This window comes from Castor canadensis, chromosome 10 (genome assembly GCF_047511655.1).
Source record: "Castor canadensis chromosome 10, mCasCan1.hap1v2, whole genome shotgun sequence".
NCBI lineage: Eukaryota > Metazoa > Chordata > Mammalia > Rodentia > Castoridae > Castor > Castor canadensis.
The window spans coordinates 147179753-147310691 of NC_133395.1; the positions used below are offsets into that span (position 1 = coordinate 147179753).

The 130939-nt window shown below is 45.5% G+C and overlaps 2 long non-coding RNA genes, 1 other non-coding gene and 1 pseudogene across 4 annotated transcripts; 2 read left to right on the plus strand and 2 right to left on the minus strand.

The window, feature by feature from the left end:
- The first annotated feature begins 286 nt into the window (after positions 1–286).
- On the plus strand, positions 287–37816 carry LOC141411359 (uncharacterized). 2 transcript variants are annotated; one of them, XR_012436120.1, is made up of 4 exons: positions 287–470; positions 4478–4677; positions 34672–34769; positions 37303–37816. It is a non-coding gene; the product is annotated as an uncharacterized lncRNA (long non-coding RNA). The 2 variants fall into 2 exon arrangements; XR_012436119.1 differs by lacking the exon at positions 287–470 and adding an exon at positions 2815–2858.
- LOC141411565 (vomeronasal type-1 receptor 90-like) lies at positions 23783–24775 on the minus strand (annotated as a pseudogene).
- Positions 37817–39166: 1350 nt separating the features above from the next.
- LOC141411360 (uncharacterized) lies at positions 39167–62892 on the plus strand. Its single transcript, XR_012436121.1, has 3 exons — positions 39167–39418; positions 41876–42010; positions 62727–62892. It is a non-coding gene; the product is annotated as an uncharacterized lncRNA (long non-coding RNA).
- Positions 62893–63430: 538 nt separating this feature from the next.
- Positions 63431–63518, minus strand: LOC141413180 (small nucleolar RNA SNORD28). The gene has a single exon (XR_012437991.1). It is a non-coding gene; the product is annotated as a small nucleolar RNA SNORD28 (small nucleolar RNA).
- Positions 63519–130939: the final 67421 nt, after the last annotated feature.

Consider the following 130939-nt stretch of genomic DNA (forward strand, 5'->3'; position numbering starts at 1 on the left):
TTGTAATCTTCATCACTGGTGATAAATCTGATACAGAACCACTTTCCATCCGCACTCCTGAGAGAGGTCGTAATATCCACCTTACTCTGCCGCCATTTGGAAGATGCAGATAAGTGCAGACTTCAGTCTTGTTTTACCTGGCAGAGTGAGAAATCGTCACCATTTAGGAATTCAGAGCCTTCTGAAAGTCCTGGAAACAGTGTTAGTAAAGCTTCAGGTTCCCTCTCAAGTGAGGGAAATTGCCAGGGGTTTCTTGATGAATTACTGTGGCCCCATCCCTAGCTGGAATTCTGATTGCCTTTGGCCAGCGGTCAACAGGTCCTGGATGCTGCACAAATGTGCTCCGAAGACACACGGAGGTCTCTCTGGTGGAAGAGTCAGTGTTGGCTGCAGCATGCGAAAAAAGGCCAGATAACAGAAGGACAGAGTTTCCTCAAGTGCACAGAGAGCGTCCTGAGGACGGATCACAGGTTGGTTAACGAGACAGTTGGAAACTAATTTAAGTTCAATCATACCAGGTTCCTCTCTGACCACAAGGGAATGAAATTAGATAACATTAACGGCAAGAAAAGGACAAAACTCACAGACACATGGATGGAATGAGACTGATCTAAAAAGGAAATCCAAAGGGAATTTAAAAATCTTGAGAAGGGGTGGGAGCAGTGGTTCTGGTTCTGGGGATAGGGGAGGCTCTGGGCTTGTGTGGCAGCAACCAGAGGGAATTGTGGAATGGCCTCTGAGTGCAGCCAGTGGGTGAGGGTTCACTCCATCAAGTAAACCCACTCCCAAGTAAGCCCACTCCGGTGGCCTGCTCCTTCTTCTGCGTGGGGGACGCAGTGGTAGCCCCTGCTCATCTTCAGCAGGGCTAGTTGTCTCCAGCCAGTGCCCCGCCCCAAGTTGGTGTTTGAGCTGCAGCATTGCACAGCTCACTCTCGCCACACAGAAATGCCAGGTGGTGGCTCTAGGATGAACTGAGTTAGGGGGTGCTCTGCAGAGTTTACCCACTTCTGCCCCTGTCCTTCATCCTTGGCGGGAGACTCAGGTGCTGGGTGGCTTCTGCCTGACCACAGTGAGGTGAAGTTTCCCTTCTGCCTAGCCTGCCAAACTGGAGTTCTATTTGCCAATGGCCCTCTGCCAGCTCTTCCACCCAAATGTGCTGGGTGGTGGGGCTAGGGACGGAGGGGTCATGTCCCACTCTGCAGTTTGCCCACTCCTGCGGGCTGCTCTGGGCTCCACCTGAGCAAGTTTTCTCTTTATTTCATATATAGATCTAAAGGTCAATATTTCTTCATTTCCCCTGGTCACTATCTAGTCTCTTACTGGTGCCCTCCTCTGTCTTTCCAAGTTATCCCCCTTTCCTTGTAGTCAGGTACCTGGGGGTTTATTTCAGGTCCTGGAGGTGCAGGAATGTGGCAGGTGTCTGTAATCTGCCCCCCTAAAAAGCATAATCATGATCTTTTAATACAGTTCTTTTTCTTTTCCTACTTCTTCTACCCTGCCTCCCTTCTACCTATTCGCCCTCTCTCAAACTTTCCTTTCTCCTTTTCCTTCCCTCCCTCCCTTGCTTCTAGAAGATGTCTGGGAAGACGTTGTCAGTACTAACTTGGGGGATGGGGCACTGGATTCCGCCGCTGTGATCTCCCTCTGCTGCCCGTGTTTGCATCATTTTGCTGTATAGTCTGAGTTCTTTAACATTACATTTAGCATTTTTACAATTCAATACAATCCTTTTTCCAGAAAGTTAATACTAATACCCATTTTTTAGGGTGGGGACATGAATGACGCGGCAAGGGAAGCGCCTGGCACAGCTAGGCAGGCAAGCCCAATGCTGAGCCCCAGGGTTCCTTTCTGGTGATGCACTTGCTGCTCCTTCTGCCTGATCACCCCCCCTTCTCGCTTTAGTAAATTTCTGTGCATCCTTTGAGACCTAATTCCAGGTGAAGAATTTCCTGACACCTCCACCTGGACAATCAGACCCTCTCCGAGGAGACTCAGAAGCTGAGCAGTGACCTAGGGGACAGCAGAAGGAGCAGGGAGCACTCACATAGAGGCAGTGTCCAGGGAGGACGGTTCAGGGGGTTTCAGCCCGCCCCTGCCTTATCCAGCATTGTCAGCAGCTGCACTTTGCAGTGGAGATATGTGCCTAAGGTGAGAGGGCTGCACCAAGGTCATCCGTTGCGATGCGAAGCCGGGACGCGAGGATACTCCAGAACCCAGGTTCTTTCCTCAGCCTGGGATGTCTCAGCCCCGCGGAACTCAGCAAGACCTCTCCTGTGTCATTTAGGATGAGTTCCCAGAGCGGGTGGGTGCGCAGTGCACTAGTGGGCCTCCCAGGTGGCCGAACAGGAAAGGGAGTTTGTCAGGGTGGAGTCCAGCTGCAAGGATACCTTATGTTGGACGAATTGCGCTGAGCCAGACCCGAAATGGACCAGGGCTGGAGGGTCGAACTGTAATTCCATTGTGGAGCTTGTTGGAGGAACCAAGAAGGGCCCAGTAGAGCGGAAAGGTCGAGTGGAGTCTGTGGGAGGAAGCTGAGTGGGGTCCAGTGTCGCAGAAGAGATGCACCACGTGGGGCGAGTGGAGCAGAATTAAAATTTGGAGTTGGGTAGGCAGAGCTAAGGATCAACTAGCTGAATGGATGGGCGAGGCCAGGCAGGCTAAGCCGAGGGGATGGGCGGGGCCAGTCGGGCGGAGCCGAAGAGGGGGCGGGGACAGCTGGGAGGAGCCGAGGGGATGGGCGGGGCCAGTCGGGCGGAGTCGAAGAGGGGGCGGGGACAGCTGGGAGGAGCCGAGGGGATGGGCGGGGCCAGTCGGGCGGAGCCGAAGCGGGGCGGGGACAGCCGGGCGGAGGCCAGCCGGTGAGTGGAGCCCAAGCGCAGGGTTTGTCGGCGGATTGAGCTGACCGAATGCGCGCAGTTTTCCTCAGGTGGAGCAGGGCTGGGGCGGAGCCGGTTGGCTGGCGGGACCGCGGACGCTGACTGGACCCGGAGGCCGGGGGGACCCGGGACGCTGACTGGACCCGGAGGCGGGGGGACCCGGAGGCCGGGGGGACCCGGGACGCCGACTGGACCCGGAGGCCAGGGGGACCCGGAGGCCGGGGGGACCCGGGACGCCGACTGGACCCGGAGGCCAGGGGGACCCGGAGGCCGGGGGGACCCGGGACGCCGACTGGACCCGGAGGCCGGGGGGACCCGGGACGCTGACTGGACCCGGAGGCCGGGGGGACCCGGGACGCTGACTGGACCCGGAGGCCGGGGGGACCCGGGACGCCGACTGGACCCGGAGGCCAGGGGGACCCGGAGGCCGGGGGGACCCGGGACGCCGACTGGACCCGGAGGCCAGGGGGACCCGGAGGCCGGGGGGACCCGGCCTGGCGCTGGAAGCCCCGACCCGCTGTCCCTCGTCGCCTTTGGGCCGCGCCCTCTCAGACCCTGGGAAGAGGCCGGGGTCCCGCCCGCGGTCCTCCGTCGCACCAGTCGTCTCCCCGGCCTCAGTTTCCCCTCCGTCCCCTCACATGTGTGGGATTTCAAGTTGGTTAGGAATTTGCTCGCAATGGTCGTCTCTAGAGCGAGACCCCAGAGAGCCGTTCTTGATGAGTGAGTTCTCGGCCATTCTGTTAGGTGGGGAGACCAGAACCACAGAAGCAGGGATGATTTTACCTCGCATTTAAAATTTAAATCTGAGGCCCTGCAACAATGGCATCCACAACTCGGTGGTGAACGTCAGGCTGTTTTTCCAGACAAAGAAGACTGTCGCAGGCTAAATGTCCAGGAGTCTTCGTTTTTCCAGAATGCTCTGTCCCAGGGGAAATCCCTGGGACCTCAGGGTCCCTTTTGGGAGTGTCTCCTGCAGGGCTTTGTCTCTTTCCACGTCTCAGCCTCAGTTTCTGCATCTGTAAACTGGTGCTCAGGATCCCTGCTTTGTGGGGTTGTGAGAACTCAGTGAGATTCTCACTCTGTGTGTGGAAAGGCTCTGAAAGCAGTGCTCTGGGGCAGGATAAACAGGGCAGCTGTCAGACCACACAGCACTCTGGGGGCTGTGGACAAGGCAGCCCTTGGTCCTGGGTGTACGGCTGGGGGAGTTGAGCTTGGTCTTATTTCAGCCCCAAGTGTGCCTTGTCCAGTCACCCAAGGGCATTGAGACAGTCCTGTGCGTCAAGTCCTCATGCACAGAGAGGAGCCTGGCCTGACTGCCCTGTCGTGTGTGCCTGTGTCTACCCAACAGAAGGCATCAGTGCCCTGAAAGCAAAAGCTCTCTTTGCCCCTCTGTGCCCTTGCCTATGTGGGTGTCTCTCCCTTGTTCATGCCCTCCTGCTCTGGGTGCCTTTGGTGAATCCTACTCAGCCACTGAGACCCACCTTGAGTAAGTCTTACTGATTCTAGCTCTTCCCCTTTGAGTTCAGCCTCCACCCTCACCTGAGCCCACACTGCTGATCTAGCCATGATGCAGTGCTCTGTTGTTCTGCCTCTCCTGCTAGCTTTGACAGAGATGAAGAAACAGAGTGGGTCACCTTGAACCCTGGACAAGTCCATCTTCCAGCCCGTGAGTTTGTGAATGCAACACAGTTCCTTGTACGGTGGCCCTCAGCAAAGAGACGGACAGACTGTAGAGCTGCTCAACCAGAGAGCAGGACTCATTCACCTTCTGCTGCCTGTTGTGCATGACCAATAGGTTCTGGTAAGTGTCTGTGGACTGACTTATTGACTGTATTTCAGGGTATTCCAGCAGCAAGAGGAGGGGAGTGCGTGGTTGTCTTTTATATTTAAGGTTACCTATTGGAGAAACTCAGTAAAAGTCAAACTTTTGTCAAAGTCAAACTGCTGCAAATAGGCTTTGTCCACCCTCCCAGTCTATGACCTTCACTGCCATTCTCAGTGGATCCGTCTCTGAGTGTGGTTTGCAGGCATGTGGATAGAGGACGTGCTGGCTGCAGTGCAGGAAAAGCTTGCAGGTCCCATTTGCTTCACAGGAAACAGTTATTTTTTACATGCTGCACAGTGTGATATGTCTGGACAGCCGCCTCAGAAGGTGTCTGGGGTGCCAGCCCAAAGGCTGTGACTGCGCTCTCCTCCTCTTCTGCTCTGTTTCATGAGAGGAAGATTGAGGGGGGCTCACTCTTGAGGGGACTCAGCTGCAGGGAGTGATGCCAATTCCTTCTGTATTCCAACAGCCATAACTCAGTCACATGGTCATGGCAAGGGAAACTGGGAAATGTGGTCTTGTGTGAGGAGGATTTGTGAGTGTCTCACCAACACGTGTGTAAAGGCATGTGTATCAACAGAGTATATGTAGCATAAAGGATGGAGGACTAGTGAGAAGAGAATAAAAATCCTTGTCTTTGCTATTTGTATATTTTGGCTATAGAGTGAGCCAGGATTGCTGATGCATAGATGTGGGGATGACGGACAAAAGGGACCAAAGATGATTCCTGAATGTTTGCCGTGTGCACCATAGAGGCTCGTGATACACAATAGTGGACAGAACAGAGAGGAGACATGGGGATTGTTGGTTTTAGGGGGAAGATTCCAGTTTTCTTGTTAAGTTTGCCATTAGATGCCCACGTGGACAGGTCTCCAGGTGACAGCAGAGGACTAGGCAGTAGGTATGCATTTCAGAGCCAAGTCACATGGACAGTGTTTAGTGCCATGAGCCTGTGGGTGATCAATTAGGGAGAGGGTGCAGATGGGGGGCGTGCAGAGAGCTTCACTCTGAGCCTTGGGGCACACCACTGTTCAGAGATGGAGCAGAGGGAAGGCTGTAAGGAGGCAGAGCAAGGGCATCTCGATAGGGAGCCTGGAAACCAGGTAAATGTGATGATGCAGAATTTTGAGAAGAGAAAATTTCAAAAGAAAACGTGGCCCTCGTGCTGAAGACCACTCAGAATGTGAACGAGGGTGACAAGGAAGGGGCTATTAGGTTTGGCCCCATACTGATGCTCTCGGTGGAATCAGTGTCATCAGGTGGTGGGAACAGAGCCAGTCAGATGAGTTCTGGGAGATAGGAGGTGAGAGAGTGAAAGCCACAACTATCCGTTGCTTTTCTGCTCAAGAAGAATGACACACAGAAGAGATATGCAGCCCGAGTACTGACAATGGTGGTCTCTGAGATGTGGCAATGAGCTCACTCTGGAATGTTGTACATTTTGCCCACGGCAATCTCTGCTCTGTTACTGTATTGATCAGCTGTAAGTTGCACGTAGATGTGTTTAGAAACATAGATCTTACTGCTGAGGGGCAGTGTGTGTTTTGGGCATGCCCTGGACACTTTGGGAGGAGTTTTATAATCTGGTGTTAGATGTCACCTCTTACTGGTCAGTCACGGTGAGAGGTTAGGGTCTTGCAACGCTTTCCGGAGTGTGTGCTCAGAGCCCCTGTGCCATTCATTCCTTAGGCTTTCCTTTGAAACTTCCTTGGTTAGCTTGTCTTTTGCTGTAAGAGTGTCAGCACCATTGCAGGTGGCTGCAATATTAAACAATTGCTGCTGCTTATTATAAGTAGTCATGAAGAAAAGGCACATTGGGTGAAATCTGAGGGAGGCAAAAGGAAGAGGAAAGCTTTGAGTGGGGTTTTCTTTAGAAATTCCAGAAAGGTTAAACAATGACTTCCTCTGGAGCTTTTTTTTTTAACTTGATAAAACTTTGTTCGTTTTTCATTTTTATGGGCATATATTAGTTGTACACAGGGATTTCATTGTGATATTTCTGTACATGCATACAATGTACCCAAATCTAATCCCCCTCCACCCTTCCAGCTCATCAGCCCATCCTCCTTAAAACAGTTTCACCAAGTTTCATTGTTCTGTTTGCATACATGTGTATACTGTTCTCAGCCACATAGGAAGGACTTCCCTTTGCCCTCTCCTTTTGCTTGTCCCTCCCGCTGGCACTCACTCCCAACAGTACCTATTTTACCCTCTTCTCTGGGGCTTTGAATGAGTTCCAGTCCTGTCTTCCTCCTCCAATGGCTGCTATGCTGCAAATTTCACCATGTTTTCTAATGCTTGGCTTTTAAAGGTAGCATGCAGGAAGGGATCAGGAGTGGGGGTAAAAACAGAGCAATTTAAATTACCAAGGTGCACACTGGTCTTACCATAGTCGGCCATTTTCTTTAGTGAGTGCTGTGGAGTTTGTTGCCAGCATTTGGTTAATTTCTGGGAGTTCTGAAGGAGTTGATTTCAATAGTGTCCAGTGTTCTCTGTGATTTTTTTTTTGTCTTTTCTTTTTTGGTGCTGGAATCGAACCCAGGGCCTTGTGCATGCTAGGCAAGTGCTGTACCACCGAGCTACATCCCAGCCCGTTCTCTGTGATTTTATGGAGTGGGGCATTCTGGGAAGTTGTTACCCTGCCAGTCCCTTCTGTTAGTACTCTAGCTACCTATTTATAGTACCACTGGTTCCTGTTGTCCCCTCTGTGCTCCTCTCCCTTCTATTCAGCTTTCACCTTTCTCCATCCTCGTTCTATTCACCTTACCAGCTTGCTCCATAGTTAACTGTTTGAAATCATTCATCTGCTCTCTTCTGGAAGTTATTCATGTGTGCACGCATTGCCTGTGACAGGTGCATGTCCAGCAGGAAAAGGGCACTTGTACTTCAGCATACTTTAGTTTTGGAAGATCACGCGAAAAACCAGCATATGAAACACACAGTGGGCACTTCTGAACACGGTTATTCCTTAGTTGATTATAAGAATATTCACAAGGAATAGCTTTTTGAATGATTTATCAGAATGGGGGAGAGGAAGACTGGAAACGATTTACATTTATGTTCAATAAAGCACTGAGTGTGGAGTGAGGAAAGGTATATAGTAAAATCATAAGACCAGAAAACAGTTTCAACAAAGCTTAGAGCTTCATCCTCCAAGATCTATGGCTCTTAGTGTTTTGAGTTTGGGTTTTTTCCTTCTTTTTTCTTTTTCTTTGAGACAGAGTCTGGTTAGGTAGCCCAGGCTGTCCTCAACCTCAGCTTCCCAAGTACTGGATTTCAAGCGTGGACCACCACACCCAACTTGGGTGCATTTTAAATATAGTTTTGATACAGATGAGAGAAACTGCTAGAAGAACCTTATGGATATTATGAATGTGCAGTGTTATAAGCTCAACCCAGGCAAGAGGAAACCCATCTGAATGTAATCATTGAAACAACCTTCAGTTATAACAAACTCTGTAAGACATCAGTGGTTCACAAAGGAGAGGTTCCTTTAAGTATAATAAATGTGGGAAGGCCCTTGCTAGAAATGCCTCTTCACTATGCACTGGGGACCCATGCCAGGCAGAATGGCTGTGGTTTTAACCAAAGTGGGAATCTGTATTGATGAGTTCAAATTCTTTAGCCACACCCAAATTCCATGGATGATGAGTAAAAATGAATGTAGCAAAGCTTTTTTTAACTATCATACTTTATTGTGCATTAGAGGAGTCATAGAGTAGACAAACCCTGTACTGGGGTCCCAGAACTGCCTTAACAAATTAACACAAACTGGGTGACTTTAAGCTATTGGGATTTATTCTCTCAGAGGTGAGGAGGTCAGAGTCAGAGCAAAGGTTGAGATTCTTCTGTGGGGGAATCAGCTTCCTGTATCTCTGCTGGATTCTGTGGCTGCCCATTATCCTTGTTCTCTCTCTCTCTCTCTCTCTCTCTCTCTCTCTCTCTCTCTCTCTTCTTTTGTTTCTTTCTTTGTTGGTGGTACTGGGGCTTGAACTCAATTCTATGAACTTGCTAGGTAAGCACTCTACTGCTTGAGCCATACCCTCAGCCCTCTCCTTGGCATTTCGTGATGTGTGACTGATTCAGTTCAGTCTGTCTCCCTCCTCAGATGGCTTTCTTTTGTATCTCTGTGTCCTCTGCTCTTCTTATAAAGAAATCAGTCATTGTATTTGGGGCCCACCCTGACTCAGTGTGACCTTGTCTTAAATGATTACATCTGAAAAGAACCTATTTGCAAATTAGTCTACATGCTGAGGGTCTGGATGGACATAGACGTTGGGAGGGACAATATTCAATCAATTACAAACCCTATGAATGGAACAAGTGTGAGAAAGCCCAGAGCCATAGCCCAAGTTCTAGTCAATAGTACAAAGAAGTCCTTTGAGTGCAAACAATGAAGGAAGTTCTTCCACTACAAATATTTCCTCATTAGATACCAGAGGATTCACACTATAGAGAAATCTTATAAGTGTTATTAATGCAGAAAATCTTATTAAAATAATTTGTTACTCAATACGCAAAAACTCCCAATTAATGTAACACGTGTATATAACCCTTTAGATGCCTCATTAACTACAGAGAATGCATACTGAACAGAAAGCCTTTGATTTTAATGTCACAAACCCTTGACCTGTACCTCTGACCTCTTTTAGTCATCAAATATTTCACACTTTTAATACACCTTACCCAGGTACTAAAATCATCAGAATGTATGAATGTGCATGAGTTGCTAAAAACGTGAGAACCCATACTGTGGTCAAGCATGAGAACTCACACAGACAAAATTAGTTCAGGAAAACAATCTGGAAAAGAAGTCTATCGTGAATCCCTAAGTTCATCTTGAGAACAAATGTGTTGTCTAATTGGAAATGTGTGGAACTCATTTAAGTATATTCTAATAAATTGATATTAGATACTCAACTAAAGAGAAAAACTTGGATCTTTATAACTCTTCAGTTACAGTTTATAATTTTCTTATGTATTAAACAGTTCAGGCAGGAGGGTAAAAACTCACATACATTTGAAAGGAATAGTAATATTAAGGGTATAATTTGTGTTCTCTGTTCTTTTAAAATGTTACTTTTATTTTTTAAATTACAAATTAGGAGGGACACAATTTTGTAGGGGTCATGTACCACATTTTATCAAATAAAAATTCCTATGAATTATAAGATACAACATTATTTTAAGTACCATTAAGACTTAAAAAAAAACCTCCCAAACTATGTCATTTCATTTATTATCAGATACACCATGATTCAGATGTGGAAATGTGGAGGGTCACTGATGCCTTCCAGTCTTTTTGTTATGGCTAAGTAATACTTCATCTGATGAGAGAAAAACAGTTGAATTTGAGCCCAAGTGCACAAAATCAAGTTGTTTCCTGTCTGCCTAAAGTCTTGGAATGAATTGTGAATTGTGTTTGTTTCTGAAATGCTTTTCTTTTTAAAAGTTCATATTTGGAGCCTATCCATATAATAAAACAATTTTAAAACTAATTTTGTTATCTGTAGGCTATGGGTTTGACATCTGTTGATTGTATTTATCCTTGAGATTTGGTCACATTTCACTAGTTCTTCATATTTTGAGTAATTTTTAATTATATTGAAACTTGGTGATTGTTCTGTTTTATGTCCTGCTAAATTACTCTTGGGACAGTTTTTTTTTTTTTGTCTTGGAAAGAATCAGCCAGTTGTCGTTCACTCTATGTCTGTTTCATCTTCTGTGGTTGGTTCACATCTGGGCTGCTTTGGTTTCAGTCTTTCCCATGTGTGCACAGGGTTAGCCTGAGACTCTTGCAGGAAGACCCTCAGAGATGGGGCCTCCCCTTCTTTGTGGTCCCTCCTCTGGGATTTCCTCCTATTCTGTATGGCCCTCAAGGTCATTTCTCCTGCTACTTTTGATCAGAACATGATTTCCATTACCACTGCCAGGCTGGTTCAGGAGAGAAAATGAAAGCACAAGAAAAAGGAAATGGGAAATTGAGCCCCGTGTAGGTTGTGTCTTAGGCTGTCACTCTTTCCAGTATCTTCCTGCTTTCGTTTGCTTCTTAGTGTCCTCAGGTAGTTGTCTTGTAAATTTTGTTCAAAGATATTGGCTCTAATCTGCAAGCAGATTGGGTTCTACCACAGCAGAACTAGAACTCTTCTGCTACATTTTAATTTTAAAATTGTTGTTTTATTTCTAGAATTTTTTCCTGTGGATATTTTTGGCAGTGCAGTAACCCAGGGCTGTGGCTTTCAGAGCAAGTGCTATACCACCAGGCTACATCACCAGTCCGTGTGTTTTTCTTTTCACACATTTCGAGTCCCATATTTATTCAATATTTATCATGCACATATTGCATATGTGTTTATTCTAATGTCTGTTACTGGAGACTAGTTGTTTAAGTTACACAGGAATTAGAGAATCTCAGTGTTCTCCAAATTTAGATTTTGCCATCATGTAGGGTTGATCTTAATTTGGAGAATTTTATGGGTGATTGAACTCAGGACCCCATGCTTGCCAGGCTAGCACTTTACCACTTAAGTTATGCCCATGGTCCTTTTTGCTTTTAGATTTTTTTTTTCAGATAGAGTCTCATCTTTTTCTTGGTTCTGTCTTAGAACTTGATCTTCCTACTCTGCCTCCAAGAAGCTGGGATTATAGACTTGTGCTACCACATCTGGCTCCAGACAATTTTTTGAGAGTGAATTATTATTGTGTTCTTCCCTGATCTTCAAATGTGAAGACTGGAGATAAGATACTACAAAGCACACATTTTGTTTTATTTGAAGTCCAAACTAGCATGAAGGAAAACTTTCACCACCAGGTCAAAGGCAGAGCTGGGCCAATCTCATTGTCTTCTCTGCCCCTCACTACATTGTGTAATCCACACTTTCCCTTAAGAAAACCCTGCTTGGCTTGCCTCTCAATTCTAAGTTCTCACCTCCTGTGAACCCAAGGCCTGTGCCCTGTCCTGAAATACCAGTAACCTGTCAGTTACCTGCTTGTCACTAAGTACCCCAAGCAGAACAGGCTTGCCAGGTGGCCAGATATTCAGGTTTTAGGTCATTCTTCATGTTTGCACTGTGGGATTAAGTTCATTTTGGTAAATGCTGCTATCTATTGAAAGGAATGTTGGTTTTGATTTAGGCAGAATTTGAGCAGTGGTTTTCAGAATGACTACCCTGCCCATCCCCTAGAGCAACAATACCCACCTTACGTATGCAAAGAACAAGGTCCTCAGACTCACATCACACAGGTGATTATCTGTACTGCAGAAAAAGTGCATTTGGTGAGAAGCAATGACTTTATGATGCTAGAATTCTCTGCTGTGTCTGGTACTGTGTTAGAACAGCAGGGACATTTCTAAGGTTTGTTTACATCATTAAAACTAAAATGACAGAAAGATTTGCTATGATAATCTTATTAGTAAGGGTATACTTCAGTGGTTAGAATTTTGACCTTATAGTCCTCGAAGGTGATGTGGCAATTAAATACTTGAATTAACGTTCTATTTTGCCTCCTTGGGTTTCCTTCATCTTGACATATTCCTAATCTAATAGGTTTTCATAAGGGATTGTTTGCAAGTATATAGATCACTCTTATTTTCATTCTCCCTGTTTTCATTAGTATTGTTAAATAATCCCAAGTGATAAAGCCTATAAATCTTTTATCTTAGGGAACATGTAGATATTTTCTCTAGATTTGTACATGGCCAGTGTTTAGACATTTCCTCATACAAAGATAAAAATATTCTTTTAGTATTGGTGGGACTGGGGTTTGAACCCAGGGCTTTGTGCTTACAAAGGAGGTACTCTACCACTTGAGCCACACCTCCAGTCCATTTGATGCTTGTCATTTTGGAGAGGGATTTTGTGAACTATTTCCAGGGGCTGGTCTCAAACTTTGATCCTCCCAATCTCAGACTCCCAAGGAATTAGGATTACAGGCATGTGTCACTAGCATCTGCTCAAAGATCGAAGTATTCTATACACAGATATAGATACACATATCCTGTGTGCTATGATTAATCATTTTAAATACAGTTCACTGGCTCACCCTGAGGCCATCTATCCATCAATAAATAATTTAGCATTTTTTCCTCCACTTAGGTTTTATGAGTTGATCATTTATATTTCATTACTAATGAGCACCAAAGGGCTGATGGTGCTATAGCCTTTGCTCACAAGCATTGAGCCACGCAGCATTCCTGAGAAAGAAGTACAACACAGTGTAAAAAGTGCATGGCCACAAAAAACTCCTGAGCAGCAGAATGGTCTGGGTGGCCTTAGTTCTGGGGAGGCTTCTTTAGAAAGGCTGGGCTGTGCAGATGTGGGGACCATCTCCTATGCCTGCACAAGACAGTCACCATGGAACCACTGGAGAGGGTCATAGCCCTAGATGGAAGACAGCCTGGAAGGTCACCAGTGTGGAAAATAAGTGCCCAAGGAAAAAATTCAGTGGCCAAAGAGAGCAGGATTCAGTGACAAACATTACATAGACTACAGTCACGTTGTGGGTGGCAATGGTGGTGTGAGGATTTAGATTTGAACTTTGACAAACAGAGGTGTCTGAGGCTGAGGGTGATGGCCTGGAGGACATCAGCAGGCAGGTGCCACAAGGGAGAGGCCCCTCGTCAACCTGTACAAGGAGATCATTGATTTACATTTGTTTCCTCATAGCTCTGAGACCCCAAATGTCTAGCCATGATCCCCGTGCCAGCAGTGTCACTAGGTAGATTGGGGCCATGTCCCTGATACTCAGGCCAGGGACTTGGGCTTGTGCTTCAGAGGGAATCTGAGGACGTAGAAGAGAAGGATGGTGCTGGCCACGATTCCAGCAGCAACTTCAGAGAAAAGGCATTTCTCATGGCAAGAAAAATGTAAGGTGTTGCTTTTGTTCATGCTATGATGTAATGAAACACACCAAATATGCATAGTGTGAAATGTGAGAAAATTCTTCCTCACAAGTGTTATCACCTGCATCAGTCTTAGCCACCAGTACTGCCTTCATCAAAATGTGTGTTCATCCCAGTGTCCTTTTCCCTCAAAACTCAAGTCCACCCCCCACACCAAAGCCAAACCCTTCTCTCTATAGCACCAACATCTCTGAATCATGACTGGGTGTGTATCCCATTGCTGGGGTGCTGTAGGTCTGAGTGTTCTGTGCATCAGTAATTCCTGTATTTAGGAAAAGTATGTCCTCATTTTTAATTCTCATTGTGTAGTTTTTCAGGGGCAGGGTTGATGTATTATCTGTTTTATCTTCACCATCCTGAGTGCTCAGCACATAGAAAGAGTTCTGCTATTGTAGAAAGGTTGTAATAAGACTGTCCCGTGAGCATCAGTGTGGTAGCCAGGCACAGGTTCAATTATCACCGTGTTCATGTTGGTTAATAATTTCCAGATCAGAAATTCAAATATTCTTTTTTTGGTGGTACTAGGGTTTGAACTCAAGGCCTTGCACTGTAAATTAAATATTCTTAACACATTCAACAACAAAATGTTGATAAGTGTGGGCTCAAGTCAGACTGCTTGAATTTATTTTCTTTTGTATTTTTTTTGTATTAGCATGCAGTGATAATCTGAGGTTTCATTGTGATAATTCCATAAATGGGTACAGTGTTCTGTGAACAATTCACCGTCCCCCCATTACATTGCCATTCCTTCTTCCCCCTTTTTGGAATAATGTTTGTTGGGCTTCATTATGCTGTCTTCACACATACACACACACACACACATGATAATTTGATCCTCTTCACCCCTCAGTATCCTTTTCTTTCCCCCTCAGACTGATTCCCACACCTAGACAGCCCCCTTTTATATTCATGTTTTGCTTTGGGGTGCTGGGGATTGAACTCACAGCTTCATGAATGCTAGGTAAGTGATGAACTGCACCCCAAAGAGATTAATTTAATTTAAATCTGTAGCATTTCACTTATTGCAAGGGTGACCTTGAGCAGTCACTTAACACATTGAAAAATACGAATTTTATTACATATATTCTGGTGATGCTATGAGTTTAAAAAGAGTAAACCTCACATGGAAGAGTGAGTGGAACATATTATTCCTATAGAAATGCCAGCTGTCATTTTTATTATTATCTAGTTCCTTGTACATGTGATTTATGGGAGTAAATAGCTACTTATTTCCTAGTATCCCTGCCAAAAAGGGAGAAAAGGAATGAGTACAAATTAACAGACAACTGCTCAAAATCTTGTAGAGAGAACTCTGGTAGAATTTCAGATCTTTGCTCTGGGTCTACCAAGATAGCTATCCATCTTACATATTTAAATTTTCATGCCAGAAAAGTGTAGTGTAAGTGTGTAGAGTCAGTTATCAGTTCTTAACTGGAATGTATTCCAAGTCTTCTTTTTCCATTCTTAGGCATGTGGAGTCGGGTTGGTACACCACATTTTAAAAGGATTCAGGGAAACTAGCTAGCATTTGTTGCCCTTAATGCAGAGAAACTAAAGCAGATACCTTAAAGCAACTGAGGCCAATAGGAAAAGGGGACCAGGAACTAGAGAAAAGGTTAGATTAAAAAGAATTAACCTAGAAGGTAACACCCACGCACAGGAAATCAATGTGAGTCAATGCCCTGTATAGCTATCCTTACCTCAACCAGCAAAACCCCTTGTTCCTTCCTATTATTGCTTATACTCTCTCTACAACAAAATTAGAGATAAGGGCAAAATAGTTTCTGCTGGGTATTGAGGGGGGGAGCGGGAGGGGGTGGAGTGGGTGGTAAGGGAGGGGGTGGGGGCAGGGGGGAGAAATAAACCAAGCCTTGTATGCACATATGAATAATAAAAGAAAAATGAAAAAAAAATAAATAAAAGGATTCAGGGTGTTTTGATTAATATCCAGGGTCATTCCTATTTAGGGTTTTAAGGAGAGGACAGGTATCCCCTATACCCTGAGAGGTGGTTGTCTGTAGGACTTGAAGCTTTAGTGTCTCCTTCAAGTAAGTGATGATATTTCTCCAGACTGGAGAGGCCCAAGCATAAAATTTTACTAGAGATTTTGAAATGACCTACTTCATGGACTATTTCCCACAGAATGCAAGTATTCACTTTAAGTTTTATGAACACAGGTACATCATATTGTAAAGCGAGTCCATTCACCTGTTCTTGATGTTTTAGCTGGTCATCAGGGTGGAAACCTAAATTGTTTTCACAGGTACTCAGAGTGCTGTGGTCCTATGAGTAATAAGAGAAAGAATTCTGAGGAATCATGAACATTAAAGTATTCCTAGCCTAGTTGGGAAATTGGTGAAGACCTTTGATAATTTCTAGTTTCTAAAATAGAAATTCCATAGTAAAACTAGAAGTTACTCTTTTCCAAAGTACTGATCAAGTAAAATGACAGATTTCTCCTTTCAATCAGCAGTATTGTATTGTGTAATTCAAAATAGCCAGAAGAGAAGATTTTGAATGTTCCCTTCACAAAGCAATGAGGACAGATAACCTACATTTTCCTGAGCTGATACACACAGTGTTTGAATGTATGGAAGCATCACATATTACCCATAAAGAGGAGCAGTTGCTGTCTGTCAATTAGAAGTCTAGAAAAGAGGAGAGGTGAGGTGCCCGGTGAACAACAGAAGATCACTCATCTAATGGTCCAGCTATCTCCAAGATTTATGGGTCAAGTGTTTTCAGGAAGGACACACAGCTAAATGGTCTCTAATGTGTTATTTGTGAAAAATGGGATATACCTTTTATGTAAGTTACGAAATACATACTGACAACTGTTTAAAACAAGATTGTATAGGTATATAACATTTAAAAGATAGTTTATAATAATTACATAGAGTGAAAATTCTAAAATTGCCTTCTCTCATGTCATTCCCATGAAGTACAGGCTTTGTTTTAATTCCACTGAAAAAAAGTGAGGCTTACAAAATTTGTCAAGTAGCATGCTTAACATTTTGTAAGTAAGGGTATAGGGCTAGATTTAAAAAGTGTAATTTTTAATTTTTTAGGACTAGATTATTTTCAGTGTTATTTACAGCATTAAAGTCCTACAAACAAATTTTGAAGGAAAGACAGGAACGTGCCTGTGGTATAAATTTGCAAGAATATTCTGGAAGTTATGGTTTAAGTGAATTGCTTTTCCACAGAGTTTTGGTTTAGGGAAGTGACGCAGTTGGATATATGTTACTTGGACCACGCACAACTGTATCAGTGAGGCACTGTCTCCAATTACGTCTGTTCTATGGTGTGTGTAAACAGTATAAAGAACGGTACATGGCTCTTTCTACACTAGTGGCTTCATATCTGGGTCCTCTATTCTGTTCCCCTGGTCTTCATGTCTGTTTTTGTGCCAGTACCATGCTGTTTTTATTGTTATTGCTTTGTAATATAGTTTGAAGTCAGGTATTGTGATACCTCCTGCATTGTTCTTTTGACTGAGTATTGCCTTGGCTATTCATGGCCTCTTGTGTTTCCATATAAATTTCACAGTAGATTTTTCAATCTCTTTAATGAATGTTGTTGGAATTTTGATGGGAATTGCATTAAACATGTAGATTACTTTTGGGAGTATTGACATTTTTACTATGTTGATTCTACCAATCCATGAGCATGGGAGATCTCTCCACTTTCTATAGTCTTCCTCAATCTCTTTCTTCAGAAGTGTATAGTTTTCCTTGTAGAGGTCTTTCACATCTTTTGTTAGGTTTACACCTAGGTATTTGATTTTTTTTAGGCTATCGTAAATGGAATTGTTTTCATACATTCTTTTTCAGTTTGCTCATTGTTAGTGTATAGAAATGCTAATGATTTTTTTATGTTGATTTTATATCCTGCTACCTTGCTGTAGCTATTGATAATGTCTAGAAGCTTCTGAGTAGAGTTTTTTGGGTCTTTAAGGTATAGGATCATGTCATCTACAAATAGAGATATTTTGACAGTTTCTTTACCTATTTGTATTCCTTTTATTCCTTCTCCTTGCCTAATTGCTCTGGCTAGGAATTCCAGTACTATGTTGAATAGGAGTGGAGATAGTGGACATCCTTGTCTGGTTCCTGATTTTAGAGGGAATGGTTTCAGTTTTTCTCCGTTAAGTATAATGCTGGCTGTAGGTTTGTCATATATAGCTTTTATAATGTTGAGGAACTTTCCTTCTATTCCTAGTTTTCTTAGAGCTTTTATCATGAAATGATGTTGGATCTTATCAAAGGCTTTTTCTGCATTTATTGAGATGATCAAGTGGTTTTTGTCTTTGCTTCTGTTAATGTGGTTTATTACATTTATTGATTTTTGTATGTTGAACCACCCCTGCATCCCTGGGATGAAGCCTACTTGGTCGTGGTGAATGATCTTTTTGATGTGTTGTTGAATTCGGTTTGCCATTATTTTGTTGAGGATTTTTGCATCAGTGTTCATTAAGGAGATTGCCCTATAGTTCTCCTTTTCGGAGGTGTCTTTGCCTGGTTTTGGGATAAGCGTAATACTGTCTTCATAAAATGTGTTTGGCAGTTTTCCTTCCCTTTCTATTTCGTGGAACAGTTTAAGGAGGGTTGGTATCAGTTCTTCTTTAAAGGTCTGATAGAATTCAGCAGAGAATCCATCAGGTCCTGGACTTTTCTTTTTGGGGAGACTCTTGATTGCTGCTTCAATTTCATTTTGTGTTATAGATCTATTCAGGTGATTAATTTCCTCTTGGTTCAGTTTTGGATGATCATATGTATCTAGAAATCTGCCCATTTCTTTAAGATTTTCAAATTTATTTGAATATAGGTTCTCGAAGTAGACTCTGATGATTTCCTGGACTTCCATGTGTTTGTTGTTATCTCCCCTTTTGCATTCCTGATTCTACTAGTTTGGATTTTTTCTCTCCTCATTTTAGTCAGGTTTGACAGGGGTCTATCTATCTTGTTTATGTTTTCAAAGAACCAACTTTTTGTTTCATTAATTCTTTGTATGGTTTTTTTGGTTTCTATTTCGTTGATTTCAGCTCTCCTTCTATCTGTTTTGGGATTTGGTTGTTCTTGTTTTCTTAGGAGTTTGAGATGTATCATTAGGTCATTGATTTGGGATCTTTCAGTCTTTTTAATATATGCAGTCATGGCTATAAACTTTCCTCTCAGGACTGCCTTTGCTGTGTCCCATAGATTCCGGTAGCTTGTGTTTTCATTTTCATTGACTTCCAGTAACTTTTTAATTTCCTCTTTTATTTCATCAATGATCCATTGTTCATTAAGTAATGAGTTATTTAGTTTCCAGCTGTTTGCATGTTTTTTGTCTTTACTTTTGTTGTTGAGTTCTAGTTTTATTGCATTGTGATCAGATAGTATGCACGGTATTATTTCTATTTTCTTATATTTGCTGAGGCTTGCTTTGTGCCCTAGGATATGATCTATTTTGGAGAAGGTTCCATGGGCTGCTGAGAAGAATGTATATTGTGTAGAAGTTGGATGAAATGTTCTGTAGACATCTACTAGGTCCATTTGATCTATTGCATATTTTAGATCTTGGATTTCTTTATTGAGTTTTTGTTTCAATGACCTATCTATTGATGATAATGGGGTGTTAAAGTCTCCCACAACCACTGTGTTGGTGTTTATATATGCTTTTAGGTCTTTCAGGGTATGTTTGATGAAATTGGGTGCGTTGACATTGGGTGCATACAGATTGATAATTATTATTTCCTTTTGGTCTATTTCCCCTTTTATTAGTATGGAATGTCCTTCTTTATCTCATTTGATCAATGTAGGCTTGAAGTCTACTTTGTCAGAGATAAGTATTGCTACTCCTGCCTGTTTTTGGGAGCCATTGGCTTGGTAAATCTTCTTCCAGCCTTTCATCCTTAGCCTATGCTTATTTCTGTCGGTGAGATGGGTCTCCTGTAAGCAACAAATTGTTGAATCTTCCTTTTTAATCCATTTCGTCGAAGGGTGCCTTTTGATGGGTGAATTAAGTCTGTTAACATTAAGCGTTAGTACTGATAGTTATGTGGTGATTCCTGTCATTTAGTTGTCTTAGTGTTTTGAAGGTTTGATTGTGTGTACCTAAGTTGAGGTTACTCTCTACTGTCTTGCTTTTTCTTTTCCTGTGGTTTGGTGCTGCCTGTCTTTTCATGGTTAAGTTGGGTTTCACTTTCTGTGTGCAGAATCCCTTGAAGAATCCTTTGTAGTGGTGGCTTTGTGGTCACTTATTGTTTTAGTTTCTGCTTATCATGGAAGACTTTTATTGCTCATCTATTTTGAATGATAGTTTTGCTGGGTAGAGTATCCTGGGGTTGAAGTTATTTTCATTCAGTGCCTGGAAGATCTCACCCCACGCTCTTCTTGCTTTTAATGTTTCTGTTGAGAAGTCTGCTGTGATTTTAATGGGTTTACCTTTGTATGTTACTTGTTTTTTCTCTCTTACAGCCTTCAATATTCTTTCCTTAGTTTCTGAACTTGTTGTTTTAATGATGATATGCCGTGGGGTAGTTCTATTTTGATCTGGTCTGTTTGGTGTCCTGGAGGCCCCTTGCCTCAGGGTGTTTGAACCCAGTGCTTCCTTGGTGTGCTGGGCTGTCTGGTGTAGGTGGGATCTCTGAAGTGGTCTGGCCAGGAGCCTGGTTTGTGAGCAGTTGCTGATCCCTTCTGCCTACAGGGCAAGTTGCAATTGGCCTCTATGTTCACTCACTTTTCAGCTTACTACCAGATTTCCCAAGGTGATCTAATATGTTTCTGACTTAACCAGGCTTGTGGCTGTGTTGTTCCACACTGCTTTGGCTCTGGCAGGTCAGCCCCTCCCTCAACAAGGTAGGACAACTTAGCATTGTGTTCCACCCTTGAGTTAAGCTCAGTGTTCTGACCTGCCCTTGCTTGGAAGGTTGGTTCTGCATTTTGCCTCACTCCCACCAGTCAGAGGTGAATTATGTTCTCCATCTATGGTGTTCAGTTTTGCTCAGGGAGGGTGCATTCTGCCCACCAGTTGTGCTGGACTATGTGGTTCCCTCAAGACTGGGTGTTCTCTGGTGCTCATCTGTTGGGGTTTTTGGGTCACTCAGGCAGAGTTGTGTCCACATGATAGGACCTAGTACATTGCAGAGTCAAGTTCAGCTTGTTCTGCAGTCCTTTGCTTCTTCCAAGAAAAAGAAAGAAAGAAAAGAGAAACAAAAAAAAGAAAGAAAGAAAAACAGCTGGTGACTTCCTTGAGGCAGATTGGTGGCTGTGCCAACCCAGCCTGTGCTGGCACTTCCTCAGATGTTATGTGCAACTAAAAGCTGTTTTTAGGAGTCTTGTTTGTTGAATTTTATGTGCACCCTATATGTTGGTGTTGACTCAGTTGGCTAAAAAAAAAAAAAATCAGAATTACCCAAGTCTAGCCACACTGAAATCAGAAGTATTTTTCTGAAATCATGGAGCTCAGGGTTTCTGCTTTGCTCAGCTATCTGCAATCTTGGATCTCTGCTATTTGACTTTGTGAGTCTGACTTATTTTGCTTAACATGATGATCTCCAGCTCTATCCATTTTCCTATAAGTGACATAATTCCATTCTTCATTCTGGCTGGGTAACACTCCATTGTGTATATAGACTATGTTTTATTTATCCACTCATCAGTTGATAGGCCCCCCAGGCTGCTTGCATAGCTTGGCCATTGTGAATAATACTGCAATTAAGCATGATCCTGATTTTTGATTTTTCAGGATTTGTGTATCTTTATTGAGTTCTTTTTCCATATCCTGCCTTATCTTCTTCATTTCATTCAGTCCTTTATTTGAGGTTTTTAAAATTCAAGCATTTATCTGTATCCGCTTTAATTTTATTGAATATTCTTTTGAATTCTTTGAAACTTCATCTATTCCATCTCATTAGAATCTCTTATTTTAGAATTGACTTTCGGGGGAAGTTATGTTGCCTTTTTTCATATTTATTGTGTTTCTGTGTTGGGATTTATGTATCTGAGGTGAAATCATTGGTTGGAGGTTTTAATCACCTGTAGTCTTTCAGTTGAATTATTCTCAATGTTTAGGTTGGACTATGAAGTGGCATGGTTGACGTACAGTTGTCACCACTGGAATGTTAGTATAACTTAGTATCCAAACATTTGACCATGGTTTGAGGACTCTGGCACCAAACTCTAGCATCACTCAGCAAAAAGCTAGCTGGACTCTCTTATTATTGTTGTGCATCTTGATGCTATTATTTGGGATCAGGTGGGCCAGTTATCTACTTCTGGGCTGCTTCTACTTTAGAAGTTTCCTTTCTTTGTGTTTCTGGAGCTACTGTTGGTCATAAGGAGCTTTGCAGCCTGTGGGCTGGACAAGCTCCCACCTCACAAGCCACCCCAGTTTGTGCACCCCAGAGGCAGCAAGCATCTCAGGCTGGGGATGTTTCCTGGATGTATCAGAGTGTGGAGGGAACAAATAGAGCCCTGAGTTCTTCACTGGCAGGGGAGAGGTGAGGAATCCAGGCACCTGCCTGTTGGTCTCAGTGCTTTCATACTCCTCCCGGAAGTTAAATATTCCATGGGAGAGGGGAGGCTGAGGAAATTGCATATTCTGTAAGCCCTGGGCAATAGGCATTTCTGTCTCTTCTCTACAACCATTAATAATAATAACATGTTACTATAATAATTACTATTTTGTGGCCACCAAATGCAGGACCTTACACTTGTTTGACAGGTGCTGTACCACATGAGTGACATCCACAAACCTTTTTCTTTACTTATTTTTTGAATAGGTCTCACATTTAAGCCTGGGCTGACCTGGACTATGATCCTCCGATTTATGTGCTTCCCACATAGCTGGGATGACAGGCACACCACCATGTCTAGGTTTTATTGATTGAGATGGGGTCTTGTAAACTTTTTGCCTGGACTGCAATCCTCCTGACCTCTGCCTCCCAAGTAGCTAGAATTACAGGTGTGAGCCACTGTACCTGGCCATTAACTATTTTATGTTGGGAATTTTATACTCTTTATAGTCATTTTGAAATGATATCATAGGTCCTTTTACCCAGTAGTCACCCTGTCATGCTGAAGAACTAGAAGTGATTCCTCCTTGCTGTGTTTGGTGCTCCTTATTGAACTTGTTTCCAGGACCCCTCCCAGCCCCCCGGACCTCCCTAGTCTCTAGTGACTACTGTTCCATTCTGTCTTCTACAAGGTTGACTTATTGTTTTCCACAAACGAGTGCAAACATGTGGTATTTGTCTTTCTGTGTCTGACTTCTTTCACTTAACATAATAAAGGTCATAGGAAACTTTTTATTATGGCAAAGTATACATAACATAAAATTTAACATTTTAACAATTTTTAAGAGTACAGGTCAGAAGCATTAATCCCATTCATATTGTTGTGAGACAAAAGTCACCAGCCACCTCTAGTGATTTTACTTCTTCCTGCACTCTACCTGCAGCCACCAAACAAGTATTCCCCATGGCCCTCCTTCCTCAGCTCCTGGCAGCTGCCATCCTATTTTCTGTCTCTATAAATTATACTACTTTAAGTTCTACCTTCTACATGCATATCCATACAATGTTTGTTCTTTTATGACTGACAGTTTTCTTGAAATAATATCTTCAAGACTTATCTGTGGTAAACCATGAGACAAAATATCCCTCCTGTTTAAGGCTGAATAATATTCCATGTACAGGCCACATTTGGTTTATGGATTCATCTGCTTATGAACACTGAATTGTTTCCACTCTTGGTCATTGTAAATAATGTTACTAAAAGCATTGATGTACACATAAAAATTTGAATCTATGCATTCAGTTCTTTTTTGGCATACCACTAAAAATACAGTTGATAGATGATACAGAAATTTATGCTAATAAATGTTTACATATTTATCTAGGCAAAATAAAGACCAGTGAGAGTACTGACTTATTAAGAAGTACTGTACACTCTCATGCATTGGTAGGCATTTGGACTAGCTCAGGCAATGAAGGTGAGAGTCGCATCTGACCTCAAGCAGAAATGTAAGCACTTGTGTTATCTCAGAAAGACTCATGGCACAAATATCTATTGTGTTTCTTATATATGTGTTTCAAAGTAAATAAGTTTAACAAATCTTATCTCCATTAGTTGTTTAACACAGGGGGCACATGCCTGCAAAGCTTTGCATTAGCCCATTAAGAAGACCTGTCTGTCACTCAGTAATTAAACAGGTTCTCCCCGAAGTTGATTTCAAAAAGGTAAGAATTCGTTTTTCAGTACTGATTAACAACAAAGGATGGATGGTAGCATAGCCTTTGGCCACCATCATCTGGTTACAGTGGCGAATTGGGTCATTGTTCCACATAATTCTTGAGGAGGAGACGACGTGGTCCACACGATACATGACCACAGAGAAACCCAAGAGCAGCAGAATGGTCCAGGTGACCCTTAGTTCTGGGGAGGCTTTTGCAGAAAGGCTGGTGATGTGCAGATGCCAGGACCGCCTCCTATGCCTGCACAAGAGAGTCGCCATATAGCCACTGGAGAGGGCCATGAGCCCCCTAAGGAAGACTTCCCAAAACATGCCTAATAAGTAACTCATGGTAAGACAGTGCAGGATTCAGTGACAAATATTAGACCATATGTAGTGAAATTGGAGTTGTCAACAGCAGAGAATGAGAAGTGAGCACTGAAGGCCATTACAGAAGACCCATAGGAAAAGAAGGGAACACAGGCTGTGATACAGGGATTTATGTTTGAGCTTTGCCAAACAGGAGCTTCTGGGTTGAGAGTGATGGCCTGGAGGACACTCAGCAGGCAGGTGGCACAAATGGACAGGCCCCTCAAAAACTTGTGCAAGTAGAAAAATGACTTACATCCCAAAGACCCTGGTACACAAAAGCATCTGTAGATATGAACCCCATGATTATCAACATCCCTAGGTGAGCCAAGAGGCTGATGGTGATCAGGTCAGTGGGCTTGGGCCTGTGCTCAGGAAGGAATGTGAGGATGTGGAAGAAAAGAGGATGGTTTGACCCCAGTGCCAACCTCAGAGGGAAAGGGGTTTCTTATGTTGATAATGCCATGTGATGGTTTGGTTTTTTTATCTTCTGGGGCAAGGAATCACACAGGAAATATCTGAGGGGAAGAGCAAGAAACTTTCTCTATTGTCAATATTAATACCTTCATTAATCTCATACGACATTATTGCCATCAGGAGAATATGTGAAGTCATCCTCATGCAGCATTTTCATTTTCACTACTCGAGTCTCCCTGGGACCTTCCAGAAGCTGACCTCATCACTTCCCAGTCACGGCTGGATTGTGTGTCCACTGCTGGGCTCCCTCAGTGCCTAAGCTTTCCTGTGTATTAAAAGTTATCAGATATTGTAGAAAACCTTTCCCTGTTATTAAGTTTTCAGGGGTAATGTATAATCTGTTTTTCATCTTTTGTCGTCTTGATTGTCAGGTGCATCATAAAAGCTGTACAGTTTTTGGTAATTCTGAATGGGAACATTATATAAAAAGTGGAGAATCAAAAACTTACAAGTACTGTCCTCAATGGATTAGATGTACACATAGATATATTTTTTAGTGCTATTATTATTCTGGCTTATTCATCACCAGACTAAAGATTTTAAATGTTATTTGAGCAAATGTTGAAAATGGTGGATTCTAAAGACAGATTTCATGGATTTACACTTGTGCTCTGCCATTTAGTACAAGTGTGACCTTGAGCAGATTATGATGCTGAACTCTGGTCATCTTTTCTATGAAATATGGACAACCAAATTACCTCTTTCCTAGAGATATTACATGTGAAAGAAGCTAACACATACATACCAAATATGAAAGGGTTTCTTGCACAGAAGGTCTCTACAGGAATGTTGGCTCTTAGTTTTTCCATTACACAGTTCCTCATGCATGTGGCTTGACAGGCTTAATGCAGTCACTGTGTAAGAGAGGATAAAGAATTCCCTGATTGTCTGAATATTAGCCCTCTCTGTGGAAAGAACTCTGGAAGTGCTTTAAGACTTTCTTTGGATCCCCCAATGTAGCTTCACATCTTACATATTTGTTATTTTCATACCAGAATAAACTAGCCTAAGTAAATCAAGGCCAGTTCACAAATATTAGCAGGTATGCACCACAGGCCCAGCCTTTTTCTGTTGACATGGGGTCTTGCAAAAACTCCCTCCCCAGGAGATTTATCTTCCCAATCTCAGTAGCTAGGATTATAGGTGTGAGCCACTGGTGCCCAGCTTTCTTTAACTTTTTTATTCTTTTATTCATATGTGCATACAATGTTTGGGTCATTTCTCCCCCTTCCCCCATCCTCTCCTTTACCCTCCTGCCCCCTCCCTCTCCCAGGCTACCCCCTTGCTACCAGGCAGAAACTATTTTGCCCTTATCTCTAATTTTGTTGAAGAGAGAGTATAAGCAATAATAGGAAGGACCAAAGGTTTTTGCCAGTTGAGATAAGGATAGCTATACAGGGAGTTGACTTGCATTGCTTTCCTGTACATATGTGTTACATTCTAAATTAATTCTTCTCAAACTAACCTTTTCTCTAGTTCCTGGTCCCCTTCTCCTATTGGCCTCTGTTGCTTTAAAGTTTCTGCATTAGTTTCTTTGCATTGAGGGCAACAAATGCTATCTTGTTTGTTTTGAGTTTCTTGCCTATCCTTATATCTCCCTTGTGTGCTCTTGCCTCATCATGTGATCAAGTCCAATCCCCTTGTTGTGTTTGCCCTTGATCTAATGTCTGCATATGAGGGAGGACATAACGATTTTTGGTTCTGGGCCTGGCTAACCTCACTCAGGATGATGTTCTCCAGTTCCATCCATTTACCAGTGAATGATAAGATTTCATTCTTCTTCATGGCTGCATAAAATTCCATTGTGTATAGATACCACATTTTCTTAATCCATTCATCAGTGGTGGGACATCTTGGCTGTTTCCATAACTTGGCTATTGTGAATAGTGCCGCAATAAACATGGGTGTGCAGGTGCCTCTGGAGTCACCTGTGTCACAGTCTTTTGGGTATATCCCCAAGAGTGGTATTGCTGGATCAAATGGTAGATCAATGTCTAGCTTTTTAAGTAGCCTCCAAATTTTCTTCCAGAGTGGTTGTACTAGTCTACATTCCCACCAACAGTGTAAGAGGGTTCCTTTTTCCCCGCATCCTCGCCAACACCTGTTGGTGGTGGTGTTGCTGATGATGGCTATTCTAACAGGGGTGAGGTGGAATCTTAGTGTGGTTTTAATTTGCATTTCCTTTATGGCTAGAGATGGTGAGCATTTTTTCAAGTGTTTTTTGGCCATTTGAATTTCTTCTTTTGAGAAAGTTCTGTTTAATTCACTTGCCTTTTTCTTTATTGGTTCATTAGTTTGGGAGAATATAGTTTTTTAAGTTCCCTATATATTCTGGTTATCAGTCCTTTGTCTGATGTGTAGCTGACAAATATTTTCTTCCACTCTGTGGGTGTTCTCTTCAGTTTAAAGACCATTTCTTTTGATGAACAGAAGCTTTTTAGTTTTATGAGGTCCCATTTATCTATGCTATCTCTTCGTTGCTGTGCTGCTGGGGTTTCGTTGAGAAAGGTCTTACCTATACCTACTAACTCCAGAGTATTTCCTACTCTTTCCTGTATCAACTTTAGAGTTTGGGGTCTGATATTAAGATCCTTGACCCATTTTGAGTTAATCTTGGTATAGGGTGATATACATGGATCTAGTTTCAGTTTTTCGCAGACTGCTAACCAGCTTTCCCAGCAGTTTTTGTTGAAGAGGCTGCTATTTCTCCATCGTATATTTTTAGCTCCTTTGTCAAAGACAAGTTGGTTATAGTTGTGTGGCTTCATATCTGGGTCCTCTATTCTGTTCCACTGGTCTTCATGTCTGTTTTTGTGCCAGTACCATGCTGCTTTTATTGTTATTGCTTTGTAATATAGTTTGAAGTCAAGTATTGTGATACCTCCAGCATTGTTCTTTTGACTGAGTATTGCCTTGGCTATTCATGGCCTCTTGTGTTTCCATATAAATTTCACAGTAGATTTTTCAATCTCTTTAATGAATGTTGTTGGAATTTTGATGGGAATTGCATTAAACATGTAGATTACTTTTGGGAGTATCGACATTTTTACTATGTTGATTCTGCCAATCCATGAGCATGGGAGATCTCTCCACTTTCTATAGTTTTCCTCAATCTCTTTTTTCAGAAGTGTATAGTTTTCCTTGTAGAGGTCTTTCACATCTTTTGTTAGGTTTACACCTAGGTATTTGATTTTTTTTAGGCTATCGTAAATGGAATTGTTTTCATACATTCTTTTTCAGTTTGCTCATTGTTAGTGTATAGAAGTGCTAATGATTTTTCTATGTTGATTTTATATCCTGCTACCTTGCTGTAGCTATTGATGATGTCTAGAAGCTTCTGAGTAGAGTTTTTTGGGTCTTTAAGGTATAGGATCATGTCGTCTGCAAATAGGGATATTTTGACAGTTTCTTTACCTATTTGTATTCCTTTTATTCCTTCTCCTTGCCTAATTGCTCTGGGTAGGAATTCCAGTATAGGAGTGGAGATAGTGGGCATCCTTGTCTGGTTCCTGATTTTTAGAGGGAATGGTTTCAGTTTTTCTCCATTAAGTATAATGCTGGCTGTAGGTTTGTCATATATAGCTTTTATAATGTTGAGGAACTTTCCTTCTATTCCTAGTTTTCTTAGAGCTTTTATCATGAAATGGTGTTGGATCTTATCAAAGGTTTTTTCTGCATCTATTGAGATGATCAAGTTGTCTTTGCTTCTGTTAATGTGGTGTATTACACCCATGTATCATTTTATTAGAAAGCTAACAGAAACCATCTGGCATGTCCATTCCCAAGCAAGTCTTATTGTGCTCCCTGCTGCCTAGTATGACATGGCCAGGAGAAGAACACCAGCCTTCTGCCAGCAGCAGGCGGGTCTAAGACACACTCCTCAGATAAGGACTTAGTGAGGATTCTGAAACCAAGCTGCCCTCAGAAAGACTTGCCATCCTGTTATAAGGATGTAAATCACAGAGAAGATAACCTGAGTTTCTGAACTATGTCACACTTGAGGAATCTACACATAGAAAGAGGAAGGAAAGGTTAAGTGGGGAGATCAGAAAAGCACAGTCTATCCATGGAAAAGAAATGGCAAAGAAGAATCTGAGCACTCATTAGTTAGAGCTGACAGTGAAGGCAGGGGTCCCTCAGGAGAAAGGTGGTATGTTCAAGACACCCCTTATCAGTGGATCATGGAAACAGTCATGTCACACGTTGTGTCATGTTGCAGTTACTCAAACCATGGCAACCCCATGTTATGTGTTTTCGCCAAATATCCCCAAACTGGTGACAAGTGCTGGGGCAATGGGCATGAGCCAGTGGTCAGGACAGAAGGGGAGAGCATGACAGGAAGAGGAAACCCCTCCACAGACCCCGCTGCATGTCCAGGCTCTTGTGACCCTTCAGATGTGCAGGTTCCAGGGTGAAGGAGGAAGGGAAGGCACATCTGTTCTCACATCTTCAACATGAGCAAATCATGCCTAGCTCTCAGGGACGAGATGAAGTATAAATAGCACGAATTTTCCAACACTTAGCAATGCATATGCAGACTTAACATACATGAAAAGAACACTTCGTCTGTCATTATCATATCACTCATTTCACCATCACTGTATCCCTCCCATCCCTTCTACACTTCAGAGTGATAAAAATGACGACACAAGAGTCAAGTCTGTTTTCTTCCAAACAACTTTGGCTTTCCCATCTTACTATATTCTTTGCATCTTAGTAACAAAAAAGGAGACAGGTTAACATTTATCGGTTCATGATAAGCATATGAAAAAAAACTGGGAAATCAGAAAGCTAAGCACAGAGATGGGTGAGATTTGACCATCCTAAATTTCCCTCCAAACAAAATGAATTACATGCATATCCATTATTACAGAATCTGGAAAGGTATTTTTAAATGAATAAGACATAGAGAAAAGATTAATTGACTGAAATATTCTTTCTTCATTCCATTCTAATTTATATTTCAAGGTATTTTAGGGCTGGTAAAAGAGAGAACCATTATTTTCACTTCTTTAAAAAAATAGTTCATGTACTTGCAACCTCATCATCTTGGCCCTTCATCTGACATTTACTAACTGGTGGAGCACAGGCTATGGACTCACACCATTAATTGTAATTCGTGAAATTAAATTCTAGTAGATAGTCTACAGTAATGTGAGGTTACTCTGTGGAGATGAGGTCTTAACATACAGCTGCACCTCCTCTAAATACTTTAAAACTTTAGTTAACTCAATCCACAGAAGTCACTTATATCAGTAATAGTTTGGTTTGAGTTATGAAGAGGACAAAACATACTTGATAAAAATGTGAAATGAAAATATCGCTTCCCTGATAAATCTGTATACAAATAAGGTGTATTTAAAATCTCTGTGTAACACACTATATGTAACTTCAGTTCTGACATAGTCAGTGGAAGTCATTTAATTCAGAAAAATAAATGCAAATCTAAAATTAATTGATACTTCCCATAAAAATAATTTTAGGAGTCTTGAGAAATAAATACCTAATATTAAAATTTCCTCACTGCCCTGCACTGACCTTGGTCCTCTGGGTGGGCAGGACTGGCAGGGCTGAGGTCTCCTCTTCCGCTACTGAAAACATTGCCAGTCATCTTCGTCCTTCCACAGCCTGCCTAGGTCCCCGCCTGCCCACTGACCTGCAGCTGTGGATACTGGGCACTTACCCAGGTGGATGTGGCAGGGAGGACTCAGTGCACCTGGGAAGAACTTTCCGGGTTAGGTAAGGGGTGCCTTTAGCTCATCTCTCTGCAGGCTGTAATTTCAGGGTCTGAAAGAAGGTGACAAGATCCCACTGGGGAGCATGGGGCCTGGCATGCCCAGTGGGACACCTTACCCATTTACTGATTTTAGTTTATTTTGTAGCAATCTGGGAAGAGCTGGGCTCAAACATTTAAGTTCCCTCGCCACATCTTGTGGGGGATCAGAAAGGTCCTGGCCATGGAGGCAAATCCAGTTCCTCTCATTCTGACCCTAAAATGAAATTAGTCCGTGCCATTTCATGCACTCTAATGCCTCCAGTCTGGAGTGAGAGACTCCTGGTGCCTCCATGTGTTCTGGTGGCTCTGAGGGACCCGTCTCTACATGTGTGACAGGCACCCTCTTCCCTAGTTCATTATCACTTGGAGTGCCTGGTTTCCAGGTAGTGTTACTTCATATGTTATGATTTCTAAACTCTCAGATTCATGTTCCAAACTGTGAGTGAGATTTAAAAGTGAATTTGAAAAGAAATAAAATGAAAAAGTACAGGCATAGCTGAAGCGTGGGGGCTGACGTGTCACTGCAGACTGAGCAAACCGAGGCCGAGGCAGCGCCAGAGCTAACTCCACTCTATGGGGAGTCTGAATGCCCAGTTGCATCCTCACCATTGGTGGTAGGAAGAGGCCTGGCTTTCTGTGAATGAAACTATATGCAATTATGCTTTGGTGTCCTGTGCAGCTTATGCAAAGTTACGCAATGTATTATGAGACCTGAGAGACAGTGGAACCCCGTGACCCAAAGTCAAAAGAACATATGATCATTTCAGGCTGACCCACTGCTGTTCCAAGTCTTGGAGTTTAAGACAATACTTTTAAATGACTATTATAAATGTATCAAAGGGTAACACCTTTGATACATAAAATTGATGAAAGATTACTTATTTCCAGAGAGAATCGGAAACTTGAAGTAAATGGAAATACACAACCCTAAAGCTGTAAGACCTATAGTCTAAAATTTCACGAGTGACCTGGGGAGGACTGAAAACTATACAGGAAAGTGCTATAAACTTCAGAACAAGTTAACAGAGTTCGCTAGTAAAGCACTTGCCTAGTAGGTGCGAGCCCTGGCTTTCATCCCCAAAATAGCACAAAACAACAGAACCAAACAAACAAAAAAGGTAATAGGTGTCCAGACTCATGCAGAGAAGGAAACATAAGAAGTCCAACACTCATTCTAACGTGTAATTAGGCAGGGTTTAGTTGGGCAGGAGGAAGTCCACAGCTGGTTGTGCTGGGAAAAAGTGCATCCCCTCTTCTGGCCTAGCCCCATCCCTGCCCTCTTGGGGCTGAGCTTCTGTCTTACTCCCTGGCATGTGTTATTTTACCAGCTGGTTGTTACCTGGCTCCTTGCTTCTCATGTCTTATGTACAAATTCCCTGGGAGGCCTATGGAGATGCCCATGGCAGTGAAGTTGACCTGAGTACCCCCAACTTTCTGCAGACTGCTTTTTTTTCCCCTGGATCCAAGAACAGCTCCTTGGAAAAAGTACAGAGACACAAATACACATTCCAGTTCCAATGTGGACTTGGTGTGTGACTTTGGGAAAGTGAGAACACTCCTCCAGGCCTTGGTTTCCTTGATTTTAAATAAAGACAAAAATAATTCCATCTGTAGTAGTCATGAGGGTTAAATAAGGTAACACAAACACACTGATGCCTGGGCCCTACCTCCAACCAACGTAATAGGAAGTCCTGGGGAGCAGGTCTCAGAAATTGGGTATTGTAAGCTTCCAGAGAGGTTCCAAGATGCAGCCACTAGTGTGGAACCCTTGTTAATGGTCATAGCTCTGGAGTGGAGTGGGCCAGCATGCATTTGAAGCCTGGCTGTGTTACACATTCATGGAGTCTTACACGGATTTCAGACTCTTAGAGCCTCTGTTTACTCATCTGTAAGATAGGGTGATGGGGCTGACTTTCTTGGGCTACTGTGGGAATTAAAGGAAATAGTAGATAGTAGGTACTTTGCCCACAGTGAGTGCTTTCTAAGCAAGCCATGGAGGACAGGTCTTTGTGTATTCACTTCACCAGTGGACACATGGCAGAAGCTGTGTGCCTGATCCATGGTTGGCCCTTCAAACAAATGTCTGTAAATGAACAAATGTGGCTATGATTGCTGTAGATAAAGATGTGATGAAGAGTATCCGTAACTGTGAGGACAAAGCTTCTGTAATTCTTTTAACTGGCTTAAAAACTACATTTCCCAACATCCTCTGCATGCTGAGAAGTAGGTGGAAGCCACTGGACCTTTATCTCTTGGGTTCCTTCCTTCCCCTTCCCTGGCAGCTGACCTGAGCAGGATGGCAGAATGGAAACAGGATTGTCCTGGGGTGTACTGGCACGATTGAGCACCACAGTAGCCCACCCAGACTGCCCATCTCCGGGTTGCTTCTTCAAGTGAAAGGAAACCTCTCAGCATTTGGGGAGGGAGGGATTTTTTTTTTTAAGGAAAGAAAATATAAGCATTGGATTTCCTCATTGTCTTCCTGTCTTTTCTGAGTTCTTAGACTCTGGAAAAATCTAGGCCAAGAGCACCAGCAGCCTCTATCACTAATGCCTTCCTCAGATATCTGGGGCCAGGTTAGAGGCACCACGGGAAGCCCGTCCAGCCCTGACCCAAGCCCTTGAGTCAGTTAGCAGCTGTGAGTCCTGTCCAGCCTCCTGTGGCCTCCACGTACACGAACATGTACACGTACACACACACATACACATATACACACATACACACATACACATACATACACATCCACACACATACACACACATACACACACACACATACACATACACACATACACATACACACATACACACACATACACATACACACATACACATACACACATACACACATACACACACATACACATACACGTACACACACACATATACACACATATACATACACACATACACACATACATCCACACACACATACATACACACATACATACACACACACATACACACACATACACACACATACACACATACACACACATACACACACATACACACACATACACACACATACACACACACATATACACATCCACACACACATACACACACATACACACACACATATACCCACACATACACACACATACACACATACACACACATACACACACACATATACACATCCACACACACATACACATCCACACACATACACACATACACACACATACACATACACACATACACGTACACACACACATACACGTACACACACACATACACACACGTACACACATACACACACATACATACACACACATACACATACATACACACATATACACACATACACACACACACATACACACACACACATACACACACACACAGAGCGAGTCTCTTCTCTAGAGCCAACACCCAAGTCCAGGCTCTTAGTCCTCCTGTGGCTCTCCTGAGCACTGTCTCTAGAACAGGCAGATGCTGGTCAGAACCTCAGCTCCTGCGCTGATCTGTCATGGGCAAAGTGACTTTGAACAGGGCTTGTTGTTCCTGTGTATGAGGTGGGGCTCTGCCAACCAAGCAGTAAACAGGGAACCCAGAAAGGGAAAGCCGAGGTAACAGGACTGAGGATGAAATGTCCACAGGAAGGTAAATCACAGAGCTTGGCTCTAAGCCAGAGCCCTGGAGCAGTATGTCGGGTGTGGGTGTGGGCGAAAGTGTGAGTGACTTCATGTTCTTCCTAACAGAGAAACTACGTGCTAAGTGAACGTGCAATTTAAGGAAAAAGACCACCCAGCCTCTTCATTTCTCCACAATCTTGGGAAGATCTTGTAATGAATATGCATTTTGGTAACAGTTTGGTAAACATGTAGCTAATAACTTTTTATTTCACTTAATTTTCTTATTAAATTCAAATGAAAATAAGATCTAGCTATTTTATTTTAACAGTTAGCATGTACAGTATTGTCACCTTTTAAAAATTGTTTAGTTGTAAAAAATGGTTCGGCTATGATATTTCTATATACATATACAATGTATTTTTATCACATTGACCTCCTCAATTACTCTTTCTTCGCTCCCTTTCCTCCCCCTTTCGTTTTTACAAACTTTAATGTGTTTCAGTCTTCTGTTTTCATGTACGTATGTTGAGCGCTTTGGTCGTATTCACCCCTGTATCACCCTTGCATTTTACCCTCAACCTCTCTTTTGTGTGCCTGGAAACAGTCTTTTTTAATATCAAAATCTTATTTTTGTTTTTGACTCTTTAGGTCTAGATTCCACACATGAGAGAAGACATGGTATTTGTCTTTCTGAGTCAGGCTTACCTCACTTAACATGGTGATCTCCAGCGCCACATGCAAGTGATGTAATTTCATTCTTCTTTATGGTTGAATGATAATCTATGTTTTATGTATGCCACACTTTCTTCACCCATCAGTTCATGGGCACATAGGCTGATTCCATAATTTGGCTTTTGTGAACAGAGGGCAGGTGTCTCTATTGTACGCTGGCTTACATTCCTTCAGATGAACACCCAGGAGTGGAGTGGCAGGGTAATCTGCTAGTTCTAATTTTAGTTTTTTGAGGATCCTCCATACTGATTTCCATAGTGCCTGCACTAATTTATCTTTCCACCAGCAGTGTGTAAGGTTTTTTTTCTCCCCACATCCGCGCCAGCACCTGCTGTTTGTTCTCTTGATAATCGCCACTCTGATTGGGGTGAGGCAGAATCTCAGTGTTGTTTTGATTTGCATTTTCTTTATGACTTTGGATGTTGAGCACCTCCTCATGCATTTATTGGGCATGTGTACTCCTTTTAAGAACTGTCTCTTTAATTCATTTGACCATTTATTAATTGGGTTATTTATTCTTTCTGTGTTCATTTTTTGAGCTCTTTATATATTCTGGATATTAATTCCTTGTCTGATGAATAGTTGGCAAGGATTTCTGTCCCATTCTGTAGGCTGTCTCTTGATTTTAAGAATTGTTTCCTTTGCTGTGCAGAAGCTTTTCCATTTGGTACAGCCCCATTTGTCTAGTCTTGGCGTTATTTCCTGAGCTATTGACATCCTATTCAGAAAGTTGTTGCCTAGGGCTGTTTTCCTGGAGTAGTTTCAAATCTTACATTAAGGCCTTTGATTATTTATCAATTGGTTTTTGGATAGACTAAGAGGAATTTATTTTCAGTTTTCTACATGTGAATATCCAATGTTCCTAACCCAGTTTGTTGAAGGAGCTGTCTTTTCTCCAGTGTATGTTTTTGGCTCCTTTATGGACGATCAGGTTGCTGTAGCTGTGTAGTTTTATTTCTGTGTCTTCTATTTTATTCCATGGGTCTTCATATCTGTTTTTAGGCCAGTATCATGCTGTTTTTGCTTATTGGCTCTGCAGTAGATTTGAAGTAAGGTATTATGAAACTTCCAGTGTTGCTCTTTTTTTGCTCAGGATTGCTTTGACTACTTGGCGTGTTTTATGTTTCCATATGAACTTCCTGATTGATTATTCTACTTCTGTTAAGAAAGGCATTTCTGTGAATCTCTAGTTTGATTTTGGTAGTATAGCCATTTTCACAGTATTAATTCTGCTGATTCATGAAGATAAGTGGTCTTTTCATCTTTTAATGTCTTCCTTGGTTTCTTTCTTCAATGTTTTATAGTTTCATTGTAAAGCTCTTTACCTTTTTAGTTAAGTTTATTTCTAGGCACTTATTTTTTGAGGCTGTTGTGAATGAGGTTTTTCCTGATTTTCTTAGTCTGTTTATTGTTGGCCTATAGAAAAACTACTGACGTTTCTATGTTAACTTGAATCCTGCCACTTTGTTGAAAGTGGTTATCAAATCTAAGAGATTTTTTGGTGGAGTTTAGGATCTTTTAAATATAGGATAATATCATCTGTAAGTAGGGATAATTTGACTTTTTCATTTCCTACTTATATCACTTTTATTTTTTCTTCTTGCCTTATTGCTTTGGCTAAGAATTCGAGTATTATATTGAATAAGAGAGGTATTAGATAGAATAAAGTCTCATTCTTGACTTTAGGGGAAGTGCTTTCAGTTTTTCCTCATTTATTATAGTGTATGCTATAGGCTTTATTACATTGAGCTGTGTTGCTTCTATTCCTAGTTTTTTTCAGGGCTCTTATCAGGAAGGGATGTTCAGTCTTATCAAAGACTTTTGTTTTATCTGTTGAGATGATCATGTGACTTTTGTCCTTTTTTTCCACTTGTAAGCTGTGTTACGTTTATTGATTTGCACATGTTGAACCATCCTTTATCTTGCAATGAAACCAAGTTGACCATGATATATGATCTTCTAAATATGTTGTTCAATTTGTTTTTCAAGTATTTTATTGGGAATTTGTTCATGTACATTCATCAAGGTAATTGATGTATAATTTGCTTTTTTTATTGTATTTTAATTCAGTTTGGTATCAGTATAATACAGGCTTCATAGAGTGACTTTGGAAGCATTTTCCCCTTTCTATTTTATAGGATAGTTTGAGAAGCATTGGTGTTAGTTCTTCTTTAAAGGTGTGGTAGAATTCAGCAGTGAATCAACTGGGCTTTTCTTTGTTGGGAGACTTACTGCTTCAATCTCATTGCTCATTATTGATCTGTAAAGTTGTTTATATCTCTAGGTTCAATTTTAGTAGGTCATATTTGTCTAGAAATTTATTCATTTTTCTAGATTTTCTACTTTTTTTGGAATATAAGTGAAATATTTCCTAATTGATCTTCTAAATTTTATTGGTATTTGTTTTGATATCCCCCTTTTCCTCTGTAATATTATTGTGTCTTCGCCCTCTTTCTTTTGGTTAGTTGGGCTAAGAGTTTGTCAATCTTGTCCTTTCAAACCAACTCTTTGTTTCGCTGATTCTTTGTATTGTTTTCTTTGTCTCAGTTTCAACGTGTGCTCCCCCACATGCTAATCCAGCATTGTCAGCAGCTGCACTTTGCAGTGGAGATATGTGCCTCAGGTGAGAGGGCTGCACCAAGGTCATCCGTTGCGATGCGAAGCCGGGACGCGAGGATACTCCAGAACCCAGGTTCTTTCCTCAGCCTGGGATGTCTCAGCCCCGCGGAACTCAGCAAGACCTCTCCTGTGTCATTTAGGATGAGTTCCCAGAGCGGGTGGGTGCGCAGTGCACTAGTGGGCCTCCCAGGTGGCCGAACAGGAAAGGGAGTTTGTCAGGGTGGAGTCCAGCTGCAAGGATACCTTATGTTGGACGAATTGCGCTGAGCCAGACCCGAAATGGACCAGGGCTGGAGGGTCGAACTGTAATTCCATTGTGGAGCTTGTTGGAGGAACCAAGAAGGGCCCAGTAGAGCGGAAAGGTCGAGTGGAGTCTGTGGGAGGAAGCTGAGTGGGGTCCAGTGTCGCAGAAGAGATGCACCACGTGGGGCGAATGGAGCAGAATTAAAATTTGGAGTTGGGTAGGCAGAGCTAAGGATCAATTAGCTGAATGGATGGGCGAGGCCAGGCAGGCTAAGCCGAGGGGGTGGGCGGGGCCAGTCGGGCGGAGCCGAAGGGGGGCGGGGACAGCTGGGAGGAGCCGAAGGGGTGGGCGGGGCAAGTCCGGTGGAGCCGAGGGGTGGGCGGGGCCAGTCGGGTGGAGCCGAAGGGGTGGGCGGGGCAGGTCGGGTGGAACCAAGGTGGTGGGCGGGGCAAGTCGGGTGGAGCCGAGGTGGTGGGCGGGGCAAGTCGGGCGGAGCTGAAGGGGTGGGCGGGGCAAGTCCGGCGGAGCCGAGGGGTGGGCGGGGCCAGTCGGGCGGAGCCGAGGTGGTGGGCGGGGCCAGTCGGGCGGAGCCGAAGGGGTGGGCGGGGCAAGTCCGGTGGAGCCGAGGGGTGGGCGGGGCTCGTTCCGTGGAGCTGAGCCTGGCGGGGTTGATCCCAACCAGTGGGAGGTGAGCGCTGCGTGGCCGAAGGGAAGAAGCCGATTGAGGAAGCGGAGGCTGTCAGGTGAGGCGGAGCCCGGAGGCTGGCGGGACCGGGAGGCTGACTGGACCCGGGACGCTAACTGGACCCGGGAGGCTGGCGGGACCCAGTCAGGCGCTGGAAGTCCTGACCTGCTCTCTCTCCTCTTCTCCCCCTACCCCTCCTCTCCTCTTTTCCTCTCCCCCTCCCTCCACCTCCTTCCTTTCCTTCTTCCCTTGTTGCGGGAATTTCAAGCTGAGTTACGGGACATTGAGGCAGATTAGCAGGAAGCAACGTTTATTGTGCCGGCACTGACCCAGCGGGCTCCTGTCCAAAGGCTGAGCCCCGAGAACAAAGGGGTCTCACCTTAGATATCCTTGCAAGCAGGTTACAGAGCAAAAAGCAAAGCTCAACTCCATTGCCTGTTTCATTTCTCTAGTGCTATGTGACCTTCATGTTTCAGTTCTTTAAGTTTTTTCTCTCTGCTGTGCCATCCTCTCCCACTGTCTCGTTAGAACACCAGCCTGTTTCTCTTCTGCGCCTCCTCCCTGCTACACCCTCCCTCCCTTCCTTTTTCCTCTTTCCCCTCCCCCCTCCTCCCCTTTCTCCTCCTATCGTTACCCCTGGAGGCTGGTGGGACCCCAGTCAGGCGCTGGAAATTCTGTCCCGCTGTCCCTCCCCCTCCTATTCCCTCTCTCCTTCTCTCCCCTCGTCCCCTCCACTCCTCTCCCCTCTTCCTTTCCCCTCCCCCTCCTCTCCTCTCCCTTCCCCCTCCTCCCCTCTCCCCTCCCCCTCTTTTCTCCCTCCCTTCCTTCCTCCTCTTCTCACCTGAGCCCACACTGCTGTTCTAGCCATGATGCAGTGCTCTGTTCCGTTCTGCCTCTCCTGCTAGCTTTGACAGAGATGAAGAAACTGAGACCCAGAGAGTTGGGCACCCTGAACCCTGGACAAGTCCTTGTTCAGCCCCTGAGCTTGTGATTGCAGTACAGTTCATCATACAGTGGCCCTCTGGAAAGAGACGGACAGACTGTGGACCAGCTCAAGGCCAGAGAGCAGGACTCATTCACCTTCTGCTGCCTGTTGTGCATGACCAATAGGTCTGGTAAGTGTCTGTGGACTGACTTACTGACTGTATTTCAGGGTATTCCAGCAGCAAGAGGAGGGGAGTGCATGGTTGTCTTTTATATTTAATGTTACCTGTTGGAGAAACTCAGTAAAAGTCAAACTTTTGTCAAAGTCAAACTGCTGCAAATAGGCTTTGTACACCCTCCCAGTCTATGACCTTCACTGCCATTCTCAGTGGATCCGTCTCTGAGTGTGGTTTGCAGGCATGTGGATAGAGGACGTGCTGGCTGCAGTGCAGGAAAAGCTTGCAGGTCCCATTTGCTTCACAGGAAACAGTTATTTTTTACATGCTGCACAGTGTGATATGTCTGGACAGCCGCCTCAGAAGGTGTCTGGGGTGCCAGCCCAAAGGCTGTGACTGCGCTCTCCTCCTCTTCTGCTCTGTTTCATGAGAGGACGATTGAGGGGGGCTCACTCTTGAGGGGACTCGGCTGCAGGGAGTGATGCCAATTCCTTCGGTACTCCAACAGCCATAACTCAGTCACATGGTCATGGCAAGGGAAACTGGGAAATGTGGTCTTGTGTGAGGAGGATTTGTGAGTGTCTCACCAACACGTGTGTAAAGACATGTGTATCAACAGAGTATATGTAGCATAAAGGATGGAGGACTAGTGAGAAGAGAATAAAAATCCTTGTCTTTGCTATTTGTATATTTTGGCTGTAGAGTGAGCCAGGATTGCTGATGCATAGATGTGAGGGTGAGGGACAAAAGGGACCAAAGATGATTCCTGAATGTTTGTACCATAGAGGCTCATGATACACAATAGTGGACAGAACAGAGAGGAGGCATGGGGATTGTTGGTTTTAGGGTAAAGGATTCCAGTTTTGTCTTGTTAAGTTTGACATTAGATACCCACGTGGACAGGTCTCTGGATGACAGTAAAGGATGAGGCAGTAGGTATGCATTTCGGAGCCAAGTCACATGGACAGTGTTTAGTGCCCTGAAACTGTGGGTGATCACTTAGGGGTAGGGTACTCTGAGCCTTGGGGCACACCAGAGATGGAGCAGAGGGAAGGCTGTAAGGAGGCAGAGCAAGGGCATCTCGATAGGGAGCCTGGAAACCAGGTAAATGTGACGATGCAGAATTTGGGAAGAGATTTCAAAAGAAAATAGGGCCCATTGTGCTGAAGACCACTCAGAATGTGAACAAGAGGGTGACCAAAAAGGGACCATGGAGGTTAGTGATGGCCCCATGGAGGTTACTGATGCTCTCTGTGGAACCAGGATTGTTAGGTGGTGGGATTGTTAGGAACAGAGCCAGTCAGATGAGTTCTGGGAGATAGGAGGTGAGAGAGTGAAAGCCACAACTATCCATTGCTTTTCTGCTTAAGGAGAATGACACACAGAAGGGATATGCAGCCCGAGTACTGACAATGGTGGTCTCTGAGATGTGGCAATGAGCTCACTCTGGAATGTTGTAGATTTTGCCCACAGCAATCTCTGATCTGTTACTATATTGATCAGCTGTACATAGATGTGTTTAGAAACGTAGATCTTACTGCTGAGGGGCAGTGTGTGTTTTGGGCATGCCCTGATCACTTGGGGAGGAATTTTATAACCTGTTGTTAGATGTCACCTCTTACTGGTCAGTCATGGTGGGAGGTTAGGGTCTTGCAAATCTTTCCCGAGTGTGTGCTCAGAGCTCCTGTGCTGTTCATTCCTTAGGCTTTCCTTCGAAACTTCCTTGGTTAGCTTTTTCTTTGCTGTAAGAGTGTCAGCACCATCATAGGTGTCTTGCAGTATTAAACAATTGCTGCTGCTTGTTTTTATAAGTAGGCATGGAGAAAAGGCACACTGGGCGAAATCTGAGGGAGGCAAAAGGAAGAGAAAAGCTTTGAGTGGGGTTTTCTTTAGAAATTCCAGAAAGATTAAACAATGACTTCCTCTAGAGCTTTTTTTTTAACTTGATAAAACTTTATTCTTTTTTCATTTTTATGGGCATATATTAGTTGTACACAGGGATTTCATTGTGGCATTTCCGCACATGCATACAATGTACCCAAATCAAATTCCAACCCCCATCCCTCCTGCTCATCAGCCCATCCTCCTTAAAACAGTTTCACCAGGTTTCATTGTTCTGTTTGCATACATGTGTGTACCATTCTCAACCACGTAGGAAGGCCCTCCCTTTGCCCTCCCCTTTTGCTCCTCCCTCCCACTGGCACCCACCCCAACAGAACCTATTTTACCCTCTTCTCTGGGGCTTTGAATGAGTTCCAGTCCTGTCTTCCTCCTCCAATGGCTGCTATGCTGCAATTTCACCATGTTTTCTAATGCTTGGCTTTTAAAGGTAGCATGCAGGAAGGGATTGGGGTGGGAGTAAAAACACCCCAACTACTAACTGGTCTTACAGTAGTTAGCTGTTTTCTTTAGTGAGTGCTGTGGAGTTTGTTGCCGGTGTTTGGTTAATTTCTTCCTCTCCCTTCTATTCAGCTTTCACCTTTCCCCGTCCTTGTTCCGTTCCCCTTACCGGCTTGCTCCATAATTAATGATGTGAAATCATTCATCTGCTCTCTTCTGGAAGTTACTCATATGTGCAAGCATTGCCTGTGACAGGTGCATCTCCAGGTAAGGAAAGGGGCACTTGTACTTCAGCTTCCTTTAGTTTTGGAAGATCAAGTGAAAAACCAGAATATGAAACACACAGTGGTCACTTCTGAACAAGGTTATTCCTTAGTTGATTTTAAGAATATTTACAAGGAATAGCTTTTTGAATGATTTATTGAGAACGGGGTGGGGGGGCGAGGGAGACTTGAAGCGATTTACATTTATGTTCAATAAAGCACTGATTGTGGAGTGAGGAAACGTGTATAGTAAAATCATAAAACCAGAAAACAGTTCCAACAAATCTTAGAGATTAGTCCTGCAAGATCTATAACTCTTAGTTATTTGAGTTTTGTTTTTTTGCTTCCTTGTTTTCTTCTGAGATAGGGTCTGGTTGGTAGTCCAGGCTGGCCTCAACCTTAGCCTCCCAAGTACTGGAATTTCAGGCATGGACCACCACACCCAACTTGGGTGCATTTTAAATACAGTTTTGACACAGATGAGAGACTCCTAGAAGAACCTTATGGATATTATGAATGTGGGGTGTTATAAGCTCAACTCAGGCAAGAGGAAACCTGTTTGAATGTAATCACTGGAACAACCTTCAGTTGTAACAAACTCCATAAGATGCCAGTGGATTCATGGAGGAGAGGTTCTTTTAAGTATAATAAATGTGGGAAGGCCCTTGCTAGAAATGCCTCTTCACTGTGCACTGGAGACCCATGCCAGGCAGAATCACTGTAGTTTTAAAAGTGAGCATCCATATTGCTGAGAATTCAAATTCTTTAGCCACACCCTAATTTTAGAGATGATGATCTCTATAGTAAAAATAAATGTGGTAAAGCTTTATTGTGCATCGGAGGACTCATAGAGCAGACAAAGACTGTATTGGGGTCCCAGGGTGGCTGTAACAAATTAACACAAACTGGATGGCTTTAAGCCATTGGGATTTATGCTCTCAGAGGTGAGGAGGCCAGAGTCAGAGCAAAGGTTGAAATTCTTTTGTGGGGGTATCAGCTTCCTGCCTCTCTGCTGGGCTCTGTGGCTTCCCATAGTCCTTGATCTCTCTCTCTCTCTCTCTCTCTCTCTCTCCCTCTTTTCTTTTGTTTCTTTCTTTGTTGGTGGTACTAGGGCTTGAACTCAATTCTATGAACATTCTAGGTAAGCACTCTACTGCTTGAGCCATACCTCCAGCCCTCTTCTTGGCATTTCATGATGTGTGGCTGATTCATTTCAGTCTGTCTCTCTCCTCAGATGGCTTTCTTCTGTGTCTCTGTGTCCTCCACTCTTCTTATAAAGAAATCATTTGTTGTATTTGGGGCCCACCCTGGTTCGGTGTGACCTTGTCTTAAATGATTACATCTGAAAAGAACCTATTTGAAAATTAGCCTAAATTCTGAGGGTCTGGATGGACATAGACATTGGGAGGGACAATATTCAATCAATTACAAGCCCTGTGAATGGAACAAGTGTGAGAAAGCCCAGAGCCATAGCCCACTTTCCAGTCAGTAGTACAAAGAAGTCCTTTGAGTGTAAACGATGAAGGAAGTTCTTCCACAACAAATGTTTCCTTTGAAACATTATTAAAATAATTTGTTACTCGAGATGCAAAAACTGTCACTGCATATCTCTTTTTTCATTGAATGCATATAAATCTCAATGTAGTGAGTATATATAACCCTTTAGATGCCTCATTAACTACAGAGAATGCATACTGAACAGAAAGCCTTTGATTTTAATGTCACAAACCCTTGACCTGTACCTCTGACCTCATTTAGTCATCAAATATTTCACACTTTTAATACACCTTATCCTGGTACTAAAATCATCAGAATGTATGAATGTGCATGAGTTGCTAACCAAGTGAGAACCCATACTGTGGTCAAGCATGAGAACTCACACAGACAAAATTAGTTCAGGAAAACAATCTGGAAAAGAAGTCTATTGTGAATCCCCAAGTTCATCTTGAGAACAAATGTGTTGTCTAATTGGGAATGTGTGGAACTCATTTAAGTATATTCTAATAAATTGATATTAGATACTCAACTAAAGAGAAAAACTTGGATCTTTATAACTCTCCAGTTACAGTTTATACTTTTCTTATGTATTAAACAGTTCAGGCAGGAGGGTAAAAACTCACATACATTTGAAAGGAATAGTAATATTAAGGGTAAAATTCGTGTTCCCTGTTCTTTTAAAATGTTATTTTATTTTTTAAATCTACAAGTTAAGAGGGACACAATTTTATGGGGATCATGTATCACATTTTGTCAAATAAAAATTCCTATGAATTGTATGATACAGCATTATCTTAAGTACCATTAAGACCTAAAAAAAAAAAAACCTCCAAAACTATGTCATTTCATTTATTATCAGATACACCATGATTCAGATGTGGAAATGCGGGGGGTCACTGATCCTTCCAGCCTTTTTGTGATGGCTAAGTAATACCTCATCTGATGAGAGGAAAAAACATGACTGAAATTGAGCCCAAACATGCAAAATCAAGTTGTTTCCTTTCTGCCAAAAGTCTTGGAGTAAATTGCAGTTATTTCTGAAATGCTTTACTTTTCTTTTTAAAAATTTATCTTTGGAGCCTATCCATATAAAACAATTTTTTAAATAATTTCATTACCTGTGTGCTGTGGGTTTGGCACCTGTTGATTGTATTTATCCCTTAGATTTGGTCACATTTCACTGGTTCTTCACAGTTTGAATGATTTTGAATTACATTTGTGATTGTTGTGTTTTACATCCTGGTGAACAACTCTTGTTGGGACATTTTTTTGTCTTGGAAAGAATCAGCTGGTTGTGGTTCACTCTTGTTTCATCTTCTGTGGTTGGTTCACATCTGGGCTGCTTTGGTTTCAGTCTTTCCCACGTGTGCACAGGTTTAGCCTGAGACTCTTTCAGGAAGACCCTCAGAGATGGGGGCCTCCCCTTATTTGTGGTCCCTCCTCTGGGATTTCCTCCTATTCTGTATGGCCCTCAAAGTCATTTCTCCTGCTACTTCTGACCAGAACATGATTTCCTTACCACTGCCAGGCTGGTTCAGGAGAGGAAACGAAAGCACAAGAAAAAGGAAATGGGAAACTGAGCCCCGTGTAGGTTGTGTCTCAGGCTGTCACTCTTTCCAGTATCTGCCTGCTTTCGTTTGCTTCTTAGTGTTCTCAGGTGGTTGTCTTGTAAATTTTGTTCAAAGATATGAGCTCTAATCTGCAAGCAGATTGGGTTCTACCACAGCAGAACTAGAACTCTTCTGCTACATTTTAATTTTTAAAATTGTTGTTTTATTTCTAGAATTTTTTTCCTGTAGATTTGTTTTTACAGTTCAGGGAATGTAACCCAGGGCTATGGGAATTCTGAGAAAGTGCTGTACCACTGGGCTACATCACCAGTCCATGTTTTTTTCTTTGCTTACATTTTGAGTCCCATATTTATTCAATATTTATCATGTACATATCACATATGTGTTCTAATATCTATTATTAGAAATCTAGTTCTTTTTTCTCTAAGTTTCACAGAAATTAAAGAATCTTAATGTTCTCAAAATTTAGGTTTTGCATTATGTAGAGTTGATCTTAATTTGGAGAATTTTGTGGGTGATTGTACTCAGGACCCCATGCTTGCCAGGCTAGCACTTTACCACTTAAGTTATGCCCATGGTCCTTTTTGCTTTTAGATTTTTTTTCTAGATAGTGTCTCATGCTTTTTCTTGGTTGGATCTTTGACCTTAATCTTACTACTCCGCCTTCCAAGTAGCTGGGATTACAGGCTTGCACCACCACACCTGGATCTGTGCGGTTTTTGAGAGCGAATTGTTATTTGCTTCTTCCCTGCTCTTGAAAACTAATGACTGGGGATTAGACATTATGAAGCACACATTTTTATTTTACTTGAAGTCCAAACTAACATGAAAGAAAAAGCTGGACCAATCTTACTGTCTTCTTTGCCCTTCACCACACTGTGTAATCCACACTTTCCCTTAAGGAAACTCCTGCTTGGCTTGCCTCTCAATTCTAAGTGTTCACCTCCAGTGAACCCAAGGCCTGTGCCCTACCCTGAAAGAACAGTAACCTGTCAGTTACCTGCTTGTCACTAAGTACCCCAAGCAGAACAGGCTTGCCAGGTGGCCAGATATTCAGGTTTTAGGTCATTCTTCATGTTTGCACTGTGGGATTAAGTTCATTTTGGTAAATGCTACTATCTATTGAAAGGAATGTTGGTCTTGATTTAGGCAGAATTTGAGCAGTGGTTTTCAGAATGACTACCCTGTCCCATCCCCTAGAGCAACAATACCCACATTATATATGCGAGGAACAAAGTCCTCAGACTCACATCACACAGGTGATTATCTGTATTGCAGAAAAAGTGCATTTGGTGAGAAGCAATGACTTTATGATGCTAAAATTCTCTGCTGTGTCTGGTAGTGTGTTAGAACAGCAGGGACATTTCTAAGGTTTGTTTACATCATTAAAACTAAAATGACAGAAAGATTTGCTATGATAATCCTGTTAGTAAGGGGATACTTCACTGGTTAGAATTTTGACCTTATAGTCCTTAAAGGTGATGTGACGATTAAATACTTGAATTAACGTTCTATTCTGCCTCCCTGAGTTTCCTTCATCTTGACGTATTCCTAATCTAATAGGTTTTCATAAGGAATTGTTTGCAAGTATATAGATCACTCTTATTTTCATCTCCCTGTTTTCATTAGTATTGTTAAATAATCCCAAATAATAAAGCCTATAAATCTTATATGTATGGAACCTGTAGAGATTTTTCTAGATTTGTACATGGCTAGTGTTTAAACATTTCCTCATACAAAGGAATTTTATTGGTGGGACTGGGGTTTGAACCCAGGGCTTTGTACTTACAAAGCAGGTGCTCTACTACTTGAGCCACACCTCCAATCCATTTTATGGTGGTCATTTTGGCGAGGTGGTCTTGTGAACTGTTTGCCCAGGCTGGTATCAAGCTGTGATCTTCCTGATGTCAGCCTCTCAAGTAGCATTACAGGTGTGAGCTCAGGATTACAGCACTGGTTCAAAGATCAAAGTATTGTACACACATATATAGATAGATAGATAGATAGATATCCTATGTTTTGTGATTAATCATTTTAAATACAATTCACTAGCTTATCCTAAGGCTATCTATCCATCAATGAGTAATTTAGCATTTATTGTCCTTCCTCCCATTGGATTTTAAGAACTTGATTATTCATTTTTCATTACTGATTAGCACCAAAGGGCTGATGGTGGCATAGCCATTGCTTACTTACATTGAGCCACCCAGATGAATAGAGTCATCATACCACAGCATTCCCTAGAAGGAAGTGACAACAAAGTCTAAGAAGTGTGTGGTCACAAAGACACTCCTAGGGAGGCTTTAGAAAGGCTGGGCTGTGCAGATGTGGGGATCACCTCCTATGCCTCCATAAGAGCATCACCCTGGAACCACTGGAGAGGGCCATGAGCTCTAGAAGGAAGACAGCCTGGAAGGTCACCAGTGTGGAAAATAAGTGCCCAAGGAAAAAATTCAGTGGCCAAAGAGAGCAGGATTCAGTGACAAACATTACATAGACTACAGTCACGTTGTGGGTGGCAATGGTGGTGTGAGGATTTAGATTTGAACTTTGACAAACAGGGGTGTCTGAGGCTGAGGGTGATGGCCTGGAGGACATCAGCAGGCAGGTGCCACAATGGAGAGCTCCCTCGTCAACCTGTACAAGGAGATCATTGATTTACATTTGTTTCCTCATAGCTCTGAGACCCCAAATGTCTAGCCATGATCCCCGTGTCAGCAGTGTCACTAGGTAGATTGGGGCCATGTCACTGATATTCAGGCCAGGGCCTGGGCTTGTGCTTCAGAGGGAATCTGAGGACGTAGAAGAGAAGGATGGTGCTGGCCACAATTCCAGCAGCAACTTCAGAGAAAAGGCATTTCTCATGGCAAGAAAAATGTAAGGTGTTGCTTTTGTTCATGCTATGATGTAGTGAAACATACCGAATATGCATAATGTGAAATGTGAGAAAATTCTTCCTCACAAGTGTTATCACCTGCATCAGTCTTAGCCACCAGTACTGCCTTCATCAAAATGTGTGTTCATCCCAGTGTCCTTTTCCCTCAAAACTCAAGTCCACCCCCCACACCAAAGCCAAACCCTTCTCTCTATAGCACCAACATCTCTGAATCATGACTGGGTGTGTATCCCATTGCTGGGGTGCTGTAGGTCTGAGTGTTCTGTGCATCAGTAATTCCTGTATTTAGGAAAAGTATGTCCTCATTTTTAATTCTCATTTTGTAGTATTTCAGGGGTAGGGTTGATGTATTTTCTGCTTTATCTGCTCCATCCTGAGTGCTCAGCACATAGAAAGAGTTCTACTGTTGTAGAAGGTGGAAATAAGACTGTCCCATGAGCATCAATATGGTAGCCAGGCACTGTTGTAATATCACAGTGCTCTCATTTTGGTTCATAATTGCCAGATCATAAATTCAAATATTCTTTTTTTTGGTGGTATTGGGGTTTGAACTCAAGGCTTTGTACTATAAATCAAATATTCTTAACATATTTACCAATAAAATGTTGATAAGTGTGGGCTCAAGTCAGACTGCTTGAATGCATTTTGGTTTGTATTTTTGGCTTTATTATTTTTTAATTAGCATGCAGTGATAATTGGGGTTTCATTGTGATAATCCCATACATGTGTATGGTGCACTGTGAACAATTCACCCCCTCCATTACATTGCCATTCCTCTTCACCCTTAGTGTCTTTTCCTGTCTTCCTATTCTCCACCCCCCACCTAGATAGTTCCCCTCTTACATTCATGTTTTGTTTTGGGGTGCTGAGGATTGAAGTCAGGGTTTCATGCATTCTAGGCAAGTGATCTACCACTGGACTGCTCCGCAGCAGATTGCTTTAATTTAAATATGTAGTGTGTCACTTATTGCAAGGGCGACCCTGAGCAGTCACTTAACACATTGAAAAATACAAATAATAATGTTATAAATATTCTGGAGATGCTATGAGTTTAAAAAGAGTAAACCCAATGTGGAAGAGCTAGGTAAGTGTCCTGTGTTTATAATCCTAGCTGCTCTTGAGGGAGAGATCAGCAAGATCACGGTTCAAAGACAGCCCAACATGGAAGAGTTAGTGGAACATATGATCCCTATAGAAATGTCAGCTGTCATTTTTATAATTATCTAGTTCCTTGTACATGTGACTTATGGGAGTTAATAGTTACTAATTTCCTAGTATCCCTACAAAAAAGGAAGAGGAGGAATGAGTACAAATTAACAGACAACTGCTCATAATCTTTGTAGAGAGAACTCTGGTGGAATTTTAGATCTTTGCTTTGGTTCTCCTAAGATAACCATCCATCTGATATATTTAAATTTTTCATGCCAGAAAAATGTAGTGTAAGTGTGTGGAGTCAGTTATCAGTTCTTAATTGGAATGTGTTCCAAGTCTTCTTCTTTCTCCATTCTTAGGTATGTAGAGTCGGGTTGGTACACCACATTTTAAAAGGATTCAGGGTGTTTTGATTAATATTCAGGATCATTCCTATTTAGGGTTTTAAGGAGAGGACAAGTATCCCTCCACCCTGAGAGGTGGTTGTCTGTAGGACTTGAAGCTTTAGTGTCTCCTTCAAGTAAGTGATGATATTTCTCCAGACTGGAGAGGCCCAAGCATAAAATTTTACTAGAGATTTTGAAATGACCTACTTCATGGACTATTTCCCACAGAATGCATCTATTCACTTTAAGTTTTATGAACGCAGGTACATAATATTGTAAAGTGAATCCAGTCGCCTGTTCTTGAAGTTTTAGCTGGTCATCAGAGTGGAAACCTAAATTGTTTTCACAGCTACTCAGAGCATTGTGGTCCCATGAGTTACTCAGATAAAGAATTCTGAGGAATCATGAACTAAAGTATTCCTAGCGGAGTAGCAATACTTATCTCTGACAAAGTAGATTTCAAACCTACATTGATCAAATGAGATAAAGAAGGACATTCCATACTAATAAAAGGGGAAATAGACCAAAAGGAAATAATAATCATCAATCTATATGCACCCAATGTCAACGCACCCAATTTCATCAAACATACTCTGAAAGACCTAAAAGCATATATAAACTCCAACACAGTGGTTGTGGGAGACTTTAACACCCCATTATCATCAATAGATAGCTCATCCAAACAAAAAATCAATAAAGAAATCCAAGGTCTAAAATATGCAATAGATCAAATGGACCTAGTAGATGTCTACAGAACATTTCATCCAACTTCTACACAATATACGTTCTTCTCAGCAGCCCATGGAACCTTCTCCAAAACAGATCATATCCTAGGGCACAAAGCAAGTCTCAGCAAATATAAGAAAATAGAAATAATACCGTGCATACTATCTGACCACAATGCAGTAAAAGTAGAACTCAACAACAAAAGTAAAGACAAAAAACATGCAAACAGCTGGAAACTAAATAACTCATTACTTAATGAAGAATGGATCATCGATGAAATAAAAGAGGTAATTAAAAAGTTCCTGGAAGTCAATGAAAATGAAAACACAACCTACCGGAACCTATGGGACACAGCTAAGGCAGTCCTGAGAGGAAAGTTTATAGCCATGAGTGCATATATTAAAAAGATTGAAAGATCCCAAATCAATGACCTAATGATACATCTCAAACTCCTAGAAAAACAAGAACAAGCAAATCCCAAAACAAATAGAAGGAGAGAAATAATAAAAATAAGAGCTGAAATCAACGAAATAGAAACCAAAAAAACCATACAAAGAATTAATGAAACAAAAAGTTGGTTCTTTGATAAAATAAACAAGATCAATAGACCCCTGGCAAACCTGACTAAAATGAGGAGAGAAAAAACCCAAATTAGTAGAATCAGGAATGCAAAAGGGGAGATAACAACAAACACCATGGAAGTCCAGGAAATCATCAGAGACTACTTTGAGAACCTATATTCAAATAAATTTGAAAATCTAAAAGAAATGGACAGATTTCTAGATACATATGATCACCCAAAACTGAACCAAGAGGAAATTAATCACCTGAATAGATCTATAACACAAAATGAAATTGAAGCAGCAATCAAGAGTCTCCCCAAAAAGAAAAGCCCAGGACCTGATGGATTCTCTGCCTGAATTCTATCAGACCTTAAAGAAGAACTGATACCAACCCTCCTTAAACTGTTCCAAGAAATAGAAAGGGAAGGAAAACTGCCAAACACATTTTATGAAGCCAGTATTATGCTTATCCCAAAACCAGGCAAAGACACCTCCAAAAAGGAGAACTATAGGCCAATCTCCTTAATGAACATTAATGCAAAAATCCTCAAAAAATAATGGCAAACCGAATTCAGCAGCACATCAAAAAGATTATTCACCACGACCAAGTAGGCTTCATCCAGGGATGCAGGGGTGGTTCAACATACAAAAATCAATAAACGTAATAAACCACATTAACAGAAGCAAAGACAAAAACCACTTGATCATCTCAATAGATGCAGAAAAAGCCTTTGATAAGATCCAACACCATTTCATGATAAAAGCTCTAAGAAAACTAGGAATAGAAGGAAAGTTCCTCAACATTATAAAAGCTATATATGACAAACCTACAGCCAGCATTATACTTAATGGAGAAAAACTGAAACCATTCCCTCTAAAATCAGGAACCAAACAAGGATGCCCACTATCTCCACTCCTCTTCAACATAGTACTGGAATTCCTAGCCAGAGCAAAGAAGAAGGAATAAAAGGAATACAAATAGGTAAAGAAACTGTCAAAATATCCCTATTTGCAGACGACATGATCCTATACCTTAAAGACCCAAAAAACTCTACTCAGAAGCTTCTAGACATCATCAATAGCTACAGCAAGGTATAGTAGCAGGATATAAAATCAACATAGAAAAATCATTAGCATTTCTATACACTAACAATGAGTAAACGGAAAAAGAATGTATGAAAACAATTCCATTTACAATAGCCTCAAAAAAATCAAATACCTAGATGTAAACCTAACAAAAGATGTGAAAGACCTCTACAAGGAAAACTATACACTTCTGAAGAAAGAGATTGAGGAAGACTATAGAAAGTGGAGCGATCTCCCATGCTCATGGGTTGGTAGAATCAACATAGTAAAAATGTCGATACTCCCCAAAGTAATCTACATGTTTAATGCAATTCCCATCAAAATTCCAATGACATTCATTAAAGAGATTGAAAAATCTACCATTAAATTTATATGGAAACACAAGAGGCCACGAATAGCCAAGGCAATACTCACTCAAAAGAACAATGCAGGAGGTATCACAATACCTGACTTCAAACTATAATACAAAGCAATAACAATAAAAACAGCATGGTACTGGCACAAAAACAGACATGAAGACTAGTGGAACAGAATAGAGGACCCAGATATGAAGCCACACAACTATAACCAATTTATCTTTGACAAAGGAGCTAAAAATATACGATGGAGAAATAGCAGCCTCTTCAACAAAAACTGCTGGGAAAGCTGGTTAGCAGTCTGCAAAAAACTGAAACTAGACCCATGTATATCACCCTATACCAAGATTAACTCAAGATGGATCAAGGATCTTAATATCAGACCCCAAACACTTAAGTTGATACAGGAAAGAGTAGGAAATACTCTGGAGTTAGTAGGTATAGATAAGAACTTTCTCAATGAAACCCCAGCAGCACAGCAACTAAGAGATAGCATAGATAAATGGGACCTCATAAAACTAAAAAGCTTCTGTTCATCAAAAGAAATGGTCTCTAAACTGAAGAGAACACCCACAGAATGGGAGAAAATATTTGCCAACTATACATCAGACAAAGGACTGATAACCAGAATATATAGGGAACTTAAAAAACTAAATTCTCCCAAAACTAATGAACCAATAAAGAAATGGGCACGTGAACTAAACAGAACTTTCTCAAAAGAAGAAATTCAAATGGCCAGAAAACACATGAAAAAATGCTCACCATCTCTAGCAATAAAGGAAATGCAAATTAAAACCACGCTAAGATTCCACCTCACCCGTTAGAATAGCCATCAGCAGCAACACCACCAACAACAGGTGTTGTCGAGGATGCGGGGAAAAAGGAACCCTCTTACACTGTTGGTGGGAATGTAAACTAGTACAACCACTCTGGAAAAAAATTTGGAGGCTACTTAAAAAGCTAGACATTGATCTACCATTTGATCCAGCAATACCACTCTTGGGGATATACCCAAAAGACTGTGACACAGGTTACTCCAGAGGCACCTGCACACCCATGTTTATTGCAGCACTATTCACAATAGCCAAGTTATGGAAACAGCCAAGATGCCCCAGCACTGACGAATGGATTAAGAAAATGTGGTATCTATACACAATGGAATTCTATGCAGCCATGAAGAAGAATGAAATGTTATCATTCGCTGGTAAATGGATGGACTTGAAGAACATCATTCTGAGTGAGGTTAGCCTGGCCCAAAAGACCAAAAATCGTATGTTCTCCCTCATATGCAGACATTAGATCAAGGGCAAACACAACAAGGGGATTGGACTATGAGCACATGATAAAAGCGAGAGCACACAAGGAAGGGGTGAGGATAGGTAAGACACCTAAAAAATTAGCTAGCATTTGTTGCCCTCAACGTAGAGAAACTAAAGCAGATACCTTAAAAGCAACTGAGGCCAATAGGAAAAGGGGAACAGGTACTAGAGAAAAGGTCAGATCAAAAAGAATTAAACTAGAAGGTAACACCCACGCACAGGAAATCAATGTGAGTCAATGCCCTGTATAGCTATCTTTATCTCAACCAGCAAAAACCCTTGTTCCTTCCTATTATTGCTTATACTCTCTCTACAACAAAAATAGAAATAAGGGCAAAATAGTTTCTGCTGGGTATTGAGGGGGTGGAGAGGGAAGGGGCGGAGTGGGTGGTAAGGGAGGGGGTGGGGGCAGGGGGGAGAAATGAACCAAGCCTTGTATGCACATATGAATAATAAAAGAAAAAGGAAAAATAAATAAAGTATTCCTAGCCTAGTTGGGAAATTGGTGAAGACCTTTGATAATTTCTAGTTTCTAAAATAGAAAATCCAAGTAAAAAAAGGAGTTAGTCTTTTCCAAAGCACTGATCAAGTAAAATGACAGATTTCTCCTTTCAATAAGCAATATTGTATTGTGCAATTCAAAATAGGCAGAAGAGAAGATTTTGAATGTTCCCTTCACAAAGCAATGAGGACGGATAACCTACATTTTCCTGAGCTGATACACACAGTGTTTGAATGTATGGAAGCATCACATATTACCCATAAAGAGGAGCAGTTGCTGTCTGTCAATTAGAAGTCTAGAAAAGAGGAGAGGTGAGGTGCCCGGTGAACAACAGAAGATCACTCATCTAATGGTCCAGCTATCTCCAAGATTTATGGGTCAAGTGTTACCAGGAAGGACACACAGCTAAATGGTCTCTAATGTGTTATTTGTGAAAAATGGGATATACCTTTCACGTAAGTTATGAAATACATACTGACAACTGTTTAAAACAAGATTGTATAGGTATATAACATTTAAAAGATAGTTTATAATAATTAGATAGAATGAAAATTCTAAAATTGCCTTCTCTCATGTCATTCCCATGAAGTACAGGCTTTAATTCCATTGAAAAAAATTGAGCTTTACAAAATTTGTCAAGTAGCATGCTTAACATTTTGTAAGTAAGGGTATAGGACTAGATTTCTTAAAAATTTAATTTTTAATTTTTTAAGACTAGATTATTTTCAGTATTATTTACAGCATTAAAGTCCTACATACATAAATGTTGAAGGAAAGACAGCAGTGTACCTATGGTATAAATTTGCAAGAATATTCTGGAAATTATGGCTTAAGTGGACCACTGCTTTAAAACCACTGGAAAATCTTACTTTGCCAAAGGAGAAATTTCACACTTGAAGAAGAATACTTGAATTGCTTTTCCCCAGAGTTTTGGTTAAGGGAAGTGACAAAGTTGGATATCTGCATAAATCCACTTTGAGCACAAGTGACAACAGAAGGTGTGGCTGCCATCGCTAACTGTCCCAGACTTTGTGGACCACACACAACTGTATCGATGAGGCACTGTCTCCAATTGTGTCTGTTCTATGGTGTGTGTAAACAGTATAAAGAACGGTACATGGTTCTTTCTACACTAGTGCATTATTTTTACTGGAAAACATTCTGATGAACATGCACAGTTCAAAACCAATTCATAACAAGCTGGAAGAAATCCTTTTCGTGTGTTCTCTCCTACCATGTTCCACCAGGCCCACACGGCCTGGCACAGCGTGCTTTGGGAGATTAGAGGGTAGAATGGCAACTCTTTCCACCACTGATGATCTAGAAGACCCTCCTCAAGTACGCTCGCAGGAGTGACAATGCTGAAATGGCTCTTGGCCAAGCCTAAAATTTTACTTTACACATGAATGAATGTCAAAGCGATGAAGAATGCAAACTAGGAATAACTGGGTAAATAAATGACTGCTATTTCAAAAGAAAAAAAAAACAAGTGTGAGAATTATCACTGTTTTTGAAAATTGAAAAAAATGGAACAATCTGTTTAGGTATGCCTGAACCTCCTAAGCTTATAGTACCATTATCCATTGTCCATAAAGGGGAAGAAAGGGCATTTGTGAAAATGTGTAACACCCGTCAGCTGCACATTCAGAAACTGTCTTAAGGGAAACCTGGCCAACCCCTACCTCAACTTGCCTGGCCAAGCACCACCATCTGTCACTGGGATGGCCCAGCAGCCTCAAAAATGGTCAGCGAGTGGCCAATTTGACACAGAGAATAGAGGAATGGGCATTTCTTAGGTCTCCCTAGCTCTGCCACAGGAAACCCAACATCCTTCCCATGTTACAGGACCTGGCCCAGTGTCCTCAGACCCCTCTCTCCCTTTCCTCTCCCCTTCTCCACACTGCAGCCACACTGCCCTCCTTTGTCCTTCCCCAGAAGCTGAGCTACCATGTGCCTCAGCACTGTCCCTTCACCAGGATGTTCTCCCACAGACCTTGCCTGGCTGCCTGTGACATGGCTCTGAGGGCTGAGTTCCTAGGTGACATCTCAGGGAGGCCTTCCCTGACCACTCTGTCCTCTCAGGTGTCCTTGATGTCCCCTACCCCCAAGCCATTCTTAGGAATACTCCAGCATTTCTTCTCTAACTCCCAACACAGTCTGGTTCACAGGACTTCATCATGCTACTGTGGACTTGTGGGTTGAATTAGGACAGGTGATAACACCTAATGTTCCCGTTGGTGGTGACACCATTGATGAATATGACACCATTCCTGTCTGCAGGTCACTCATAGGGATTCCATTTCTACAGCTCCCCTGCAAGGAGCTTACAGCATTGTCTTTTAATCATTTGTTGCTGTAGAGGTGGCCTCAAAAGTCCCTTTTCAGTTAACTCCTAGTACCACATCACAGCTACCCTTGTTCCATTCCAGATGCAAAACAGGAACACAGAAGATCATTTTTAGAGTGTCAATTTTGTTATAGGATTTTTGAGAAACAGAAACTTATTGGGAACCATGGGAGAGAAGACAGAGAAGAGCAGGACAGGAGAAGTGTCCCAGGCAGGTCTCTGATGGTTCCCTCAGGTGGAGTGGAGCGGCTTCAGGTCTCCAGGCAGCTTTGGGCATCTTTCAGTTCACCGCACTTGACACAGGATGCTTTGGAAGGCTAGTGTGGTACTGGGTGCCCTCCTGACTGGAATCCTGGGTGGAGGAGCCAGGGCAGTTGGCATAGCTCCCTACTGAAGCTGTTTAGAGTCCACTCCTGGTCAGTCCGCCACACAGTGATGTCAGCGTCTACATAAAAACAGGAGACATGTGAAGGACTCAGTGGCTAAACTCCACAGGACTTTTCTCTGAACCATGGCCACCCTGCTGTGCAGTAGAACTCCAAGCTGATTTGACTGACTCCTCCTTCCTCTGCCCTCTCCTCTGAGCTCTGGTAACCATCGTTCTATCCTACTTCTAGTTGGACGTGTTCAGATTCCACCATGTAAGTGGAGTCCAGGGGACCTGTCTTTCTGAGGTGCCAGATGTGTTAAGTAGCATGACTTAATCTCCCATCATGTGTGTCATCCCACACTGTGTGTGAGTACAGAGATGCAGCTCAACACAGCATCCCACTCCATAAATGTGCACAATTCCTTGTCAATTGAAAGGACATTAACAAAAGCGCAGCTAACATAAAATGCAGAGGCTGAGCTGGACTCGTCACCTACTTGGTTTTCTGTCTGTTTAGTGTCCACCCGGCTCCCTGGCCACTCACCTACTTGGTTTTCTGTCTGTCTGGTGTCCATCTGGCTCCCTGGCCACTCACCTACTTGGTTTTCTATTTGGTGTCCGCCCGGCTCCCTGGCCACTCACCTACTTGGTTTTCTATTTGGTGTCCACCCGGCTCCCTGGCCACTCACCTACTTGGTTTTCTGTCTGTCTGGTGTCCATCTGGCTCCCTGGCCACTCACCTACTTGGTTTTCTATTTGGTGTCCACCCGGCTCCCTGGCCACTCACCTACTTGGTTTTCTATTTGGTGTCCACCCCGCTCCCTGGCCACTCACCTACTTGGTTTTCTATTTGGTGTCCACCCCGCTCCCTGGCCACTCACCTACTTGGTTTTCTGACTGTCTGGTGTCCACCCGACTTCCTGGCCACTCACCTACTTGATTTTCTGACTGTCTGGTGTCCATGTGGCTCCCTGGCCACTCACCTACTTGGTTTTCTGACTATCTGGTGTCCACCCAGCTCCCTGGCCACTCACCTACTTGGTTTTCTGACTGTCTGGTGTCCCCCCGGCTCCCTGGCCACTCCGCTACTGGAGCGAGTCCTTCGGGCTGGAAGGCAGCAGCACATTCTCAGGATGCAGCAGGCATCCTCCTGGTCACTGCCTTCCAGCCCTGGCGCTGGTCACTGGTAGAGGGTGGAGTCCCACCAGGGGGTTGCCCTGGGTGTGGGGCTCCCTCTGCGTCACAGACAGAGGGTGTGTCCTCGCCCTGGAGTTTCCCCATGGGCGGACTGTTTTCTTCCAGGGCCGTGCCGAGGGACGACTTGCTGCTGTCTGTGTGCCCCCCACTGCTGTGGCAGCAGCAGGAGGAGGAGGAGGAGGAGAGGGCAGCCGCAGGACCAGGCTGGGGGGCGGTGTGCGGGGAGTTCGTCGTCTTCTGAAGCGTGGAGAGGGGCGAGGCAGACTTGGTCCTTCGGCCGCTCCCCTGCCCCGACTGCACGTCGTCCTCCGGCGGGTGCCCATGGGGCGAGGTGGTGATGGGGCGGAGGGCAGGCACACTGGCACTCGTCTTTCGGGGCAGAGGGAAGGGGGGAGGAGGTTCGGGGGATGGGCAGGACCTCGCCCTGTGACGCACGGGCTTCAGTTGGACGATGGCCTTGCGCCCCTGGCGTTTCTGGCACTGGAGCATGTGGTAGGTGCAGGCGGCCTCATCGCATCGCCTGCGAAGCAGAGAGTCCCGGACCTTGTGGGATTCGAATCCCATGTCTGTCATGACCACCACGATGGTGGGGTTCAGGCGGACGGGGAGCGGCTTTTCGCTGGAAGGTGTCGGTGGACAGTCCTCCGCGTGGCTGAGCCACGGGTGGAGCAGGACCTCCTTTAGCGTGGGCCTCTGCGCGGGGTCGGGGGTCAGCAAGCAGTTGATGAGGCTCCGTCCCAAAGCTGAAATGTGGTAGGGGAGGACGTACCTTCCCTTCAGGACCCGGGGCTTCAGCTCCTGGTAGCTGTTGCCTTTGAATGGCAGCTTCCCGGTGACCATGAAGTAGAGGATGACGCCCAGGCTCCAGACGTCCACCTTGGGGCCTTCGTACGTGTGGCCCAGGTAGACCTCTGGAGCCCGAAATGCTAAAGCACCACACGTGAAGTGCAGCTTCTGGCCGGGCATGAACCAGGTGCCCATGCCGAAGTCCGCGACCTTCACGTTGCCCAACTCGTCCAGGAGGATATTGTCGGGCTTCAAGTCCCTGTGGGCGATGCCCTTGGCGTGGCAGTAGTGCAGGGCGCAGGCCATCTGCCAGAACAGCCTCCGGGCCTCCCCCTCCCGCAGGCGGCCATGCTGTAGCACGTGGTGCCACAGCTGCCCTCTGCCTGCGTGCTCCATCACCAGGAAGACGTGCTGCTCCGCCTCGATGACCTGGAACAGCCGCATCACGTGCGGGTGCTGCAGGGCCCGCATCAGATCCACCTCCAACGCCTTATGCACTGTCTTCTTCAGGCATTTCACCGCCACCTCGGTCCCGGTGAGGCGGTGGTAGGCCAGTCTCACCTGGCCGTATCTACCCTGGCCAAGCCTGCCCAGGACCATGTACTGAGCCCTGAGGGTCTCCTCATCGGAGGAGCTGGCCTCAAGGCCAGGCTGGGCCATCCCCTTACTACACTCACTACGCATCCTAGACAGCAACACTAACGATGCTATCTAAAAAAGGAAAAGTACCTAAAAAAATAAACTAAAATAAATGAAAAAATAGAAAAGGAAACAAAAAAAGAAAAGCGAAAAAAATAAGCAAAAATAAAAAACGAAAACCCAAACCAACGAACCAAAGCACCAGAACCAACCACCACAAACGAGCTAACTATGGGAGTCCGGCAGGTCACTAACCAAGAGCTTCCTGCGCTATGTGGACAAAAATCCAGCCCAGCCCCCTCCCTTATATGCCTGCTGCTTGTGATTCCATCACAGTGGCTGCTTGTGAGGTCAGAGCAAGAAATGGACCAGTCCCGGCTGGGCCCCGCCCACAGTGGGGGTCTCAGTTTTTGGCCTCCAGGACCTTCCCCACTTTCATTAAAGGACCACAAAAGTTGCTTGCTTAGGTGGGTTATGGAGGTTGAGATTTAGGGTTTAAGAAATTAAAATCTGTAGGATGCTTCAGTGCCCTTTTAGTTTCTGGTTTGACAATCTGTAATACCTTTTGTTTTTAAAGACTCCTTGAAGTCTTTGCACAATATAATTACTTTTTGTTTGAAGTCTGAACTCAATATATAAGTGTTTCTTAAATTCTGAGTGGTCTCAAGGTGATGATATGATTTACCTGACATTGTAAGATAGCAGCGTTCTGTTTTTTAAATTGAGTAAAGTACCTTTCATCATAATTTCCCCAGAAGAATTTGATTTCAAAGACCTGAAGGCCAGCAGGAAATGGGGGAATATATTCAGTGTTGTATGAAAAACAAATTAACCTGTCAACCAAGAATTTTATATCCAGCACAACTGTCCTTCACCACTGAGGGAGAAATCAAGACACTCCCTGGTATAAACATGCAGGGAAGACGTGGGCTTGCAGCTGTGTGTGAACAGCATTTTGTATGTGGTTAAGTTCCTCTGGCACAAACATCAGCGTGGTGTTGCTGCAGGACTTTACATGTCATCCCCACGGTGTCCCAACAGAAATGTATGGAATGTAACAAATGGAGATGAGACACAAACACATCTTCAGAAAGTCCACCAAATGTGAAAGGGATAGGAAACAAGGGACAAAAGCTAAAAGTCATGGAAACAAACGGCAGAGCGACAGACGTCATTCAGCTCTTCCTTACCAGTGGTCACTGCAAATATCCACTTTATACCCACTGCCACACTCAAAAGACAAGAGACTGCAGAATGGATGGAAGGCTTGACCCAAGTGTGTGCTGTCTGCAACACTCACTTTAACTCCTCATTGGAGATGGGAATGGCCAACCTTAGAGGGAAGTGATGATGCTGTCCTGTGAGTAGTGGCAGTGACCAAGTTGGAGTGCAAGCCACCCCTTTAGATCCTTGTGCACCTAGCTGAGGGTCATTTGTAAGACTAACTGATCCTTCCAGGCATGCCCAGTGAGTGCTGCTGGTATGCTTCCTGATATGCTTGAGATATTTTACATTATTGAAAGTGGTTTGTAAAGTGCATTTGGTCAGCTCCTTTTAAAGGTATCCTTTCACATAGAAAGTGACTCAATATAGGGAGTGGGAGAGGAGAGTCAGAGGAAATCCTGCCCTAGTCCTTCACTCTCATACACACAGTGTGGTCACCATTTGGTTCCCTTTCAGTTACTTCTGAGATGAGACTCAGGTGCCTGGGGTGCACTGAGAAGGTGCTCTCTGGTGCTGTCCTGTTGTGGTTCTGGTCATGGAGAAACTGAAGAGGAAACCTGGAGGTCCCTGCTAGATATGGGGTTTATTGGAATTGCAGGCAAGGTCTCAGAGAGGTGAGCACACTAACAAGTTGAATGACCAGTGGGTCAGGCTGGGCACATTGAATCTTTCTCTGTGCTTCACCGGGATGTCCAGTGGTGGCCAGCTGGACCTAGAGCACTGGTCCTCTCCCTAGGACCACTGTATCACACTGCTGACCACCAGGAGAGGAGCTCTAAGTGAGACTACAGAAACAGTGGTTTCATTAGCTTGCCTGCTTTGTCCTTCAATGACTGGCATTCCGAGGTTCCACTGACTCAGGGTAAGTGCAGGAATCAGGGTCTCTCCCAGATGACAGCAGTTGACCCCATTTCCCATTCTGCGTGAGTGATTTTGGGTCCTACAGACAGCCCTCATCCCAGCAGTCCAGCCTCCGGCCACTTTACTCACCCCTGGACATGGCCAGAGCTTTTAAAATGGAAAGAGGAGTTTCAGGCCTTGGTGCTAAATGTCCTCCTTTCAATGATCTTGGAGCTGGGAAGTGGGATGGGGAAGGGGGGAGGGGAGCAAGGAGGTAGTCTCGGTAAAGTCGGGCCTGGGGTGATCCCTGGGACCCTTTAAGGTAGAATTTCAATGAGGGTTGTCCTGCCTTAGGCAAGGGGATACTGAGATCCTGAGCTTTCCTACCTGGGCCAGCCCCGCTGGGAGAGGGCATTGTGTAACCTCCCAGGCCCTGGAAGAAGCGGCCCTGTTGTAAATTATGTGCTGCTGCTTGTATCTCCTGAGGTGGAGGTGGACTTGCCTCGTAAGGAGAAGCCCGACCTTCACCTTCAGTGCCCACTGTACCGAGCTGTGTCCTCATTTGCCCTCCTCCTCTCCTGCCCCTGAGGTCTCCCCAGGGCACCCTGATGCAATCTGCTGTGTTTTCCAGGCTCGGTCCTGAACACGTACACTCCTCTCACATGGCTGGGGGCAATGCTCAGGCAGGCAAGGGGAGTTACATCATTACAGGTGACAAAGAATTGTGACACTTGCTCTGAGCTGGTAGACTCAAGGGGATGTGGCAGAGAAGGAGTGGATGGGCCCTGCTTTTGTGACATGTATGGTTGATGGCAGGAGGTAAATGAGTCTCTGAGATGAAAGAAGTGGAAGCATTTGATGAAGGAATGTGTGAGTGAAGAAAGGTGAACAGCTCGCTGCAGTAAGAGCTGCAGAAGGTGAGAATGATTTCAGATAGGGTGGTCAGGTCTTGCTTCCTTGAGTGGACTCCAGCTGAAACCTCCACTTGGGTAAAGAAACAGTATCAGTGGCCTGCAAATTCCCCAGTACGTCCTGTGGTGTGGGGTTTTGTGGTGCTGAGGATCAAACCTGGGCCTCACACGTGCTAGACAAGTCCTCTGCCACTGAGCCACACCCCAGCCTGCTTCCTAAGTGCTGTTTTACCCAGTATGTCACAGTCCCTGTGAGGAAGGCAGGGTGGTGGCTGATGTCTTGCAGATGAGGACACTGAGGCCCAAGGCCATGTGATTGCTGACCTCTGTGGTTCTTTCCTGCCTTTCACAGGTTCAGGCAACCCAAGGGATCTCAGAATGTCAAGGAGGAAGCCAGCCAGCTAACTGAAAAGAACATGCCTGCTGGCAACAAAAAATCCAGCCTAGACCACCTGAAACCCTGGAGAAGTGGTTGAGATGAGCTCCCCTGTGCAGGGGCAGGGTCCTGGCCAAGAGAGAGGAGGCCCCAGACAATGGGAGTCGGAATGGGGGGATGTGGTGTGTCCTGTGTGGTCCAGACTGACTTCTGAGTCTTCTGCCTCTGGGTTTCAGCACTTTGCCATTTGTCATAAAGAGCCTCCTTCATGGCCACCCTGGAGCACGGTCTGTGTCCCACTGCACAGAGTTTAGTGGGATTCAAACCCCAACCCTGTTTCAGGAGGGTAGAAGTGGGAGGCTGTGCTCAGAACCACTTTATTATATCTGCAGTCTGCAGGGAGGAGGTGCCATCTGTGATCCAGAGAGCAGGCCTCACCTGTCCCAAGTGTGACAACACCTTGATCTTGGACTTTGAGCCTCTAGAACTGTGAGCAATCAATGCTTGTTGGCTGCGTACCACCCATGCACAGAGTTTTTATTACGGCATCCCAAGGAGACCTAGTTGTGACTGAATACTGCACATGTGCCCAGTGCCACCTTAAAATCATGATAGATGCGGTGCACTAGGTTAAAGAACGTGTAATATGAAAAAATAAACTCTTACTTAAAAAATACAGCTGCCATCAGAACTCTAATATACCATTAACTCTCACACCTCACAGAGCATCAGAAGCCTGTGACATGCTTTTGTTTTTATTTTTTTGACATACGGTCTGGCTGTTTTGCCCAGACTGGCCTCGTACTTCTGGGTTCAACCATCCACCTGTCTCAGCCTCCTGAGTAGCTGGGACCACAGGAGTGGTTTTTGAAATACAGCTTTTCAATAGGGATTAAAAACGGATGAAAAGGCAGACCAGAGAGGATTTTTAAGGCAATGATGCTATTCTTTAGGACATTATAATGGTGGGTACATGATTTTTTTCCAATTTGTTCAAACCCATAGGATGTGCAATACTAAGAATGAGCCCTTAACTGTGAACTTGAGTGATTGTGATATCAGCAACTTTAGCAGAGGAATGGGTCTGGGGGGATCATGGGAGAGGCTGTGCCAGGTGTGTGTGTGTGTGTGTGTGTGTGTGAGAGAGAGAGGGAGAGAGAGAGAGAGAGAGAGAGAGAGAGAGAGAGAGAGAGAGAGAGAGAGAGAGAGAGAGAGAGAGAGAGTGTGTGTAGGGAGGGAATGGGAAATGTCTATTTTCTGCTCTCTTTGGCTGGGCACCTGAAGTTGCTTTAAAAAACAAAATCTATCAATTTCACATTTTCCTATGACAGTTAGAAAATGAAAATGTGTTTGTGTCATATTTCTTTCTACAGGGTTATCTGAGGCGTCTGTCTGTCCTGGCAACATGCTGTGTGTGAATAAAGGGTGGAGTTTATAGCCAGGGTCTGAAGGGGCTGGGCCATGATCACTTGCAGCTCATGAAAGGGCAGAGACTCTGGGAGGGAGAATTTCAGGCCTTTCCAATGGATCAGGGTATATCTGCTCTTGTATTTATTGGGGCTCTATCTGAGTTTAATGCTCTATGGAGAAGGACCTAGAAGAGAAGTGACTGTCCCATTGTATTCCTGAAGGAGACTGAGGCCTTGAGAGAGGCTGGGGTTTATTTACAGCCCAGATTGGGAGCTCAGATCTTCGTTCTTAGGTGCACTGAACAGGCACAAACACAGGGCTTCTTGGGTGGGGTAGGAAATGATTTCTTCCTCCTTTCATGCTTTATCTCTTTTTTTAGAGCAGATTCACTGAGTACAAAGTATGGAGAGAGTTCCCATGTCACCTTCCACCTCCCACATGGTCTCCCCACTATCAGCGTCCTCACCAGGATGGCAAGCACAGGGCTGATGGTAGTTTCAGCTCTGTCCTTGAGGGGGTTAAGCCCTCATGGTGGGGTGGTAACTGGACACAACACCCCATACCAGACAGTGACAGGACCAGAAGGGCTAGTGCCATAGAGCCAGGGGTTCTGGAGGGGAGACCAGAGGACACAAGTCCAGAGAGTCACAGTCAGAGCCATTATAGAAAGTTCTCCACTGAATGATATGAATCGAGAAGGAGGGCCACTGAGGACTGGATTGTAAATTCACAGAGAAAAGGGGTTCATAGGCGCCCAGAAACCAGCAGGCTCCTCTCCCCCGTCCCCGTTTCAGGTGCAAAGTCAGGTGAGAACAGCATTGGACTTGGACCTCGGGTTTGACCCTGAGTGAATAGGAGCGTCTCACTTAGCAGAGGTGGCAGGTGGGTGGCCACCTGCAACCAAGACTCTGCCAGCCTTTTACCTGACCCCTGCTCTGAGCTCCCCCTTTATTACCTCATTTAGGGACCCCAAGCCCTATACCTGACTCCTGCTCTGAACTCCCCCTTTATTAACTCATTTAGGGCAGAAACTGTCACCCCAGGGTGCGTTCAGCCTTTGACTTCTCATGTTATTGGGAGGTGGGAGGAAGGTTGTTTGGGGTTTTTAATTGAGATCCATGCACATCTGCTGAGATAGGTGTAATTCTCAGATAATGCCCTAGTTAACAGAGTCCCTCAGCCAGACTGAGGACCTTAAGAGCCAGCAAGTGTCATGATTAGATCTGGATTTTGGGACTGACTGTTGAGTTTCCAGCTTGACTCCCAGCTGTACTTGGCCAGTACAGTGAGGCTAGCCATGGGCCTGCCTAACAGGGAGGTGAGCAAGCGAGAAGAGTGAGCTCTGTGCCCCAGCAAGAACCTGCAATATAGCAAGGGTAAATGTCCCTTAGAAGCAGCTGCTGCCTCCTCTCTCACCCTCCCTTGGCCACTTGCCCCACAGCCCTGTCACACCCATCAGCTGCACATTCAGAAACTGTCTTAAGGGAAACCTGGCTGACCCCTACCTCACCACACCTGAACAAGCCACCACCATCTATCACTGGGATGTCCCAGCAGTCTGTTCACTGGTCACCAGAGCGAACAACAGAGGAATGGGCACCTCTGAAGTCTCCCAAGCTCAGCCATAGGAAACTCGATGTCCTTCCCATGGCACAGACCCTGCAGGATGTGGTCCAGTGTCCTCAGACCCCTCTCTCCCCTTCCTCTCCCCTTCTCCACACTGCAGCCACACTGCCCTCCTTTGTCCTTCCCCAGAAGCTGAGCTGCCATGTGCCTCAGCACTGTCCCTTCACCAGGATGTTCTCCCACAGACCTTGCCTGGCTGCCTGTGACATGGCTCTCAGGTCTGAGATCCTAGGTGACATCTATCTCAGGGGGCCTTCCCTGACCACGCTGTCCTCTCACTGAGGTGTCCTCGGTGTCTCCCATCCCAAGCCATTCTGAGGAACACTAACTCACAACACAAGGTACTGTGGATTTGATCGCTCCTAACGCCCCTACTGAATATGACACCATTCCTGTCGGAAGGTCACTCACTGGGATTCCATTTTTGCAGCTGCCCTTTTAGGAAGAGACAGCCTTGTCTCTTCCAAAGCACTTTTAATCATTTGTGGCCTCCAAAGTCCATTTTTGATTATCTCCTGGTACCACATCACTACTACCCCTGTTCATTCTGGATGCAAAACAGAGAACACACGAGATCATTGTGTTCAGAGCATCAATTTTATCATAGGATTTTTGAGAAACCTATCGGGAACCATGGGAGAGAGGACAGAGAAGAGCAGGACAAGAGAAGTGTCCCAGGCAGGTCTCTGACATTTTCCCCAGGTGGGGTGGAGCGGCTTCAGGTCTCCAGGCAGCTTTGGGCATCTTTCAGCTCACCGCACTTGGCACAGGATGCTTTTTTTTTTTTAATACGTGTGCATTTTTTTATTGTTTTATTATTCATATGTGCATACAAGGCTTGGGTCATTTCTCCCGCCTGCCCCTACCCCCTTCCTTACCACCCACTCCGCCCCCTCCCTCTCCCCCCACCCCCTCAATACCCAGCAGAAACTATTTTGCCCTTATTTCTAATTTTGTTGAAGAGAGACTATAAGCAATAATAGGAAGGAACAAGTGTTTTTTGCTGGTTGAGATAAGGATAGCTATACAGGGCATTGACTCACATTGATTTCCTGTGCGTGGGTGTTACCTTCTAGGTTAATTCTTTTTGATCTCACCTTTTCTCTAGTTCCTGTTCCCCTTTTCCTATTGGCCTCAGTTGCTTTTAAGGTATCTGCTTTAGTTTCTCTGCTTTAAGGGCAACAAATGCTAGCTAATTTTTTAGGTGTCTTACCTATCCTCACCCCTCCCTTGTGTGCACTCGCTTTTATCATGTGCTCAAAATCCGATCCCCTTGTTGTGTTTGCCCTCCATGAAGAAGAACGAAATGTTATCATTTGCTGATAAATGGATAGAATTGGAGAACATCATTCTGAGTGAGGTTAGCCTGGCCCAAAAGACCAAAAATCACACAGGATGCTTTGGAAGGCTAGCGTGGTGCTGGGTGCCTTCCTGACTGGAATCCCGGGTGGAGGAGCCCGGGGAAGTTGGCACAGCTCCCTGCTACAGCTGTTTAGTGTCCATTCCTCATCAGTCCCCCACACTGTGATGTCAGTGTGTCATGCCCACCATTTTGGCCAACGGTTCTGGTGGAAAATTGGAAGAATGCATGCGGGACTGGGGACAATTGCATTTAGGTAACTTTATTGCAAGCAACACTACAGCAGATGGACAAAAAAAGAAAGGAACCAGAAGGGAAGGTGAGACAGACAGAACTAGCCATCCCTGCCTCTTGTAGGAAGAGAACAAAAGTGGCCTAAAGCTAGTTACAAAGTAGCCTGGTCCCATAAACACACATGCACTGTTACAAAAGTGTACTTTGGTTACTCCAGAGGCACCTGCACACCCATGTTTATTGCAGCACTATTCACAATAGCCAAGTTATGGAAACAGCCAAGATGCCCCACTACTGACGAATGGATCAAGAAAATGTGGTATCTATACACAATGGAATTCTATGCAGCCATGAAGAAGAACGAAATGTTATCATTCGCTGGTACATGGATGGACTTGGAGAACATCATTCTGAGTGAGGTTAGCCTGGCCCAAAAGACCAAAAATCCTATGTTCTCCCTCATACGTGGACATCAGATCAAGGGCAAACACAACAATGGGATTGGACTTTGAGCACATGATAAAAGCGAGAGCACACAGGGGAGGGGTGAGGATAGGTAAGACACCTAAAAAACTAGCTAGCATTTGTTGCCCTTAACGCAGAGAAACTAAAGCAGATACCTTAAAAGCAACTGAGGCCAATAGGAAAAGGGGAACAGGAACTAGAGAAAAGGTTAGATCAAAAAGAATTAACCTAGAAGGTAACACCCACGCACAGGAAATCAATGCAAGTCAACTCCCTGTATAGCTATCCTCATCTCAACTAGCAAAAACCCTTGTACCTTCCTATTATGGCTTATACTCTCTCTTCAACAAAATTAGAAATAAGGGCAAAATAGTTTATGCTGGGTATTGAGGGGGTGGGAAGGAGAGGGAGGGGATGGAGTGGGTGGTAAGGCAGGGGGGAGAAATGACCCAAGCATTGTATGCGCATATGAATAATAAAAAAAATTTTTTTAATAAAATAAATAAAAAATAAATGCCTCTGGCCTGAGGCTAGAGCCTATCCAGAGGAGAATGGCCACTCTCTGGGCTGCTCATTTAATGAGCATACAACATGAGGAGGTCACTCAGCCCATCTATTCCAAGCGGGGGGATTAGGTGCTGTTATGCACAAATGGTGCCTTAACATTCCATTATATCCTTCACTCATACTAGCAGCCTGTGGCTGATATGGCACACACAATTTCCATTGAATTCCCTTTCCCTGGCCCATGTTTGTACCTCTGTCCAACAAAATGAGGGCATGCCATAGGCTGACATAAGTTGTTTAAGGCCTTGTAGAGTTGTATCCTGGGAGGAATGCATAGCAGCAGACACAAACAATAGACAGTGACGGTATCTACCACAGTCAAAATATAATAATTGCCTAGTGATCTTGGTAGAGGCCCAATATAGTCTACCTTTCAGTCTTGCAGGGGCTTCTGCCCTCTATCAATGTTCCCTAAGGGAACAATGTCACAGGGACACACCGCAGCACACTTAGAGCAAGTATTACACACCCCCTGTGCTTCTGCAATGGTAGTAGTTACTCCTAATTGTGGTCCTATAGCTGCAGAGCCCATGTCCCCACATGACCAAGTGTCTCATGGAGCCAGGTGACTCTCAGGATGAGTTTCCCAGCTCTGATATTGGACAATGCATCCGCTTCTTCCTGTCCAGGAGCACTGGGGGGGTCGATGGGCGGACACGTGTAATAAACACTTGCTTATGTTGCCCCCAGTCTCATAAGTCTTGCCACAACTGTGCACCCCATAGGGTACCTCATCCCACTCACCAGTCCTGGCTTTTCCATTGCGGCAACCCCTTAATTAGACCAACTGTCTGTAGCAATACATGCAGGGGAGTCTTCCTGTCTTAAAATGTGCCATACAGAGCATCATTCAGCCCACTGAGCACTTTGTCCATAGCCTTGTCCATACCCCCAGGATCCACCCAGTATCCCGTAACTACCCATAAGGCAGGTGCTCCCTCGCAACTGCCATCATTACGCCAAGTAGTGAGAGGTAGAGGCCTCGTCCCCTCCTGATATGGACTAGGGTCTGTCCTACATCTGGGACATCGACTTCACCAGAAGTAAATTCCAAAGGTCCCAAGATAGCCACCAGCCCTTCTAAGTAGACACCCCACTTGACTAATGTGGGAATTTGAGCAACTCCCATTCTGGGAGACTTTGAGCTACTCCCATCCTAGGAGTATTAGAACAAAATTGTACCCATCCTGCTCTGGGTATTTAGTTCAGACCGTAACCTCCTGTTTCTCTGTTAGGGGTCCTATAGCTATTAGAGCAGCCTACACTGCCATCAGTGGTTTCTCAATTAAAGTGTAGTGAGTTCAGCTCCTTTCCACAATTGAGACCAAAAACCAATAGGCACTTGCATACCATCTTGTCTTTGCCAGAGACCCCAACCGTATCCTGTTGCTCTACAGTGACATCCAGTTCAGACTGCTCCCCGTTCCTAATAACAGTAAGGGCATGTGCTTGAGCCACTAACTCTTTTGCCTTAACGAAGGCAATCTGTTCCAAGTCAGTCCAATTCCATGTCATGCCCTTTTGCGTTAGGGCATACAGGGAGCTACAGTTAAAGCATGGGTGGGATAAACGCCCTCCAATATCCCAACAGCCCTAAGAAGGCCTGTGACTGTAACTTATCCTATGGTATTGGGAGTGCCTGTACTCTGTCAGTAATTGCATCAGGAATCACCTGAGTCTTACCCAGCCATACAACACCCAAGAATTTGACAAAATAGCCAGGTCTTTGCACTTTGGCCTCATTGACTACCCAATCCCATTGTGATAGGGCCAATTGCAGAGCTACCACTGCCGCTTCTAGTTCTGCATAAGAATGAGAGGTTAATAAAATGCCATCGATATAATGAGTCAGGTATACACAGTGTGTCCAAGTAGCCAAGTCCTTGGCAACCAAATTATGGCATAGTGTTGGACTACGCACATATCCTTGAGGCAACACCAAAAATGTGTATTGGTGACCTTACCAGGTAAAGGCAAATTGACTTGACTTTCCGGCATCAAGTCTACGGAGAAGAACGCATTAGCCAAATCTACCACATATGGTATTGTCCGAGGCGCAACATCAGTTGGTCCATGGTGTCCTTAGCTGAGGGCATGGCCCCAGGTAAAGGTGGAGTAGCTTCACTAAGCTCCCGATGGTGCACAGTCACGTGTCAAATTCCATCTGGTTTCTGCACCGGCCAGATTGGGGAATCATAAGGGCTGTGGGCTGAGCAGATCATTTTTGCCTTTTCCAGTTCCTCAGTAGTGCCTGTTATCGCTTCATGGCCTCTTGGCAACTTACACTCTTTCACACACACCATCCGTGCAGATGCTGGCACACATCCCGGAGGGTGGTGTGGATGCCCCCACGCCATAATTTTTACTATGCATACACGTAGCCAAAATTCTCCCACAGTAGTGTCTAGCCACACTCCTTGGAGGACATCAACCGCCAGGATGTATTCTGGCACCAGGAATGTGTACACCCTCTATGGCTGAGGTGCCAGTCATCCAATTCCCAATGTTACTTGTGCCTCCGCAACATGGATGGTGCTCCTGCCATAACCACCCATTACTGCTGTGGGCCAGGTCCTCCAAAGCCTCCACGGGAGCCCGTTGCAATAAACAAAGCTGCCACTGGATACCACAAATTAGTTGGGGGCCATGTCTGATTCACTTCATTTGAATCTGCCTGGGGAGTGGCGTTACTCTCTGCAGCCGGAATTACTGACAGATCCTGCCGACTATGCCAGCTCATCATGCCCACCATTTTGGCCAGTGGTTCCGGAGTGGGTCCAGTGGAAAACTGAAAGAATGCAGTGGGACAGGAGGCAGTTGCATTTAGGTAGCTTGATTGCAAGCAACACTATAATAGCAAACTGTGGGAGGGAAAAGAGAGGCACCAGCAGGGAAGGTGAGGCAGATGGAGCTAGCCATCCCTGCCTCTTACAGGAAGAGAACACAAGTGGCCCAAGGCCAGTTAAAAAGCAGCCTGGGCCCATAAACACACACACAGTTACGTAAGTGTACTTTGGCATCCTGCCGGGGCCTGATGGTTCAAGGCTAGGCTCTTATGGCTGCATTTTCAAGGTTGCATTCCTAAGGGCGTTCCCATGGTTACAGCATTTCCATGGTTGCCCTTTCAAGGCTGTGCTCTTCCCAAGACAGTGTTCCCAGGGCTGCTCCTCCTTCCTCCACCAAGGCTGTACCCGTGTGACTGAGACTATGGTCTCTACAAGTTTCTACAGAGCACGGGGTCCTCTAGCTTTTTACTTAAAATCAGCAGCATCTCAGAGAAGCTTCTCTGACTGCTCTGTCACTGAATCCCCATGGTTAGCATTGTCCTCTCACCGAGATGTTCTTGGCGTTCTCTCCACAGCTGTGTTTCGTAAACCCTGGGCCTCACCATCCCCCAGGTGTATGTGATCGAGCCCAGCAGCATGGAGTTCGCCCCGTGCCAGGTGGAGGCGAGACTGGGTCAGACCCTGGAGCTGCCCCTAACGGTCATCGGCCTCATGCCAGGTGGGGCCAACCAAGCAGTAACCCCGAGTGACTGCTCCCACTTTGACTTGACTGTGGAGGTCGAGAACCAGGGCGTGTTCCAGACACTGCCAGGTAAACCTGAACTGCCCAGCTGAGTGTGGAATTGGGATCAGATCACCTGGGTTCTCTATGTGGACCACTGAGGATCCTAAAGAGAAGGCTTGGGGCAGCAGGGGGGTCATAGCGTGAGGAATGGTATTTGAGGTCCTGTCCAGAATCAGCTCCTGCCTGGCTGGGTCTTGTTGGCTGTGTGACTCTTGGCAGCATGAGCCTCCCTGTGCTGGTGTTCCACCTTTCCAAAGTAAGCAAGACCTGAGCAGAACTGCATGGCCATGTGCATTTCAGTGTGGAGGGGAGTGTGATCAGCAAGTACCATGCAGGGGACTTGACTGTTTTTTCCTGCATTTCTGCAGGGGGTACATTGGTCTCCAATTGAGCTCCTAGGTGACATCTTAGAGAGGCCTTCCCTGACTGCTCTGTTCCAGAATACCCCATGCCCAGCTCTGTCCAGTCACCAAGGAGTCCTCAGTGTCCTGCCCACAGCTGTGTGTAGTAACCTGATCCTTGCTCTGTCTTCGCCCTGTCCTCCAGGTGAATGTGATGGAACCCAGAAGCATGGGATTCACCTGGTGACAGGTGAGGTACCCTCCCACCCACGTGCTCCTAATCCTTTTTTCATTCCCGTGGTATAGGTGTCACCACACCCATCCTACAGAAGGAAAAACAGCCTCAGCTCAGAGAGGAGGGGGCTCACTTGGGGTGTCTGGCTCCTTCTTCTGCTTGGCCAGCTCACTGCCCTCTTGATGGGGAAGCGGCCCCATCACTTTCCCTGTGCTGGAGCCTCTGTGATGAAGTCCATCTGCACCCCACCATCTACCTCACCCTCATACCCATCTATGTTGGTCACCAGCTGAATCTGTGCTGTTTATTGCTGCAGCAGGAAGAGCAGTTGGTGAGTGTGGGCTGCTCTTGGGGTTGGGAGGTGACATTGCCACCTGGTTAACCTGGAGGATCTCAGCCACCTCCTCCCACAGTCTTGAGTGCTGTAAGGGCTGTGGTTCCACATGGCACCACCTTGATCTCAGCAGCCAGCCCTGGCAAGGGGATGTTTTCATTTGAATCTTGCTTTGGGGGAGTCCAGGGCTGGAGAGGTGGGGTGACTTTCCAAAGTGCAGCTGCTGCAGACAGTCCCTGACTTGCCATGTCCCCTTACGATTTCCTCCTTTACAATGGTGTGAGAATGACATGTGTTGATCAGAAAGCACCCTTGGGAGTTTGGATTTGGATCTTCCCCTGGACAAGTGTTGGGCCTGTGATCCTCTGTCGACACTGCACAGAGGCAGCTCCCAGTCAGCCTCGTGATCGCGAGGGGAAACAACGGATGCTCGGCGTGTGCTGTATCCATAAGTCACACGCATGTGCAAGCCTGTATCGCACGGCGGGTTTGTGCTGGGCAGCTGTCCCACCTACTGCAGGCTGACAGCAGTGCTCTGAGAACAGTTAGGGGAGGCTGGGTTGAGCTAGGATGCTGGGAAGGTTAAGTGCATGCAAGGCTTTCCCAGCCTACGATGTGCTCAACTTATGATGGAGTCTTCAGGACCTAAGCCTGTCCTCAGTCCAGGAGCTCAGTGAAGGCAGCGCCAGGTGAAAACTGTCCTGTCAGATTCTGGACTCGCTGTCTTCCTCTGCTGGGCACTGGGGAGGTCGTGAAACCCTCCCGGGTCTCCTGTGACTCCAATGTGTTCAGGGCTCCTTGTGTGGGACAGAGTGTGTGGTCAGAGCAGGGGTGGGGGCTGTTGAGGAGAGGTGACAGCTGCAGCTTTGTCCTGGGACATCAGGGAGCTGGAGTGTTGGGAGGTAAGAATGTCCCTGTGGTCCGTCTCACAGCGTCAATGAACAGAGTGATCAGGAGGCGTGGAAGCTGCCTCTCAGAGCCACAGTGAGACAGGAGGTCCACGGAGAGGACAAGTGGAGGTGGGAAGTGCTGAGAGGAAAGTGAAATGGGGACAGACTGTGGCTGGAGTAGGCACTGCAAGAGGAGCAGGGCAGGGAGCTGCCATCCTAGCAGAGTCCAGGGAGGGGCCTCAGGCAGGAGGGACAGCAAGGATAAAGGCCCTAAGGCCAGACCAGGGTCTCCATCATTGTCCCTGTCCACACAGTGACCAGAACAATTTTATATGTTGAGAAGTTTCACCCTGAGACCATTCCTCCTCACCATGACCACCTTCAGGCCAAGGTCCTTATGCCCCTTCTACAGGTTTGTCTACAAGGATTGGAGGTATACAGAGTTGCAAGGGCAGAACTGAGTTCTGTCCAGCTCCAAATGCAGTGGCCTCTGAGGTCCTCATGTTTTCCTGGGGCCATGGGCGGAGCACAGTTCACATCTGGGTAGCCCAGTCTCTGGTATACCTGAATGAACCTGTCTGAAGCTGGCTGAGTCTGCAGCCTCTCCTGTCCTGGGGCAGGGTGCTGGGGGAGTCGGGTCTCTGGGATGAGGAAGCATAGCTTTGACCCACACCTATCTCTTTGCAGCTGAAAGAAGTGGCCAGTTGCAGTGTTTGGGATTTGGGGACAATTCTGTCTCCAACCCTCCTGCTGGAGTTAATTCAGTTTTTTGATTGCATTTGTTGAGTGTCTTTCATGTGCCTGTTTGCCATGGCATAACTTCTTTGGTCAGGGAGGCACTCGGATCTTCTGCCTGATTTTACTGTGTTTTCTGTTTGTGTTAAGTGTTAAGGGTTGTTGTGCATTTTGGATACAAGCCCGTTATCATATGTGCTACTTGCAAATGATTTCTTCAGTCTGCTGTGTCAGACTGTTTCACTGTGTCATCAAGAGATAAGTTTCTAATATTGATAAAGTCTAACATGAATTTTTTTCTTTCATGGATCATACTTTTGGTGTTGAATCTCTAGTGTCCTCATCTAAACCAAAGTCACCCAGTGTTCCCCGAGTTACCTTCCTGAAGTCTACGGTTTTGACCCTGAGGTCTGTGGTCCATTTCGAGTTAAATTTTCAAGAGGTGTCAGGTCAAGTGTCAATATATGAATGTGGATTACACCAGCGCCCAGACTTGAAAGCTTCGTCTTTGTCCGCTGGATCGCCTTTGCTCCTTTGTCAAAGATGAGCTGACTGTGTGGGCGGCTCTTCCTGGGCACTCTGCTTTGCTCTGTTTGCTGCTTTATCTGTTTTTGCACCAGTACTGTGTCGTCCCAATGACTGTGGACTTACAGACTTTGAAGTCGGGATTTGTTAGTCTTAATTCTTGTTTGTACTCTCATGACAATGTTGGGCCTTTTGCATTTCTTTGTGAACTTCAGTGTCAAGTTGATATAATATTCGTTTTCACATTCATGGAAAAGATTCGTGGAAATCTTTTCCATGAATGTGTTATAGACTTCACCCAATAGATCTGTCTTTCTCTCTCACACACACACAAACACACACCCCTGACTTATTTCTGAATGCTTCTTTTGTGCTAATGTAAGCAGTGGTACTGGGATTGCATTCAGGGCCTCATGCTTGCTCAGCAAGCATTCCACCACTTGGGTCATGCCCCCAGCTCTTTTTCTTTTTTGTTTGTTTCCTCTTTTTTCAGATAGGGTCTTGCACTTTCGCCCAGGTTGACGTCAGCCCGTAATCCTCCCACCTCCATCTCCTGAGTAGCTGGGGTTATAGGCATGTACCACCTCACCCGGCGGGTTTTTGAGATAGTGTCTCACTAACGTTTTTTTCAGGTGGGCCTCAAACCATGATCCTTCTATCTCTGCCTCTCAAGTATCTGGGATTACAGGTATTATGGTTTTAATTTCAGATTTTCTTGCCCATTGCTGATAAGTAGAAAAGAAGCTTGTTTTAACTGGTACTACATGTGCTATGATTTTGATTGATTGGGATTTTCTTCATAAATAATCTTGTCATTTGCAAACAAAGATAGTGTTAGTTCTTCCAGTCTGTATTCCTTCCAGTTTCTTTTTATGCCTTTGTTACTCCATGTTATTAAATTGAATAGGATTTCTAGGAGTAGGGGGGTGTGGCTGATGTGATAGAGTGCTTGCTAGCAAGTGCAAGGCCCCGAGTTCAATCCTCAGTACTGCCAAAAGGATTTCTTTGAAATACTGAATAGGAGGTGTAAGAAATATCTTACCTGTGTCTGATCTTCAGGGAACACAGTTGGCTTCTCACTATTAAGTATGATGTTTTCTTGCAGTGGATCTTTTCAGGTTGAAAAGTATTCCACTATTATGAGTTTGTTGATCTGGAAGTAGTCGGCATGCTTTTAGTCCCAGCACTTGGGAGACTGAAGCAGGAGAATTACAAGTTCAAGGCCAGCCTTGGCTACATGGCAAGTTTGAGGGCAGGCTGGGCTACATAATGAGACACTGTCTCAAGAAAGCCAAAACAAATTCTTCCCCTACCCCAAGCAAACCCAAACCAGTACCAAAGCAAAAAACTCATTTGTTCAGGTAGTTTTTATCGTGTGTATTGGATTTTGTCAGGTGCTTTTTCTGCACATATTGCTATAATGATATGGTTTTTTTCTTTTTAGCCTATTGATATGCTTGTGTTGGTTTCTGAAAGTTGAGCCATGTGGCTGTGGGATACAAACCCCCTTTTATACATTGTTGGATTCAATTTGCTGTATTTTGCTGAGATCTCTACATCTGTGTCCCTGAGAAATATTGCTGTCCTTGTAGTATTTCCATGGCCTGGCCTTAGGTGATTCTGCCTCACAGACTGAATTAGTCTTCCCTCTGTTCTGTTTTCTGTGCCTAACACAGTTTTCAGACATTGTTGATATTGATCAATTTGTCAATAGATGTGGGCTGTCAGAATCGCTTTCTCCCGTCTGAGTTTTGGTGTTTTGTGTCTTTCCAGGAATCGGTCAGTTTCATCCACTTCTCAAGTTTATGGGACTTGAGTTGTGCAGTGTCCCTTTATCCGTCCATGTGTGTAGTGATCACTCCTCCCTCATTTTTCATTAGCTGCCTTTTGAAAGAACCAGATTTGGGTTTCACTGATTTTTCTCTACTGACATTCTGCTCTCACTTTCACTGGCATCTGCACTAAGATTTTTATTATTGCTTTTCTCCTGCTTAATTTGGATTTTGTGCTTTGTTGTCTGATTTCCTAAGGTGGTATTGACTCCTTTGTTTTCAGCATACACGTTCAGGACAATAAATTTCCCCACAGGGAAAATTTTGTTTCACTAATTTCCACTAAATTACACATTGTGATAATTTAGTTTTCCATTTTCTTTTAGTTGAAAATGTTTTTCTTGACCCTGTGTTATTATGCGTGTGATTTGACTCCAAGCCCTCAGGAAGTTCCCACTCCTTCCGTTGCACATTTCTCGCTTAATGCATTGAATTGTTTTTGCTGTGGAAAGTGTTTAATGACCCAGTGTTTGAGAATCTGGTCTGTCTTGGTGATTTCCCTGCCCTGGGAAACTTGAGGAATGTGCGTTCTTCCCTTGTTGACGAAGTAGCGACAAATATCAGGCAGGTCCAGTGGGTGGATAGTGCTGGTGAATTCAGCTATGGCCTGGCTGACTTTCTGCCTGCTGGATCTGTTCATTCCTGTTTGAGGGGTGCTGAAGTCTCCATCTATAAAACTGCTTTAACTATTCCTTATTGCAATCCTGTTCGTTTTTGCTGCCTGCATTGTGGTCCTCTGTTGTTAGGCGATGCGCATTCAGGATAGTCTTATCTTCTTGGGGAACGACCCCTTACTGTTTCCTGATGCTCCCCTCTTTATCCATGAAATCCATTTGAGGTCAATATGCCACCCTCACGCTCTTGATTAGTGTTAGCATTGTGTACATTACACCACCCCTTCAGTCTGTGTGTCAGTCTATTGAAAGCAGGTTTATTGTGTACAACATATAGCTGGGGCTTGTTTAAAATTTCTTACAGCTGCCTCTGAATTTTAATCGTTATTTAGACCCTTGATTTTATTTATTTATTTTTGTTGGTACTGGGGTTTGAACTCAGAGCTTCATGCTTGTTAGGTAGGCTCTCTATCACTTGAGCCATGCCTCCAGCCCCTTTTTCCTTTAGTTAATTTTTGGATAGGGTCTTATGATTTTTGTCTGGTGTCATCCTCACTCTGTGATCTTCCTACCTATATCTCCTGCATTACAGGCGTGTGCTACCATGCCCGGCTTGTTGGTTATGACTGAATTGTGCTGACTTTTTTTGCCTGGGCTAGCCTCAACTGTGATCCTCCAGATCTGAGCCTCCCAACTAATTATGATTACAGGTGTAGTCCACCAGCGCCTGGCCCATACATCATTGATTTTTAAAGTGCTCATTATTCATGTGAATTAATGCACACTGAATATGTTACTGTTTTATTTATTGGTTTTCTTTTCATTCTTTTCCTGCCTTATGTGATTTGTTTGTTGGTTCTACCATTCTCATTATACATTTACCCAAGTCCACTCTCAAGTGACTCTGTGCCCTTCACAGCTGTAACTATCTGCCAGTGCTCCCACTTCCTCATTTCTCAAGAAGACAGAGAATGGTCAACAAATCCATAAAAATGCCCAATTTCCCTGATCATCAAAGAAGTGCAAATCAAGACCACAGTGAGATATCATCTCACCCTAGTTGGAATGGCTGTCACCAAAAGGACAAGTGACAGACCAGGTGTGGGGGAGCAGGCCTGTTATCTCAACTACCTGGGAGGCGGAGATAGGAGAATTGTGGACCGAGGCTGGCCCCTGACAAAAGTGAGAGACTGTCTGAAAACCAAATCTAAAACAACAGGATTGGGGTCATGACTCAAGTGGTAGAGGGCTTGCTTGCAGCAATGTGAGGCCCTGAGTTTAATCCCTACTCTGCCATAAATACTGGTGAGGATGTGGAGGAATGGGAGCTCTCATATACTATTTGTGGGACTATAAGTTAGTACAGCCACCATGGAAAACAGTATGGCGGTTCCTCAAAAACCTAAAAAGAGCATCCATCTGCTGGCTGTGCCAGCAGGACAGATTGCTGAGAGACCAAAGAAAACACCTGGAGGCAGAATGGGAGACTAACAGGGGAGGTACACTTACTAACAAGGGTGAATTCCACTGGCAGGCAGGCTCGCTCTCACAGTGACAGGCTGGGCCGATAGTGCCTCTCTCACCCTACTTCATTAGAAAGTTCAGTAGTAGCTGGCCGAGCCCAGAGCACTGGCCACTCCTCAGTGTTCATGTTCTGCCTAAAGTCGAGCAGACTTACTTCTCCACAACAATGCTGGAGTCCAGAGGCTGGTGGCAGGACCTAGAGTGCTAGTCCGTTCCCCAGTGTCCCTCTCCCTCACTGCTGACCACAGGGAGAGGGGCTCTGTAGATGAGACTACAGAACAGTGATGTCCCTAGCTCACTTGCTTTGTCCTTGGATGGCAGTGTCCAGCGTTCCTGTGCAGGGGCCAGGTTCTCTCTCATGCATGAGAGGAAGTCAGTGGTCCTCCAGACAGCCTTAGTCCCAAAGCTCCAGTCTCTGTCTGCCTGCTCCACTTCCACTGCTCCATTGGCTTGGCCAGTGGAAACCAGAAGAGGGTATTTCAGGTTCAAGGTCAATGATGCCAATGCCCCATACACATATGACCCAGCAGCTCCTCTACTGAGTATATTCCAAAGGAGATGAAATCTTTAAGATGCTTGTGCCTCCATGTTTATTATAGAAGCCCTATTCACAATAGCCAAAATAGGGAACCAACCCAGATGTCCATCAGCAGAGGAATGCATAAGGAAAATGTGGTATGTTTACATAACTGACTACTATTCCGTCATAAAAAGAAAGAAATCCTGTTATGTGCAGCAACATGGTTGGAACTGGAAAACATTATCTTGCATGAAAGAAGCCAGACATAGAAAAACAAATATCAATGTTGTCACTCACTCGTGGAAACCAGTCAGCCAACCTTATAGGAGTACAGACTGGAATAGTGGTCACTAGAGCTGGGAAAGGGGTAGAAGGATGGAGGAAAGAAAGAAATTAAGAAGGACTCTTAGGGACTGGGAAGAATGGCATGGAGAGAGGCAGGGGGCCCTGAGTAGAAGGGTGGATGGCCAATGCACAGTGTATCCTGTATGGAAATAGCATGGTCAGTCCATTAATTAGTACAATTGGTATGTGCTTAAAATATACATAAAATGCTGATATTGACTTCTCATGTGAAACATTGGCTTTAGACCAGTTGAGTTCACTACAAAAAGAGCCTTGCAAGCACACGTTATTGCAACACTGGACACACAGCATGTTTTCACCGGGTATGAGTTGAGGGAGCAGGGCTCTGTTGTTTTTGTTGTTACTTAGCCAGCTGCACTCCTGCAAACATGAGTGCTTGTGGAAAGGCAGAAGTCTGCAAGTGCCAGTAATTATGCATTATTTGGGACAATTGAGAGGATTGTAGAGTTCAGGTCAGGGTGCTCGTTTGCACCTGCCATATTTATAGTATGAAGAATTTGAACCTGTGCAGAAAAATCAGGAGAAGAGAAAGGGTAAGTTCCAAAGTAGAGTAAGCTCCCTCCAGGGGAGCTTCACTGAGGACACCCACCTTTGTCACTGGGAAGTCCTGCAGGAGAACCGGTCCCCTTCTCCGCCCCGTGGTCGAAGAAGAGCAAAGTCTCCCTTCCTGCCGCATAGCATTTGTACTACTTGTCACCGTGTTCTTTGCAGTCAGTGATTCAAAGGGAGATGAGTTTACATTTACCTCTTCATTCAAGGGCATAGTAAGATAGAGTATGGCAGAAAATCTCAAATCCAAGAACCGATCAGGACCACATGGAGTTCACCTGGCCCTAAAGCTTCCTGCTACAAAATGGGTTCAGACATGTTTGCCATCAGTGAGGGGAAGGCATTATTTTGGCAGTGTATAACTTGGGAAAACACAAATGGCCACAGAGTTCTCTGCTCCCCAAGTTCTGGGAAATGACACTGTCCTGTCTTTTGGAGCTCGGAAGGGAAATGGCAGTCCTTGTCACTTTGTTTTCGTTCTTGGCGTCCTGTCACTGTGCTGTGATTTCACATTTCCCAACAGCTAGAGCACGTGATTGCACGTTGATTCAACCTGTAATCTGAGAAATTAAAGCCGGGACAGAAAAGGCCTTCGAGAGAAAATAGTAGCAGATGCTTCATAGGAGGCAAGGTTGCACTTCTGCGTAAGATGTCGTTTTGAACAAAGAACCTTTCCTTCTAAAGAATCTAAAGTTCTTTTTGATTACCCCAAAATCTATGCATTACTTACTAAATATTTCCAATTGATATATGAACATGATCGAATCAAACTTTGATATGTTTAATGAAAACCTAGAGTTAAAACATCCCTTCCCAGTGACTATGAATATGGAGCAGTTATGTTTTACAGTAAAATGACTAGATAACATTATATATACTTTCGGAAGGGATACAGCAAGTAATCAGTCATTTTATTCAAAGAAATGAATGAGAATATAAAGTCATTTCATGCAAAGAAGGCTCATTTTTATAAGTGACCATACTAAAGGAGAAATACTCTGAGCAGAAAACTTCCCTATCGCATTCTGCAGAAAGCTCTGCTCTGAACTATGTAGAGGTGGCAGGGCTGGGGGTCTTACCTGAGGCTCTCCCAACCTTCCCAACAGACCCAGTTTACCCCTCCCAACCTCAATACAGCAGCCCCATGGCCAGCCGATCCCACATCTGTGGAGCGTGAAGGGATTCGTTGCACCTGGGAAGAACCAGCCCAGGTGTAAGGGAAGGGTGCTGTTGACCCATCTCTCTGCAGTCTGTAATTTTAGTGTCTGTGGAAGGGTGACAGGATTCCAGTGGGGAGCTGTAGGTCAAGCGTTCTGCTCCAGGCAGATCAGTCCAAGATTCAAGCCATCCAAAGAAGAGACAGGAGCTGTAGGAAGGCCTGACATGCTCTGTTATCTGCACATGGCTGCTCCGTGCAGTGGTTTTTACAGTAGTACAAAGGTGGCATTTAGCCAAGTCATTCCATCCACTGTGCAGGGGAGCCTAGCCATAGTTACGACTAGCTGACCCTGAGTAATACATGGTTCCATGGCAACTGTGTCACTACCTCTTGGGCATGCTTAGCACGCCTGTGTGCAGCGATTAGCCTAAACCTGGCCATTTCCCCCACAGGAGCACAGAACCCTGGGATCCCCACTGGGACATTTCACCTGCCTCTAATCTTACCTTACTGTCTCTTGGGCAATAGCAATCTAGGGAGAGCTGTGCTCAAAACTTCTCTGTAAGTACCATTGTCACAGTCATGGAGAGAGAATCAAGTTCTCTAATTCTGGTGCTAAGATGAAGCTAGTCTACTCTCCTTTGTTGTACCTACTCTGTGCTGAGAGATTCCAGGCACCTCCCATGAGTTCACGATGGCTCTCAGGATCCTCTCCCTAAAACATGTGATGGGTACCTCATTCCTAGCTCCATTCTCACAGGAAGCACCTGGTTTCTGGGTCATACAGGTCCTGTACTCCATACTGGTCCCACTCTCAGTTTTAGGGTTCAGGCTTTCTCTCAGCTTAAATAAGATGCAGTAAGTCCAACTTATTTGCAAATTTGTCACATGTGGTTTGATCAAGTGCAATTTAAAAAATCAAAGAAATTTCAAAAAGAAAAATTCAAATTCCAGGGCGTGCATTATGCAGCTTAGTTGATGTGGAGAAGGCGCTCAGTCAGTCCTGCATGATCTTCAGCTGTATTTAAATTGTTGCTTGGGCTGCCGAGTGTTTCTCAGTCCTTCATTCTGTGAAAACCTGCCTTCCTATAAGCAAAGCGAAAGTCATTGTGCTAATTTAAGTGACGCAGTGAGACGCTGAGGCTTGTTGAGAGGCAGCCTGTCTTGAGGCGTTTAGTGCATGTGGGGCAGCACTGGATGCTGGCCATCCTGAGCCTGTGGTTTCCTCAAGGCTGGTCTCCTTGGAACCACAGACCCACGGATACCAGGGTCTACCGTGTAAGAATATGCCTTTTTGTCAGTAAAATCCCTTTGCATTTCCCAGGAGTTCCTGACGTGGCTCAGACTGTGGTATAAACTCGTGGCCCTGCATGCTGGTGGCTCAGCCCCTTCAGGACGCAGGGCGTCCATCTCTGCAGAGGGCCGGGAACCTTATGGTGGGCAGCAAGGGGGAAATGCACCAGGGGCGACAGTGTGGGTAACCACAGGTTCTCTGGCCACAGAGGGGCCCAGGTGGCCAGTGTCAGCCTCCTATGGGAAAATGGTAGACAACTTGATTTTGAGCAACTCTCAACTCTTCATTTATTAAATTAATTAGGAAGGGAACGAGAAAGTAGACAAAAACTTCTTCCATTCCACGTCTTTATCGGATAGAGGCACAAATGCTGAGGAAGACATACCATTGCATACCTGGCCAGGTTGGATATGAACCACTGGACTATTGGCTGCGAGTGGATGCTGGGAGCCAGAGCTTGTCTGTTGGCTCTGTGGCTCCCTCAGCCGTGACATAGGAGCCGAGGTCCAGGAAGAACAGGTTCAGACTAGACACGACATGCTTTTTTATCTGTGACTCCTAACCTGACAGACTGAGCAGCACGTGGAAATCCCACATCCAGTCGTCACCACGCTTGTCAACGACAAAGGTCTGTCCTCCCACAGCACGAGAGAGACTCTGTCTAGCAGATACCTCAGCCAGGTTGGTTCAACTTTTGAGCAGGTAGCAATATAGAAGCAAGTCATTAAGTCACCTTGTTCTTGCCTGCAGCACTACATTGTAGCAAATGTTCATTTTTGGTCTTGTTTTTGGCCAAAACAAATACAGAGCATGTGTCTTGATCATGAAAAAGTCTTATATTATGCTTATATTAAGATTACTAATCTGTCTGAGCATGTAGTGGAATATTTGCCTAGCATGTGCAGTTCCCCAGCACTGCAAAAGAAAAAATTACTAATTAAGATTGTTTCCTACTAATCAAGCATGTTTTAAATCTACCTCATGGCAGAAGTTGCACAGAGCTTAGTTGTATCTGTACAAACAAGTGTGATTATCGGTCCTAATGATTCACAGACATCAATTGCTTCATTCTGCTGTCTGTGGTAAAAGAATTTTTGGATTAAAAACCTAAGTTGCATCAGTTCATGCAGTAATTCCTCTGTGTGTTCTGTGCCAGCATCTTTTGCTGCATGTTTTGTTCTTCTTGTCCTGCGGTGTATGTACCAAAAAGCACAGATGTTCATGCACACAGACCTCTTCTGAAAAAGCTGCTTTTTGCTGTCTGTACAACTGTAGGCTTATGCTTCTTTTGAGGATTTTATCATAGTTCTCCATTGGAACCTGGCATGTATAATTAATGGAAACCATCAGCTGCCATATTATCTCTGTAATAACAGCTCTTCCCACCCCTCAGATGTTCAAAGACTTGTGTCTTACAGCTCCTTTTCAGGAGCTTGGCTTTACTGTCTGGAAGCATTTTCTTGTTAATTCTGTTGGTGTTCATTGAGTTTCTTTGACCTGTGAGTTTAAATTGTCTTCCCATTTGAAGCTTTTCAATCACATTAAACTACTTTCTGCCTTCCCTCCCTTGCACCTCCTTTTACACTCAGAGCCCCCGACATGGTGGTGGACGTTCCTGGAGCTTCTCATGACGTCTGTCCTGTGAAGTGTGCTCCATGTTGTACACTTCTATTGCTGAACATCTGTTCAGGTTCACTGGGACAGTGTCTGCTGCCATGTCTGTTTTCTCCATTGCAGTTTCATAGTGAACATCACCATTTTCATGCCTGGTGTTCCAGCTGGCCCTTTAAAGTTGCTTTTTGAAATGATTTGGACAAAGTATAAATATAGCATGAAGTTCCCACATACCTTTCTTGTAGCTTCCTCATCCTTGACATGTTATGTAACCACAGCTTCATGATCAAAACTGAGACATTAATATTGATTCATGACCAATACATAAAACTGTTTCCTAATCGTCCACAAAGTGTCACGTTCCCATTCTGGCATTCAAGTGAGGGTGTGCATTTCACTTAGCTGCAGTGTCCCCACACTCTGCTCCAATTAGCGACAGTTCCGGCCTCAGTCTTCTTCCCTTTCCAAAGTTGTCCCTTTCACTCACTCTAGACTCTTCTCCAGTGGGTCTGCCTGGTGGTTTCTAATGATTAAACAGACGTGGTGCATGCTTTGCAAGACCCCCAGAGAAGCGTGGTGCCCCTCTCAACCCATCCCATCAGTGGTCATGTGATATCAGTTTGTTTAATACTGGTGTCATCGCTGATTTTCCCATGAGGTGTGTTCTTTTCCCACTGTAAAGCCTCTTATTCTCTTTGCAATGAGTAATAAGCATCTCCAGACAGGACTCTGGGATGAAAGAGCAGCTGGTTTCTCACCTCGCTGTTCCACAGCAGTTCTGCACCCACACAGCTCTGGCCTGCAGCACTTGAGACAGCAGTTCTCACCTGCTATGGGCTTTCCAGTTCTCGTGTCCCCTCCCTGGTTGGGAACTGGAACTCATGGTGAGGAAAACCTTCCTTCCTCCAGTTACACATTGATTAAATTACTTAATTATGGAAGTATGGGCTCATAGGCATTTGTTTTATGCCATGGCATAATCCAAAGCTATAATTGCTTGTTCTGTTTCTCAGATTGTCCCAACTTTGGCCACAGGGTAGTCATTCAACCTTTTAAAAAAATATAGTGTTTATTTTTAAATAATAGATTCATACAAAATTGCAGAGCAGCGACTTAAAACACCCTTCCTCTAGTTCCCTACTTTAAACCTTTCACTGCACCGTGAGATGGGCTGGGGCTGACAGATCAAACAGCAGACGCCGAGGAGCTGAAACAACAGTTCTAGGAGCTGCGATCAAGAGGAAGGTTTGCTTCTGTGACCTCTCTCCTTGGCTTGCAGATTGCCGCCTACTTGCCAGGTCATCTCCCATTCTGCTCTCTGAGTGTTGTCTCTGTTCTACATCAGGCAAGGACAAACCCATGTGCCCTCACTTTATCTGAATTGCCTCTTAAATGGCCCCATCTCCAAACACAGTCACAGTCTCAGGTACTGGAGGTTAGGTTTTTGGCACAGAAGGGTTGAAAGGAAGTCGCTCAGCCCATAGGAACATGGATGACCACTGAGACATTGACGATGTACAACACTAAAGACTGACCTGGGCTTCGTGTGGATCTCATCACTTCCTACATTATGTTCTCCTGTTGTTTTTAGATCCAGTCCACACATCCTATCATATGCCGTGTTCTCATCTCCTGTGGTCTACAATGGTATGTCCATCTTTCTTAGCTTTCATGATCTTTTGGCAGCACTGGGGTTTGAACTCAGGGCTTCATGCTAGTGAGTCAGCTGCTCTAGTGCTTGAGCCACACCTCAAGATCGTTCATGATCTTGATGGTAACAAATCATGTATAATCAAAATTTTATCCCTACTGAACAGCCATGCCCTATTGCCCCTGATCTCAGCCCCTAGCAACCAACTCTATACTCCATGAGTTTGACCATTTTTAGATCTCTCATACAAATGAGGGTGGCTCTCTCCCTCTCTCTCTCTCTCCCTCCCCCTCTACCTCTCTCCCTCCCCTCTCTCTTTCCCTCCCCCCTTTTCCCTACCTCCCTTCCTCTCCCTCCCTCCCTCTCCCTCCCTCCTCTCCCTCCCTGCCTACCTGGGTTTGAGCTCAGGGTCTTCAGCTTGCTAGGCAGGAGCTATCCACTTGAGCCATTGCTCCAGCCATTTTTTTTTGCTTTAGTTATTTTCCGGATAGAGCCTTACACTTTTTGCCTGGAATCAGCCTCCTACCTACACCACTCTCTGCATAGCTGGGATTTCAGACATGTGTCACCAGATCCAGTCAAGATGTCCTTCTTTTTAAAGACTGAGTTTCTTTAACCATTCATCTTCCTATGAACATGAGGTATTTCTATATCTTTGTTGGTAATGCTGTCATGAACATAAAAGTAATCAGATCTCCTAGAGATCACAATTTCAATTCACTTGGTCATGTACCCAGAAGGGGCATGGATAGCACACATGGTAACTCAACTTACAATTTTTGAGACACTTAAAAGCTTGTTTCAATGTCATGTGGAATTCACCATTTCACCTTCTCATAATGGTATGCAAGGATTGGATGTTCTCCATAATTTCACAGCAACTGTTAGGTTTTGATTTTGTTTTTTGTTTGCAGCTATTCTAAGATGTAGGTGGTATCTCATTGTGACTTGGACTTGCACTTTCTGCTGATTGGTCAGAGTAGCTTTTTCTCTCAGTTCTTCTTGTCTTTCCCCAGCGCTGATGACTGTTTTGTCACCAGCCTTGAGGTGACCTCTCAAATTTGCCAGATGTGTGACTTGCAGATACCCTGTCCTGTGTCACAGCTCCTCCTCACTGCTGGTTTCCCCTCCCTGTGTAGAATTCTGCTCTGGTTACCTGTTCTTGTGGTGCAGAGTCCAGCACATCCTTGCCATTGTCCCTGGGAGGCACTTTCTCCCTGTGCGCTCTGCTAAGATTTTTGTATATTCAGCTTCACGTTAATCCATTTTGAGCTGTTTAGTGTTTGGTGTAAGATAAGGGTCCACTTTCATTTTTTTCCTGGGTGGATATCCAGTTTCCCCTGCACCATTGGTGGAAGAGACTGCCCTTGCCCAGTTGTGTATTTGAACAACTTTGTCAAGAAGATCTCTTGACCGTGTTTGTGTTGGATTATTCTGGGGTTTTCTATTGTCTTCTGGTTACTGACACGTTGTCACTCTGCCTGTGCCATAGTGATTAAATTATGCTGTCTTTGTAAGGTTCTCAAGTCAAGTGTGATGGCTTTCACTTGGTTCTTCACCAAGATTACTGTTGCTATTCAGGGTCTTTTATGGTTCCATATGGATTTAAGAATGGTTTTTCCTGTTTCTGTACAAAATGATATCGGGGTTTTGATAAAGACTGCATTGAATCTGCAGATCTCTTTGAAAGATTGTGGACAGTTAAACAGTATTCTTCCAATCCAGGGGCACTGAATGTCCTTCCAGTTATTTTTATCTATTTTCACTTCTTCTATCAATGTACTGTTGTTTTTAGAGCACAACCTTTCACCAACCTGGTTCAGTTTAGACCCACATAGTTTATTCAGTTGATGCTATTGTAAATGGGATTGGTCTTTTAAATTTCCTTCCAAACTCTTTGCTGTTAACGTAAAGACATGAAATTTATATTCTGTATTTTGGTTCTTTCTGCAACTTTTCCTAAATTCACTTAATTATCCTAGCTGTATTTTGTGGCATTTTTAGTGTTTCAACATATATGATCCTGTCATCTGAGAAATTATCTGAGATAATTTCACTGCTTCCTATCAATTTAGATGTGTTTTATTTCTTTTTCTTATCTAAGTGCTCTGGCAAGGGCTGCTAGTACTGCGTTGAACAGAAGGGATGTAAGTGGTCATTCCTGACATGCTCCTGGTTGGAGAAGGAAATAATTCAGGTTTTTCATCTGATGATGTCATCTGGGGAATTTTTGTATATGGCTTAGTTCTATTCAGGAAGATTATGCCTATACTTATTTTGTTGAGCATTTTAGTTATGAAAGGGTGTTGAGTTTGTGAAGTGCTTTCTTTGCATCTGTTCGGTGATCATATAATTTAAATTCTTCATTGAGTGAATGTTGTATGCCAAATTAATTGATTGGCATATGCTGGGGCATGATTTTACCCCAGAGATAAATCCCACTTCTTTATGGTGTGTGACCTTTCTAATGTACTGCTGAATTCAGCGTGCCAGTACTTCATCCAGGACCATCCATCGATGGCCATCACGTTATTGTCCTACAGTATTCTTTGCTAGTCACATCTTTTCTGGTTTGGTATGTGAGTGATGCTGCCTCATAAGGAGAGACTGGCAGTGTTTCCTCTTCCTCTATTTTTGGAAGAGGTTCAGAAGGTTCTGCGATAATTCTTCAAACATTTGGTAGATTTCAGCCATAAAGTCACCTACCCTGGACTTTGTTGTAAGGTTTTGAGTTATTGGTTCTGTCTTACTCCTTATTGGTCTGTTTAAGTTTTTACTTCTTCATGATTTAGCTTTGTTTGCTTGTAGTCTCTTTTGATTCTGTGGTATCAGTGGTAATGTTTCCTCTTTCATTTCTGATTCTATTTGTGTTCTCTTTTCTTAGACATTCTACCCAAAAGATTGTCAATTTTGTTTACCTTGCCAAAAATGAATACTTCATTTAAATTCACTGTTGAGGGAATTTAACAGTGTCATGTTATATCCTTATTTATTTCTGATTTGATCTTTATTATTTCCTTTTGTATGCTGACTTAGTGCCTTAATTTTTTTCTAGGTATTTGAGGTGGTTTGATGCTTCTTTCCCTTTTTTTTTTTCTTATTCATTTATTCACATGTGCATACACTGTTTGCGTCATTTCTCCCCCGACCCCCTACCCCCATCCTGTCTTCCCCCCACCCCCTGTCGCTTCGAGGCAGAACCTGTTCTGCCTTTATCTCTAATTTTGTTGAAGAGAAGACATAAGCATAGTAAGAAAGACAAAGCATTTTTGCTAGTTGAGTTAAGGATAGATATACAGAGAGATTCCTAGCATTGCTTCCATGTACAAATGTGTTACAACCCAGGTTGATTCATCTCTAACTGATCTTCACACTGGTTCCAGATCCCCTTCTCGTGTTGACCTCTGTCACTTTAAGGTTTCCATATTAGTTCCTCTAGAGTGGGGACATCAAAAGCTTTCATGTTTTGGGCTTTTTACCTATTCCTATATCTCCTGTATGTGCTCTCTCCTTATCATGTGACCCAAGTCCAACAACATTGCTGTATTTGCCCTAGATCTAAAGTCCACATATGAGGGAGAACATATGATTTTTGGTTCTGGGCCTGGCTAACCTCACTCAGAATGATGTTCTCCAGTTCCATCCATTTACCTGCAAATGATAAGATTTCATTCTTCTTCATGGCTGAGTAGAATTCCATTGTGTACAAGTACCACATTTTCTTAATCCATTCATCAGTGGTGGGGCATCTTGGTTGTTTCCATAACTTGGCTATTGTGAACAGTGCTGTAATAAACATGGGTGTGCAGGTGCCTCTGGAGTAACCTGTGTCGCATTCCTTTGGGTACATCCCTAGGAGTGGGATTGCTGGATCATATGGCAGGTCTATGTTTAGATTTTTAAGAAGTCTACAAATTTTTTTCCAGAGTGGTTGCACCAGCTTGCATTCCCACCAACAGTGTAAGAGGGTTCATTTTTCCCCACATCCTTGCCAACACCTGTTGTTGGTGGTGTTGCTGATGATGGCTATTCTAACAGGGGTGAGGTGGAATCTTAGTGCGGTTTTAATTTGCATTTCCTTTATGGCTAGAGATGGTGAGCATTTTTTTTCATGTGTTTTTTGGCCATTTGAATTTCTTCTTTTGAGAAAGTTCTGTTTAGTTCAGTTGCCCATTTCTTTATTGGTTCATTGATTTTGGGAGAGTTTAGTTTTTTTAGTTCCCTGTATATTCTGGTTATCATTCTTTGTCTGATGTGTAGCTGGCAAATATTTTCTCCCACTCTGTGGGTAGTCTCTTCACTTTAGAGCCCATTTCTTTTGTTGTGCAGAAGCTTTTTAATTTTATGAAGTTCCATTTGTCCATTCTTTCTCTTAGTTGCTGGACTGCTGAGGTTCTACTGAGGAAGTCCTTGCCTATACCTATTACTTCCAGTGTTTCCTGCTCCTTCCTGTACTAACTTCAGAGTTTCGGGTCTGATATTAAGGTCCTTGATCCATTTTGACTTGATATTAGTACAGGGTGATAAACATGAATTTAGTTTCAGTTTCTTGCAGATGGATAACCACTTTTCCCAGCAGTTTTTGTTGAAGAGGCTGTCTTTTCTCCATCGTATATTTTTGGCACCTTTGTCAAAGAGAAGTTGGTTATAGTTGTGTGGATTCATATCCGGGTCCTCTATTCTGTTCCACTGTCTTCATGTCTGTTTTTGTGCCAGTACCATGCTGTTTTTATTGCTCTTGCTTTGTAATATAGTTTGAAGTCAGGTATTGTGATACCTCCAGCATTGCTCTTTTTGCTGAGTATTGCCTTGGCTATTCATGGTCTTTTGTGTTTCCAAATGAACATTAGGGTAGATTTTCCAATCTCTGTGATGAAAGTCATTGGGATTTTGATGGGAATTGTGTTAAACAGGTAGATTGCTTTTGGTAAGATAGCCATTTTTACTATGTTGATTCTGCTAATCCATGAGCATGAGAGATCTCTCCACCTTCTGTAGTCTTCCTCGATCTCTTTCTTCAGGGGTTTGTAGTTCTCCTTGTTGAGGTCCTTCACATCCTTTGTTAAGTTTACTCCAGGTATTTGATTTTTTTTTGAGGCTATTGTAAATGGAATTGTTTTCCTATGTTCTTTCTCAGTTTGTTTTGTTGTTAGTGTATAGAAAAGCTAATGATTTTTGTAAGTTGATTTTGTATCCTGCCACCTTGTTGTAGCTGTTTATGTTGTCTAGGAGTTTTTGGGTAGAGTTTTTTGGGTCTTTAAGGTATAGGATCATGTCATCTGCAAATAGGGACATTTTGACAGTTTCTTTACCTATTTGTATTCCTTTTATTCCCTCTTCTTGCCTTATTGCTCTGGCTAGGAATTCCAGTACCATGTTGAATAGGAGTGGGGGTAGTGGATACCCTTGTCTTGTTCCTGGTTGTAGAGGAAATGGTTTCAGTTTTTCACCATTAAGTATGATGTTGGCTATAGGTTTGTCATATATAGCCTTTACAATGTTGAAGCACTTTCCTTCTATTCCTAGTTTTCTTAGGGCTTTTATCATAAAGTGGTGTTGGATCTTGTCGAAGGATTTTTCTGCATCTATTGAGATGATCAAGTGGTTTTTGTCTTTGCTTCTATTAATGTACTATATTACATTTATAGATTTGCGTATGTTGAACCACCCCTGCATCACTGGGAGGAAGCCGACATGATCATGGTGGATGATCTTTCTGAACTGTTGTTGGATTTGGTTTGCCATCGATGTTCATTGAGGATATTGGCCTATACTTCTCCTTTTTGGAGAGGTCTTTGTCTGGTTTTGGGATGAGAGTAATATTGGCTTCATAAAATGTGTTAGGCAGTTTTCCTTCCCTTTTATTTCATGGAACAGTTTAAGGAGGTTCTTCTTTAAACGTCTGATAGAATTCAGCAGAGAATCCATCAGGTCCTGGACTTTTCTTTTTTGGGAGACTCTTTATTGCTGCTTCAATTTCATTTTGTGTTACAGATCTATTCAGGTGATTTAACATCCTCTTGGTTCAGTTTTGGATGATCATAAGTATCTAGAAATCCATCCATTTCTTCAAGATTTTCAAATATATTAGAATATAGGTTCTCAAAGTAGTCTCTGATGATTTTTCCTTTTTAATGTAGGATTGCTCTGCTGCAATCTTCCCCTTTATTACTACTTTTGTTGCACCTCTGTTTGGCTTTGTTGAACTTTGTTTGTTTCTTTCTCTTGAGAAATTTTGTGAATTGACTTGTGATTCCTTCCTTGCCCATTCCTTGTTCAAAAGTGTCATTTTTGAACATATTCGTGAATTTGCAGTTTTTTCTCTGGCATTTGTATTTAGCAGAATTCTGCTGTGGAATAAAAGATAACTCGGTATGCCTTCATTCTTGTTGAATTTGTCAAGACCTGTTTTGTGTTTTTTCCTGAGTGTTACATCATATGCACATCAGAGTAGCATGCACTCTGCCATTGTTGGAAGGATGCCCTGCCCATGTCTGTTAGTCCCTCGGCCCACAGCATGGTTCACACCTGCTCTTTGCTCACTGGTTCTGTCTACATGTGCTATATGGAAGTAGGGTGCTGATTCGCTTGCTATAATTACTTTGTTGTACATTTGTCTCTGCAGCTTTTTACTCAACATCTGATTTGCTGAAATAAGGATGTGTACCCATGCTCTTTTTTCACGTGTAATATCTTTTTACATCCCATCACTCTCAGCCTCGGTGTGTCCTGATATCTCACGAGGCAGTGGCAGTCAACACACATGATTTTAATAAATGATCTGCTCGTCACCCTCTATCATTTGACTAGGGAGTTTAATTCAACCACATTTAGTGTAACTTATTGTTGTCGTTTCAACATTTCTGTCCTGTAACTCTCCATCCCTCTTTTATTCTCTTGGTGCATTCATGTCTGACTCATTTTGTAGATAGGTGCTTGAATACTTTCTTTCTTCTGTGTTTTTTCTATAGTTTTTTTTTTGTGATTACACTGAGTTTACATAAAACATTTCCTATTTATAACATTCTATTTTAAGCTAATTATCTCAACTTCAGACATCACATTATACACTTTAAACTCTTTTACTCCCATGCTTTGTTAGTGATGTCACAATTTGTGTATTTTACAGTTGCCTGTCCATTAACAATTTTTGTATGTATTCTTGTTATTAATTCTCTTTTATGTTTTATACTAAAATTAAAAGTGACGCACACCTCTATTTAGTATCTCAGCACTCCACGTTTGTCTGCAGATTCATGTTTTCAGTAAGCTTTTTGCTTCTACATGCTTTCACGTTCCCATTGAGTGTCATTTCAGTTCAACTAGAAGATAGAGGTTTAGCATTTTATCATGGCTGGCCTCATGGGATTGGCTCCCCCAGATTTTGTTTATCTGGGAAAATTGTTAATCCTCCTTCATTTTGAAGGGCAGTTGAACAAAATATTCTGAGATGTTAGCTTTTTCTTTCACCACTGAATGTGTCCTTCTTTTCTGCAGAGTTTCTGTGAGATGTCCACTCATGGTCCTGTAGGGGTCCCTTCTCTGTGATGAGTCACTTTTTCTTGCTGCTTTCAAAATTCCCCCACTGTCTTTGATTTTTGACAAATTGATAATACTACAGATGGATGTAAACTTCTTTGCTTAATACTTTTTGGAGATTTGGGGGCTTCTAGAATCTGGATATCCATTTCTATCCCCAGAGTGAGGAAATTTACATCAATTTCATTGAATAAATTTTCTGCCAAGTTTTCCCTCTTTTATTTCTGGGATTACCAAAAATTGCATATAGGTTCATGTGACCCATAGGCCCCATAGTCTCTCTTCACACTGTTTAGTTCTTTTTAACTTTTACTCCCAAATAATTTCAAATGGCCTGTCTCCAAGCTCACCAATTCTAATTCTGTTTAATTAAGACTGATGTCACGAGTTGCCGGCGCCCAGACGGCTTGGGAAGATGTGGACCAGGTGAGCATTGCGGTACCGCAGTACTCCCACAGACAAGCCTGAGCCAGAGCAGCATAGCCCCCTGGACAGACTGACCTCCACCTGGGGAAAAAAGAGAAACTGAGTAATAAGCAATAAGAGCAATAAAGACAGCAGGAAAGAGGGTGGGGTGCACTGAGCGCCAAAGATTGGGGGAAGGGAATCCTTCCCGGGACTGTAAATAAACAAGCCGGGCGGGCAGAAGAGGTTTTGGCGGGAGCAGGGGCAGGGTGCATGCCCAACAACCAGGAGCGGGAAAGCTGGTGAGAGTGGTGGAGAGAGGAAAACTCCACAGGAGAGCAGGGAAGACCCACTTCCCACGTGAACTGTAAATAAACATGGTGGCTGGTAGGAGCAGCAGCACCGCCCAGTAATCAGGAGCAGGAAAGCTTGTGAAAGTGGAGGTGGGAGGAGAACTGCACAGGAGAGGGGGGAAGACCCACCTCCAACATGAACTGTAAATAAACACGCAGGCCCGAGAATGCGGGTGCAGTGTCACCTTTCCCAGTGTGCGTGGAAAGGGGAAAGCTTGTAGCAGAGGCTCCCACACAGGAGAACTGAGCAAACAAAGCCTGTGGGGCCAGGTGAGTGCTAAGCTCACCCCTGAGATCTGCATAAATAAAGCCTCCAGCAACAGCAGGCTGACAGCAGCGGGCAGGCAAGCCACAGCTGCAGATACCATTCTCAGAACTGTCTCCAGACTTTTTTTTTTTTTCTTTGTCGCCCTACCTTTGATGACAGAACAACTGAATTATACCTGCAAGCTGAAAAACTTACTGAAACTGTATTGCATTTGAAGTTGGGACACTTGGTGAGGCTTTTTTTTTGTGCGTGTGTGTGTAGTTTTGTTCTACTTTATGCGTCCCCTTTGATGAGACAACTACAGAACAGAACAACATCTGAGGCACCGTCTCCAGGATTGGAGACTGAGCTGGACACCCAAATTATTAAGACTGAAACTTCATTGCATTTGAACTTGGAGGTTTTTTGGTTTTTTGTTTTTTTTAAATTTTCTATTTTTTCATTTTATTTTAATACATTTTTATATATAGATTTTTCTTTCATTTACTTATTTTTTATTTTTATTCTTATCTTTTTTTTATTTTTGATTTTCAATTCTCTCTCTGTCTCTCTAATGTCTGTTCAGCTTACTGCCGATTAGTACACTAAAGCTCCCTGTTTATACCTTTGAAACGCTCTTGTCTGATACCTTGTTCTATTTTCTCCTTCCGGTCTGTGTATTTGTTTTTCCCATTTCTTTAACTTCTTGCTTTCCATCTCAGCTCACCCTTCCATTCTAAATATTACCATTGTTATTATTACAAGCTAGAAAATACTTAATTGCACACAGTACAGGGACAGTAACAACACCAAGGACAATGACGGGAAGACAGAAAAAACAGGGAAACCAGTTTCCCCACAGCAAAAAATTAGTACAGGAACCAGAGGGGAATGAAGAGAACAGAAACTCGGATCCAGACTCCAACAAAATGAAGATAAACTATGCCAAAGGACCCAATGAAGCCCACAAGAATAATTTAAAAGAAGACATACCACAAGTACTCAATGAGAATTTTATAGAGATGATGCTGGATACGGTCAACCAAAATGTACAGGAGACACTCAAGAAATTCCAAGACAATAAAAATAGAGAATTTGAAAAAGCAAAAGAAGAAATAAAGGAAACCATAGAAGCACTGTATAAACACCAAAGTGAAAGAGAGAACACAATGAATAAATGGATAAATGAACTCAGGACAAAAATAGACAACATTAAAGAAGAAAACTGCCAGGATATGGAAAACCTCAGAAAAAAGAACGAAACACAACTGCAAAACAAAACGGAAGGCCAATCCAGCAGAATAGAACAAACAGAAGACAGAATCTCAGAACTTGAAGATGAAATGGTAATTAAAGGAAAAACCGAAGAACTATTAATTAAACAACTCAAGACCTGTGAAAAGAAAATGCAAGAACTCACTGACTCCATCAAAAGACCAAACTTGAGAATCATGGGCATCAAAGAAGGAGAAGAGGTGCAAGCGAAGGAAATGCGTAATATATTCAACAAAATAATAACGGAAAATTTCCCAAATCTAGAGAAAGATATTCCCATACAAATGCAAGAGGCCTCCAGGACACCAAACAGAGCAGATCAAAATAGAACTACTCCACGACATATCATCATTAAAACAAGAAGTTCAGAAACTAAGGAAAGAATATTGAAGGCTGTAAGAGAGAAAAAACAAGTAACATACAAAAGTAAACCCATCAAAATCACAGCAGACTTCTCAACAGAAACATTAAAAGCAAGAAGAGCGTGGGGTGAGATCTTCCGGGCACTGAATGAAAATAACTTCAACCCCAGGATACTCTACCCAGCAAAGCTATCATTCAAAATAGATGGAGCAATAAAAGTCTTCCATGATAAGCAGAAACTAAAACAATATGTGACCACAAAGCCACCATTACAAAAGATTCTGCAAGGGATCCTGCACACAGAAAGTGACACCCAACTTAACCATGAAAAGGCAGGCAGCACCAAACCACAGGATAAGAAAAAGCAAGACAGTAGATAGTAACCTCAACTTAGGTACACACAATCAAACCTTCAAACAACTAAGACAACTAAATGGCAGGAATCACCACATACCTATCAGTACTAACGCTTAATGTTAATGGACTTAATTCACCCATCAAAAGACACCGTTTGACAAAATGGATTAAAAAAGAAGATCCAACAATTTGTTGCTTACAGGAGACTCATCTCACCGACAGAAATAAGCATATGCTTAGGATGAAAGGCTGGAAGAAGATTTACCAAGCCAATGGCCCCCGAAAACAGGCAGGAGTAGCAATACTTATCTCTGACAAAGTAGACTTCAAACCTACATTGATCAAACAAGATAAAGAAGGACATTCCATACTAATAAAAGGGGAAATAGACCAAAAGGAAATAATAATCATCAATCTGTATGCACCCAATGTCAACGCACCCAATTTCATCAAACATACCCTGAAAGACCTAAAAGCATATATAAACGCCAACACAGTGGTTGTGGGAGACTTTAACACTCCATTATCATCAATAGGTCATCCAAACAAAAACTCAATAAAGAAATCCAAGATCTAAAATATGCAATAGATCAAATGGACCTAGTAGATGTCTACAGAACATTTCATCCAACTTCTACACAATATACATTCTTCTCAGCAGCCCATGGAACCTTCTCCAAAATAGATCACATCCTAGGGCACAAAGCAAGCCTCAGCAAATATAAGAAAATAGAAATAATACCGTGCATACTATCTGACCACAATGCAGTAAAAGTAGAACTCAACAACAAAAGTAAAGACAAAAAACATGCAAACAGCTGGAAACTAAATAACTCATTACTTAATGAAGAATGGATCATCGATGCAATAAAAGAGGAAATTAAAAAGTTCCTGGAAGTCAATGAAAATGAAAACACAACCTACCGGAACCTATGGGACACAGCTAAGGCAGTCTTGAGAGGAAAGCTTATAGCCATGAGTGCATATATTAAAAAGATTGAAAGATCCCAAATCAATGACCTAATGATACATCTCAAACTCCTAGAAAAACAAGAACAAGCAAATCCCAAAACAAATAGAAGGAGAGAAATAATAAAAATAAGAGCTGAAATCAAGGAAATAGAAACCAAAAAAAAAATACAAAGAATTAATGAAACAAAAAGTTGGTTCTTTGAAAAAATAAACAAGATCAATAGACCCCTGGCAAACCTGACTAAAATGAGGAGAGAAAAAACCCAAATTAGTAGAATCAGGAATGCAAAAGGGGAGATAACAACAAACACCATGGAAGTCCAGGAAATCATCAGAGACTACTTTGAGAACCTATATTCAAATAAATTTGAAAATCTAAAAGAAATGGACAGATTTCTAGATACATATGATCATCCAAAACTGAACCAAGAGGAAATTAATCACCCGAATAGACCTATAACACAAAATGAAATTGAAGCAGCAATCAAGAGTCTCCCCAAAAAGAAAAGTCCAGGACCTGATGGATTCTCTGCTGAATTCTATCAGACCTTTAAAGAAGAACTGATACCAACCCTCCTTAAACTATTCCACGAAATAGAAAGGGAAGGAAAACTGCCTAACACATTTTATGAAGCCACTATTACACTTATCCCAAAACCAGGCAAAGACACCTCCAAAAAGGAGAACTATAGGGCAATCTCCTTAATGAACATTGATGCAAAAATCCTCAACAAAATAATGGCAAACCGAATTCAGCAACACATCAAAAAGATTATTCACCACGACCAAGTAGGCTTCATCCCAGGAATGCAGGGGTGGTTCAACATACGAAAATCAATAAACGTAATAAACCACATTAACAGAAGCAAAGACAAAAACCACTTGATCATCTCAATAGATGCAGAAAAAGCCTTTGATAAGATCCAACATCGTTTCATGATAAAAGCTCTAAGAAAACTAGGTATAGAAGGAAAGTTCCTCAACATTATAAAAGCTATATATGACAAACCTATAGCCAGCATTATACTTAACGGAGAAAAACTGCAACCATTCCCTCTAAAATCAGGAACCAGACAAGGATGCCCACTATCTCCTCTCCTATTCAACATAGTACTGGAATTCCTAGCCAGAGCAATTAGGCAAGAAGAAGGAATAAAAGGAATACAAATAGGTAAAGAAACTCAAAATATCCCTATTTGCAGATGACATGATCCTATACCTTAAAGACCCAAAAAACTCTACTCAGAAGCTTCTAGACATCATCAATAGCTACAGCAAGGTATAGTAGCAGGATATAAAATCAACATAGAAAAATCATTAGCATTTCTATACACTAACAATGAGCAAACTGAAAAAGAATATATGAAAACAATTCCATTTACAATAGCCTCAAAAAAAAATCAAATACCTAGGTGTAAACCTAACAAAGGATGTGAAAGACCTCTACAAGGAAAACTATACACTTCTGAAGAAAGAGATTGAGGAAGACTATAGAAAGTGGAGAGATCTCCCATGCTCATGGATTGGTAGAATCAACATAGTAAAAATGTCGATACTCCCCAAAGTAATCTACATGTTTAATGCAATTCCCATCAAAATTCCAATGACATTCATTAAAGAGATTGAAAAATCTACTGTTAAATTTATATGGAAACACAAGAGGCCACGAATAGCCAAGGCAATACTCAGTCAAAAGAACAATGCAGGAGGTATCACAATACCTGACTTCAAACTATATTACAAAGCAATAACAATAAAAACAGCATGGTACTGGCACAAAAACAGACATGAAGACCAGTGGAACAGGATAGAGGACCCAGATATGAAGCCACACAACTATGAGCAATTTATCTTTGACAAAGGAGCTAAAAATATACGATGGAGAAATAGCAGCCTCTTCCACAAAAACTGCTGGGAAAACTGGTTAGCAGTCTGCAAAAAACTGAAACTAGATCCATGTATATCACCCTATACCAAGATTAACTCAAAATGGATCAAGGATCTTAAGATCAGACCCCAAACTCTTAAGTTGATACAAGAAAGAGTAGGAAATACTCTGGAGTTAGTAGGTATAGATAAGAACTTTCTCAATGAAACCCCAGCAGCACAGCAACTAAGAGATAGCATAGATAAATGGGACCTCATAAAACTAAAAAGCTTCTGTTCATCAAAAGAAATGGTCTCTAAACTGAAGAGAACACCCACAGAGTGGGAGAAAATATTTGCCAACTATACATCAGACAAAGGACTGATAACCAGAATATACAGGGAACTTAAAAAACTAAATTCTCCCAAAACTAATGAACCAATAAAGAAATGGGCACGTGAACTAAACAGAACTTTCTCAAAAGAAGAAATTCAAATGGCCAGAAAACACATGAAAAAATGCTCACCATCTCTAGCAATAAAGGAAATGCAAATTAAAACCACACTAAGATTCCACCTCACCCCTGTTAGAATAGCCATCATCAGCAACACCACCAACAACAGGTGTTGGCGAGGATGCGGGGAAAAAGGAACCCTCTTACACTGTTGGTGGCAATGTAGACTAGTACAACCACTCTGGAAAAAAATTTGGAGGCTACTTAAAAAGCTGGACATCGATCTACCATTTGATCCAGCAATACCACTCTTGGGGATATACCCAAAAGACTGTTACTCCAGAGGCACCTGCACACCCATGTTTATTGCGGCACTATTCACAATAGCCAAGTTATGGAAACAGCCAAGATGCCCCACCACTGACGAATGGATTAAGAAAATGTGGTATCTATACACAATGGCATTTTATGCAGCCATGAAGAAGAACGAAATGTTATCATTCGCTGGTAAATGGATGGAATTGGAGAACATCATTCTGAGTGAGGTTAGCCTGGCCCAAAAGACCAAAAATCGTATGTTCTCCCTCATATGTGGACATTAGATCAAGGGCAAACACAACAACGGGATTAGACTATGAGCACATGATAAAAGTGAGAGCACACAGGGAGGGGTGAGGATAGGTAAGACACCTAAAAAACTAGCTAGCATTTGTTGCCCTTAATGCAGAGAAACTAAAGCAGATACCTTAAAAGCAACTGAGGCCAATAGGAAAAGGGGAACAGGTACTAGAGAAAAGGTGAGATCAAAAAGAATTAACCTAGAAGGTAACACCCACGCACAGGAAATCAATGTGAGTCAATGCCCTGTATAGCTATCCTTATCTCAACCAGCAAAAACCCCTTGTTCCTTCCTATTATTGCTTATACTCTCTCTACAACAAAATTAGAAATAAGGGCAAAATAGTTTCTGCTGGGTATTGAGGGGGGCGGAGAGGGAGGGGGCGGAGTGGGTGGTAAGGGAGGGGGCGGGGGCAGGGGGGAGAAATGAACCAAGCCTTGTATGCACATATGAATAATAAAAGAAAAATGAAAAAAAAAAGAAATGAAAGAGGCATGGAAGAGGCAGAGAGATGGCTCAAACACCAGCACAGGGTTTATTGTTTGGAAGGAGCCCTGTGGAAGGGGTCCCCAGCAAGAGAATTGAAGCCCATAGCTACTTACTGACTTAGAGTAGATATGAGGGAGTAGTCTGGAAGGGAAACTCCACTGGGTGGGAAAATTCTTCTGGAGTGGAGTCAACCATCACTAGGGGAAGCTCGAGGAAACAAGTGGTAACTAGGTAGATAAGTTGCTCAGCTCTCAACCCCCTGGCGAGGTGGTACCTTCTCATTTCCTTCAGATTAGATGTCCTTCCAGTGGGTGGCAGGGTGGCAGTAAGCTGCCTGCAAGGGTGAGGGGTCCAATGCTAAGGTGGCTTCTTATTTTTTACCTAACAGTGGTCACAAAGATGGCTGCTGTGGTTGGCACATGGTGTAATGTACAGACTCCCCTTGGATGAGGGATGACGTGCTGCCCTCTGCAGGAAGGTCTGTCAGCAAAACATTCTCAGCCCTCTGAGGAACAAAGAAAAGAACCACTTTCCTTAAAATATAGAGTTCCTACAAATCACTGAGACAGTGGAAACCCCAGTAGAAAACAAACGAACAGCTAGGAGCAGACTGCTCATGGAGAGGAAGTAAGTTTTCAGCTCGATTAGGTGTTCATCATCATCACAGTAACAAATATCACAAGTGCAGCAAGACACCACTTCCACCTATTAGACTGGTGGATATCAGAAAGTCTGACATACTCTGGCAGTGAGGACGCACTCAGCAGACACTGTTGGAAATGTGGGCCCCAAAAGTGACCACGTGGAGAGGAGTGATCTGGCCAAGAGATTCTTTATTGCCGGGTGGGAGAGGGAGGGAGCAGAGAGAGCCGAGAGAGAGAGGGAGAGCGGGGCAGGAGCTTAAATACCCCTCAGTGGGACTCAGCATGATCTGATTGGTTAGGATCTTATGGTTCGTGCTGATTGGAGGTTGGGGCAGAAGGAGGGTTCAAGCTAGACTTGAGGCAGGACCGTGACCCTGGAAAGCGGAGGCTTAAGGGTGCAGTAAGAACTGAAACCTGTCGGCGCCATCATTGCCAACATTCTTCCCTTTTTTGTTTATTAAGGAAGGGGGGCGTTGTGTTTGCTCTGGCTTCTTCGAGCTGGCAAGGGGTGGTGTAGGGAAGGGAGGGTCAGTTGGCAAACAGTGTTGGGGTGGTAAGCCTCGTGATGGCGTACACCCAGGCTCCAAAAATGAAGATTTCCTCTTCCCTGAAGTTGATGAAGGTCCCTTGTAGCCATAGGTCGTAAAGAGTCTTGAGCCAATCCTCCGACCTCTGCATGGTGGGTATCAGCCAAGTATCCTCGCGTTTTGGAGAGGTTGGTGTCCCTGGAGGTACAACTGGTTAAATTTTTGATCAGCAATAGCAGACATGCAGTATGATACAGGGAGGAAGCTTAAGAGTAGGAGAGCAAGAACACAGGCATCAGGACGGGCATTGGCCAGGAGAACCACTGGGAAATGGTGTTCTCTAGACAATTTCAAGAGTCCTCCAACTACAGAGAGAGAAATGGGTGGCCATACATTATCTAAGACCCAAACAGGAACATTAGGAGGTGCATAAAAAGGTGTCCAGGGACTACATACCTAGGGATCTAAATTCTGCAAAATCCTATACCTGCCAGGAAAGCTGTAAGCTGTCTTATGGTATGGGGGTTGGGAAACAGAAGATTGGGTTGATGCATTTATGACTCAGGGAGTGAGTCTGTCCCTTTAAGGCCACACCTAGGTAGGTGACCTATGGGAGGCAGGGGCTGTCAGGATTTAAACGTAACACTCTTGGATAAAACAGAGCTTTAGCTCATTATTTTATATAAATTCATGCTTTTAACCTTTTAAATGTGCCATATTTAGATAACACTGCTACAAGGTGGTTATTTAAGACACATAAGCAAATATGTAAATGAACTCTGAGTTAGTAGTACTTAAAGCTTGACAAGATCAGCAGAAAATACAAATATATAATTTCTTTGATAAAATCTTTCTCTGTAATGGTTTTTTGTAGATGTTACTCAGAGCAGAGCAATATTAAAATAACCTTGTTATTTCATAGACATAGAGAATTTTATTTTAGTTTGACATGACTCTAAAAATCTTTTAGGCAATTCTTAGATTATATTCAACTTTAACTTTATCATGCATTGAAGCCTTTTTATTATACACTTTAAAAACTTACTCAGACCTTCATACAACATACTAAACCCTTTGATGGTTTGTCCTTATCCTTCCTATTTGAAACAATCTTTAGGACAAATCCTTCTTTACAAAATCCCTTCTCATCCAAAAACCCATTCCTTTTTTCTTTAACTTCTCAAAAAATACATTTATTACCTATCTATATCCTTTCCAGTTGTTTACTTTGTAACTTGTATTTTAAAATTAACTTTTATAAGAATTTTGAATTTATTATAGGGACTAGAGTAACTAATTAGTAGCCCTTGTTGTTTTAAGGAATTTATGATTGGCATAAGTCCTCATCATCCCTCAGGCTTGAGGGGATATTATTTTGGGTGTGGAAACTGTGAGGGATTTTTGAGTTTTATTTGAATAGGGAGGGCCAGCCTGGCTCACCCTACACTCATCTCATCAGTCCACACTGTGGAGTCTCTTTGTTCCTGAAGGAGGGGGTAACAGAGGTAGCTGCCTGGGGGGAGGAGAATTTGAGCTTTTAATTGAGATACTAAATCCTGTTCCAGTAGGGACACTGGAGTTTCAGGTACTATGGGGAAAGAGTGACAGAAGAGGAGGTCTCCCCAAGAGCAGGCCAGAGGCCAGGTAAACTAGCGCTCTAGGGGCTGGCCAGATTTGCCCCGAATGATAATTTTTGTCATTGGACTGGGGACCAGGAGAAAAAAGGTAAAACAAAGAGACAGGCTCCACTGTCTAGGAGGAAAATGACCTTTTGTTTTCCTGCCATTATGGCTCCTCAACATTGATGCCAAGAAGTGGAGTGTGGCCAGGAGGCTGAGACCCATCAATCTATAGGAGGTGGCACCTCACCTTCCATCTGGAGGCAGGGGCACTTAGACCTCCAGTGGTTACCCTTGCAGAGGGCAGGGTCCCGGTTGGGGGCGGGGCTGCCTCCCAGGCTGTCCCCCTTAAGCATTCTCTGCAGAAGTGCCCCTCCTGTCCACCATGGTAGCAGGTTCAGGATACAGGATACAGGCCCCAGTCGGGTGGGGCCCTCTCTGAGAGCAGCAATGAGGCCATGGTGTCTCTTATCTTTTTCTCTCCTGTTAGTAAGGTCCCAGACATACAGACATAGCCGTAAATACAGACGTGGCTAGCTGTATTACTTGGCTGAATGACTTTTCCCTTCAGCCACAGTCTGAGTTTTTACGAATATCTGGTGCTGACTGTTGGAAATTTATCTTAGAGGAGAACCTCTCTCACCTGTGACTCTGAGTCCACCATGGTATGCTTTCTGATAGCGTCCTTAAGATGCTGTAGAAAGGTAAGAGGATTTTTTTTTTTAAGTTTTTTCTGTAAAGTAAAGTTGTTATTTTACATTGACACCTGACACTCTGGAGAGCTGGTCTCTGAACCATTCTGGGCCTCAGTTTCCTCGCTTGAAGAATGAGGGATTTGGTCTAGGTTAAACTACATTTTTCCACTATGAGATGGCTGAAGTGACATTAATGCCACTTATCTTCTTTACCATTTTTTATTTTTTTAGTAATACTGGGGAATTGAACCCAGGGCTTTGCACATGCTGGGCAGACATTCTCCCATTGAGCTACTTCCTCAGCCCCAAATATTATTATTATTATTATTTTTTTACTTTGGCTGTATTGGGCTTGAACTCAGGACTTTCTGCTTGTAAAGCGGCACTCTACTGCTTGAGCCATATAATCATTTCCAACCTGAGTGGCCCGGGCCTGAACCCATTGCTTCTCTAATGAGATAAGAGTCTGGTCTAGTAGAAGCATAATATCCTTTCATGTCAGTTGAAAGGTTTGGATCACAGAGAAAAAGGTTTGAATGTATTTGTCTGGGCATCAGTACAGCTGTTTAGATGTTTTTAAATTTCCCTTAGATCTGATAACTGGAAGAGGACATACGATTTTCCCTCTTCCTACCATTGCCTGTTGAAGAAGGAAGCACTTGTTAAGAGGTTCTGAGTATTGGGGTGGCTTAGAAGATAGAAATTTGTATAGGGGACCTCAGTTTACTTTTTTACTTTTATAGAAGAGGTCTAATTGGAATATGGTATTGTAATTTAAGGAACCCTGTGAAGGCCACTTCTCTTGGTCACCCAAGGCCTACTGAGGCTGACCTCAGTACAAAGCTTCCTACATCTACCATCCAGAACACTGGAAGACGCAGGTCCCATCTAGAAAGAACAAAACATTAGGATCCTGCCTTTTAGCTAACAGCAGGCAGCCTCTGTAATTAAGGCTACCTTTTTAACAAAGAAATAAATCATTTGTAAAGTTAGAGAAGGGCATTCAGAGGGCATTTCAGGCCAAGAACAGTGCGATCCGGGACAACTAGTGTTAATATTTGGAGGGAAAAATTTATGCTGAGGCCAAAGGTATAGAAAATTCTAAATGAGAAGTTTAGAGACCACAGTAATGTCTATTTTGTTATTTCTGGAACTGTAACCTTGAGCTAACAATTGGCTTACAAGGGTCTGATGCCCTGAGGTGTGAGGTGGGGCTAGGAGCAGGACTTGTGCAAGGCGCCACTCCCTCCACACACACCTGGGACAAGTGACCCTGACTGCCTAGGCCTGACCCCGCGGCCTGTCACCCCTCCCCCCTTCCTGTGTACTCTGCGCGCTTTATTCTAGGGGAAGTGGCAGCAGGCCACAGCCATCGCCACATGTGGCTGGCGGCCCAGGATTTGCTGGGTCCTCTCTATGGATTTTCTTAGCTATGGCAGTCGTTTTTGCTATGTCCAGGAGCCGGCATCCTGTGCACAGGTGCACCTGTTTGCTTTCCCTCTTCCCTTGTGGGGGCAGAGCTACAGCGTGAGCATGGCAGCTGCAGTTTTTTGTAAGCACTTTTGCAAAGCAGCTGATTTAAAGTTACTTTAGACTGAGAGGCCTGGCAAACTAGTTGGAATAACTTAAGTCATAAGGTACCATGCTACAGGTTTTCATGGGAGGCAGGGTCCCAGTAAGCCCAGGGAGGGAAAGGCAGACAGAGACAAAGGACATGTGGTGAGACCATGGAGGAGGCAGAAAAGGTGAGCTGACGTCTTAGGTAAGGGAGGGGAAGGCAGGGCCTGGAGGATGACACACACTTGAGGGATTAGCCAGCACCTGTGTCTGTAGGTTGCTCCCATTGGTTGGTATTGGCAGGCTTTCAGGAAGCGAAACCTCCACTCTCCAGTCACCGAATAAAGCATGAGCTCTCCCAGAGCTGGAACCGCCTTGAGGTCAGAATTGGCAAGGAGTGGCTTGCTTAACTCCATGACAGGGAAAGTTTTTCAGGAAGATAGGAGGAGATAGGTATGGTAAGCAGTGCAAGAAGTCTGTTTACATGGGCAAGGAGGAGGTTTGGAGAGGAATTGGCTGATTTAGAAACTGGTTTACAGGCTGATAGAATCTGCGCAGGGGAACAGAAAGTACAGAGGGAGGATTTGAAGTCAGAGAGCCGGATTTAGACGGAGGTATGAAAAGGCTTGGACATAATGGAATCTCTCCCCATCGTCCCGATCATTCACAGTAGTTATATGTCCTGTAAAAGGTTGGGATCTAAAGACCCGAAAAGGGGCCAGTGACTTTGGTTGTCTAAAGGATAAGTGGGCCAGATTTGAGTGCAAAAGCAGATCAAATTTTTGGCTTTATGTCTGGGGTCAAACCCAAGGTGTCTAAATTATTGAGGAGGCATCTCAATGGGGAGTCAGACAGCAGAGAAGACATAGAGGCACCCATTATGAGGGACCCGGTCCCGGAATGGGAGGATATTATGTACTGTGGAGCATCCTTGCACAGCACAAGTATCCAAGAGAATGCAAAACACACAAGAATCAGTCTTCACTGAGTTCAGGTGGTTTGCAGGCTGCCGATGGGCCGAGGGCTATGGGTCACCTGGGCCCAGGCTTTTGACGACGGGTCTCTGAGACCCACGACAAAATGGATCCAAGCCTGACAAGGAAGGGAATCCCTCTACCACCTGAGCTGCCCAGAGATAGCCAAATGGGGAGTGTTTGAAAACCCTGGAGACACCGAAGGGAGAGACCACAAAGGGAGCCCGAGAAGGGTATGTGGACTCACCAAAGAATGTCCAGTTGTCCAGTGTTGGATGCAAGCAGGGCAATCGGGAGGATGAGTCCTGGCCAGTCACGTCCTCAGGGTGGTCGTGGGGTGAGTTGGAATGGGGGTCCCACCAGGATTAGTGGGGAGCCCCCATCCAAGTCATGGCACCAAATGTTGGAAATGTAGGCCCCAAAAGTGACCACATGGAGAGGAGTGATCTGGCCAAGAGATTCTTTATTGCTGGGTGGGAGAGGGAGAGAGCCAAGAGAGAGCAAAAAGAGAGAAGCAGGAAGGGCAGGGCAGGGGCTTAAATACCCCTCAGTGAGACTCAGCATGATCTGATTGGTTAGGATCTTATGATTCATGCTGACTGGAGGTTGGGGCAGAAGGAGGATTCAAGCTAGACTTGAGGCAGGACCGTGACCCTGGAAAGCGGAGGCTTAAGGGTGCAGTAAGAACTGAAACCTATTGGTGCCATTATTGCCAACAGACACCAGCCCACACTGTAGGGCTTTGCAATGTCTACCCACTCACAAACATGCACGCCCTTGGCCAGCACCCATGTCTGAGAAGCTCATCACAGGTGGAATACTGACTCCAGTCAGAGTCTGAGGGTCTCTGAGCCGAGCGGACAGGGCAGCCATGCAGCCAGGACAGAGAAGCAGTCTCAGTGTCCATCCAAAGGACCACCCACATAGGCCAGTACAGTGTAGATGCACACTTTCCTGTGTGTGTCAGGCTGGGGATGGAACCCGGGGCCTTGAGCATGGCAGGCAGGTGCTCTACCACTGCCTCTCTCACAGTCCCCATGAGACAGGGACCACCGCACGGTGACAGAGGCAAATGAACGCTGAACCCTTGACCGGTCCCCCATTAAAAGCACAATCTGTGTTTACTTCCGTCCCCTCCTGGGCTCTCTCAACAGCTCCATAATAAAACCCCAATTAGGCCACAAGGCCAGGATGCTTACACACTAGGGGGTCCTTGTGACCAGACCAGCTAAAACTGGTGGGGTCTCTCACAAATGACCTCTAATAGCTCCCAAGTCCCTCAAGATTAAGGGATAAACAAAGACAAAGGGAAATTATCTCTGAGAAAAACATCATCCCGTAAAATGCTCTTGTTGCGCCCTAAAAGCATCCCAGAGGTCAGACAACTTGTCAGAGTTCTAGGTTGACTTAGAAGTCACTCATTCTGGAGGTCACACAGCAGGTGGTCATCATCAGTCCCCACTGCTTTGCTGTAGAGAACACCTCTGACAGTGGGTTATGATAACGGTTGCCTAGGTTACCTTTCAGGGACTTGAAGGCCACTTTTGCTGAAATCACTGGTTCTTTGCTTGAAGCTACAGATGTCTCACAGATGACAAAAATGGGATGCAAGTCTTGGCATCTCTGCTTCATGCTGAATCTGTCCCTTTGCAGCCTTAACCTTTGAGCCAGATTGTACCCGGCCCGTGTGTAGACATGCTGATCACTTTTAAGACTGTTTTGTCTAAACTGTCACACAGGGTCAGCTTGGCCCGTGGCCCAATGGAACTGGCAGGGTGCTCAGCATGGCGGGCTACTATTTGCGGGAAACGTGGGGGAGGGTGCGCAGTCACGTGGTGCGTGCATGAGCGTGCATGTGCGCATCTGTGAAGATCTCTAGAAAGATGCGGTGAGACAGGTCAGGGTCCTGCCTCTGAGATTGAGCCGGTGTCAGGGCTGGCAAGGCTCTCGGCTTTGGTTTGAATTGTGACTCTTGTTTCTAACGTGCCCAGAAAATTTCAAAGTGTGAAACAGAAACAGCAGGAGCCAGGAGAGCCTGAGCCTGACTCCCTGAGCCCCGGGGCACAGGGAGGGGGTTCAGCCACCGGGCTCAGATGGGATAGGGTCAGCAGAGTGGTGCCTGGCAGGGGCGTGTTGGGGCCCCGTGGCCCAGGACAGTTCCACGGGAGGAAGCCAGGCCTACCTGCTGGGGCTCAGGTCTGCTGTGGTCAGGGGTGAGCAGAGCCTGGACCCCAGGAGGGGCGTCCCTACAGGGCTGAGGAGCTATCTGGAAGGATGTCCACAGGAAGGGTACAAAAAGGAACTTGGGGCTTGGAATCCACCCCAAGAACCCGAGGTCACCCACACAAAGACCCACACATATGGCCGTTCACACTCACATACACAGACACACACGCACACACACAGAGTCTCAAACACTGGGTCACACGTGGCCAGACACACTCTCATACTCTAATTAATACACAATCTCTCACACATGCACTTACATGGACACACATGCACACAGAAGTACAGACATTCTCACACACATATGGCCGCACACTTATACACACACGGACACACATAAAACCATACGCGCATACACACAAAGCACCTTCAGGGCTTTCCATCCTCTCTGGATAAGGATGCAATTCTTCCCATTGTCCACAGGCCCCTGATGGCTTGGCTCTTTCCCTGGCCACAGCCCACCCCCTTAACACCCCAGGTTCTCTGACCTCCAGCCTCCAAGCCTCCCCACTGCCTTAGGTGTGTGAAGGTCCCAGGCAAAAAATTCTTGAGACTCCATCTCGAAGGTGGTACATACCTGACATCCCAGCTTTGACAGAAGTGTAAATAGAATCGAGGTCCAGGCTGACCTGGGCATAGATGGGAGTCCCTGTTTGAAAAATAACTAAAGCAAAAGGGCTGCGGGTGGGACTCAGATGGTAAAGCACCTGCCAGGAAAGCAGGAGGCATTGAGTGCAAACCCCAGGGCCACAAAAAAGAAAGAAAAATGCCTGAAAGGAGGGCCCTATTCACAGTGAGACCAGCCCTTTCTTCTAACACCAAAAGGTGGGTGTGGAGGGAAATTCTGCTGTCCAGTGAAATGGTGACCAATATGGATGACAAATAGCCTCACATTTTGGGCAGATCCTGAAACATTCCGGGTCCATCAATATGGCTTCTGATGGAAAGGACACTGCAGCCAATGCGGCCGGCCATGCCATCCCTGGTGTCATATAACTTGGTCCAACTCCTAGCTGCATAGTCTTTGTTGGGGAGCCCGGGTGACCATCTGACTTCCTTTGGCCTTGTCCATCTGTAAGACGGGGTGATAGCACTGCTCCCCATGAGTCCACGACTCCCCTGGGGCTCCCAGTGAGGAATGAGCTGTAGACCACGGCTCCTGCATGGCTGTTGGAAACGGGCCCATAGCCACTGACCCCAGGCCTCCCATCCTACTGGTGCAATCCTCGTCTCTCTGAGACTCCTTACCTGTGCTCACTCTGAACATAACAGGTGTGTTGAACTCTTTGCAGTTCCTGGGACAGGACACCCAGAAGACCCTGAGCAAGAGCTCACTGTCATGGTACAGAGAGCCCGATGGGGTCCTAGAACTTTCAGGTGAGGACTCCGGCCAGATGGAGCTGAGTCTTTCCCCCAGTCCTGCAGGCCCTCTCCTCAGTTGGACTGGGCAGAAGTGGACCCACTGCCTCCTCTGTCCTGGGGCTCCAGCCCCTCCAGCTCCCTGCTTCTTCGGCCTCTGAGGAGAAGTCTCCTGCACACGGGGGGGGGCGGGCAGGAGGAGAGCTGTGTAAGAATTCACTCTGAACTCATAAAACAGTGACCATCTCCCCTGTTCTGAGTCTGAGGGTCAGGAATTCAGGCAGAGCACAGCAGGGTGGTTTATCTTAGCTCCACACGTCTGAGGCCCTGGGTGAGAAGAATGAAGGTCAATGCTGACTCCCACTGCTGGAGGCTGGACTTGCCTGCAGGTTCTTCATGCAGGAAACTGGGCTGGGACCAAGCAGGCTGGGTGGCAGATGGGAGCAGATACAGGTGACCTCCCTGCAGGGTCTGGACTTCCTTTAGGAGTGTTCAACTGGTGAGTCTTCTGCCCTTCACTGTGTACAACAAGGAAATCAAGGCCAGCCCAGGCAGGGCAGGGCCCGTTACAAAGTAGCCTGTAGGATGGGGGTACTGTGTGGCCACCTTTGGACATGCATCTGCCCCCTGTCATCCTCCTGGTCCTGTGTCTGGGGTGACCAGGGGGTTCCTGCTCCCAGGGTTACAAAGCTACTGCACCTCCCCTGCGACCAACACCTTTGCACAGTGTGGGCCCAGCCCATAACTCAGTGTGCTGACCTCAGTTTCTCCACAGGACACTGCTCCCAATAGCAATCTGAAGGCCAGACCCTAGCCCTGGCAGGGGCATGCAAACCCTGCCCCCACAACAGGGTAAACATGGAATGAGCAGGTCCCTGAGTTCAAACCCAGGCCTGCCCTGCCCTGCCACATCTCCAGAGCAGGCCACTTCTCCTCCATGAGGCTCTGACTCTTGGGGCCTCTTTCAGGCATGGGGTGCTAAGACCACCTGCATTTCCAGCCTGGAAGCCTTGCCTGAACCCCACTCCCAGCCATGCACACTCCCTTCCTCTGCACAGCCCTGGTTCCCTGAGCCTCCCCCTCCCTTGGCAGGAGGCAGGGCCCGTCCTGGCTTTACACTCCCTCCCCTGATAACTCAAGGGGCACTGCCTGCCCAGGACCCCGACCTATGTATTGGGTCCAGCTTCCCCAAGGCCTCCCAGAGTAACGGCAGAATCTGCCTCTTGCACAGCAGGTGCAGGGGGTGGAGGTGCTGCCGACAGCAGTGACCTGCTGAGCCAGCCCTGCCCACGTGGCAGGAGGAAACCCAAACTGCACAACAACCAAACCAGTGGAAGGACATGAGGTACAGAAATGCAAGACAAGGGGGACTCAGGCTCTGAGCATGAGAGTGGGAGACAGAGACAGAGCTGAGTGCGCAGGAGTTAATGGGGACCTAGAGCTGATGCCACAGATGGAAAAGATGGAAAAGAGGGAGGTGGGCTGGGCAGGGACAGTGCAAGGCAGCCTCAGCCCGCCAGCTGGAGCTTTGGAGATGGACACCCCTTGGAGCCATCCCACCAGGAAGTCCCTAGCAGTCACCCACAGGGAGGGTGGGGAGGCGGCTCTCTGCAGCTGTCCCCAAAGTGCCTGCAAAGCCCCCACAGGCGCTACCAGATTACGGCTTCTGTGTGGTGAATTTCCTGTGAAGCTAGGCTGAGCTGCTGCTCAGTTTTTGGTGCAAGGCCAGAGTAGACGGTTCATGAAGGCATTTTCAGATAGGTTAATATTTACATCAGTAGGCTTTGAGAAATGGCAAAGACCTCCATCACACAGGTGGGCCTCCTCTGACCAGTCGAAGGCCGGAACAGAACAAAGACTGACCTCCCAGAAGGAAGGTGCTGGGAACTCTGCACCATCAGCCTTTGGACTTGAACTACAACTCCAGCTCTTCGCCGGGCCTGCTGCCTGCTCCAAAGATGTGACCCTGCAGGCCCCCACACCCTGCCCCCTGTGAGCCGTCTCCTCAAAATCAGTGTCTGGTCTCTTTCTCCTCACTCACACGACCCTACTGATGGAGCTTCTCTGAGAACCGACTAGTGTGGCTTCTTAGGGGCAGCCTGAAAGAAGGGAGGGATGGTGTCATGCAGCCTGGGAAGCACGCTGGGAGCATGGTGTGATCCAGGATGGCAGAGAGGTCAGAACAGCCAGGCAAGTAGGAGGGGCAAGGTAGAGGAGACAGGGTGGCCAGCAGGCCCAGCTGTGCAACCTTGGAAGGGTGGCACTGACTGGCACATTGTCACATGTGGACAGGGTTTAGGAAAGAGGCCACCTGGTGGAGCGTTGGTGGCTGTGGCTGTGGCCTTGGATGGGGCTGGTGGCATAGGTTATTCCTGGTACATGTTGGTGGCCCAACAACCGGCTTGACGGCAGGTTGGGGAGGATGAGGTGTGGTGAGGTCCTGGTCACATTTCCAGGCGTCCTTGTCATAGTGGGACTGTGTGTTAAACCCATCTCCTGCAATGCCCTCCAGGAGGGTAGGAAACTGGTGTGTGTCCCGTGGACATGGGTGCACGTGAGGAAAGTCGGTGAACACCCCCTAGGTGCAGATGCAGGACGCTCCAGCCTGGGGAGGAAGGGTCTGCAGAGGGGGCTGGGCCAGGGCCTGAACATGGCTCTGCCTGCTGAGCTCACAGAGCCTGGGAGATAAGGCACAAAATGATTAGTGAGCAGAGTGTATAATTAAGTGCTAAATTGTATGTTTCAGACTGGCTGAGTGGTGGGAGAGCCAAGTGGGGGAAGCACGTTGGCCTGCTGGGGTGGCTGGGGAAGGCCGGGGGGGACGTGTGGAGGAGGTGGAACCCCGCTGGGGGGTATACAGGGAATAGCATTCCAGGTGGGGGACCAAGGCCATGCAGGAGGGGACAGAAACAGTGTGAGGCAGAGGGACAGGAGGAGAGGAGCTGTTCAGAGCTGCTGGGCAGGGGTGCAAGGGTGAGCAGTGGATCCCAGCATCGTGTGACATGTTGGGTCTCAGGTGCCATGTCTGTGGAATGGATTGCAGGATTGTCCAATGGGACAGCCTGTGTCCAGGGTAGGATCTGATACGTGGGACACCCAAGCAGAGAGACAGGCACACAGACTGAGGACAACCAGGCAGGCCGATGGACAAGGAGGATGGACAGACAGAGAGCTGGCTTCTCACCGCCCAGCCCTGGCCCCATGGGAGCTCCCATCAGAGCTACCCCGCCTCCAACCCCTAGAAGTGTAGGACTGCCAGTGGCCCTGAGCCTAGTCCAGTGCAGGGTGTCCTAGCTGAGACCTTCAGAAGCAGGGACTTTTGGGAGATTGCCCCACATTGGCTGCAGGCCTCAGAGAGCCAGGGCAGAGGCCCTGGAAAGTCCAGAGAGACCCAGGTAAACAGAAGTCAGGCTGGAGTAGGGGAGGCCTGGCTGGGACATGGTCAGCTAGGAGGGTCAGGCTCCAGCCTAGCCAAGCTAGGACCCTGGTACTCAGTCCCTTCTCACTGACAGGGTCCTCCTGGCAGCTCTGTGTTTGCAGTCTGGCTTAGCAAGCACTGCCTGTTAAGCAAATATTGTGACAGGCCCACCCACTTCTTATACCCAGGGGCCTCTGTGGCACTCTGCTGTCATCAAGGGCAGCCTGTGATGGGACCCTGCTCCAGCAGAGCCTCTCTCTCCAACACAGAGGCAGGAGGCCTCCCTCAGCAGACCCCGGGCTTGGTGACTACTGAATGCACCCTGAAGAGACTCAGGAGCTGGGCTGTGGTTTCTACCTCTTGGCCTCCATCGCTGCACAGGCAGGAGGCAGTCAGCCCTGTGGGCTGTAGCAGAGAGATCAGCCAGGGAGGGCCTCCGTGAGACTTGTAGGAAAGAAGGAAGAGAGTCTACACACGCAGAACAGTGTGCCAAGGCCCTGTGGCAGGACTGCTTCGCCAGATCTGGGACTGGAGAGATGAGAGCAATGGAAGTGATGAACACTGGGAGCCACAGGCCAGGAGGTCAGAGAGGCCCTGGACTCTTGAGAGTCACTTTACAGGCCTTGGTTGCTGGGATGTGGGTGTTTCCTCTGAGGAGGCCGGGAGTCCAGGAGGGACTGGAGCGGGCGGGACAGGATCTGAGTTCAGGTTGAGCAAGACCCCTCTGGCTTCTGGGGGTGGGGAAGAGAGAAGCAGGGAGGCCATTGATCAGGAGGGAGGCTGATGGCTTGTGCCAGGGTGTGTTCTGGAGTGTACTGGGGAGGTGAAGATGGTAGGTTTCCTTTGCAGACCAGAATGGGTGTGAGCAGAAGAGAGACCAGAGGGAGCAGGGTTCCACATGGCACAGGCTTCCTCCATAGTTCATCTCTTTCCTTTTGTGTTTGGTCAGAGGGAGAGGGACAGAAATGATGGAGCTCACCATAACATTAAGTGTAAGAGTGAAACTGGGATGGAGAGCCACGGGGTGACAAATACATCAACCCGGCCTCCACCATTCAGCAGAGCAGGCAGCTCTGAAGTCCAGGACTTGGAGAGTTTTCAGTCCCTCAGTCCCTCGTCCTCCAGCCTGAAGCACTGCCTTGCCCTGTGCAGGCTCCTGGGGACGACACCAAGATGAAACAGCCCTGACCCAGCCCAGGTGACAGGGCAGAACAGGGCAGCTGGGGACAGCTTGAGCAGCCTGGACAGTGAGGGAGAAGGGGGGGTTGCTGAAGAGGGGCTGGGAGCCCAGCCGTAACCACGAGGAGGATGTGGCAGGGACCGAGGGTGCCCCAGCAAAGGTCAGGAGCACAGTTGACAGGAGGGGACTTGGGCCACTAGGCTGTAGGTCCTGAGAGGCCCCAATACCTGGCTGAGGTGTGGATTTCAGTGCTGGGGCCACTGGGAAGCCACCAAAGAATCTTAGTGGTGGCATTTTGTTTAAGATGTCACCCCCTGGCGGCTGTGTGGAAGGTGGTCAGGAGACTCCAGAGGCCTAGGAGGGGCCCAGGAGGAAGAGGCTAGCATGGGAGGAGGTCACCCCTCAAGACCACAGGCGTCCCTGTAGCACCTCCCACCTATGTCCCCACCCTGTGCCTGTCTGCCAAGCCTGATTCTGCCCTGCTGTCCTCTCAGCACTGGTCCCAGCCTGGGCAAGTCCCTTGCCCTCCCTGGGCCTCCGTGGAAGGCCTAGGCCCAGTGTGTGCCGGCCCACCCCGGGGCCAGCCAGTCCTAAACCCACATTTCTCTTTGCAGAGCTCTTTGGCACCGGGCAGGACAGGTCTGTAGCCCTCAGGAAGGCTGTGACCTCCTCCGAGGCACAGCTGAGCAGCCGGGTTTCAGCGTCTTTAAACAAAGCTTCCAGGTGGACGGCGGTACTTGCGGAGAGGGCTGGCCTGCTTCCCTGCTGGCCACAGGACCTCTCCACTAATCGGGTCCCCGGAGAAGGAGAAGGAGAGTAGCCTCCCTATCCATTCCCCGACCCATCCATCCATGGAGAACCCACGGACGCCGGGGAACACTGTCCTGAGCAAGAAGACAGAGCATGCGCGCACAGATGAGGCCACTGGCTATAGCAGAGGACGGCATGGGGGAGGAGCTCCTCCCAGGAGGTGACTTTAAGCTAAGACCTGATGCCACCGTGGGGGAGGGGCTTCTGGTCAGACACCGCAAGTGCAAAGGCCCAGAACCAGCACTTGGGGCTGGCTAAGGGCACTGAGTTGTGGGCATGGAGGGGGGGGGTGTCCAGCAGGTGCCTGTCAGGCAGGGCCATGTCCCTGTCTAGGAAGACCAGGCATCTTGTGCCTAGGCTCCAGGAAGGACATGTCCCAGCTTGTGGTCAGTCGTGCTGGTGCTGGGCTTGTTAGGATCATTTCATGGACCAGGAACCGAGGTTCAGAAGTGCCAGTCGCTGACCCACTTACCAGGACCAGAGCTGGACTGGGGCAGGGAGACAGGCCACTCCAGCTCACACACATTTTGTTTTTCCTGCATCACTGAAATTTTTGGAACAGTTGCCAACACTTAAAAATTGGGAGGCTAAGCTTGGTGTGATGTTGCACGCCTGTAATCCCAGCACGTGGGAGGATCTCAAGTTGGAGGCTTGACCAGCCTGCATAGTAAGACCCTGTCTCAAAAACTTCATTTAATTAAACAAAGGAGGCTTCTCACAAACCTTTTCTGCCTTCCTTGGGTCTGAGTAACCAGCCTGTGGTATGGTAGCAGTGGCCTCTGGCCCCACGTGGAGTCCACTATGCCACAGCCTCCAGTCCAATTGCATCAAACTTGGCCATGTCCCCTGTTTGTGTCTCACCTGCTCCTTCAACACGAGGCCATCTCCTGTGCTGCCTCTGGGGGGGTCCATGGAGCCTGTAGGCCCTTCCTTCCTCAGCTGACTGGGGCACACATGAGGGGCTCTGAGGGGACTGGACAGCCCCCTGCTCGATTCCACAGTTGTCTCACCCCCCTGCCAATGGGGCTGAGACCCCCAGACCCGACTTTCAAGATGTGAATGAACTCAGAGGCCCTGATAGCCAGTGGCCACGGCAGGACCGTCCCCAGGGGGAAACTGAGGCCCAGCCAGTGACTCCCAGGGACTACTGGAGACAGGCTGTAAAGAAACGCAGCCTTCTTAGAACTCTGGGCCTCAGAGCCCCAGCTCTGCCTCCAGTTTGCTGAGACACTTGGGCAACAGGCCTCAGTTTCCCCATCTGCTCCTTGCCGGGATCACTGAGGTGCTTTTTGACCTCTCAAGGCATGTACTCATGGTCTCAGAGAGGAGGCCCCCTTTGGAGGAGGTCAGGAGAGCCGCTTGTCCATGGGGATTGAAACGCCCTCTGACACCTCCAGCGTGTGACGTTGAGCAGGTGGCTTCACTGTGTGAGGCTCTGTCTTCATCCATGAAAGGGACAGGTAACTCAAGAGGTCGTGGTGGGATTCCCCAGGAAGGTTCAGCAGAGTGCTTGATGCATAGTAAGTGCTCAGGCAGCACGGGCGAGAATGGGAACTGTGAGCTGGCCAGGGTCCACCACCCACCGCCACAGGCCAAGGTCATGGGCACCAGGCCAGCATCCTGGACTGTGGCACAAGGACCAGCTTCTAGAGAAGGCCACCACCCCCGCCGGCTCTCACATGGTGGGACTCGGCGGGAGAGCAGGTGCCGAACTCTCCAGCAGCCTCTAGATAGGTTTGCTTTAGATCTGCCTTGGCATTTCCTTTTAGCACTAGAATGAAACACAGGCGACATGGGACAGCAGGGACAAGTGTGTACAGAGGGCGACCCTGCGGGCTTAAAATGCACTTACAGCAAAAGAAAAAGTCAAATGACAAACTGGGAAAATATTTGTAAGTCGGCACAAAAAACAACCCAATAAAAGAACATAAACAGAGGGTTCACAGAAAAGGACCTCAAGGGCCCAAAGTTTATGGCAAACGCCCATCTTCCCCCAGGACAAGCGAACGGAAACTTAATGACACTGTTTCCCATTTGTCACTTATCAGAATGGCAAAGGACCCCAGCCGGTGCCTGTCCTCTGTTGGTAACAATACGAGAAACAGTCCTGTCCAGGCTGCTGAGGGACGACAGGGGACACCCTGGGTGTGAGGGGGGGACCTGTGACCTAGCTCCACAGGCACCTGTGGCTTCCTGACGCACCTCAAAATGGGACACTTTCTCGGTTACACCAGGCCCCACAGTCCCCATTCCTCATGCAGAAATGTTAGAAACAGCACAGCAGGAGCTGGAGGCAAAGTCTGCTGTGGACACGGGTGCGAGGGGAGGACCCGCCCTTAGGGAAGCACTGCAGCCGGGGGAGGGGGTTGTGCAGGTGTGTCATACAAGGCCTTTGAACGGGAACAGGTGGGGAGTAATGCCTGGGAGGGGGTGTAAAGAGACACTAGCAGGATCCATGACAGCCCAGGGCAGGTGCTCACCCTTCTGGGGCACCAGGTGGACACAAGGGGGAGGGGAGAGAATTCTCAGTGTGTATCCCTGCAGTTTTTAAGCTCTGCGAGAACATATTTCCTATTCAGAATTGTGAAAATTTGAAATCAGTGTATATGGCTCTGATGAGGGAGGAAAGAAGTCAATGCCAGGGTATACAGAAGGCTACAATTTGGGTGGGAAAGGCGGATTTCCTTATGCGTGGAACGTGGAAGGGTTTCCAGCACTGCCCCCAAAATGCTAACAGAGAAGTGTCCCTCTGGGGGGACAGGGGACAGAGAGAGGAAGCTACAAGGCAACCACAGCTGCTTGCTGCTCAAGTGCAGCTCTGGCTCCAGAAGGCACTGCCCCAGCCATGAGGGTCTCAAACAGCTTGCTCTGGACTTTTACCATCACCAGCTGTTGTGGGAATCTCAATCTGAGTTACGGGACACTGAAGCAGATTAGCAGGAAGCAACGCTTTATTGTGCCAGCACAGACCCAGCCGACTTGTGTCCAAAGGCTGAGCCCCGAGAACAAAGGGATCTCACCTTATGTATCCTTGCAAGCAGGTTACAGAAGCAAAAAGCAAAGCTCATCCCACATATGGTTGCATGTGACTTCATTGGCTATTTCATTCCCCCAGTGCTATGTGACCGTCTTCATTTTTTAATTCTTTAAGTTTTATCTCTCTGCTGTGCCATCCCTTCCCCCTGCTACATATCCGGAATACAGTCTTGTCTGTTTCTTTTCTGGTCCTCCTCCCTGCTACATCATTTCTCCCTTTGATGCTCAGACCCCCCCTAGGGTCATAGCGCATCACCTTGATACGGGGGTTTCTATTTCCATAGCATCATTACATGTGTGGCCATTTTCCTTCCTATAGTGGCCTCCATAATGGTCCTGATAGACCACAATACAAGGGGAACCAGGCAGGGTAACATTAAGCATGCTCCCAGAACAAGGCCTAGTTGCCCCTATCAAGGTTTTGAAACTGCCCAAGGCAGGGAACCATTCTCCAAACAGGTCATTGGGATCCCAACCTCTCCAAGTCTGGACAGGGACATGGGCAAGCTTTCTCATTCTGTCTGATTTCTTTTATGACCTTCCCTTCATCATCAATCTGTAAGCAGCAGTTGCTCAGGTTAAATTTTCCATAAACTCCTTCCTCAGAAGCCAGCAAATAGTCTAAAGCCAAGCGGTTCTGATGGATGGCATCGAGCATCTTAGTGCTGTGTTTTGTCAGCAAATTGAGGACTCTTGCAGTTTCATTAGTTATAATTTCAACAACAGCCTGCAGCCTGATGATGGGTGAGCATATATATAGGGGTGCCATAGCCCCAGGACCTGTCTTCTGCCCACATGGCAGGACCATAGTACTGGATGATTTGCTCGGGAGGCCATTCGTCATCTTTCCAATTGCCAGTTTGCAAGGCATCCCATTTTTGTCTACTTAATCTTTCTCCATATATGGGGACTTGCAGTTTTCACCCTGTCTGAGGGGAAGCAAGAAAGATGGTCTGATTGAGTCTAGCATGCAAGACCCAAACCAGCTATCTGGTAGCACCTTATAAGCTTGCTTCCCACAGATCCAATACAGCCCCCTGGGTGCCCGCTGATCTACATTGGCAATAAGATTGTTCCAAACTTTCTGGAGATTAGGGAGGTTAGTCAATGGGTGTGGTTGTGGCTTGGGGCTCCCCATCATTGGGTCTCTTGGCCAGTGTCATTGTAAAACTTCTGTCCTAAACAAGTTAAATCCCCCACCAGGGTGGAGAATTGGCCTCTGGGCGGGAGATACAATAACTCCCAATGATGGAAGTCTTTAGGAGCCAGACCCCTTTCCTGTGTTTTGGGAAGGCAGTCTCATTAAAAGGCTCCTGTGGGTGCAGCTCCCTTGCTTCCCAAGGCCAGTGGTCTCCCAGGTTGGTCCCCCACAAACAGCATGAAGTGACATTCAGTGTCTGGGCTATAGACTCAGCCAATGAGAGGAATAAGTTTTTGGCCTTGGTAGAGATAGAAAATTCACTCCTTATCTCCTCGTAAATGGAGTGAAAAACTTGGTATGAGGAACTCTCATGGGTATCAGTCACTAATTTGAGGTGCATCAGAGTCCAGGGTCAAGGGCCTTCCCATCTATCCTCATGCCAATTATATGTCCCCGTGTCCAATCTGATGGCTTAAGTACCGTGAAATTTGCAGGGTTACAGGTGCCACGGGTGCAGTCAGGGGCAGCTGTCCCCTGTGAAGGAGGGTTGCGTGTCCTCTGCCATGTGGCCCATGAAACACAACTCCAAAATGGGCAATAATAAGAACCATTACATCACATAGGCTATCGTTGTCTCCCCGTACATATACTTTTCACTGGATGTACAGGCTCTTTCCCAAGCTCAGCCCCACAGCTACAGCCTGTACCTCCACGCCCACCCTTGTCTATGACCACACATGCATCAAAGAGCATTGACACTGGTTTATCAGGGCTAAACGCCTGGGTGCGGCTGATGAGGACTGCTCCTGATCTCTAACCATTGCTCCCGAGGGCGGCAAGTGGGGCTGAAGCAGATATGCTGATCACCATGGAGCACCCTAGATAGGTGGTATGGCTGTGAGTGCAAGACCCGATGACAGAGCCAGCACAGGAATGGTAAGTATGGAAGAGCAAAGTCCTGGTGACAACACTTCCTGCCTGAGTAGTGTGCATCCATAGGTCACAGGAGGAGGGCTCTGGGGCTGTGAAGGGAAAACCACATCAGTGACAAACAGTAGTTATGCATCCTGCCCAAAAGAGGGAGAAGAGAGCTAACAGAGACCTTTCACTGTGAGCCCAGTCAGCGGGGGCCAAGCCTATGGCGAAGACGAGGCTGAGAACTGCAGCAATGGATACAGACAAGGGGACAGTGCCTCACAGTGAGATAACTGGTGTGGAAAACAGGCCTTTGGCCTCATTGTAGATTCAACTCCTCAACTGCTGTGCGTAGACTAGTCCGCTTCCAGAGTGACTACAGCAGGGCTGTCATTGTGGTTCCCTGTTGTCTCTGAGAAGTGGAGTTCTGTCAAGGAAGTGCACTAGTGTTTCAGAGGGTGATCTTACATGATGAAGCCGGATCAGGGATGCACTCCCACTTGAGAGAAGCTGGCTTGACTCGGCTGTGATGGATCCAAGGAGCAATCTCTGCTACTTTAACTGTGGTAGCATTAGACAAAATAACAACAAAAGGGCCCCTCCAAGGAGGCTTTAGTGGTTAGACATTCCATTCCTTTACCCAGATGGCCTCCCTTGACCTGTAAGGGTGCATAGGAGTTGCCTCTCCCAGATTCAGTCATTGATTTTTGAGAGAGGGTCTGCATCTGCTGCCTCAAGGTGAGGTCACCTATTTCCTTAAGGTCCCCCTTATGCCTTTGATTAAGGGGAGTGGGTGTCCATAAAGGACTTCAAAGGGTGAGAGCCCTGTCTGCTTTGTGGAGCTAGACCTAATCCTTATTAATGCAATGGGTAGTAATTGATCCCATTGCAGATAGGTCTCCCGCTGCAATAGTTAGGAGCAGGGTCTCCTGCTCCTAACTGTGATTTTAGGGTTCTGTTCATTTGCTCCACTTTTCCTGAACTCTGGGTGCAACTTCTCTGGTGGCCCTTAGCCATCAGTTGTACCACCACAGCTACAAAGGCTGGCCCCTTATCTGACCCAGTAGACACAGGTATTCCAAAGTAAGGGATGATTTCCTTTAACAGACACTTGACCACCTCCCAGGCTTTTTTGCAGTGCATGTGAGGAAGGCTTCCACCCATCCTAAGAAGGTACAGACAAATACCAACAGATATTTGCATCCTTGAGCCCATGGCATTTCAGTGAAGTCCACGATCAAGTTTTCAAGAGGAGTTCCACCAATGCGTTGTGCATGCAGAGGTCCTCTTGGACCTTGTCTGGGGTTGTTTGGGGGCACATAGCACACATCTCTCACATACTGCCTTACTTATGCTGGAGAGCATGGGGACATAAAAATTCAGGGTCTGTTCAACCTGAAGGAGTTCCTTCATGGAACTGCTTGACAAGTGTATGGCAATGCAGCCATCAGCAAATTTCCACCATCCATTTGGAAGAAAATTTCCCTCCTCAGTCTTAAACCAGGCCTGTTCTTGTGGTGTGTACCATGGGTCCCATTCAGCAACAGGGTATGGGAACATGGCAGCCATCAGAACTGTTGGGGTTGGCCCCCTTGTGAGGGCCACTTGTTTGACTTCTTTGTCAGCTTTCCAGTTTCCCCAAGCAATTGTTGCATCTCCCTTTCAGTACCTTCAGCAGTTTATAACTGTCACCCATTTAGGGCACCACACAGCATCCAGCAGTTTGAGGATTTCCTACCCATACTTGATACTTTTTCCTCCTGAGTTAATGAGTCCCCTTTCTATATATGAGGCCCCATGGACATGAATGGTTGTGAAGGCATATTTAGAGTCAGGGTGGATGTTTACCCATAGTCCTGCAGTGAGCTGGACTCCTCGAGTGCATTTATGAGGGCAACAAGTTCAGCCTATTGTGCAGAAGTCCAAACCGGCAGCGGACAGGCCTCAATGAGTCCACAATCACCACCCCATACCTGTCAAAGTGTGTGCTGTCCCAGACAAAGCTGCTGCCATCTGTGAAATATTCAACATCCAGATTGCCAATTGGCTGATGGGTTAGATCTGGCCAGCTTGAGAAAACTTCATCCATAACCTCTAAGCAGACATGCTCAGGGGACCGAGTCAATTGGCAATAGAGTGGCCAGGTTTAGAGTCTTAACAACCTCCAGCTGGACGTGTGGGTTTTCACATAGCATACTCTGGTATTTGACCATCTGAGAGTTAATCAGCCAATAATTTCCATTATACTCCATGAGTGTCAGGACAGAGTGGGGAACCCAGACAGTGAGTTCTTGCCCTATGGTAAACTTGTCTGCTTCTATCACCAGGGCAGCAGGGGCTGCTAGGGCACACAGGCAAGGTGGCCAGCCTCGGGAAACAGTATCAAGTTGTTTTTGACAAGTAAGCCACTGGACGGTGCCAGGAGACAAGTAACTGAGTCAGAGACCCAATATTTGTTCTCTTTCATTCACAGACATATAAGAAAAAGGGCTTCATCACATCCAGCAGCCCTAGAGCTGGGGCATTGGTGAGTGACCTCTTGATTTCTTTAAAGGCTTTCTCTTGTTCTCGGCCCCATACTAAAGGCTCTCGTTCTCCCCTCTTTGTGGCTTCATAGAGGGGCTTGGCCAAGAGGGAGTAGTTAGGGATCCAAACTTGGCAAAAACTTGTGGTTCCCAGAAGCTCTCTGATTTGCTGGCAGGTTGTAGGAGCCTGTTTTCTCTCAGGGTCAAGCCTGCATTGCCCCTGGGAAAGGTGAAAGCTGAGGTATTTGTCAGTGCTTGGCAAATCTGGGCCTTTTTCTCTAGAGACCTTGTATCCTGCCTCCCATAAAAGAGAGAGGAGAAAGCGAGTTCTTTCTATACAGTCCTCCTCAGTTGGCCCAGCCAGCAGGAGGTCATCTACATACTGGAGGAGTGTACAGATGTGCTGGTCAGCTGAGAAGGCTTTTAGGTCACATGCTAAGGCAGTTCCAAAAATAGTAGGTGAATTTTTGAAACCCTGTGGCTGTCCCTTTTCCCCAGTGTTGGGATTTTCCATCAGAAGGTAAAAATGGGCTGACTCTTGGGGCCAGGAGGATGCAGAAGAATGCATCTTTAAGATCTAGGCAGATAAAAAACTTTGCCTCAGCTGGGACAAAGCCTAAAAGCATGTATGGATTTGGGACTGTGGGGGGCAAAGTGACAGTTGCTGAATTTACTGACCAGAGATCCTCAATTGGCTTGAAATCCTCAGTCCCTGGTTTCTGGACTGGTAACAAGGGGGTGTTCCAAGATGACTGACAAGGTTGGGAATCCCATATTTTAGGAGTCTGTCAAGGTGTTTTTGATTTCTGACCTGGGCCTTGTGGGGAATGAAGTACTGTTTTTTGCTGACGGGGTGGCTCCTGGCTTTAGTTCCATCACTACTGGGAGCACGTTCCTGGCCAGACCTGGGGGGTTATCCTCAGCCCATACACCTGGAACTTTGAAGGGAAGCTCAGGAATCTCAGGAGGCCTTCCCTCAGGGACATAGAGCTGCCATTCGTCTTCTTGTGTGACTGTGAGGATTAGAGTCTTTGCCTCAGGTCCTCTCAACTTTAAGCCTGCCGTGCCATCTGAAACAAAAGGTATCTGTGCCCTCAGTTTGCATACTAAGTCCCTGCCCATCAGGCCCATGGGGCAGTCAGGGAGATAAAGGAACTCATGTTCTTACTTCATGACTCCCAAGATTGCATTTTCTGGACACTAAGAGAAGGGACTGATCCTATGTAGAGCTGATAATAGTTGTATGCTTTTGTGAAAGAGGGCTACTGGTTGGGTCAGAAGTGAATGCTCTGTACCTGTGTCCACCATGAGGTCAACAGGATGGTCTCTTACTTTCATTTGGACCACAGGCTCCTGGGGGCCAATAGAATGGAACCAGCTCTGTCCTATCCCTCCTCATGGCCTTCCAGGGATGCCAGATGACAGTGTTTTCCTCTCTGGCCCCCCGTGGATGGGCTGATATTTCCCCTGGACAACCTGGCCTCTGCTTCTGGTCTGGGGGGTCTTGGGAGTCCCTGGCCCATTGGGGACATTCACTTGTCCAGTGCCCTTCCTGACGACAGTAGGCACATTGATTTCGCCCTGGCTCCTCCCTAGGGTGGAGGCATCCTGGGGGCATTGGTCACCGTCTGTGGTGACTGCCTGTGCCTCTGCCTGGATTAGCTCACGGGGGCTGCCTAACTGTTCAGCAAGGGCTGCTGCAAGGAGGTCCACTTTCCTTTTCATCTTCCTGTCAGCCTCCCGTCTTGCCTCCCGTCTCAATTGACAAAAACCTTTGTGGCCACCTCCAGAAGCTGGCTGGCATTCATTCCAGTGAATCCCTCCAGTTTCTGTCATTTTTGCCTTATGTGCCCCCGGGCCTGGCCAACAAAAGTGGAGTTAGTCATCACTGGTTTCCAGTGGCTTTCGGGTCAAAGGGGGTGCACAGGTGGAAGGCCTCACACAGACGCTCATAGAACTGGCTGGGACTCTCTTCTGGCCCTTGGAGGAGCTCTGATGTTTTGCTCACATTCATGGCCTTTCTCCCTCCTTCCATCATGCCTCCCAGTAATGCCTCCTGATGCCGTTCAAGCCACTGGTAATCTCGGCTATTATTGGGGTCCAGTGGGGGTCCTCCTCAGGGGAACTGGGCCTGAGCGTATGCTTGGGTGTCTAGGGTGCCCTCAGGGACATGGTCTTCTAACCACTTTAGAGCTGCCAACATTATACGGCGTTGCTCTTCAGTATTTATTAAATAGAGTCAGGAGAAGCTGTCGACAGTCTGCCCAGGTGGGTTTGTGAGTCTGGATGATAGACTGCATCAAATCAATCAGAGTCTGAGGCTTTTCCGTGAAGGAGGGGTATGATGCTTTCCAGTTGAGGAGGTTTGTGGGAGGAAAAGGCTGGTACACAAATGTCCACCCTCCTTGTATTTGATCATCCTGGTCATAATACACTGGGCTCTGGTCTTCCCTCAGGGGCATCTACAGGGCAGTGGGAGTCTGAGGAGACTGGCTAGATGTTCCTGATCGAGTGCGGGATGGGGGGTGAGCACTAGCAGAGTTGGAGTGGACATGGGGTCCACAGGACTCAGTGAGGTCAGGGCAGTTGAGGCCCCAGAGGCTTCCAGACCAGATTTTACAGGTGTGACTGTCCCTCGGGCTTCCCCATCCAATGTTGAAGGTGAGGGTGTGGAACTGGGCACTGGTGGCAGAGGTGGGTAAAGCAGCACATAGGGTGGTGGAATTTCCTCGGGTTCCTTGGCCAGTACAGGCTCCTTTGTTTTCTCTCTACACTTGGAAGTTACAGCCACCCTGGCTACCATAGTCCTACAGGCCTCTTCCAGACAGGGCCTTAGCCATGTGGGCTGGCTGAGGACAGCACCCTGCCAGCAGTCAATATAGGGAAACTGATCTGGGTGCCCAGACTTCCCTAGAATTACTCTATAAACTTCATTAACCACAGTTTTACCTAGTGACCCTTCTGGGGGTCACTGTACACCAAAAGCAGGCCAATCTACTTCACAAAGGGCCTTAAGCTTGTTAGGAGTAAACGTAACTCCACAGTCTCCATTAAATCCCTTTTTAAAGTTTTTAACCATATACTCTAAGGGAGTGTTTTTCCTCCCATTACCAGACATCAAGACAGACACAGAGAGGGAGGGGTTTTGGAAGAACACTCACTTCATCCATCTCTGACTGCTCCCCTCGTGGGGATTTAGGCATCTCTTGGCCCTATAAACCCCGGACCAGAGGCCCTGTTGGGGCTCACCCTTGACCTTACGGGTTTGACACAGACCCGAGGATCAGGACTTCTCATTCACTTTGCACTTTCACACACTTTCACACAGCACAGTACTTCCACCCTTCTACCTAAACCTGAGAGACACGGTTTCACCCCAAAAGGCGGTTACTAGTGATCTCTGGGTGGTGATCAGTCTCCCCTTCTGCCTCCTGAAATAGGCCTGAATTTGAACCTGGGTACTTACCAGTCTGACAGGCAGTGCTTCCCTCCCCTGGCTGGTTCCTGTGCCTCACCCAGTTCCTTTGTGCATCAAGGCCTTCACCCCAACTCTCTGGGAGGGTGAGTCCCTCCTCTGGATCAAGCTGTCCATTGCTGCCTGGTGGGATCTTCTTCTGGTAGTCCAGGAGAAGCATCCCGGTGAAAAGGGAGATGACAAATCACCATTGCCACAATCCCAGCAAACAAGCCCCCAAGAAATATTGCAGGAATCTCAAGCTGAGATATGGGACACTGAGGCAGTTTAGCAGGAAGCAACACTTTATTGTGCCAACACAGACTCAGTAGATTCGTGTCCAAAGTCTGAGCCTCAAGAACAAAGAGGTCTCACCTTATATACCCTTGCAGGCAGGTTGCAGAAGCAAAAAGCAAAGCTCAACCCACGTGGTTGCATGTGACTCCATTGGCTATTTCATTCCCCCAGTGCTATGTGACCTTCATGTTTCAATTATGTAAGTTTTATCTCTCTGCTGTGCCATCCCTTCCACCTTCTCATTATCAGAACACAGCCTGTTTCTCTTCTGGTCCTCCTCCCTGCTATATAGCTTCAAAGAATTCTACCAGCTATTTTCACCCTGGTCAAAGGAAGAGCACTTCCCTGTGGCTTAGCAGAGGACTTGTGATTGGTGCAAGCACAGCCTTTCATTTGTATGAAGATTTGCCCTGATTGGTGCAAACACCTTTGCCACACCCCCCTCCTGCCTATATAAGCAGGATTAAAGGCTTCCCTCCAGTGGTCTTGCCTGCTTTTCATCTTCATCCTTCATAGGCTGGCCTGAGCTGTGGCAATGAGATCGTGTGCAGGACAGGTAGCAAGATAACAAGGACAGCAGTAGGCCTGAGGCTGAAGGAAGCTAGAAGGCCATGAAGAGCAGAGATGACATCCAGTTTGCTGGAAGTTACTGGGCAGCTGCCAAGCCCTACTGGCCAAGGATCCCAGATGGCCGAGGAGCTGCTGAAGAAGCTGAGGGTCCCGGTACCCAAGGCCTGCCCAGGAGCTGTAACGCTAGCAGCACTGCACCTGCTGGCGTTATTTATAGGCGCCTCCCTTCCGTGTGCCTAGGGCTGTAAGTCTGGCTTCGAAGGCCTGGGGCCCCATCTTAGTTCTCGGGCCTTGGAGCCGGAGGCCCTGGGTTTGGCAGCCCAGCCCAGGAGCCTCAGCAAGGGCCCAGGACAGCAGCACTGGAATTGCTGCTCCCCTACTCGTGACCTCCACAGACAGCACAAGAGAATCCCAGCCAGCTCACGGGGGACCGCTCCACACTCCACACTCGTTCTTCTCTCCTTGACTAGGCCTGGGGAGGGCCATCCCTGGGAGGAAGATGAGTCTTCTCAGAGCCCCAGGCAGGCAGCATGGGGTGGAAGTTTGTTTTCTTTAGTCACCAAACAGCCTGGTGTATAGTAAGTGTCCAGGAAAGACCTGCAGAACGCCCGAGTAGGTGCACAGGCCGCCGTCTTCAAGATGTCCCTGAGGACAGCTGGGACTGCTCCCCCCCACCCACAGGGCTGATGCATCCTTGCTCCTCCTGGGCTTGGGCTGGATCCAGGCCTGGGCCCTTCCTGTCCAGGCAGCATGGCAGTGATGGCACATCAGGGGCAGGGGCAATGCTATTGGTGGTGATATTGAGACATCCCCTAGGCACAGGGTGCAATAGAGGGGATGCTTAATGAACGGTAGCCAGGCTTGTCCCCACAGCATGGAGGGGACACCCCTAGAGCTGAAGGGACTTTGAGCTGTTGTTGAGGTCAGGATGAACGATGTCCCTGGGCCCATGAGCCACTGACTGTCGTCAGCCTAGGCCTCGCTCTCCGTGTTAGAATCCAGGTGGTCGAGCACTGTTAGGTCCATTTAACACTCGTAGCAGTCAGTGTCGTGGTACAAGAAACCAAGCAACTCGGAGGAGTGGAGAACTCAGATTTTAATTTTACGCTAGCGGGCGCAGACGTGTACCTGTGTCCGAGCACTGAGCAAAGAATTCACAGGATATTTAAAAGGCAGTGCAGGGCATCAGGTTACAAGGAATGTGCTCTCCCATAAATTAGGGGCTAGTAGTGGATTAGAGACTTAAGTTCCAGATAAGAGCAGCAGGGGAGGCCTGCTTTGGAAAGTTTATTTACAAGTGGAGACAAAGGAATGCAGGAATGAGTGCTTATCTCTGCATGGTGCCCTTCACCTGGACCCTGCACTTTTGCATGGCTCTAATGGGCAATTCCTCATGCCTTACAGCTTTGTCTGAGGTTACAGCTTTTAACTGACAGCTTACCATGTTTTACAACCCTGTTTCAAGGCTATCTTCCTCTTCATCAGGACATGCCAGGGTGTGCTGCAGTGACAGACAAGCCCCACTCCCAGGGCATGAAGGGTGGGTTGCTGTCTGTGCAGCAGCCAGAGGAGCCCTATGACAGCTGCAGGATGGGTGAGGTACTGGCAAGTTATGGGGGTGGGGGGGAGGAACAGCTGGAAGGGACACTCATGACTTCTGGTCACACCTCTATAGCCAAAGAAAGCCCATGGCCTCAGCCCTCCTCAGAGGGGGCAGCAGTCAGCTGTCCTGTGTGTGGCCAGAGGGAAAAGGGCCTTGGAGGCCACACCTGCGCTGTGCTGTGATTCTGTCCACAGACCTACCTGTGGTGTCCTAGAATGCCTGTGGGTTTTTGCCTTGGCCTCACTCCTACTGTGAGGATCTAACCTCACAGTAGGGGGGTCTTTCTACCTGTTCCATAGATTTGGTTAATGCCCCAGGGCTTTGCCTGGTGTAGGATATCTGGAGAGAGACTTTAATGTCATTTGTCATGAGCTGAATTTGTCCCCAGGACCCATGTGCTGAGCCCTGACCCCCAGTACCTCAGACTGTGACTGAACTTGAACAAGGGCCTTCAAAAAAGTATTTAGATAAGATGAGGCTGTAAGGGCAGCCTCGAATCCAATATGACTCGCGTCCTTTTAGAAGATTTGAGGCCAGTCACAGTGGCTCACACTGTCCTCGGGAGGCATAAGCAGGACTGAGGACCAGGCCAGCCAGAGGAATAAAAACACGAGACCCCACTTGAAAACTGAAGCAGAAGGGGCTGAGGGTGTGGCTCAAATGGAGAGTGCCAATGTGGCACGCAAAAGGCCCAGCGTCCAAACCCCAGTACTGAAGAAAAAAAGAAAAAAAAAAAAAAAAACTTGCACACACACACACACACACACACACCCACCCACCCACCCACCCACCCACCCAGGGATGTGCAGGCCCAGAGGCAAGGCCATGTAGATGGCCAGCAAGAGGACAGCCTTTCCACTGACTGCCCTCTGGGTCAGGGGAAGCTAAGATCTGGGCACTCCGGTTACAAACTCTGTTGGAGCCGGTGTCCCCACTGCCACACCTCAAGGCTCTGATGGTGCAACCTGGCTATGACCTTGGCAGGCTCCTGCCTGGGACATTGGGGACTAATCAACCCCTCCTCAAAGCAGGTACAGTAGCGCACATCTGTGGGCATCCTACAATCCCAGCGCTTTCTGTGGTGTCTTCCATGTACCATCTACAAATGCCCCCCCCAGCATCCTTCCTTCTGCCTGGCTGCCATGTGCTCAGCACCCCTCTGAAGGAGCAAAATAACCAGAGTTGTCACTGGTGGTCCACTACCAGTGTACCCGCCATCCACATTACTTCCCAAACCCCTTGCACGATGGGAGGCCATCTTAGCACCATCTTACAGATGGCAAA